Source organism: Phaenicophaeus curvirostris, chromosome 13, assembly GCF_032191515.1.
Source record: "Phaenicophaeus curvirostris isolate KB17595 chromosome 13, BPBGC_Pcur_1.0, whole genome shotgun sequence".
Lineage (NCBI taxonomy): Eukaryota > Metazoa > Chordata > Aves > Cuculiformes > Cuculidae > Phaenicophaeus > Phaenicophaeus curvirostris.
The window spans coordinates 11688815-11800238 of record NC_091404.1 but is presented as its reverse complement, the minus strand read 5'-3'; the positions used below and the strand labels follow the sequence as shown (position 1 = coordinate 11800238).

At 46.6% G+C, this 111424-nt stretch overlaps 1 protein-coding gene across 2 annotated transcripts; it reads right to left on the bottom strand.

The window, feature by feature from the left end:
• Positions 1-30387: 30387 nt before the first annotated feature.
• LOC138726036 (gamma-aminobutyric acid receptor subunit alpha-3-like) lies at positions 30388-98176 on the bottom strand. 2 transcript variants are annotated; one of them, XM_069867413.1, is made up of 10 exons: positions 98074-98176; positions 88809-88937; positions 84412-84533; positions 58199-58266; positions 54217-54437; positions 46676-46758; positions 43434-43577; positions 41827-41979; positions 39056-39267; positions 30388-31200 (listed from the first exon to the last, which is right to left on the bottom strand). In XM_069867413.1, the coding sequence occupies exons 2-10, from the start codon at positions 88895-88897 to the stop codon at positions 30871-30873; spliced, it is 1422 nt and encodes a 473-aa protein (XP_069723514.1). In that variant the 5' UTR covers positions 88898-88937; positions 98074-98176; the 3' UTR covers positions 30388-30870. The 2 variants fall into 2 exon arrangements, with proteins under 2 accessions (XP_069723514.1, XP_069723516.1); XM_069867415.1 differs by lacking the exons at positions 88809-88937; positions 98074-98176 and having other exon boundaries at positions 58199-58262; positions 84412-84485.
• Between the last annotated feature and the right edge of the window lie 13248 nt (positions 98177-111424).

Here is a 111424-nt window from a genome sequence, read left to right as displayed (position 1 = left end):
AGTGATTTTGACCAGAGACCCTTAGTCCAAATGCTGGGAAGACCAAAATGTTCTGCATCGGTGCTTTGGGAGGTAACAGCCCCTATTTTCCAGTTTGAAGAGACATTTGTTCTGAGGTCTACTGTCAGGGGATTCTCCAAACTTAAGCAGGAGATGAAATGTTTTATTCAAGATGCTTTTTGTCCCTTCTGGTAGTTCGGTTTAACTGGCAAACTTATAAAACCCATTGTTTACAGAGCCCTCATGAGCCCAGAGCCCAGGGGGGGCGTGCTGCCACAGTAAATAAGGGTTTGATCTTGCAGTCCTTACTGCAAGAGATGAGGAGACAACTCCAGCCTTGGCCCAGGATCCCAAAACTTGCAAGGTTAGTGCTTTCAGAGGGGTCTGCCCCATAGCCAGAGAGTCCTGTGCGAGTCTGGGCACATCTGCAGCTGATTCTGAATGTCTTTGTGCTCTCTCAAAAGCTCCTTTGCAGTGTCAGTCATGAAATCTGTGCTGGCTGTTCCTACACTGGTGGGTAGCGTTCCAGACTGCAGGCTGGAGCAGCAGGTGAGGGCAGGAGGAGGCTTTGCTCTCCTCTTCCTTGTGCAGGGGGCTGGTCACTCCTTGCCTTAGGCAGTGCTGAAGACAAAGAGTGTCTCTCTCCAAAGAGACTGCTCTTCTTTTGGGCTAGTCAGGAGTGTAGTACTGAGAGAAAATAGATACTCGCTATAATATATGTAAGAAAATATAATATAAGAAAATAGTACTGAGAGAAAAAGCGTTAAGCCAAGGTATTTAGGAGCTTGTTTCTGAGAAAACAGCCTCTTGGCATTTTCAAAACCCTCCTCAAAGAGATATCTTTCGAGGGTGAAGGAGCAAGGTGACCCATAGCAGGCCTGGAGTAGCCCAGGCAGAGGCAGATCCCACAGGGCTCTGTAGGAGCAGATTCGGCTTGAGAGCGCTGCTCACATTGCTGGGGACACCAGGACAAGGAACTGCTGGGGTATTTGCAGGTGGCCACTGCCAGGGCCACGCTGCAGACAATCCTGAAGGGCTGCGTGGTGGTGATTTGTCTTCCCCTCCTCCGATCACTGCTCCACGTCATATGTCTTAGGGCAGAGCAAAATTAAAGCCACTGTCCTTGATGCTCACTCTCCTTCTGGTAACAAACTGGGACTCGTGCTCTTACCTAGCTAGTGCATCCTCTGGGAACAATGCAGGTTCCCATGCCAAGTTTCCTACGGATCTCCTCCCCGTGCCCAGAGCTGTGAGCAGAAGGCAGAGGCTGGTCAGGCTGCAAGTCTCTTACAGCAACATCCATGGGGCTAAGCATCCTGACACACCTGGGATCAGAGTGGTGAAGGGCATCCAAGGAGAAGCTGGTTACAAGGTCCTTCAGGAAAACTTGGAGGATGAAGAACTCTGTATAAGCCTCAACCCTTTCCTCCTAGGTGAGTCACATCCTGTACGATAGAAACATTTGTTTACTCTACCAGGGTATTTGTTCAACATAGCCAAGGTTTTGTCTTTTTCAGGCTCACCAGGCAGGTCAGGCACAACAGCAGATGCTACATCTGGGCTCACACGACATCTTTAACTGCTCCAGCTGGGCTCTGAATTCCCACCATTACGGACTGCGATGATATATGAAGCAGACAGGACACTGTTTGGTTTTTCAGTGCTGGAGTGAACTTACAGTGCTGACAGATTAAAAAAAGAGTGTTTGGAATCTGAACAAATGTGACGTGAATGTTTTCTAAGGAGAATGAAGGGTGTGGGAGGACAGCCCAGGCCGTAGCAAGAGCTGGTGCTAGCTGTCCCAGGAGGTGACAAGAGCATTGACAGGAGGGAGAACATTACTTTCATCCTCTGCTACTTCGTCAGGCCAGGCCTGAAGGAGTCTCCGCATCCCTTCCACTGTGGACAGTCCATCTCCAACGTTGGTTTTTTAGTAGGAAGAAATCACCAGACTGATAGGTGATCTGATCCTGGGTGTCAGAACAGTTCTCACTGTCATCTTAGGATGGGAAAGATGCCATTTCCTGCACTTCCTTGATTCTGCATTTCTGGAGGTCTCCCCAGCTCAGGGCTTAACACATTACATTCCTCCTAGAAATCAATGTGTATAAAGAGAAAATGTACATGGAAAAGGGTGGGGAGGGTGAAAGAATTGGCAGGATTTGATAAAAAAATGGAAAAATCTCAGCAATTTGAGCACCAAGCGTTTCAAAACCTTTTCAAATGCAATTTGCAGCTATGCCATCTGTACACCTGATGCTGTATGTCCAGTACAGGATGAGAAGATGGTAGCTTGGCATGTCACCCCTAGAATAATTCCCAGGGAGTACATCCATATTTTAAATACTGTGCAACTACTGACACAGACTTTGGGGATGTGCAGCTGCAGGAACAGGAGCAGCTGCTTTTCTTCACTGTGGAAATGTGGCTGCCTCTGGATGGAAAAACACTAGCTCCTTGTCAGCCTATGCCACAATGGTTCAGGGTAGGCGAAAAGGACTCAGGAAGGTCATGGAAGCAACAAAAAGTGTCATTGGGATGCAAGTTGTGTTTCACACAGTGATTCCTCCCAGTGTTTCTCAATAGCTGGGGAAAAAACTGGGTTGGGCGCTCTCCAAAGGAACCACCAGGATTCAGAGCAAAGCCTACACATGCAGAACATGGTACTCATGACCAAAACACCATGGAGGGACCTGGCCAGAAGTATACCTGCCTGATTCTTTCCATACTGCAGCCCTGAAAGCACAGCGGAGGGCACATCATCATCCACTGGCCTCCCTGGCAGGATTGAAGAGAGTGAGGGAGGCACAGTTGGGTTTTTGTTTAATACCCTTAGATATTTCTATCCATAGATGTGGGGATTTCAATGACTTCTCTCTGAACTGGCCCAGAAATGTTTGTACACCAGTAAATAATGTTAACTGCTCATCTGTGGCTGAGTTTAGCTGTTGCTATTAAAACCATTTTCAGCAGCTGGTCTGGGTCCTGTGCTCTGCTTTCCCTCTTGCCTTGGCTCTGCCGTTTGATATTTTGTCAGCCTCAGGATAACGCAGGGCTCTTTATGAGTGGAGAAACCAGTGAAAGAAACTTTCCAACTAGAGTCAAGGCAGAACACGGTTCCTTCTGCAGCAGTCACCAGCTGATCTGGGGACACACCAGCCTTGTTTCTTTGCCACGTGTTATGGGACTGACTTAAGCCCTGGGACAGATGCCTGCAGCAAGCCATATTCTCACACTTCTTTTCTTGTGAGCTATTAAACATTTTCAAGGCCTCTATATATTCCCCTCCCTGTGAAACTCTAGTGTGTACCCCAGCATAAGAGAAAAGACCTTCTCACTCAGGTGCCTGAACTCAAGGGACACATTTTGGAGGGGCTGTTTTTTGTTGTGTTTTAGGGGTCAGAGCTTGGGAGTGGGCACTGTGGTCCATGGTGCCACAGGTCTGCATTAGCAAGAGCTCAGCAGAGAGGTGACCAGCTGAGAACAGGCTTGGCATCTCTCAGTGCACTTTGCTCATTTGGTATGTATGCTCCCCAGTGCATGCCTGCTCAGAGCAGGGGCAGCACCTTCTCCTCACATGAAGCAGCTCAGCGGCCCCTCTTCCATCCCTGGCCCAAACCATCATTAATTCAGGGGGAAGAAAGCATCCTCTGTCCTGCTATTACCCACTTCCAGATGGGGGTAAGCAACAGGACCACCACTCCTTCCATCTCCTCTTGGGTCAGATGGGATACAGCAGGACATTTGGCCCCACAGCAGCTCTGAGAGCCTCCCATAGTCATACCACAATTGGTTTCCCCCTAGTCCATGGCAGATCAGGGCTGCTCTCCCAGTCCAGACTCCATCCAGCAGCCACCCGCTCTCCACTGCTGCCATTGCCACCTCCATACCTTCGTGAGCATCTATGATGCTCTTCAGTCCGTACCTACAAGAATACATGAGGAAATGCCAGCGCTGCTCTCTCCCTCAGCTCCAGGATCTCCTGTGAAACACTGACCTAGATCAACCCTGTGCTGCTTATGAGCTCGCGCTCTGCTGCTATGGCTGCTGGGCATGACGAGCCCTGCTTGGGTATCTTCAGGATTTTACTTTCCAGCTGAATAGTCCTCACAACTTCATCAGGTGGAAATCCAGACTCCATGCACCCAACACGGCTGGTGTTGTAGTGCCCAGCGTGCATCATCCCCCTCACTTTTTGGTTTTCTCCTCCTCCATCTCAGCCCCTCCATTGCCGAAAGCAATCTGTGGCAGCTGAAGTGCAAAGAAGCCTCAGCTTTCACACTTGGTGCCCTCTAGCTTCTGTGCTCCCAAAGTCACTGAAGCAGAAATGTCACATGCAGCACCTCTCCAAAAGAGAGATGTTGGCACTAGGGTCTGGCAATTGCCAGCATGTCAGGTGTGAGTGATCTTCTCCTAATGCTCACTACGCTCCAACCTTAACCTTGTTCGTCACTGTTAAGTCTCAGATAAATCGGGCCAATGCATTGAAAGGAGGTAAAATAAAAAGATTCAAGAGGAGGTTGAAGTGTCTTCAGAAAACTGAAGAGAAATACTCTTCAAAGGTTCCCTGGAGCCTGCACACTCTGGCCTGGAAAAGCGGAACAGAAAATACAGCGGTGATAGCCTTGTAGGAGTTGTTTTTTAATCTGGAGTTTTGTGGAAGGGGACAGAAGAGTTATGGCTGGTGTACTGGAAAGCAGCTATTGGATCTTGGCACCCAGGGCTTGACCCTTTCCTCTGATACCTCATCCCTGAGGTCACCGCTGCCTGGCAGACTCAAGTCTCCAAGTCAAATCCCATTTCTCCACCAGGCTGAAGACTGTCTGGAGCAGCAGCATTTGAAGAGCTGCATGCATTTTCCTGGGTGAGACTCCCCAGGTGGGTCTATGGTCCCTTCCCACGATCCCATCTATGAGCAGGTTCCAGCCAGGTGGAAGGAGCTGCAAAGAAACATCCTGGTCAGTGGGGTGGAAGGAGATGCCTCAGGCCCTCTCCTTGTATCCTTCCCTGAGACCTGGAGGTTCCTGCAGTGGAAGCTGCTTCCAGACCTGTATACTTGTCATTACCTGATGACCTGCTGCTGAATCCCTTCCTCAGCCCACAGGCAGTTCTAGCCTCCCTGAAAGCCTAAGGCAAAACGTTAAATAAGGCCCTGCTATGAAAGGTGTTTCCTTTTCACCTTGCAAAAACTGTGTGTGTGTGCAAGAGACCAGGGATCATCCCTGGTGTACACCAAAGGCTCTCCAAAATGCCATGCTGAGCACACGCACAACTCTGTCCCATGTACCACAGAGGGATGTACTCAGCCCCAGGGTGTTCGGGGAAGGGGTCACGGTACAGGTATGTAGCTAATTGGAACCAGATCGTTTCTGTGCAGGCAAGGTGGAATTTAATTGGGGTCCTGCAAGGTGGAGGCAGCCTGTCTGCAGGCTCTTGACTAGAGCCCGTAGCATGGAGGCAAAGCATCGATTTCCCAGGCAGTTCTGCCAGCTTCAGGTTTTGCAGCAAATTTTCCCTTTGCCATTGCCTGTGTGTTTGGTGGACAGGGGGACTCCTGTCTTCTAGGAGCCTGTTAGAAAATGCCTTTCAACAGCAGTCAAATTCACATATCACACACACCCCCTACCAGAAAAAAAATAAAAGAGAGCAAACCATAATTATACCCACACAGCTCTCCACACTGTGCTAAGCTTCATCCCCCCCATCAGAAATGCACCCGCACCAATGGAGTGGATATGTTGATTAAAAGTCCCCAAAAATGAATAGATCAAGAGGAATTTGCCATACCCCTGCAGCAAGGGTGAAGTGCTTTCTAATTAAGGACAAAGACATGCAAATGTCCTGAATCATCACAAGCAAATAGCAAAATAGCACCTGTCAGAATATTAAAAAACAAGCACTCAGTGTTCCTGTGTGATCAGCTAGAAGGAGGCCTCAAGTTAAAAAAAAATAAAAATCCCACTGAGAGTTGAAAAATGTAATAGGCTGAGAACAAGCAAAGAAAAGGGCTCAATGCAAACAAGCAGGCATTACTTTGGAGTGGGAATGTGGCAGCACGGCTGAGAAAGATCCAGAGCACCTCTGGTCCCAGCACAGCCACACGAAGGCCAACAAGGACACCTGCCCTTGGGGACAACACAAGGCACCACTAACCCGTGATTAGGCACCACTACAAAGCCCGTGATCACAAACACTCAACCGACCTCAGTCAGCGGGTGAAAAACAACGCACACCGGTCCCTTCTCCTGTGTCAGAGCTGCTTGTACCAAAGGAGGGGGATTTAATCTTTCTGGGTAATGAAAGCAACAGGGTTCATCTCAGAGCCGTGTGCTAAGACCCTGTTAGCCATTCTCCTCACTGTGAATTTGTTTGCGAGGCAGCCTGGCAACGTGCAAGAAAGGCCCTTTATGTGTCCAGAGCCTTTGTTTTTCGGCTTGATTACAGGGTAAACCAGCTGGAAAGGGTGTCTGGATGCCAGTGCTTCCTGGGAGAGCAGGCAGGAGGGCTCAGGATGATCAGGGCAAACAATTATTGCCCAAGAATAAAAGGGTTAAATGAGAAGGCTCGGGGAATTTTTTTTGCATTTTGGATGTTTGCATTGCTCTGTTTTGTTTTCACTTAAAACCTTTTGTGTTCCAGTTAAAAACCCAGGCATGGAGGGACACTGTGCTGGGATGAGCACCCCACGCATGCAGCCTCTCCTCTGGCTTTAGGCTGCACCCCAAAAGAGTCACCATGAGCATGTCCCCAGCTTAATGACACGGCCAAGGCCACTGTTGTCCCCACCACTGTACCAGAGCGAGAAAGAATAAAAGCTTGGAAAGGCAATGAAAGGAGCAAGTGTTGGGAAGCACAGAGGGAGCCAGTGCAGCCCAGAAGCAGCGACAAAGGGCCGGGGCTGTGAAAGGAAGACGGAGCGAAAAGGAAATGCCTGGAATAATAAGTGACGGACGGATGCCTTTGAAGGGGACTCTGATATCTTGGGTCTCCCGCCTGACCTACTTAAAACTGGCATAATCTGATGAAGGAGCATCCTCAGCTCTAAATATAAACTTAGCTCTTCTTTATTTCTGTTCTTTCCCTCTGCCACCCAGGGGTAGGACCGTGGTCAATAGCTGTGTGCAAGGCACTGTAAGCATCCCCTAGGTCCCAGAGCCCAGCAGACACCTCCCCCTGCCCATCTGGGCAGGGCTGAGGAGCCTAGGGAGGCTGCCAGGCTCTTTTCCCACGAGAACAGGTCATGCAGCAGCAGAGGCACTAGCACAGAGCCCAGAGGGACAGTGCTGGCATTGCACAGTTTTCTAGTAACCTATTTATGATCAGCAGCAAAACTGCACTCCACAATGCATTGCCTATAAGGGATTTACAGGCTGCTCTGCTGTCAGGTAGCCCTTCCCAGCACAAGATGCAGAAAACTGCACTTCAGGAGCCAAAAGTCAGGGATCTCCCATTAGCTCGCATCACTTGCAATAGAAGATTTTTCATTTTTAAACGAACCACAAATCTGGTGCACAATGGAGTCCTGAGACATCTAAACAATTGGCAAATTTAGGCAGAATTTGGCAATTAGTTTAAACGAGAAAACAAACAAAACCACAATCCAAGAAAAAACAGCTGCAATCAAAGCACTTTTTTCCAGCCTGTTTTGAAATGAAATGTTTTGCTTAAGAATGCCACAATGTTTTATCGATCCATTTTCTAAATTAAATGCTTCAAGTTTTTCCACTTCAGCACACTGTTGTTCATTTAAAATTTGACCTTCTTTAAATAAAAAGGGAAGAAAAGGAGCCACTGTTTTGGTTTGAACAACATACTGAGATGACAAGATGAATTTTTTTCATTTTTTCCTGTTTCACTGGAAAGACATATTAAAAAAAAATGCTTTGATTCAATCTGAACCAAATTTAAACCATTCCTCACTCTGCTCCAGAGCAATTTCCATATCTGCAATGTGTATTCCCTAGAGAGCCGTTCTCACTGCAGCCCCAGCCCCACGTGCACTCTCAGCGTGCACAGCCAGAGCCGGCACGAAGGGGATGTTCAAGCAACACTTCAAGCAACTGAGAAGTGATCAGATATCTGGCATGGGGCCAGCTTTGTGAGAGATATAGTCATTCCATGTGGTAAAATTCCAGCAGAAATGAAGACCCCTAGCAGTGAGATGGCCAAGGGCAGAGCAGCTGGGGCATATAGGCTGGTCCTGTTCTTGTGGGAAGACCAGCAACAGCACTGAGCTGAGATGGGGACAACGAGCTGTCCTCAAGCAAGAGCAGCTGCTGTTACTCTGGACTGTCGGGCTACAGCCAGGGACGCTGCCTCCCTGCTTTCATCCTTCCTGCAAGAACTAGAAAGCCAGGATGTGCCAGGGGCTTCTGGAGCTCCAGGTCTTCTCAATGTCACATGGAAAGCAAGGCAGGTTTGGTGAGAATTCCCAGCAGATCAGAGTAAGATTCATAAATTGTTTTATCAAGGGTTTTCATCAAGCCTTTACAGCAACCAGCTTCTTAAGGATATAAAGTTTCCAGCTCACAGACTTTGGAACAGTATGAGCTATTTAGGAACCTTCATATGCTTTTATTCAACTTCCTTGCCTTAGTGGCAAAAGTGTATGTGGGATTAGAAAGGAAAAACAATTAAATTAAAAAACCAAGTCATTACAGAAAGCTAGCAAGCTGCACGTCTCTCAGTACCACCATCAGAATTAGATGAGTTTGTTCCCGTTGTAGAGATAGGCCCCGTTAATTTTCTTGGCAGGATCTCCCATGTTAAAGCAACAAGGCAAATGTTTGCTTTGACTTTTTGACAGTGTTTGTGAACCCTGGGAAGCTTGGGGAGAAAAAGAAAAGATAAATTCTCTTAATCTGAAATGAGATATACGTTAATTTTTGCAAAGCTCAAACTTAGGGTCAAATTTGAACTGACAGAGTCTCCTTGAAGGAGGAGCAGAAGATAATATTTGGTAAAAAGAAGAGAAAGATGAGACAGGCAAAGAGGATTTTTTTTTAAGCTTGCAGGGAGATACCAAGCTCAATAATCAGACAAGAAAGGCAATGAGCAGCTATCAAAGCAGCAGCCGTTTTAAGAGCTGTACTCATCGGAAAGCAACTTTTAGTTCTTGTGAAAACTGCCGCCTTAACAGCTGTCCCAATTAGAGCCAGCCGGAAATTTCCCAATAAACCAACATTTTTGTCAGAAAATAATTCGCTGAGTCTGAAATGCTCCAAGTTGGCTGAACTTTTGTTGAATCAAAAAGCAGGGCTCCAACTGGGTCCGGTGCTCAGCTGCCAGGTTTGCACTACGAGCAGCAGTGCTGATGGAAAAGTCAATTTTGCTGAGCAGCTGCAGGCACCAGGAAGCGCCTGGTTCCCATAATTTATGTTTGAGATTTGGTTTGAGTAGAAAAAATAGAAAAAGGCAACTTAGTTCCTTGTAAACTTGAACTTGAGCCAGTCAAATTTGCTCATGCCATGATCCCATATGCCTGACCTGTTTTAGGATCTGGCAGCTGGATCTACAAAGGGAAAAAAAAATTAAAAAAAATTAAAAAGCCACCACAATCCCAAAGTGCTGTGGAGAGGCCAATGCTGGAAGTGGTTCCTGCTAGGAGAGACAGCTCATGGCTGTGCCCATGTCTGCATGACCCTAAGGCTAGCAGGTCCTCCAGGTTGTCTCTTTCCTTTAGCAGGAACTACCATCGTCCTTCTCTTTTCTTCGTTTTTTAAGTGTAGTGAAAGTAATGACTACAGTTATTAGGGTTTTTTTCAGCTACATCTTTGAAAACTGATGTGTTACCACTGGATATATCGCCGGATTTGTTCCAGCTGCCTCATTGCATCAGGAACTTATTAAGAGAAGGAAAAAGTCATCAAGACTTAGTCTAGGAGACCTTGTGCAAAGCTTCACATGAGCACGGAGAGATTTTAGTTAGCGCTATTCAAATTGCATTCAGGAAAAAACTAGACTAACCCCAACTGCCCTCCAAGGGTCTTCCAGGCTCTGAGGCAGCTGCTGGTGCTGGAAGAGTCTCTTGGCCAAACTGGAACTGTGTTTGTATAGTGGGGGGTGGGGAAAGCTGCTAATGCTCCTGACCATTAGGGAAAGGCCTTCCTGGGAGTGGTGATGATTAATTACTAATGCTAATTAACCTACAACAACAGTGGCACTCGCTAGTGTGGAGGCATGCTTCCCATTGTGTGCAGCTCTGAATGAAAACAGAGCCCCTGCCTCAAAGGGATTTCTTATTAAAAATGCCGAGAAATGATGACTGACACATTTAAAAATTCCCCATGTGCGCGCTCCCCGCATGCTGCTCACAAGGCACAGAGCCTGCTTTTAGGGAGCAGCCTCCCTTCCCGTTCTTCTGGCTACTGCTGGTGGAGGGGCCCCTGCTATTTTAGTGGGTGCCTCTGAGGACAGTGCTGCAGGTCTCCTGTGCTCCGAGCCTCCCTGTGCCCCAAGGAGAGCTGCTTTGTCAGGGCCCTGCTGCCCCTTCTCACCAGTCCCATCTGGTGTCCATCATAGAATCACCAGGTTGGAAAAGACCCACCAGATCATCGAGTCCAACCATTAACCATCACTCGCTGACCCCACCATCATGCAGGCGTGGTGCCAATGCTGCCACTTACACCAATAGTAATATAGGGGCATGGGGCTGGAGCTTGAAATAATCCCCCTTGGTGCTTTAAAGCGATGCTAAGGGCCCGCTGAAGCTACAAAAAAAAAAGCTTCTGCCGCCTTCTCCATTTCATCTCGCAAGCTGTGAGATCCCACCCCTCTCACTGCCTATCCCTGCTGACAGCCATGCTTCCTACAGAGCAAATGGGCTTGAAAGTCTGTGATCAAAGTAATTTGCATTGATTTCCATGGCCTGGTTTCTCTGCTTGGATTCTCCCTGTCCCTGTAGCTGCCCTGCCCCTTCAGAGCAGGAACACCAGTATCTTGCCTTTCTCTTTTTTTTTTTTTGCTGTATCCCCACTTCCTTTCCAAAGGAAGAAACCAAAACATCAGTGCTGGATACCAGTGTTTACCTGAAGGTTTAGCAGCAAACACACAGAGCAGCTTTTGCTTGACCTCATCTCAGGGTAGAGGTGGACATTTCCCTGCACACCATTTCCCCATCCCTGCTCCCTTGCAGGAATTCTGTCCCTGGGATCTCTGTTTCCTACCAGATTGGCTTGGCCATCAGCTCCTGTTCATGTCCCCTAACCAGCCTGCCCCCTCAAAACCTCTCAAAGAGCTCAGCCCCTGACAGGCTTTGCTGTAGGGCTGGTTGCCCCAGTGGGCGCCAGCTCTTGTCCCCAGTCTGGTTGCCCCTGAAAAGGCTGCTTCTGCTTTTTGTCCTGCTCAGAAAAGGACTGTAACACCATCTCTCATCCTGGGAGAGAGGAGGGTCTCCATGGCAGCTAGGAAAAGCACTGACATGACAGTAAGACTGTGCAAGGAACTTGATATTTTTTTTTCTTAGAGAAAATGCTTCTATTTTTGACAAAAGGCCTTTTTGAGGTATGAAACCTCTTATGAAACTTCTCCCACATCAGTGCTTTACATAAACTATTTTGCTGTAGTTGTGTTATTCACTACACACATTTTACACCAGTGTGAACTAGTTTATCTCTAAAGATTGGAAACCAGAGCCTGGCTGTGGGACAGGGCATCCTGCAAACTACATCCTCTGCAGGTCATCTTGTCCAAGCCATGCCTAGAAAAAACAACACTTCAGCCTGGTGCAACTCCTCCAAACAGGGCAGAGCCATGCTACAAAGTGAGAAAGGGGTCTCGCTAGCAGGAACATCACCTTTAGCTGGCAAGAGGAGAGTATAAATGGGCTAGGAGACTTCACGCAGGTGTACCCTGAGTCTCAGCCTCTGCCAGTGGGACCTGCATTAGTATCACAGAATTTTTTTTTCTTCTCTGAGCCTGAGATGTCAGGGCTGATAGCAGATAGTTTGTTTCACAGGGGATGTACAGCGATAGGTCAGGGGAACAAGTGAAAATGCCACCTTTGCAGGGAATAAGATCATTAAAATGTTACAGTAGTACCTTGGGAAGCCAACCAGAGACTCCTGCTGCCGTTTCTTGCTCCCTTTGCTATGAAAAATAAAATAACACCTGCCAAATGAGACCAGGCCTTTCTTTTCTAAAGAGATTATTATTTTTTTTTTATATCCTCATTGTTTCACACCACTCTGCTAGCAAGAAAGTCATGATCTCGTTTTTCCACAGTCTGATTTGGGGACAGTAAAAGTTTTCCTCCAGGCTTGGACTGAAGGATAAATGGAATGTTCTGGGGACAGCAACACAGAAGAGGAATCTATATACTACTCCACCTCCCATCACACCTGATGAACATTAATTTAATGGCAATGCCATGCTAGGGTTATTCTTTTCTCTAACATTTCACACTCAGTACATTTTTTCCAGCAATGACTTCATGCCATGTGTCTTTGCTTCTGCTCTTCCATCCACACTGCTATTGCTCACCATCTAAGTGCTCTAGAGATTGCTAGACCCTCCTTCTCATCATATGGAGAAACATCATCCATTCTAAAACGTGATGGTCTAGGTTTATTTGCAGCTCTGAAGCTGTCTTGGCTGGAACCTGCAGGGGATTTCTCAGTGCTCTGCTGTGTAATGGAAGAAATAATCCTTATCACTAGTATGTGCCCTTAACACAGCGGAACACTGTACTGCTATCATCAACCACTGTCCTTGGTAGAAATATTCTTTCCAAGAACACGTGGAAGGAAATCTGCACAGCTATAACACATTTTAGAAGAGGCCGCAGTAGGTAAAGCCAAGTCCTCAGTGTGCTGCTTCTCCCATCTCCCAGTAGGTGCCCAGAAGAGATGCTAAGGAAAGAGGCAGGTGTATGGACAGTTCCTCCCTTCCAAGAGGATCCTCCACGTTTGTGCAAGTCATCTCTCAGTGTTGCCATTGCCTTGTCTCCTTGCTTTTGCAAGCTGTTTCTCCCTCCTCTCCCGTGAAAGGGCTGAAAATTGCTTCCCACACCAAATTAGGATGAAGAAGTGATGCCAGAAAAGGACTTTAACTGCTGTCAGGCTACCTTATCTAGGTAGCTGGTCACAGGACAGCTGATGGCAGCAGCTGCCACCACTCCTGGCTTTTCTCTGCATTTCTCTCCTCCTGAGGACCAGCTCCACAGCCAGTTCAAACCTTCCTGAGACTCACAGCACTCAAGCCTTTGAAGCGGTGACCACTTTGCTCTTTCCCTGCACTGTACTTCAGCCTAATTGTTCTAATAGTTTTTGAAAGACTCAGTTCATCTTCTGCCATAATTTAAGTCTCTCTTCCCTGCCAAGGTGTGAAGGGAATAAAGCAAAATGAGGACAATGAAAAATCAGACACTGAGGGACAGATGACTCCTTCCCTTTGACCATGCACACAAAGAAAAGAATCAAGCTACCTGGGTTTTTATTTGTCAACATTACTCTGGCCCAGGTGAGATAATAAACACAAATGCTTGGGTCTGGGTTGCACTGAATGGGAAGGGAGCACACTATTGTGGCTGGCTGAATGGTTCAACCGCTGGCAAAGCAAAGCCTTTTTATTTTTTCCCTTGCAGATTACTTTACTGGTTACCTTTTGTGTTTCCCCTCTTTCTTCCCAAGCATCTTATTACTCCATTTGGAGGATATTTCCAGAAGTTTATGGGTGGCCAGGAAAGTGTAATTCAAAGCAAGGGCTTTGCTGGTCTGAACCCTCACTTCTGCATCCAAGCCTGACTGCATCAGTTGAGTTCACCCTGCCAAATTTTTACCTCTTTGCCCAGTAATTTTGATAAGCAATTTTCAGCCTATCAGACACAAATTAATCATCAGTTTCATCTGCCCACAAGGTGATCTCTGTGCTGTAGGATCAGCCAGTGAAGCCCCAGCTTGTCCTTTCCTGTCTTTGATTGGATGATAGTATTTATTTTTTGTTTTAGTTGGAAGAATCACTGATGGTAAATAAATGAAACACTTCAAAAAACCCTAAGTAATATTTATTTATGCTAAAATTCACTGTCCCTTTTGTTTGCAACATACCCATATGCATCAGAGGGACTGGGATTGTTTTGAACTTCTCTAACTCTAGCCCTGAGCACAAGAAATGGGCTAGGAAGATTTGGAGTCATGCCACACAAGCAAGTTCAAGGCAGGGAGACACCTAAGAACCAGAATATATTCACAAATGAGGCTTTGATTTTCCAGTCCTCCTGGTGTTTACAAGGAGAGGGAAAGAGGGTTTGTTTAACTTTGAAACTGAAAAATGGTCTTGGTGTCCAGAAAGGTGTTAGAGAATCCTTGCAACACAGCAGGAGCCAGGGATTAAACTCTAAATCCACGTTTTGTCCCTGAAAAGCTGTTCTGATTGCTAATAAAGCGATCTCTGTGCTCTCAAGAAATATTTATCTGCATCATTAAAATCCTGGCTATTGTTGGACATGACTGGCAGTCCACAGCCCGGAGCAAAACCAGAGAAGCCCTTCAGCCTGAGCTTGAAGTGCCCCTGCTGAGCAGAGCAAGGGCAAAGAGGAGGTCAGAGTAGCTGGGGGTGCTGATGGGGATGGAGGAGCCTCATCAGAACTGTGACAGCATCATTAGTTGCCTGAGCCAGAATAGCAGGGATGCTAGGGTCAAGGCAGAGGGCCACTGGTGGCAATGCAGAGGGAGGCAGAGACAAGATCTCCACATAGCTCCACATCTCCACTGCTTCACGTAGCTCTCTTCTGTCCCCCAATTACATAAGCCCCATTTACCTCAAATGCTGCAAAAAGAAGAAAGATATGCAGCGTGACAGCACTCATTCAATCGGCTCCTGCAAAACGCAGCACTTTGTAAAGCGGGTTCTGCTTTGCCATAGCTCCTTCCAGGGGGTGGGGAGACACCAAGTCAAACAGATTGTGACTCTGAAGTCTTTAAGACCAAGAGGAGGAGTGATCGCTCTGCAGAAAGGAAGGCTACAGTCAACTCCTATTGAAGCTTTGGCTGGGAAGCCACTGTTAAAAAATATTAGTAGTCTGAAATGTGATCAATCCAGCCATTTAGAGTTAGTTGCTTAGCATTAGGCTGTAAAAATCAGCTATAGATGAAGCCTCCCAAAACTGCAGCACGGCACAGCAGAACTTGCTCAGCATTGGTAGCTGAATTTGTGAAGCCCTAGGCCACAAGCTATGAACTTTTCATGTAGACAATGAACTTAAGCTTAACTTTTACTGAGTTCTACAAAAGGAGACCCCACAGCCAGTTCAAGCCAGAAGATAAGGAAGCTACGCCAGCTGTAAACCTTAAAGATAAGAAGAGGCATTTTTAAATGCTGTTCTAGAAATGATCCTCTGGTGTGCTGCAGCAGGAGCACTGCGTGTCCCACTGGCCACGAGGAGATCCTGGCACACAGGCACGGAAACCTGGGGGCTCTGCTTGGAGAAAACCTCTATGTGCATCAAGCAGCAGGCATACAGCTGAATAGGACTGAACTCTGCCTCCTTGGGCACTGGCCACATGTACACCATTCTACAACTGCCCAGCACTCAGCTTATTTGATCAGAAACATCTCTATTCCACAGCATGGGCAAAAGGAAACACACTGTGCCTTCATCCACCACAGTCTGCACAGCCTGAACCAGCCAGGTCACTGGCTGTGCAGACCTGGTTTTCTCACTTAGCCCCCAGAGGTGAGATGCTTAAAATAGGTTATAGTGCACAAAGCTCAAGTGTATAATTGTGTGAAATAGGCAGGGGATGGACAGGAATCAAGGGTTTACCTTCTTTTCTAATGCAAGCACAGAAGTAAACATGAAATGGAAGGGGAAAATCACAGCCCTCAAACCTAAGTGGAGTGGTTTTTTATACCACAATTAAACTGGGAAACTCCTTCCTGCAGAGATATGCTTCCTAATGCCCAGTCTAAACCTCCCTGGGTGCAGCTCTGAACCATTCTCATGTGTCCTATCACTGGCTACCGGGGAGAAGAGATCAGCACATCCCTCTCCCCTTCCTCAGGAAGCTTCGGAGAGCAGTGAGATTGCCCCTCAGCCTCCTTAACATAAGGCTAACATAACATAATTAAACATAAGGATGTCTCTTTTGCAGGCAAGTCCCTGAGCCACAGATTGCTGGAGGCTGGGAGACTACTCGGGCAAAGCTCTGCAAGATGCATGAGAGTGAAAGCCTAAGATTATAGAAAGCATCTGCTGTTTGACTGCTATCAGAAGTTGGACACTGTTTAGACAAGAATTCGGGTTCTCCCAGTCCAATGGCTCTGTTGTACCTGCAGATTGTGAGCCCAGCACGCACTTGTACTACCTTTGGGTTAAATTTAGGAATACCTGCCTCTTCTCCTGCACATAGCTGGGCAATATTTTTTCAGCAAATTACTTCTTTGCTTAGAATAAATGTGATTTCTAGGCATCCAAAGTGATATAAAAATTCAGGTCAAATTCCCTAAATAACTAACGCCACCAAAAAAAGCAACAAACGCTCTGAAGGGAGCAAATCACATGAAGAAAGGCTGGAGTCCTTCTGAAACACTCTTTTTTTTGCTATTTCTAAAATGCTTCTATTTCAGGCACTTCCCAAATACACCAGGGACAGGCTCCTTGTGAACCCAGGAAGCACAGACCCAATTTACTGTTCTCGCGGGGGCTACATCCTCCCAGAGCTCCCTCCTCACCTCCATGCTCCATCCTGCTGCAGGAACTTGCTCCCACCCAGCCAGGGCTGGTGCAATTCACAGGAGCTGCTCTGAACATCTGTTAGGCTGCAGCAGGACCCTGAACAGGCACAAGACAGTTCCATCTCTGCCACTGTCTCTGTGCTGGCTGCAATCCTCTCCAGCCTGCACTCCAGGTCCTGGAGATCCCATTGCTTCACACATCCTAAATAATCCCCCCTTGGTGCCTCTGCTGACTGCAGCAGTTATGGGGCTCAACAAGCTGGCACCTGGGCAGTTGATTTCTACAGGTCCACCTGGATTTCATCACATTATCCCCCTTTCTCCCCAAACCACTAGTTTCAGCTCAGGTGCAACATCTTCTTTTCCCACATGCATTGAAGAAAATGACATTTTCTATGCAAAAGTTAAAGTGCCAAGGGTTTCTTTTAGCTTGGAAGGGAAAACGCCCCAATAGCCACCCTATTTCAGGCAAAGGAAGAGATGGAGCATTTCAGGGAGGTATCAGTTTTTCTGAAGATGGTTTGAATAAACACTGCAACCTAGATCCTCGTAACAGCAGTGCACCATGTTCTCCTTTCACACTATGGTTTGGCCAAACATCGCTCACAGATCCTTCGATGTCCCCTTGGAGAATATTTAGGGAGCTACGGAATCAAAGACCCTTGACCAAAGCGTTGGCTGGATCCAGATGCCAAATTTTGCTTTTTGTGTCATGCCTTTGGGTTCAGGCTGATTTTCACTTTGAAAGGAAGTCAGCTCTATAGAGTTTTTGCTGACTTTACACAGTATCTCTGAAATGGGAATCTCCAGAAGCCCAGCACTTTCCATCTGGAAATGCCTCCCTACAGCTCCAGTTCAGATTAGCTCATGTCCAGAGGGGCTAACATCATCCCAGTTTGATTTTCAGAGAAGCCACAAGCATTCATAATCAGATCTCTGAATAAGCGTGTAGATATCTAGCTCTGAGTGAATTCCTAGTTTCCAGAGTATTTTGACTAATGTAGTACATATTGACCCAAATTTGGGGAACAGAGGCACTCATTGATTCAGACTGGGTAAAAAACAGCACACTTGTGGGGGATGCCTTTGAAGCAAATTAAAGACTGCTCCCATCAGACCTGCTCCCTCTTCACACCCCTACCCTCAGCACAGGAGTCTCCTTACTGGGCCAGTCCTGGAGGCTGTTGGACATCTCCCCATACAGAGAAAGGATCTCTTCTCTGTAGGGCTGAATTTTGGGGAACAAAGCAGCATTAGCACGTCCTGATTGTGTTGAACTCCCATTATTTTGCAGAGTGCTTCATGAAACCTGAGAGATTCTACAAGTATTTTCTGCAACTAAATTCCACTCCATTTTCTTCAGGCAATAAATGAATTTTGTTTACAAAGTACTTCAACAAGACTTGAAATTTCATTTATGGGAAATGGGCCTCAGACTTATGAGGCATTTGAAACCATGCTGAAATATGGCAATTTCAAGCACTTACCTGTCTCCTTCCCGCAAATCTCCAAATCAAAGGTTACCATGGCAACGAAGCCCACTCTCAGCCAGCAGAATGAATTGGTTTTGTGTGACGTCATTATTAGCCAGGACCCAACAAAATTACGCAAATGAGATCCCCAGACAGCAACACTGCAAAAGCCCAAACAAGCAGCATAACAATTACATTCTAAACTTAGCAAAGGAAGGAAAATGTCACTCAACTCCTCAGCAATAATTATTTTAAAAACATACCAAAAAGGCTGATCTCCTCCAAGTACCTGTGCAGGGCTATAGAACTACCAGCTCTGCCCTGCTACAAGCTGGACTTGATTTCCAACCTGAGAGTTACCTGCACATCCCAGCAGACAGCCACTACTATTCCCAGGAATCTGGTCTGCATTATACTGTCTATATGGAAACCTAGAGTGGGGAGTCACCGCCTTGTGTGAAATGCAACTTCTCACCACCTCAAGCTCCTCGTGCACCCAAGGCTTCTTTATTCCAGCACCTGAAGCATCTCTACTCCCTACCTGGGGTATAACACCACCACCGTGTAATGACAGACCCACACCTCAGGGCTTTACCTCCCCTGAACTACCTGCAGAACAACTTCTACATCTCTAGCATAAGCCACTGATGCAGAGATTCTTCCCTTTATAACAATGGTCATGTGAACCTAATCCTCTCCTCCCAGTGAGAATGCAGGAGGTCCTCCAATCCTAGTTGATTGAGGGTTCACACTTGAAAACGAGTGTACTCTGGCAACAGCTGATCTCCAGAGGAGGGAGAGGGAGTCACTCAGCAATGGGTTGCTATAGATGGTCATTCAAGCATAATAAATCCTCCTTATCACCCTGTCTCACCTCCCCTCATAATTTAAGCCGAGTGTAATAAGGCTGTATGAAGGCAGAGGCTAGCTTTACAGTCAAACTGGAGATCACAGTCTGGCACAGATATTTAAAGATTCACAATAGCAAAGAGAAATTGTAAGTGGAGCTAAACAGCTTCTCTCAAACACCAGGAGATGGGCAGATGAGTTATGATCATTTCCAGCACAGGTCTGTGGTGATGTATAGCTGAGCTGGAGTCAAACCAGAGACTTACTGCTCCCAGGCTTCTTCAGCAAGTGGAAAGCCTGCATGGGCTGAAAAAATTATGCACTGACTTTAGAGAAGCTTTCTGCCTGTATTACGTTCATTTTTATCTCTCTCTATTCTTCACAAGAGCCCAAGAAGTACCTTTCCCTCTATAAACAACTTGCTGCTCCATGGGAGCTAGGAGCCTTTTCTTTCTGATTGCCTTATTAACGAAGCTGGCCCAGACCAGTCTCTCCCAGGCCTAAGCATGAAGTTTATGGCACCACATCTGAAGGAGAGTTTGTAGGCATGAAAGCTTGGCTTTTTTTTTTTTTTCCCCTGAACTGTGCTATCTGTGTAATAAAAAATATTGCTTTTTTCCTGCCAGCCTTGCCTCACTTATGTCCTTAAACTATCATGGCTGCAATACTGCCTCTGCTGAAACCACCGCTGTCAGTTCCTAGACTGCTATTTATCAAGCATTCCAAAGTGCTTTATAAAATGCCTAATGCCAAGCTAGCTCCTACACCTCTCCCCTTCTGAAAAAAATCATGTGGTGCTGTTTTTTGGAGACCTTTTCTCTCTGGTAGCCAAAAGGGTGGCAGTGGGGATAGGGGTGTCCCAGCCCTGTTCAGTCTAGAGTCCTCGCTGTTCTCGGGCTGACTCCCCTGTCCCACCCAAATGCTCCATGGCACTTCCACACCCCCTACTGCAACTCCCCTGTTGTAGTCCCAGAGTGGGATGCAGGGAGAGACCTGAATCCCAGCTGTGCTATTCCTCCCCTGAAGCAGGGACCATGGCATTAGTGAGAGTAGACACCTGCTTTGTTCATAACACTGGAGGGTTGTGTAAGAATGAGATCCAAGGAGTCCCAGAATTCCCAGATCAGAGAAGTTGTCCCTTCCCTGGGGTCAAACCAATGCTGGAGCAGGCTCCTCTTTTTTCCCCGACCTCAGATTGGTGTTCCTTACTGCTGTGGGATGAAGGAATTTTGCAGTGGTTGACACCCGTACCCACCACTCCAGGCACGTCACCCAGTCCCCTCCACAGCCCATCACTTGCCGCCTGCTTAGAGGTGGAGGAGAAAAGGATATTTTCACGCCCATGAAGGACATTGAGGATTCGCAGAGGGGGATGAGTGCATCTGTCCTGGGAAGCAGCCCCCCTTGCTGATCTGGCTGCTGTTAACACATCACCTGTCCACCAAGTGTGAAAAGGGAAGGTGATGGGGCAGAAGAAAAGTCACAGCCACTTTTTCCCACCTCTGATTGCAGTGAGTGTGCGCTCGTGGTGGTGATTTCTGGGACTCCCTAAGAGGCCCCAGCAGCCTGCAGCCTACCAGTGTATGAAAGCGTAAGGGAAAATGAATCCCAGCAAGTCACAAATCTGCCAGGCAAGGGTGTTCACTGTGGAGCGGGGCAACCGCAAAGTCTCAGCCCATGTTTCTGCTGACAAGTTGCTGATGGATGAGTTCGGTCAGAAGGAATTGCACTTTGCAGAAGAAAGCACTGTTTGTTTACATGGCAGCCAGCACGGCTGGGTTCTGGGAAGCCACTCAAGAGGGAGCTGGGCTGTGTTGGACCTATTCATGTCACAGAGTGAAGGAACCAGAGAAAAGAGTTCCTTCTGCAGAGGGCACGCTATCTTGATGCTGGCGTTTCTGATTACACCACCCAAATGAATGAAGGTGAGCTCAGGGCTGGCTTTGTGGTACTCACCCTGCCTCACGAGGAGGTGGTTTCTGGAACAGCCACCCTTCAAAAGTGGAAGATGACCACTGCACCCCACAGGATCCTTTCCTTCATGGGGCTGTGGGGCTGAGCTGTTCCCACTGGCCACATTACAGCCTCACACAGGGGACACATCTATCTACTCCCCAACATCTGGCACCTCAGGAGCTACGTATTAATGGTCCACACACATGAGCACTGCTGTAATATAAGTATCTAATAATAAAACCTGGCTATTGCATTCCTAAGACACCTGTCAGCCTGAGCACTAAGTGCCAAGGTAATAAATACTTGCTCAGCTATGCCTCTTCTCCACCAATTCTCCTGGCTCTGCCTGTTTTCATTACTATTTCTTTTCTGTGGACACTGCAATTACACTCTGTTCCTCTTCAGGGCCCTTGTTCCAGGTTCAAATAGGGTAGTGATAATGCAGAGAAGCTTTTCACATCGCTGTTTATTTTTGTCTTCTGAGTCAGGAAGATCTTTTCAGGCTGGGACTAACCCTGTGCAGTTTTGATTGAAGAAGAACTAGGGTGGAGGGGGGGTTGTGGCGACATGAGGGGAAAGGGGCGAAAACTTGAAGTTCCGGCTCTTATTGTTTAAAACAGGGGTGGACTCCTTTGCCTGCTCTCGCCGAGGTCATAAGTTATGCTCCTTCCTGAGGAAGACATAAGTATGCAGCCTGTACTGCTAAGACCGTGGTAACTATCCATCTGCCACAGCAGCTGTGAGCCCCGGCACTCCCGAGCCTCTTCTGTCATCCGAATCTCTGAGCAAGAAGAAGGATTCAGCTGAATGCAGCAGATTCAAATGCCTAACTTTTCTGTTCAAGGTTGCAATATGTTTGGAGATCTTGTCCCGCAAGCAAGTCCCTGGTGCAGCATCCAGATGGTTCTGAGGGAATCCGAGAAAGGGGGGGAGGGTGTTTCGTTCCTTCTTAAGGAGTAGAAAAAAACCTGATGATGTCACTGGAGCTATTTGCTTCTCCTGCTATTTCCCAGTGGTAACTGGGCAGGGGGAGGGTGGGGGGGAGAAGTCCTCATTGAAAACATCAGATTTGGGTAAATCAATATTTTTAATGAAAATGTAGCCAAAAATGCAGAAAAAAAAGTCATGGGACAACACTAGATGTTTCATATTTAGTGGAATAGGAAGAACTTCAGCATTTCTTGCAGGTGATTTTTCTTCTGCATTTGCATTTGAAGAGATTTACTTCATTTCAGATCTTCCCAGCCAGAGAGAAAAATCCTTCTTTCTATTTGTTGCTAAATATAACTTGTTGTGCATCCAAGAAGATGCAATGAAGTGTCCAAATGTCCCTTCACCTCAAACTTCCTTGCTAGCAGACCACATAGTCATCAGGACTCATCACACTGTCCGAGTGACTTGGTATGGCCAGCTGTGTGCTATTAAATCTCCAAAATCAGAGTAGCTACAATCAAAACTCCCTGCAGCAAAGGTCTCTGGACCATAGTAAGTCCCAAGTCGCACCTGGAAGCTCTTTGGGTGGACCAAAGTGACAGTGGAGTTTGTTGTAACAGATGAACAGCACAGCAGGGTGGGTTGAACTGCCCACAACCTTTCCTTGGCACACATTCATTTTACCAAAGACATTTGGGCTAGGGGCTTCATGTCTATCTTTCCAGCAGGGTCTCTTTAAGGTATGATTCAGCTGGAAAAGTGTATGTGTCAAGTTGAATAAACCAGTGTCTGTCTGATTGGATAAACCAAGGACTCTTCTGGTTGCCTCCCTGCGAAGCAGAAAGCTCAGTTTATGTTGTACATAGAGAAATGCAAAAAAAGCTCTACTGGAAAAGCAAAGTCTGACCATGGGGCCCACATTGCAGGGAAAGAGCACAGCTCAGGGTCTCCTTCCTGCCCACGCATCACATCAGCACCATTCTGTCTTTGAGCTGGTTCTCAAACTCCCCAGTCAATCTACCTTTAACACACCCTCTGCCCTCCACTTCCCTGCTATTAGAAGGGAGAACATTTTAAACGCAACACGATGGGGACCGTGCAATAATTTCAAGCTCTTTTATTTTCCCCTGGAATTTTTATTTTTTTGTGGGTTGTTTGTCTGCTTATCAATGAGACAAACTCCCCAGGGAGTGTGAAGCCCAGAGGACTGACATCCTGTGCTCCCCGTCCCTTCGTATGTCAGCACCATTTCGCTTTGAGAAACAGACCATAGAAAAAATAATGACAAATATTTTTTTTAAAATATGAATTTTTATTTGTTTTGATTGGAGTTCAAGAGAGTGGATAGAGTGGAAAAGCGGAGTGATTTAATTCAGTGAAGAGGTCTAGTCCCGCCTTGTGTGTTAGATCAGGAGGTTAGTAGGTGATCAGAAGTGTCCTCCTCCACTCAGCTTGCTGATCTTATTAATGTATTTCTTGTTTCTGTTGTTTTCTAATCTCTCTTCAGAACTTCACTGTAATTTTTCGACATATTTTTTTCTGTTGCCTTAACTTATTGAAAACGCTAAAAGCTGAAAAAAATTACAGGACTCAAATTCCTGCCGATTAGAATGGGCAAATCTTTTTTCCAGCAGAGGTTGAAAAATACAATTAAAAAATACAAACAGGCATTGAACATTGCACCAAGAAGCATTTGAAACAAATCTTGGAGAGAGAGAGAGAGAAAGAGAAATAGAAGAAAGGTCACAGTTTCCATGAGAAATCCCTTAAGAAAGTGGCTACCAGCTAGTTAATAGAGAAAATAAAGTCAACAAAAAATTTAAAAAATGCTTTTTTTCCCTAGTTGTTAATTATTTACAGCTGTAATAATAGGATTGTCATGCATTAAAATGCTGCCAGCTAGCTTCTTTCTCATAGTGGAGTAAAGAGAGTCTCACAAGGTGGAAAATAAAGCAGAAGACAAACCCAGGCAGGGACTGAACTTGAGGCAGTGAAGACGAGCATGTTTTCCAGCGATCTGTTGTGATGTGCTCTCTCCCACAATAGGCTGCCCCTACTGTGATGCTAATGCAACTTTCTTTACCCTGTGCACCAGCAACTTTCCTTACCCTGCAGCTAAAGAATCAGCAGGTGCCCTCACCTTCAGATAGGACACACTAGTGGGAGGTGTCCCTGCCCATGGCAGGGGGGTTGGAATTAGATGATCTTTAAGGTCCTTTCCAACTCAAACCGTTCTATGATTCTATGACATTCACCTGAGGCTATCCCCAAGTCAGTCCACAGAGAATATCTAGTTGATGAAGGGATACTTGTGACCACCTGACTAGGCTTGGTGGGCTGAGAAACTCAGGGAAGCCTGATAAAGGCAAAGTGGCTATGACTCAAGATCCCCAACTATGCCCCTATTTTTTCTGTGACTGAAAAAAATCAAATCAGTCAATATGATTGCTGTTATATTTGCTGCATGCTCTGCAAAAAGACAAGAGGAATTAACAGACTTTGGGGAAACAGAATGCTGCTAGCAGTGTAACATGAGCCATGACTTATCAGGTTCACAGGATCTTCATGCAGCAGTGAAGAGAAAAGCCAAGAGCCTTCGAAGACTGTGGGAATGTCCTGTCAAATGTAGCAAATCTGGGACCAGACTTCCCTCTCTAGTCAGACGCGATTCTTAAAGCAGTGTGCAGAATAAATCTGCACTGGTGGGGACAGGGACAGTGGGCAACCTGAAAGACTAGGTAGGTTATATTTTGTCCTAGAGCTTCATGAGAAAAACAACAACTCCACTTGTGGTGAAGGACAAGTCAAATGCTGGGACTAATCCAAGCCTAAGTCTCTCTGCTGGTTAAAGCAACATAGATTCTCGTGGAGAGAGACAGGCATAGACCTAGAAAGAGAATCACCTTTGTTTGCTTATGGGTGGTGACATCATCCATTCTCACGGCTGGGACACCACAAGGCACAGGCAGCAACCGCTGCTGACCTTGAGAACCTTTCTCCAGCAGCAGAGAACATAGGAGCTACAAGTACAGTTGCAGAATCACTGCCTTAATGTTTCTCCTAAGGCAGGGGGAGATGAAAGGGTGATATTAATGGAGCTGAAGCTGAGTACCACTGCTAGAGGCTGCCTGCTGCTTACTTACCAGGGCTACACCACTCACGGGTTGCCCAGCAACTGTTTCTGGTCCTGCTTGTGCTGAGGTGAGATCAGATGTGGGTCCAGGAACAGTGGCAGCAAAGGCCTGTGCTTTTGATGACTTCTCCCACAATTAGCACGTAGTCATATATCAGCACATCCCACATGGATGAGCAGCAAGGAGTGTCAAAGTGCCAGCACTTCCCTTTGATTTGCAGAAGAGCCCAAGCTGAGGCTCAGCCCCTGCCTGCAGTGTTCCTCTGGCCAGGGACAGCTGAAATGGATCCCACCCGGTTTTTCACTTCATCCTGAAGGAAGTTCGTGGTGGAGACCTCACATTTCTTTGCAATGCTTGTCTACATATTGCCTGTTTCTGCTATGGGGTGAGGTCTAACTGCTTATGGCTTTCAGCTGTTGAAAAGCCATACGGCCTTCCTGGGAACATCAGTGTCCAGGGCAGGACAAGGGCTGTTGAACTTGTGACATCTGGGACATCTGCCCATTCCTGAAAGGTGCTGGGCAGTGCTACCTGTGCTCCCCAGTGTGGTGGGAGGCTCTTCTCCCTTGCTCTCGTTGTTCCCTGTGCCTCCCAAAGCCATCTGAGGACTAGCAGAGAGGGATGCACATCCTTCCAGAACATTTAGCAAAGAGAATGAGATGGAATTAAAATAACTGAAAGTGACCATTTCCTCTTTCAAAGAGAAAGAGGTTTGACTTTTATGTATGAAGAGCTTGTGAGCATAAATACACACTCGCATATATATGTAAAAACCTTTGGCTGACGTAACAATAACAAGGTCAAACAGTAAATATTTATAACTGGAAGCCATCAATCTCATCTGTGGTGTGGCCTCTTGCCAAAAATGCCTTCAGGAGTAGTTTAGTTTGATATGGAGAGTAGATTGGCGAATTGACTGGATTTTTTCCCCTTACTTTGACATTAATATACTTATGTCTTCATGAATATGCCCCTTAGCCTGGCTGAGCCCTCTCCACCTCCAAAAGCCACCAAGGAGTCAGGGAAATGTTGTTTCTCTCCAGTCTGTAACATCCACATAGATTTTTATTTGGCGGTTAAAGTGTGGCCCCAAGAGAGGGATAAAATTCAGGGAAGAGCATGTGGAACAAGGCCTGGCTTGTTCCTGTGAAGGTCCAGCCCCATGGCCCCACGCCAGCTCTCCACTACCTCCAGGACCAAACACGTAGAAGGAGGGCACTAGCATGTCCCTGCCAAACTGTTCTCCAGGTAAGCCCATCGGGAGCTGCCTGGTCCTCTCCTGCTCATGGTATGTCCTGGCAAGCTCGGAGAGCGTGGTACCTGTCCCCAACAGCCTTTGACTGCGATCCTTCCTTTAACAGCAGTGTGCACTTATCTGCTCTGTTATTCCAGCAACTGAGAAGAGAACTGCAAAGAGGCTGTTTCTACAGCACTCTCCAGAAGAGAAAATAGCTTCAGGTTTCTGAAGGCCTCAGAGAGTTTCTTAGCAGAACAGAGGGTCTTCCCATGCAACTTGATCAGGAGCAAGAAAAACCCCTTTGTAATACGTGATGCAGCCCTATAATGCTCCCCAAGGGATGAGTGAAAGGAATCCAAGATACAGAGAGAAGAAACCAAGGCAGCAGATGAGAAATGAATGTATCTTGTCTCTGTAGGATAGGCTTGCAGAAATAGGCCGGTCGTGGCCTTGTTTGCATGCGTGGCTTGTGTCTGGGAACAGCAAGCACGAGGTCTGCTTGCACGGGGGATGTCATGGAGCAAACAAATTAGGACTCTGCCAGTGCCACTGAGCTGGCAGAGATCAGGATGGGGTAAGCTGTGTTGGCCACAACACTCGTTTGTAAAACCTAAGGAGTGGCGTAGCCAGCTTTGCTTGTGTTGAGCTCAGTGCACGGAGGAGAAGCAGGTGTCACAATCCTGCTCAGTGATGTTCAAGAAGCTTTTGAGGCACCATTTGGGAGTAACTCTATCAGCCTGTTAGAAGAACAGGTGGCTCTGAGGGATGACTTGTCCTCCATCTCTCTCAACGTCATCCTGCAGAAATGTCACAGCACTAACACAGCGCCTGCAGCCACCACACGCTCCCTCCACCCCCTGCCCTCCCCTTATATACCTTCGCAGTGAGCAATAAAGCCCAGCTAACTGACTCTAGGTTTGCTCTGGCCTGTCATGCCCTTAGAAGAAGCCCCCATCAGCAGCCCTATGTTAGCTGGGAAGGTAATGTCCCAATTTGAGGTGATGACAGATCTTTAAAAAATAGAATATTATCTTCTCTGTGATGTCTGCTGGCAGGAGATGTTAAACCACTTATTTATAACTATCTTCTCAAAATGCTTCCCTGCTTGGAAGCCAAACTACAAATCCTCTTTGGTTTGTTGTCTTTAACCAAAGGATGCCGGTATTTCTGCTTCCAGCTGGCAAAAAGACTCAGAGCCAGTGCCAGGCTTTGGTGGGAATAGACTTGGCTTTCAGGGCATGCTAACACAGATCCAGGAAGGCAGTCTTTTATCAGGCAGAGTACAAAGTTTCTGGAGTCAGGAAGAGCAAAGATGAGCCAGCAGACGAGCGTCACCAGCAAGCTAGATTGATAGGCTGTGTTCTGGGGAGGAACAGGAGTCTTGGCGTCACAGGAAGGGAAAGACTGGTGGAAAAGACAGGCAGGAGGTTCACCTGAACAGTTTGGAGGGACAGATCAGATCACTGCAGGAAGGGAGGAAGCTCAGATGTGGCTCTGATGCTGTGCTTAGCACTGCAGAGAGCTCCAGCCCGAGCACCTTGAGCATCCCCCTGCGGCACTGAGCCTGTGTGGCCCCAGGCAGGCAGTGACGGCAGTGCCTGCAGATGCTGAGAAGCCAGCTGCAAGACCTGACAATTTATGGAGAGCTCTACTAATCAGACATCAACTGACATAGGAATATATAATGAGGAGATGCATGGTAGGACATGGCCCTCGAGGTAGAAGGGATTTTGGGGAATGCCCAGCAGAGGAGACTGCCTCTGCACTGGGACCAGCTCAAGTCAGCTAAGTCACTGGATCCCTTATTTAAATTTGATTTTGATGTAATTCTGTTAGTAAACACAATATACTCTTTGTTACCATTTTATAGTTTGTTTTGCTTTTTATAGGGTTTCTATTCCATTCACTTAGGCCTGAGTATTATAGTGACATGAATGTTTTATGAGATACACTTCATCTAGCTTATTTAAGAAAATGACATCCAAGTACTTTCCAAAACAAACAGCCTCCCGGCCGGTTAATGTAACACTTCCCTCCAGAAAGCTGGGAGAGCAGGAGGGTGGCAGTAATGGCATTCACTGCTGGAGGGGATGGTGCTGATGTGGAGGGAGCACAGGGTACAGGGCTGCAGCAGGGCAGTGCTGGGGCAGGCAAGCTCTTGGAGTGGGGTGGCTGCAGGCAGCCAGTGCCAGGAGGAACTAGGTGCCCGAGGTTCAAAAGCAGGTGGGATGTCCCTCCTGCCCAGCAGGACTGGGAATGATGCACGCTCCCTCTGCTCCTCCAACCTGATGCTGGGTGTAAAGCTGGAGAGCTTCTTGACTTTCCATTCCTTGCCACCCAGGCAGGGAGCTCTCGGGAATGAAAGGCACTATACAAATGTCATAGGTGGTTTGGGGTGCAGATGCCGAGGGGGAGGATGGGGAGAGAGCTGGTTTCCTTAGCAATGGCTTGCAGGGGGCTGTCACCTCTTGCCCAATACTGCCTGCTGTGATGGATGTGCTCATGGACTGAATGGACTGGGAGCTGACCAGTTGGAGACATTTCTCCAACCTCCTCTCCTCACTTGCAGCTATAGGCAGAGGCACCACATGCACTGCTGTTGAACCAGCAAGATTGGTAAGGAATGAGCAGGACAAACACCAATGCCACCCATGCTGCAGGACAGAGTGCCCTGGCCTTCCCCTCTCCATCCTGCCATCCCCATGGATATTCCAGGTGGGGTAAATCCACTGTGCTCAGCCCCAGTCCTGCTCAGGCAGGGGTGGGCTGAGCTCAGCACAGTGGCTCAAAGCAATGCTGAAAAGATCACCGTGGGGGTGCTGGGGCTTTGGCCTGGCTGCATGCATTCAAAACATGCTGGGGTCAGCCTGGGGCAGGGAGCAGCCAGAAGGTTGGAGGGAGGCTCAGGAAGAGGAGCTGCTTCCCACCCTGGGAGCAGGGCTGCTGGCAGAATCGATGGTGCCCATGACCTGGGGATGAGAACTCACCAGGCTTCCTTGTAGCAGGACAGTGTGTCCATGGATCACCAGGGACGGGGGACAGATGGCTTGGATGCCACCGTCTTTGTGCTTCTGCTAGGGACAACCACTGGTTTGGGTCCTTGACTGTGATGTCTGGGAAGGGAGAAAAAGCCTCTCTACAAAGCACTGGAGGACTTTCCTTGGAAGAATGTGCAGGTGTTAGTGTAGGGTCTTACCTCCTGCATTTGTGGAATGGCACCTGGCTCACATGGCTCTCTGTGACAACAGTACTACCCTGGTGTTTCAAAAAGCCCCTTCTGCCGTTTTCCCATGGTGCTAAGGATGCTCAGCTGCATCTGTTCACCTGGGGCGGGGAGGTACTTGGGGACTGACTGTCCCCTGACTCACCCCCACAGGTGGCAGAGTGGCCTCAGATACCACAGGAAAAAGCCTGCACCTGAGCTGGCCTGAACGAACATCACTGTTGCTCTGGTGCACCAAAGCAGGGATGCACCATGAGCTGGACTTCCCTGGGCTGTACTCCTCCCCATCAGTGAGACTTACCTGAGAGGTAGGGGCTTCTCTGCCTAAATCCACCTGTGAGGAGTGAGATACTACTGAGGGCTGCTGAGCAGGGAGAATAGGAAGCTGGAAGAAAGAACTGAGACAAAGAGGATAAGTGGATGGGTCCAAGACAAAGTGATAAATCATTCATCTGAACATGAACTACAGCTTCCAGTTTTGATGTTGAATGTGTATAGCTTCACAGCTCCTATCTCTTCCAAGGCATTATAAACCTCCTGTTTTGACTTCCTGACCCTGAGAAAAATTATTTCTCTGGTAAGAACCCACCTATTCTCTAACATGAATTGCCCCGAGAGTGCAGGATGGCAGTCAGACAAGACCTTTCTCACTTGTTCTTGTATGGGAGAGATGTGGAGGAAACCAGCAGCTGGGTTTGCTGAAGGCAGAGAGGAAGAAGCCCTGTAGATACCTACAAGATGCTGCCACTCTGTTCCACCACTGGAATGGCTCCACTGTCCACAGCAGTGTTGGGTTCATCCCCAGTAGGCACTGGGTTAAAAGTTGGCCCATGCCACATTGCTCCCTCAATGGACCAGCTCACGTGCATCCACACCCTGCGCCAGGCACTGAGGAGCAGCCCAGCTAACCGACTAACTCTGGAGGCCTCCACATCCTTGAGCCATCAGGAGCATCCACCATGCTAGGGCAGTCCATCACAGAAGAGGAGGGGAGCAGACCGCAACAGTAGTCCCCAGCAGTGCTGAGCATGGAATGACAGTGGCATGCAGACTGTGGGAACAGCAGGAGGTGGAGGAGGAGAGATGGAAGCACAGGGTGACTTGGACAGATGAGAGACATCAGACTCACGATGTTAGAGGCACAACTTGTTATGATCCTTTTTTTTTTCCTTCCTTTCATCATCAGAGACAAAGTAAAATGAAACTAAAGTATACAGGATTAAATTAAAACCACAGTTTTGTTTACATTATAAAAGAATGCTCTAATAGTAATAATCATTATCATAATAATATCAAATGAACAATAATAATTAAACAGAACAAGAAAGAAGAAAGCCCTGGAGAATTCCTGCCTGAATGGTGCTCACTGATGGAAGGTTTGTGTGACCGGTTTTATTGTTTGGGGATCATTCCCTTGATAGCCGACTCTCGGTTTACGTATGTGGCCCAGTAGACTAAGTTGAAAATGGCAAAGAGGACTGGAAAGACAATGCGGGACATCTTGTCTACCTTGCTGACGCTGTTGTATGTCTTCTTACTCTCTGGAAGCTTCTCTTCTATGCGGGGCATCTTGGGAGGTACGTTGGTGGCGGTAGCAGTGGCAGCAGCACTCTTGGAGATGGTGGGCAGGCCGGGGTCCTTGGCAATGTTGAGGGCATATGTTGTGCCAACAATGTTGTAGGTGTTGTTGGTTTTCTTCGCTAGCACCACTGGCTCTTTTTTCTAGGGAAGATGGAAGAAAAAAAAAACATAGTAGAGATGAAGTGACTGTACAATTGTGTGGAGAACATTCTGTCCTCTGAATTTACCTGCTTGCCTGGATAAGAAGACGAAAAGGGGTAAGAGGAAAAGGGGTAAGACCAAGAAGCAGCTATCGTGGAAGGGAAGGAAGATGTGATGTGAAGATGGCCAGAATCTATGATATTTGCCACTTGAGGGCTGCTGGAGCAAAAGGACATGCTGGACCAGGGTGGATCAGCTACTCCATGTAAGCCTGGCATGCAGCACGTAGCACAAAAAGACCGTGGTCTGGCAGCTAGGTGCTGCTGCAAGTCAAATAACTGAAGACACATAGCTGGGTTTGTAGCCTTCTTGCAGCTCCTCCGATCAGAGTAGTGGTATAAAAAGGCGTATGCAGCTGCACTTGAGCAGTGGCTCCCCAGACAGGTGACTCCTTGATTGGCCAAGGCTGCCCGGGCTATGTTGCCTATTGCCAGGTCAGTATAAATGAATGCAGGCTCAAACTACACAGATTCCCATCTTTCCCTCTCAACGGGGCACCGTTATCCACTGCCTGTAAGGTTCAGTCATGGAGAGATGATGCAGGAATATTGTCTTTAGAAAAGAATGATACTCTGTGTGGTCATTCTGTGGGAAGAACTTGATTTTCTGCTTTGCTGGCCTGCTTCCTGGGTCAGCTGAGAGAAGGAAACATCACAGAGGATTATAGTTCTAATTTATTTGTAGCAGAAAGCCAGTGGCTTTAAGAATGTGAGTGACAGCATTGCAATATTTTTGCACCATAAGACCATCTCATACACTGTCTCAGAGCCCTGAACACTTCACAGGAATACCTCACAATTTAACACCACGATGTCCAAAATGCTTCTGGAACCTTGTAGAGCACCTCATGACCTACCCAGGTAAGACACAGAAGAGATGGAAGGCATTTGCAATAGCCCTGGACTTCTGGATTGCTCAACACGGTACTGTAGGGTAGAGGGAAGTCTTTCATCTTGTGTTCACATCTATGTGTTGCTGCAAATCAAGGCAGAAAAGTGCTCCCCTCCCCAGCAAGGCTCCAGGGACAGACACACTGTCCAGGCTGAAGGGGGAACAGCTTGCATAGCAAATGGCAAAAGAGGTACTTATGTGTCAGACACGATGCAAAGACAGACAGTTCAAATGTTAATGATGATGGGTGGACAGGAAGAAGGAGCTAGGAAGTTGTGATAGGTGTTGTCTCCATTCTGGGGATCTTCCTGTTGCTGTCAAGGACCTGAGACCAGCTGCACCATAGACGACACTGCAGAAAGCAATCAAGTCTACCAGCAGCAGCCCATTGAATAAAACCTATTTATATGCAGACATCAGGTACCCTGTGTGTCCCAGAACTCATGTACTCCATGCAGTGTCCACTGTAATTACACCAAGAGCCGGCATTAGATGCAGCAATAACTCACGGTGGGAACCTAATATCTAAACTCAGGACAAAGTGTGACTTTGGATTTCATTTTCTATTCAAAAGCAACTGAAACACAAGATAAGGCTCATCCAGGCATTTCCCTGGGGTGTTTGGCGCAGTCTTGCATATATGTGTGAGGAAACCACACACAAAGTGACTGTCAGGAGAAGGGGAGAGTGTACAGCCAAGCAGAATCTGTTACCTCCCCACCCTAGTCTGGGAATGGTCACTAGAAAGGGTAGATTCACCCAGTCTGCTCTGCTCCATGGGCTTTAGCTTTCGTATTGTACTTCTATTTTAAATGTGTCCAAAACATTACAGATATTTCTGGTTACCTTAGGAAATGAATCTTCCACCGCAATTTTCAGAGGGACACTGAAAGCAGACTTCTGGGCAACCTTTAAACCCCTCTCCAATAACATCATAGCCAAGCCTGAGGCCTCGTAACAGTGCCAGCAATTACAGAAATTAACCTGTTGTTAGAAGGAGGTCTAAATGTCTTCAGACTCCAAATAAGACTAAACCACTGATCAGACCACATTCATAGTCTTTTATGGGAGAGGGTGTTATGATCTTTAATGATTAACTGAGTGACTGATTTCCACAATCATTAGAGCCATGTTGACTTGTACCCCCTTGGTGAACTTTTCCTGCTAAAGAGCTGAAAAGAAGCAAATAAAGTACTAACTATGTTTCACCTTCTAAAACATTTAAATATGCTTAATTATGATTACTTATTAACACAGCTACGGGAGGTAATAACATAATTAATAATCAGTAATGAAAAGAAAACCAGATTGTTGTTCACAGAATGTAATTTGAAGTGCACTGTGATTATTTCAGTATTAATCAGCCACGTTATTCGTTAAAGGAACAAGATGATTACAAGCGACATGACACTATCAACCTGGCTAGCTCTTCTGCCCTGCAGCATGGAAAGTGGATCCATCTTGCCTAGCCAAAGGCATCTGAAAACACCAGGCTGAAATGGAGAGAAGCCAGGCAAATAAGAATGCTGTGGGTGGTGATAGCTAGCTATTGCTCCTCTTAGTGTGATTCAGAGCCCCAAAACATTATCTTGGGCTTCTCTGGATCTCAGATCAGGTTGTTCACATAGTGCAGAGGTTTGGGAGACCGCAGCCAAAGTCTTTTTTCAGTTGCCTATGGAGTCTTCTGCCCCGGTCAGAGCTGGGAGCCCGGGTAGCCTTTGGGAAGCACCCAGGGGACACCCTGTCTACACCAAGGCACATGTGTATGCTCTGGGTGGGCTCTGATATAAGTCACTTCCAACTCAGAACATTCTATGATTCTGTGATTCTATGTCAGACGAAATGGTTCAGCCTGCAATTTACCAGGCTGTGCTTTGTAAATAAGTGATTCAGGCAAGATTTTGACAATCAAACAAAGCAAAATGTGCTTATTACTGTCAGCTGCAAAGTAGCCCCCAGCCTTCTCCCTGTGCCTTTATCTGTAAGGAGCTCCACGTCATACTGAAACAGAAGGAAAGAGTGGTAACACAGGAGGAAACCCCACAGTTGCTTTGAAAACTTGTTCTATTTAAACATCTCTGTTGCAAAGCAATGCCTGTGTTTATGGCCCAGTTTGGGCGAAGGGAGACTGAACCACTGCACAAAGCTGTCCTGGCACTACTCTCCTGAGGGAAAAGCTGTGAAAGCTGGTTTAGAGATAAATATGTTCCCTGCATATTGCAGTCTCACAAGTTCTTCCACAACACACGTACAGGAAAATAGCAGCATTTTTGTTAACTATTCTTGTCTTCATGCCTCTCTGTTGAGGAGCTAACAGCTGAACCTCTAAATTATGGGAACAACTGGTTCTGCCTATGATCTTCTGGAGCTTTAGTTCTCTGCACCTGCTCCTTGGATAGAAACTTGGGTTGGAAGCATTATCCCTCCAACAGGCCACTTTGAAGGTCACCATCAGAGATGTGTGCGGTACTAGAGAAATGCAAAGTATCTGCCACTTGCTACACTAGAGAAAAGTCACTTTAATGACCTCCAAGCAGCTCTAGTCTCTGACACACTTTTGTCCTATAATTCAAAGCTCAGCAACTGCAGATGCTGTTCCAGCAAACATGTCACTCCTTCCTCATGCCAGCCAGAGTTCCCCTCTGCAACGTGCCAGAGACTTGATCCTATCAGAAAAGAGCAGCGAAGTGATTTACATCGTGATGCCTGTACCCTGAGAAGAACCAAAGGCTCTGAACAATGCAATCTTGCTGTAGTGAGGCTATGGCAATGCCACGTTACTGTCTGCTATTGGCATAACCTTTGGCATCACTCATCCCTCTCATCTCTTAGTTCAGATTATGTGGGACTGAGCCCAGTGATCTTATGCTTCCTGGGTCACAAGACAAAGACTCAGAGGTTGGATGGAGACAATAATCAACCCAATACAGCAGGCAGATAATGTTGAGAGAAAGAGAGTGAAACGTTGTCAAAGAATGGTATATGGACTCTAGTGAAGATGTTTGCACTTGCAGCGCTATGAAGAGCTACAGGTGACTGCAAGAGCTGAAGGACAAAGGACACATGGGCTACAAAGTATGGCCAGCAAGGGAAAGTCCCAGAAAAAACATATTTACCATAGTGAGGCAGAGAAAAACCCAAAATGAGTCTGAATCATATTGTGAGCCTGTAAGACTTCAAAGTGGTTGAAAATGGTAGCCTGTCAAAGTTGGTTCTAGTTCCTCTCTGTTGGCAAGGAGGGGATTGAAACAAAAATACCACAAAGGAGGTATTTAAAAGATGGGTGGATGAGGTGCTGAGGGGCATAGCTTAGTGATTGATAGGAACGGTTGGACTCAATGATCCTGGAGGTCTTTTCCAACCTAGTGATTCTGTGATTCTGTGAATGGAAAGAAATAAAGAAGAAAGAAAAATGATTCCCAAGTGACCTGGATGAAGGAGCAAACTTCAGAATTACTGAAGTTGGACAAAAAGCTAGGCTTTGCTCAGTCAGAGGAAAAGACACCTACTGCAAATGGAGAGCATGCCCATCACTTCCAAAATACCAGAAAGAATACCATTATGACTATATCAACAGAGGGGTTTGGAGGATGCTTTTTGGTGACTTCCTCTTTGTAAAGACGTGTGAAAAGTACATAAAAATCCTGGACTTAACCTTATCACCATGCACTACAGGATTAAGGGTAGAATGGATAAAGGTCTAGAGTATTCCTCCATCCAAAGTATGTTCTTCCTTATCCTCACGTGTCTGACAGCAGCTGCTTGTATTCTGTTTGTTGTTTCTTGCCACCTAGGATTTCAGGGCAATATCATACAAGCACAGATAAAGAGCTAAATCAGATTTTATGCATAGACCTGGTGTTGCAGGCAGAAATGGGTTTAAGTAAGCGTCATCCAGAGATCTAAAGCATCTTCCATCCTAAGGAACAGACAACACTTTTTTGCAGGGAACTCCCTGGTAAATGTCATCCTTCTTGAGTTTCCCAGTGGCAAAGTCACTGTAAATGGGTGTCTCTCCATCTCACTGTAACAGCAACTATGGAAGTGACCTTGTTGGCTACAGAGATAGCCATCGCTATGGCCGGGATGGACGGGATGCAATTGATCTCACTCTGTTCAGACACAGCCCTTCTGTCCTGAAATAGATCTTTTTAACAAGATATTTTGAGGATGCTGGAGATAGGGATGTTTCCTGACTACTGAAACCACTCATCTTTCAATCTCTTTGGCCATCTCACACATTCCTCCTGATAATGTTTTTTAACAAACATCTTTACTAACAAGTTTTCCACACTGGATCCAGATATCTCTCTACAATTCAGTCTGCACCTCTAAGTTAGTTGCAGCCACTCTGCCATATGAAAAGAGAGGAAATCCTCCATCCACAACTAGCAATTACTGGTGGCAGGCAGGAAAAGCTTGGAAAACCTTTGGGCCCAAGATACACTTGTCAAATCTTATCAGAATATGTGCTAGGGGGAGATTTTGGTGACATCTATGGTGATATTTGCCTGCTTTTCATTAGAGGAAAACTGCAGAGAACGTGCAGAGTAGCTCCCAGATAGAACCTGAACCCCATGTGGCTACAGCTGGAGCATCATCATGATCATTTATGATGCAGAGATCAGCAGTTCACCAAGATCAGCCCATCATGTTAGATTCTAGCTGAAAAAACTGCTCTGTTCCCATCTACATTAATGAGACGGCTAAGGAGAGAAAGAATGGAACCAGCCTTGAGAGACCGAACACGCTGGGACTGACTGTCAACAACCAGCAGCTTTTGCAAAGTAGTGATTTCTTTCGAATGGGATGGGAAGCATTGCTGCTGCCTATATTTGAGGTGAGGGAAAGAGCTGATGCTTATTGATTTTTTTTCCATGTTCACACAAGGAAACAATCAAACCTGGAGTGAGGATCCTTGCCATCACATCAATAAAGAGCATTCTTTTTGGCTAGGGGGAAACTCCCCAGAGACCAGGGCTCATCCTGGGCTTGTCATTGGTCATTTTACTCCTGGTACAAACACTTAAAAATGTCAATAGTTATTCTTCTGTCTCCTCTTTCTTTTATGGTTTCAAACACCTGGCTTGTCAGTTGTTTCAAGAAGAGCTAATTAAAGGCTGAAACTGAGCCAATGAGATGCCTTCATCGCATAGAAAATTCACTGCTTGGAAATATTCAATAGAATAAAGATGAAAAGCAAATATAGTGACACATCATATTCTGAAGCTCCCTGAAAGCCCACCACTCTTCAGCGAGCTCTCTGCACTGCAGAGAGCAGGAGTGGGTTAGCCTTCCAAGAAAAAGATCACGGCTGGCTTGAAAAAGCATCCATAAATTTGGAGTCCTTCCTGATTCTCCTGCCTGATACCAATTGCAGCAAACTCATAAAGAGCACTCCCTCTGAAACATTCATGGTCCTGCTTTGTTTTCTTCTTTGATTACCACATGCACAAATATTCTGAATGCTTTTACCCTATTGTTTCAGCACTGTTAGTCTTGCAGTGCTGGGTCAGTGAATAAATTAAGGAGCATGCTTCTTCTCTGACAAAACGGAGCTTTTGAGCTTTTGCTGCTTTTTTGGCTGTGCCCAGTTCACATAATTGCCCAAGGCTGTGTGAATCCTGACTTTATGCTGATTTGCCCATCCCTGAAAGGGACATGGTTGCTTTGAGGACTTGTTCTGATCTCTCATTCATACCAATGACCCGGGAAAGGCTTCTCTGATCTCTAGAGGCCAGATTAGCGTTACTGGTCACGATGGAAGTGGAAGACCATCAACTGGCCTCCTCTGGAGCCTTCCTGCAATGAGTCCGTTGCCCGGACAGCAGCTGCAAAAGCAAACAGATAGAGTCCAAGAAACACAAGAGAGAGGCATTCAACACCCAGTGATGGCTGTGGTTCTCCATAAGGCTTCTGTTCTCCTGCTTTGACCTCCATACCAGAATGATGACTGGCTTTTGTCTTCCCAAAAGCTACTGCAATTTTGCCAGGTATTTGCATACAGCCCCACAACAATTTTAAACACCACATTAAAATGCAAAGGAAAAATATATGAAGTCTCCGGAACCAAGAACAAGGACAAAGCTGATTTTCAAATTGATTCAATAAATATAAGCAAGGAGCAGCATGCTACAGTAAGCGATTTCTCTGCGCTGCCAAGATTAAATCAGTTAGGAGGGAGGGGGCACAAGCAGGGTTATTGTTGGCTGTCAGGAAGGAAGCTGTGAGAGAGGCTGATCCCGAGCGAGAAGGGAAAACACGGATGATGCCAGGCACTAATTTACTGCCAGTTGCCATTTCTGATTACTTGCTTCCCACCCACCCTCTTTGCCCAAGCTTACAAAGCAGCAGCTGCTGGCAGCTGTGGGCAACAGCATGAGCGTTAGACCTCCCCATCACTGCATCATGCTTGCCCGTGCCAGGGGAGACCTGAAGTCAGCGATACCAGCTACAGGGGACACGGCAGAGTGGGACTGTGTCCACTGGGGAGGCTGGCATCTTGTGGCACATTTAGGTTTATGTAGCATGGTGGCAACATAAAGCGGAGCATTCATGGACTGAAGGAAGAAAGAAGAGAGACCACTGGTGGAGCAAAATCAAAACATGTATGCATTCACATTTCCACCGGCAAACAGTCATGCAGAAGGGCAGAGGGAAAAGGGAGCAGCCATGCCTTGGTGTTTTCCTCCAGCTAAGCACAATGACCAGCCCTCCCAGCCTTCCTCCCCTGATCTTCAAGAACCGCTCCAGTTGAGACTTGAGCTGGGGACCCCAGTAAGTAACATCCAGCCTCTCGGAGTGCAGTGGGGCTGCATGTTACCCACTCCTGGCCCCAGCACAGCTCTCTTGTGCAGCGTTTCTTCACTGCCCCCTCCTCCCTGGCATTGGCCACAGGGCTAACCTTCATCTCTTGGGCTTCCAGCACCTTCTTGCCATCCCAAGCCCAGCTGCGCTTGGTGAAGTAGTTGACAGTGGCAAATTCGATCAGCGCAGAAAACACAAAGGCATAACAGACGGCTATGAACCAGTCCATGGCCGTCGCGTATGCCACTTTAGGTAACGAGTTTCTTGCGCTGATGCTTAGAGTGGTCATAGTGAGGACGGTGGTGACACCTGTTGAAACACAACAGGAGACAAAGATGGTGTAAGACCATATAATTATACTCACCCAGTTTCTCCTTCAACCACACAGCTGGCATTTCCATCACATAAATTCAGGAGCTATACTCTAAGCCGTATGGCCCACATTCCCACCACAATTATGGAAGCCTTTCTCAGCACAGGTTTCTAAGACTTGTAGAATAACAAAACAGTTCAGATTTGTCCAACCTCTACTAAAATCAGGGCCAGCTTCAGGTTGCTCATGGCTTTCTCTAATTAGTTTTGATATCTCCAGTTCATATAATTAACGGCAAACACGTGCATAATGATGAGATTAATCTTTCCTGAACTCTATCAACTAGATCTCTGTTCACTGTAAGAGAGTCCTAGCTCATATGCAGGCACCTGTATTCAATTCCTCATCTGCTAGTAGGGTAAGTTGCAGGATTCTATACCCAGATCCTTCATAGAGAATATGTCATAGAAAAGACTCTGGTTGCTTTTGCAATGAAACAAAAATAATAAAATAACAGTAAACCGGACTGTTAGATGGTTGGGAGCTTCATGGAAGACCCAAAGCTGGCCATTCACCCAATGTGGTTCTCTCAATATTTTGGAAAGTGTCTTGTGACCTGCACAAATGGAAACTTGGGTCCTTTTGGCACAGCCAGGCACCCGTCAGTGCCCCAGTCTGCCAGAATGAGTGTCGCTATGATTCATCTTAAAAAAAATGATCTGCTACAAAATGCTTTTTAAAGCTTTTTTCATTAAAGTAAGCAATCATTGCTATCCATTTTCCCCATTAATGTGCTTTTCAATTAAAAAAGCATGAAAAACATTATAAAAATATTGACTAATTTTCACTTCCCTTAAGCCATACTCCTAGTAATTGAAGAGTTTCAATAATATTGTTGACAATACTTTCTGAGAGGAAAAAAAAAAAGGAATAAACAATTGGAGTTCTCATTATTTTCTTAATGGGAAAGCAAGGCAATTTGGGAGCAAAGATATTTTTCACAAAGGTAGGTTTTAATTTTTCAGTCAGCTCTTTCCTGCTCAGTCTGAGCTGCTACTCAAGGAAATCTGTCAAATTGCAGCTGCAGGGTAACATAGGTGGGAATCAAATATCCTCAGAGAAGTGTTCACCCGCGGTGTTGGGAGTGCAGAGACACTCCAAAACTGATGCAGACGTAAGAGTCCACCTGAGGCAGGGACAGACACGGGGTCCAGGTGCGCACTCTGTGGGGTTTAGTTGCAAATGATTCACAGATGAGTGAGGGAAGTTCACTGACAACTCTCAATATGCATGAACTGGTCCTGTTTTCCATGTAATTTCTCTCTGATTGCCCAATCCCCATCCCCTCCTTTTCCATTCCGCTAAATGAAAACACCAAAAAGCAAGTATTAAGGAGCCATATCCCTTTTGATTTACCATTATCACTGTTGAACGCAACTCTTGCAGTGCAGGATCCCCCAAACCAGTTTGGCTGTAGGAATTGCATCACTGGGGAAAGGAAGGCAGCTCTTTGCTAATGGGGAGAAGCTAGGGTCAACTGCAAATTTTAAAGCTTGTTCATGACCTGCATTTCAGAAGCCCCAGTGAACACAAACCCCATAATGATTCTCTCCTCATTCATTTAGGAGAGTGCAGAAGCATCTGTGAACTTCCCCGTGACCTTCCCTGCATTCCATTCTAGTTCACAGCACCAGAACAAGTTCCAGCCCTGTGGAGAGGGTCCTGAAAGGAGGATATCAGCCTTTTTGGGTTTGTTGGAGTATTTCTGTCTTGACTCTTGTTACAGAGAAAATGCTTCATGATCTTTGAAACCACATCATACAGTCAAAAACATGAGCAGGTGGTACCATATGTACCTTTTCTACTTGGTGATATTTCTCCAACATACTCTCTGTTAAGTGGTATCTGCTGGGTACTGTTATTTCCAGGAAATACAATCCTGCAACATCATTCCTTGTCTGTGAGCGTGTTTTTGTATATCCTGAACTGAAGGTCTTGGCAGGAAAGCACAAAGCAATTCTGTTATTAAATGTTTGTAAAAGCTATTAATATATGTGCAATGCTAGCCTGACACTTTTCCTCGGAGAGAGGATCTGAAACCAGCTGAAGAAAATAATAACACTATATTTATCATGCAGCTATACTGCCTCAGACCAGGAACTTGCTATGTGAAGCTGTGACCAGAGGCGCATTAGCAATTTCAAAGGTAGAGCTTTAAATGCCTCCCCATGTACCTATCCTCTCCTTAACTCAAAAGCCAATATAGATAAGCAGACACAGCCAAATGCATATAATTAGATGATCAATACCTTGATTACTGTTAATATTTATGGCTTGGCTTGTAGCAGAAACATGGACAGGAGTATTTTTGCAGTGATTCAGTGGACGCAGGGTACTGGGAAGACACTTTGAGCTATTACGAGAAATAGCCAGCAGCCTTACTGAGGCCATTTGAGACCTGGAGAATACCAGCTCTGATGCTCAGTTTGCTTCCCGTCATTCATGGTTCCTTACTCCCCCAACCTGAGAGGATGTCTCCATGCTCCCAGACTCACCAAAAACTGTGCGGGCAGGAACGGACTCCCTGTTAAGCCAGAAAGAGACCTGGGACAGGATGACTGTCATAATGCAGGGCAGGTAGGTCTGGATCACGAAGTACCCAATCTTCCTCTTGAGATGGAAGTGTGTGGTCATGACGACATACTCTCCTGCAGAGACAGATGGTTAGAGATGCTGAGCCACTGGTGCTTTCCAGGATGGGGCCAGCTGACCACCAACCCCTCTCTAAAGCACTACAGATCTGTCTTGAACAAACTTTCAAGTTCTTAAATGAAATTGCAGCACGTGTGTCATATTGTTGCTGGCTGACGTGCCCTGGTATCTTACAGTGCAGGTCACGCTGACAGCTGTGCAAAGGAGGGGTGCACACCCTGTATGCGCACACTCAGCTGCAGTGTCATACCAGGTACATGCCCCAGCGTAGCCTGGGTGACTTTCACACAGCACTTGTCCTTTCAAAATGTTTCTCTGGAGACTTCTTTAATTCACCACAAAAGCGCTGTGGGACAAAGGCAAATCACTGATGGTGCTTCAGAGAGATCCTAACAGTAGGATTTCAGGCAAAGGATTTTATTTTCTCTGACAATCCTTATAATATTTCACCTTTCCTAACAATAGCCATTTGAAAAATCATTAAAGGTCTGAGCTGTAAACCAAAGAAGCAGTTGTCCCTATTTTCCTTCAATGCCCTATTGCTCTACTCAAAGCTCAGGATATTTTGTGGGATTATTGTGCCTTTTTGTTGTGAGCATGGCTCTGCTAAGTCATTACACACAGGAGCCTTTAGCAGCTTTCTAGCCACTTCAGGTTATTCATCTGTACATTTTACTACAACTTAAGTAGAGAGATGGGCCAGATATTATGACATTTAGTTCCCTGGACTCCCCACATTTCCCCAAGGGAGCTGATATGAGTTGTTACAGACAGACACTATTAAAATCAAGTGCACTAGAGAGGAAATATCATCAAATGAGAACGCTACTGATGCATATAGAAGAAAAAAAAAAAAGAAAAGAAAAAAGAAAGATGGGAGATACACATGAGAGAACAGAAGCTATCAGTACCTGGATTCAGAGGGGAAGGGAGGAGCAGCAGATGGGAGAGAAAGATGATTAATATTGGTCATTAATCAGAACAAACATTTGTTTGGGATAATCTTCTATTAGCTATGATAATATTTCTGTAAGCAGATGCAGTGAAAATCACACTGAACATTATATTGCATTCACCTCCCCTGCCTGCAATGCTCTCCTGAGGGACTGCAAAGGGATCCAAGACAAATGAACCCACAGCACCAAGAACCAGCTGGGCAAGGCTAGACAAGTTTTCTACACAACACATCTTGAAAATCAGTTTTCTAGAAAGTATGGGTGATAAAGCCCTTGCAGTGGAAACCACTGAAAGCCTTTTACTGCCTCTTGGTGACTGTTCCAGATGTCCCCAGCTGTATTCTCCAACAACAGATAACCTGGGAAGTACCGTGGTCCTCACCGTCCACAGATACTGCCTCTATAATTATGCCAGATTGTGACATTCAAAGCCCATGGGTCCATCTCATCTGACTATGCTCACCCCATGAATTGCATTGTGGTCCCACAAATACCTGTGCTGGATCGAACCATTTCTGTCCCAACAACATGGCCCAGCAGGTCATACTGGTTTAGGCGAGATCCACCCTTTGCTACTTCCACTGATTTATCCTTCCCCAGTGTCCAGGTGTAGATCACCTCTGTCTTTGTGTAGGCATCTGAGGAGGAGAAATAAGAATGAGGTTTGTACTTCTGCCTGACCTAAAATACATCAAAATTAGCCTGTAGCCAAATTAATGCCTGCTGTGCACTCCTCAGAGCCACATGGCTGAGCACAGCCAAGCATGGCTAGAGACCAAGGCAGTTCAGCAACTGTTAAATCAAACGAGCAAAAGGGAGCTGGGGTTTTCAGAAGGGAGCTGGAAGAGGGGGCAGAACACTGTCATTGAGAGATGTGCTGTCCCCTTGATGTGCTGACTCTTCAAGGGCTGGTTCCAAGCAGAAACAAATTAGAAAGGCATCCAGATTAGCGGGCTGCTGGGGCAGCAGGATGGCCACAGACCTGCGGTGCCAAGGACTAGGAGAGTCATGCTGGCAGCAGCTGGCAAGAAAGGCTAAAGGCAAAGGGTATGGAATTTTAGGTTAAGAAGATAAAGTTAAAAATCTTTACCTTCACTCAGAAGCAATTCTCTCCAAGCCTCTCAGCTTTGGAGATGGTGTGCTCTCCCAACAAGACGCTTTTTCCCCTGCATGACCCTGTGTTTGGTAGCCTTCAGGCCAATGCACTAGGCAGTGAGGAGAGCAGTGCTGAGAAAAGCCTGTCTGCATGTTGCAAAAGAAACAGCAGGCAAGTGCTGCTGGACCACTGCATGGGGTAACACTGGGCTCAGGGCCAAGGCATCCTGCCAAGGGCTTGCCAGGTCCCCTTCTGCATTCCACCTGCCCAGCTCCCCAAATATAAACCCCTCTTTCTAGCAAAAAACATCACTATCACTTTCACTTGCCCTCACAACCACTCCCTCTCCCAAGAGCACCCATGTGCTTTTGATTTTGCCAGTTCCACGGTATCCGAAACTCAAGTCTCTCCAGACTCTACTATGAGCTATTTTTACCCATCATGCCCAAGATTCCTGTTCATACCCACACTGTTTCCTAGGCAAGAACAAAGTTCACTGAAACAAATTTTTAATTATTTTTTACCACAAGCTTCTCCTATTAAGACATTAAGGTGGCTGGGTCAGGTCAAGCAGTGGGTTAGGTCTACTACAGAAATGTCTCAGTTCTGCTTTGTAGTAAATTATGTCCTGAGATAGCCAGATTTCTCTGATCTTTTTAAAAACAACCACTGTTATCCCTGCACTGTAGGTTTTTGGCAGACCTGTTAAATACTACGCAGGCGCTGTGCAAAACAGGGGGAGTGGTTCTGGTGATCAGCCAGTTTCTCAGTGTGCCAGCATGCTGCCTAAACACTTCTGATGTAGACTGGCATCTCTCATCTGATGTGCCACACTTTGCTTTTCCACTTCCTCCTTCCAGATCTCAACACGCTTCTGGAGACCTCTGTCCTCCTTCAGGCTTAGCTTTGTACAGCTCTGCCAATGCTCTTCCACCTTGATGGGCAGCACCTTCTGCTCTAGTAACAATGGTTCTCCCACCACCTCTCAATCTACCAAGGAAACTTGCCTTCTACGTTTCTTGCAAATGAGCAGCTTCCAGCTGTCGCCAGCTTTTTGGTGCAAACCCTGGTTTACTCCAACTCCAACACAGGAGAGGTGAGCTCAGATGCTATGCAGATGCATGCTTTACAGAGGACCATTTCGTGATTGATAGGAATGGTTGGACTCAATGATCCTGTGGGTCTCTTCCAACCTGGTTATTCTATGATTCTAATGTTAATCAGGAGTAAAAATATCCCGAAGAATCCCAAAGGGTGTTCCAGAAGTATGCACATTAATCTCTTTTCCTCACCAAGAAACATTATAAGCAATTAGATGTGGAGTAATCTGCCTTCCTACAAGTCTTGTAATAATCCCAGAGTTTAAGCCTGAGGTATGAGATTTTATATCCCTCCTCAAAAGGTCAATTAACATTAATAATTCATCCTTCTCTAAGACTTGCTATTTTACTGGCCTCAGTGATGTCCTGTGGCAATGAGTTCTACATTTAATTAGGTGCTGCCTGAGAAATAACTTTATTTTAGTAGTTTTGAATAATCCAGTTTCATGGATATACTTTGTCATGAGGCAGAGGAGCAGATGCACATGATAAACATGATTTCTTCTGGTGTCAATCAGACTTTCCAACTTTCTCCTTAGTTAACTCCCAAAGGGCTACAGGAAGGACGTATCAGTTTAGAAAGGTTGTGATTTCTCTTCTTAGAATCCAAAAGGGAGATTTCTGGTGGGAGCTCATTCTTTAGTTGGAGATGGGTAACTTCCATCTAATGAAAACACAGACTCAGTTCATTGAACCTGGAGGAGACTGCAGACATAGTGGGACTAGGAAATTTATGTCCATGTTATGGTGAACTAGTGGCTTAGAATTTGGTTCCCACTCATTTTATGGAAAAAGAAATCAAAAGGAATTTAACTTGCATTTGGGACAGAAGAGGGAACGTGTTCCTAGGCATGGTACGGGAAGCCCAGGCAGATGAGCAGCTGCAAGCCTGGGAGGCTGGGAGCAGCTTTCATCTCACCAGCAGCTTGCAAATCTTCCCTAAACCAGTACCCTTGGGTGTTGGGACTGAGATTTCCAGAGTTTCCAAGCCTTTTACTTGAGAGCAGCCTGCCTGAAAGACTGAAGAGAGCAAGGGGTTTGTGAGATCCTTTGGAGCTCACAGCCAGAAAAAACAGATTTCAGGCTCTCTCCAGATTGACAGGAGCAATGGAGGGAAACTGGAGAGAACACCTAGCAGAAGACTCCACTGCTATCTTCCCAAATCTGTCTCTCCAGGATCACCTTGTGATGAAAGAAAAACATCTCTGAGATTTGCACCAATGCTGGTGAGGCAGCACTGTCCGCTGATGGCAGGGAGGGCAACAGGAAGATGTTCTTGCCACTTGCCTAATAAACTTAGAGCAAATCTATAGGTGTCTAACCCATCCTGTGAGCCTGAACTGACTACAGTTTTGTTTCCTCCCATTTCTGACAATGGTAGTAAATGCACGTATAAGACACCAGAAACAAATTTTTTGGTCACGTTATCATTAGCAATAATTAATAAGAGTTATTAAAATGCTAGAAAACACTAGCCACACAAAAGCTTGTTCTTCAGCTCTCTCCACACCTCCTTGCAGAGGCTGATAAGGGTACTTACAGCTCCCAAATTTCAGTGGGCAAGCATGCACATCCATTGGGAAGTCCTCCAAGTGCATGGGACACTCTGCATGAATCGTTAGCCTACAAGACAAAACAAAAGGCATGATCAGAACCACACGGCTGTGGAGGCTCCCACCTGGCCCTTTTGCCTCAGTGCCATTGCCCTGCATCCATCAAAGGTGACAAAGGCCTCAATGCAGTCACTAACCTCTAGATCTCTGGGCTGAGGGCCATCAGCTATGGAGAGAACAGCAGGCACACAATTCCAGCCACCTTTCCTATTCTATAAACTCAACCCTACTGACTGAGTTCATCTTTATCCACTCAATGCAATCAGAAAACCTGCCAAACCCCAGGGGTTCTGTTTGCTTATGCACTGTGCAAAAAGACCTCAGTAGTGCCGAGGGCCAGAGGAAATCTAATGGGCCATGTTGGAAAGCAGAGGGAAGGGGCTTCCAGGTAACATGGCCTGTTCTTCCCAGCGATCTGGAGGGAGTTGAGGGCTGGCAGATTCTTCAGACAGAAAGCCACACCACTACTGGGCTTGCTGAACAAAGTCAGTCAGAGCCATGAAGTCACAAGTGTTGCACCAGGGTATGATACAGTTCCGTGCACGTGGGGCACCTCATCCCAACCCCTCCAGCTCTTCCCTTGCTGGCTGCGCTGCAGAGGATGCTGCAGGCAAACGTAGAACTGCGTGTCCTTGGGCTGGCTGGGGGGTGCAGGACAACTCGTGAGCTTTATGCATCCACAAGATCCCAGTATGATTCCTTGTCAGGAAGCAGTTTTGTGAGGGAAGCACAACCATAAAAGCAGTGTGCTGCAGAATATGCAGCCAGGCATAAAATGATCTGTATAAAAGGCTCTATAAAAGGTAGTTTTAAGCTCATGTTTCCTCCTCAAGTACTGGAAAGCCTGCAGCCTGGCAGGGGACAGCCAGGAGAGACTGCTTCCCAGGAGATGTCTAATACAATCTTCTCTGAAGGAACCATTTGTAGAAAAAAGGACCCACTTCTGACGGCTCGGCAAAACAACAAATAAACCATGACAGGAGCAACATGTGGATGCAAAGGGCAACCACACAGACTTAAGGCCAAAGGTGGTGGCTTTTGCAAAACTTAGGTTGAGAAGCACAGTGAAAAGCTTCTACTGAGATATTTTCCTTCAGCTGGAAAAAATGTTCAGGTAAATTATTTTTCATAGAAAATGTTGAGGTCAAATGCAAAACAAATGCTGAAAAAAAGAAAGGATTCCAATTTGCTTGCTTAAAGTTCTGGTGGTTAAGTAACCTGTAGACCAGCCAGAAAGAGCCTCAGAGGGGGCCAGCATGGCAGCAGGGACCAGGTGGGCACAAACTGGCCTTGGTCAGATCCTCCTGCCCTCTCCAGGCCATGGCCAACGAAACCAGGTGTTGTCAAAGTAAGGAGAAAACTTTATACAGATGCTGGATGAGTCCATAGGTGTGTGGGAATGCAGCAGGCACATTTCACATTTAAAGTGTGCTTTATTAGCTGAGCCAGTAAACAACATTATAAATCCATCAACAAATCACTGAAAAAGCAACCTAATCTGCCAGTTCTCCACCTACAGCTGCAGAAACTTTTAAGTCTCCTGAAATTAAATAAAAAGAAAATGCCATATCATTCCAGTGAGATGAGTCTAGTTCAGCAACTTCAGACAGCCACAAGTCAGCACATTCACAGATAACACGTGAAGGGAGTCAGCTTCCCTGCTGACGGGAGAAGCAATACAGGCATTCCCTCCCTGGTGTGTTCTCCTTTACCTCAACACTCTTTGCTTTGCCCCCACGCATGCCGGGGTGTGCTGGCCCCCCAAGATCCTCTCCTCACAATCGGAGTGCACACACCGCTGTTCGCTCCTGCTTATCCCTCTGCACCCTACCTCCTTTGGCAACCTTTCACTCCCACTCCTGCAGCACCTCTTGCAAAAACTCATCTTTCAGAGTGCTAATTAGCAGAGGTATTTAGGCAAGCTACGGAATCAATCACTGCTCAACAGAATGCCCACATTCCCCTTCCACTCCCCCCCTCCACTGGCCTTCCCTGCCACCTCCCGTTGCTGGCGAAGGACTCCTCAGCACCATATGCTTTGCCTAATGAAACGTCAAAATGTCAAACTAAGAGGAAGGTATCTTGCTTCCCAGACAATTACCACTGCCTCTGCAGCACGTGGGTAAAAAAGTCTGTTGCAGAAATTCTCATCTTTGCTCCTTACCCTGTGCAAGGGAGCTTTTGGCTAACTGACCACGGAGGTTTGCTTCATTGCTCTGATGCCCAGTTCAGCTCCAGAAATCTGAGGCCTGAAATGTTATTATAAAGCCTACACAGCATGTGAAAAGTAGTCGAGCTGCCAGCAATCACACAATCCAGCTGTTGTATCCTTTGGCTCATGTGTCCCAGGTGCTAGCAATAACCTATGCAGAACCATCTTAAAATCAAACCCCAAACTCCTCATGCTTTCTCTTTGCTTTGCTGGCACAATGGCACCAAAAGTGGAACACCCAGGACAGAAACCATGTTTTTCTCTTTAAAGTCATGGGAAGTCCTTTGAACTGCTCAACACAATGGCAAGAAGCGTGAATCAGGCTAAACATACCTCTCCAAGGGCTGACAGTACAACAAACCGCTTCAGTTTCGTTCTCATGGTTACCAGGAGCTTAGTGAATCCTTTGATGTGTCATTAGAGCCCTTGTCGTTACCTGCGTCGTGCTGCAGGATGAGTGAGAGTCTCAGTCCAATTTCTGGGACGCAAATGTAATAATCCCTTGGTGTATGTGTGGTACAAAAACATGACAGCACCCTGCACAGCAGAACTGACTTTGTTTATGCCAGGGATATTGCTTGAGTTTTGTCCTGATTTCTCCTCTAGGAGGTTCATTAATAACCACAGACAGGCTGAATAGTGTTTACGGTTTAGGCTGTGTGAGAATCTAGGTTAGGTTTAATTGCCAGGGTTTGAGCCTGAAAGCCAAATTGCTTCTAGGATCCTTGTGCTGGATCTGAAAGCACTGAATTCACTCTGCATCCTCCTCCAGCCCCTGGAGATTTCAGCTCATGATGGCAGAAATGCAGTGAGATAAGGTGATCACTGACAATTTCTCCCTCTTGGGACAGCTTCCTTGCCTTCACAAAACCAAGCCTGGAAACCAGATCATTTCTGCTTTTGGACCCACTCTGGAATCTGTAAGCAAGGAAAAGCAGGCTGTGCAAATTGCATCTCATCTGTTCATGTGTTTGTGTGTTTAGCTATTTAGCTTTGGTCTGACCAAGTCTGTTTGTGCTGTTTTCTAGGATGAGCCCTGATGTGGGATGCAACCAAACAGCTGCCAGTCCGTACCAGCCAGAGGAGCTGGTGCTGAAATGTCCCAGTTGATGTTCTTGCAGAAAGAATGATAGTTCCACTTCCATCATGTGGAAGGATTCTGCAACCTGCAGCCCACAGATCTCACAAATTGCTCCAGGGTTAAAAAAAAAAAAAAAGGCAGGCAATAAAAACAACCTAAAGCATTTGCTGGGAGAGACACTGCAAAGCTCTGTGATTTCAAAAATAGTCTGGGAAGCTCAAACCCCTATGCATGCCACAGTAGATACAGAATTTCGCACCTGGAGTTCAACAGCCCCAGTAGGACTGCAAGTGCCCTGAGTGCAGTTTTACCTCCTAATCCACCTCACTCAGGGGGATTCACCAGCCCCCTTTCCCAAGTCCTCATGCACTGACGCTAAGGACTTCACATTGTCTTTAGCAATGCAGGTTCTTGAGGCAAAGTCTTTGGGTATGCAGGTGAACACGTCAGCCTGGCAGTTGAAGAAAACATCTTTTAAGTGCATAACATGAGCACATATTGTCTGGGAACCACTCTGACAGCAACCACAAAGCCTCAACATGCCACTCTGACAGTCCCTGTGAAGAGCAGGAGAGCTGTTTAAAGCTTGGATTCACAAAGTTGAATCCCACTGGCATAGCATTAAGCTTTCACTATTTTCATATGCTTCAAGGCCACGAAGAACCAGAACATTATCTATGTGCCCCACACAATTTAAGCCAGACAGTACATCCAGAGACTGCTGCAGCAGCTCAGTTTTTGTCTGTACCTTATGTAAATTCATGCACAATTCCCAGTTTGTTGTACTCAGGTCTGACATGAGAGCTTTGAGGCCCTATCTGGGCTTTTGTGAACTCCTTGGATCTTGTAGGAGCTCCACAAACAAGACTGTAGAGGCAGGACTACATAATAAAACTCTGTTCCCCATGCCCTCTAAAGCAGCCAGAGAAGCAAGGAAGAGGCAGAGGAATCAGTAACCCTGTCCCTTCCTCAACAGCCAGGAGGAGGGGAATAGAGAAATGCAATTTTATGCTGTGGTCGCAAAGGCCATGTTGTCACCCAGGTGCCAAGGCCTGAGTCAGTGATCAGATGTTTGCACCATGACATTGCACCGATCCGCAAGAAGGCTGTGACTAAAGAAAATCTCCGGATGCTCAGCTACACCTGGCATCCGACTCCTTGAATCTCAGGTCAGTGATAAAGAGGCTCTCTCCAGGAGCTATAAATATTGTCACACAGGTGTAATTTTGCTGGATGCTTGTGTCAGAGTTGCTGTTCCACTAGAGCAACTTCATCTATAAATGTAAGCCTTGACTAAGAGAAGTTGGCTTTCACAGCAGGATAAATAGCACAAGACATGCATCTAATTGCACATCAGCAGAGCTGATCCCTCAAGGATACTGGCTGCTAAAAGTAAAGGAGTAAGATATGTCTCGGGAGTCATACTGCATGGCAATGTACCAGTCCAGACTGAGCCTGCAAAGGATTACCTGAGCAGTCCTGCCAGTCCAGGAGAAATCTGATGGAGGTCCAAACTTACACCCTAATAAGTAGGACAGAGCATGCCTCTTTCAGGTTCGCACTTTGCTGAATGTCAGTTGTATGGGGATGAGATTAGCTTTGTGATCCTGCTCCTTTGTTTGAGGAGGTCATGTGTGCATTCCCCTGGGCACGGGGGAGAACAGTGAATGTACCACTTGGACTGAACACACGAGTCTTCCTCCAGCCCTTTCTTGGGAGGAGGTTTGAAAGCACTTAACAAGGAAGGGTGATCTCATCATCATTTTACAGGGGAATTGAGGTGTGAATGCCACAGCCAGGTAGGACTTGGTCTCTGAGCGACAACCTAGACCATGCAGCCTGTGCCCTTGCATCTTCTTGTCTGAGCCCCCACTAAAAAGACTCTGGATGGCCCTAAGCAGGCATTTTCTTCAGCAGTATGGAGAAGGGCAATCAACAGATGCACTAGGGCAGGCATCCCATCCTGGACATGTTGCACTGCAAACCCAGAGGAGCCCTGTTTCACCCCTGACACAGCGTCCTATGCAGTGGGCAGTACTTTCCAGATGACCTTTTGGCCAGCTCTAACCTCATCTCCAGCATCAGCCTGGCCCAACACTGCCCAGAGCCCCACCAGGACAGCTTCACACACATCTGCAGAGCAGCAATCCCTGCAATATACAAGTGAAAAAAGGCCTGGCATCCAACCCTCAATGTTTGGACACCTCTTTGTAGGCTTCTCACCTTTGTAAAGCCTTAGGGGTACATTTAAGGGGGGCAGGAGCAGACACAAAGGGAGGCTCAGACTGTCCTTCTCCTCTCCTTCCTGGGGAGACAGATAAACTGAAAGATGTGTTGAATTTACTAAAAAAATCCCAGGACTCCATTTCCTTCAAGAAGCTCATTTCCAAGAGCCTCGTGATGCTGCCATCCTGGCACTTGCCCAGCCCTAAACAGAAAAGTAAATCCAATACTTTCTCAGTCACACAAAACTTGCTGAAGCTAATGGCTGTTTGCTGAATAAAGAAGTAGTGAAATGATATAAAAGCCCTGAAATTGAGTTCATTTTTTGCTGTCTTATGCCAGTAGATCCTGTAATACTTTACAGTTAGACAGTGATACAAACAGGGGAATATTAGTCATCCACATGTAGGTCAGAGCTGGGAGCAGAACCGAGCCCTTAAGTCAAGTTGGGCTTCTCCCTTCATTTACCCCATCTGCCTCAGTAACGTGAGATCACTGATGTGTGGAGACCTAAACCTCCAGGGCACTGGCAGGATTAGCTCATATTTGAGAACTGCTGCACAAAAGCAGAGCACTGTTTATCAATGTAGGCTGTAAAACTTGCTGACACTATGTAGATTCACAGCCAGCTTAACTATGAAGAGATGAAATTCTGTCTGGTCCTCAAAAAAGAGAGGTGACAGTGCAGCATCTCAACACACAGAATCCACAAAGAAGCCTGTTATTAGTTATGATCAACTTGAAGATGGAGGCAGAGAAAATAATTTTTGAAAACAAAGATTTATACCTTTCCAAAACCAACTCAACTTTCTGTTGCATCTTTAAGAAGCTTGTTGTTTCATTTATAAGCCCATTTACCTCAGAAGGCAAATTACTATATCAGCCCCAGGTGGCAAACATTATTTACATGGGTGAATAGCTTACAAGCATACAGGAACATCAGAAAAGTTCCGGAACAAATGTACAATTAACCCAAAGGCGTTTCTCCTCATGTTCTCCACCTGTTGCAGCTTTAGTGATAAATGTATGTACCAGGGCTGTTCTTGAGAAACCCAGAGAAGATGACTGACTGCCCAAGCACGGTTGTTCAAGAGTAACTTCTATTTTAGAACAAAGGCCCCAGTTGCTGGAGCTCACAGTGGGGGTTGCACAGGCTGTATCACTGCCGAGGGTCTTATGCTGCAGAGGTACCTCATGTTCAGGGCTAACAGTGAGAGCTCAACTAAGAGCAACACAGGTGGGTTAAACTGAGAACTTCCAATGGGCTCTTCAAACCTGGTACCTCCAAAGCACAGTTTTTATAAGCTGGTTATTTTTCTTTTTCCTACTGATGTCCATTGATTACACAGATTTAGATTTTTGATTCCATGAAGTAGGAAAAAAGCCTGCATTATTCTCACAAGCAAGCTTGGGCTCATTAGATCTTTCAAATGGCTTTGATGTACCATCTGATGTAACATTGATGGGAATGGTTGGACTCAATGATCCCGTGGGTCCTTTCCAATCTGGTGATTCTATGATTCTACGATCTGGAACAAATTTAGATCTATTCTCAAGCTGCCAGAGAGTAACAAATCCTCCCATCTTAATGTTCCCCTGTCAATACTGGAAACCTGACTTCACATTCTTCACATTCACATATCAGAGGTCAGGAACAAAAATAAGTCAGGTGGCGCACCAACTCCACAAACTAGATCCCAACATTTCTACCTTATCACATAAGAGAATAAAAATCGACATAAATTATGAGAAAAAGCAACCTGTAAAAATGCACTTAAGTTGAGGATGATACATAGGTAGGAAATAAGGATAGCAGCAGGATAAGACTCAAGGGGGCCAAGAAAGTCAGTGGAACTCTGCACAAACACTGCTGTGATATACCCTGAGGTCCCATGCTTGCCCTCATGTGTATAGGTACCTGGAAGACCCTGACCCAGGAGACACACACTTACCTCATGGTGTACAGGAGGGTGCCGTTGTCCACCAGGCGCAGCAGCTTGTTGGGTGTTGTCATGTTATGGGCAACAGATTTCTTCCCATTGTGGAAGAAGGTATCAGGAGTCCAGATCTTACTGGCCAGTAGGTTGTTCAGGGGAAGTATTTTCATGGGACCGTCAAACTTCAGCCTTTCATCTCTCCAGGATTGCCGGAAAAAGACATCAATAGTGTATTCCTTTGTGGAGAAAGGAGAGAAAAATAAGCTGCTTCAAGAAATGGTAAATATCTTCAGGCATTGAGCACACCGTGTTTTGGCACATTGTGGTTGACATAAAGCACGACACAACAAGAAGTAGGGATTAACAGCAGTGGAGAAATCTGTGGAGGACAGAGGGCATTTACCACGTTTTATGTCTTACATATGATGTAAAAATCTGCATTTCAGTGTTTCTGACCACTGCAAACAAGCTGCAATACTGCTTACAGTGGCCAGTCCCGGGACAGTCCTGCTGCTCCACTACCTTTATCCAGATGTTTCAGGGGCAGGAACCATTGCATGCAGCTACATGAGAGTTTAAAACCATAAAAATAAAGTTCCTGGAGATGGAATTTGGCCAGGATATTCGTAATTATACTCCTACACTTAAAAAAATAAAGAAATGAAGTTTCATTGTATTATCTTAATTTTCTTTGTTCCTCAGGCCACCTCTAGAAAAGCATTGAAACAACGATCTCACAAACTTGCATTATGAGATCCTATGACTTTCTTTTCTTATTCTTCTTTTTCCTATTTTTCCCTTTTTTTCTTGCCTCTGCCCCTTTCCCCCTTCTTTTTTTTTCTTCTTTCAGCTAGTGTAGAAACCCATTTCCTAGGCCAAATTCCAGCTGGGGCAATTAGAAGTCATCTCTTTGAAACCCTGCAGCCAGGGCTAGCTCCTTGCTTGGTGCATGCAGTCTCAGAAACCACTTGACCAAGCAGCAAAACGGCTCCACAGCCAACCTGAGCAAAAAAACTAAATCAAACTGTCTAGTGTCTGTGTCTCTATCACCTGAGCCACTCCGTGTCCTCTGAGGGTCCATGTCAATTGAGGGAAAGTCTTCAGCCTGTCAGCATGAGCTGCACTACTGCTCATCTCTACAACACATACCACCTCTTGCTAATGAAGGATCTCATTAACTCCTGATGCTTTCAAGAAAAGACAAGGTCTCTGGAAAATCTGTCTGTCCCAGCTGTTCTTCCCCTGCTCTTGCAGATTCATAGTCTTTGTTTACAGGTTTCTGGAGGCTGCAGGACCAACTAAACTTATCATTGTGAGTGATTTCTTTCCTGCAGCTCTTCTCAGCAGCATTTAAAAGCTGCTGTGCAACAGTTTCCTACAGGTCATAGAAATTCCTACAGGTTTTGCAGCAGATGGCAGCTGAATGAAAGCATCTCAGCAAAGAAATGAATCCCTCCTCCCTGGCCACAGAGCCACACCTGCTTAAATGTGAATTTTCTTGAGCCTGGTTGGGTAAGGGATAGAGAAGAGCCTATGTTCCCACAGGCTCCACCCTGTACAAGATATTCTGCCCCTTCACAGAAGTGATCTTCACTTCGTGGTTTTAAGCCCAGCAAAAGAATAAAACCAAAGAAATAAGCCTGTACGTGGTCCCAGGAGGTAGGTTTGGGGAAAGTCCTCATCAAGAGAAGAACTATCTTATTCAGAACTCCCTGTTCCTATTAAAAAAAGAACAAACAACCAAAGACGTAAAACAACTTCCAAGGCCCTATTTTTCTTCTTTTATGCCAAGGAATCATTCCTGAAGAAAAGAGATATCATCTTCAGATTCTTCCCGTCTTCTATACTTCTTTCCATGAGAGCATCGTTCCCAAGTCACACCTTCCAAGAAGCACACTTAATTTTATGTTATGCTCTTTCCCGCCTCACAGAAGTGACTGAAAACATCAAGACAGAGTCTGTCTACAGAGCCCATCTGCCAAAACATAAAATCACTTGAACTTTTTTTTTTAATTTCCTAGGGACTGAGCAAAGCTGCAAAATCTCACTACCAAAGACCCAGGTGCATGTCAGGTTCTATCAGGCTCTACTTTCCAAACCAAACTGGAAGAGAGATTAGAAGTCCCTCAGAGTATCTCAGGGAAAAGGTCTTCACGTCCTCCTCCATGCTTTTTAAGTAGCTACTCTCTACTCTCCACAGCAGCTTTACCTGCCTCTCCTCCATCATCATAATTACAGTTTCTGTCTGCATCAAGATGTGCAGGAGCAGCTTTCCATTGCAATGAGTAATGGCTGTGGGAGGGATGGAAGTGAAATTGCCAGGCAGATGTGAGTGGGGAAGGAGGGACTCTCCCAAGATTAAAAGAACCAGCACAGAAGAATGGGCTCTCCCCATGCTTCCTGAGGAGATGAGGTTTCTCTCTCTCGTGTTTCTGAATGCATTCAGCACCACAATGGCACACTAAAACACATTTGCTATGCATTTGTAAAATACAGGGAACTAAAGCACGTGAAGGGGAAATAATTTATCATTCTTTAACTGTCTTCATAATTTTAAATTCATTTTGTCAAATCACATTGCAGAGAATACCTTCCTCTTTTCAATACTTCATATTTCTTCACAGTTCATTATACACGCTCCCTTAATCAAATATGCTCCACCTTGGAAGTAATTATCAGATACTCCCCAAGGGCTAAGATTGCTGAATATATTATGGGTCTCGGCTGTGGTAGGAAAGCAAGTGAGATAGAGAGAGAACTCAGATGAGATTAATACTCTTGGTTATGCTGACATCAAGTTAACTTCTAACCCCGGAGGGACTGGTCTTACCAAAGCAATACAGAGTTGTGTGATGGGGCTAGCACGTCAGTGAAACACAGATTTTATTCTCCCCAACTCATCTGCTTGCTCACACAGGACTGTTGGTGGGGCAGATGAAGGGATGTTCATGGCCACATGAACACATAAAATGAAACTTTCCCAGTTCTCCAGTGAGATCTGCAAGACTGCTCCTTCCTGACTCAGCTGGTGAGAGCAACGCCTGCTCCCTCTCCTGCAGTGGGCTCCCTCCAAGGCCAGGACTGCCCACCACAGCCCTGGGCTGTGCCAGCACAAGGTCACCTCTGCAACTGGATATGCAGGAGGGTGTCAGTTCTGAATGAATGACTGTCCTCATGCATCACCCTTGAAACGCTGAGCAATCATTAACAGCTAACTCTTCTCTGTGCGCTTGGATGCATGTGGAATACGAGCTGCAAGAAATGCTGTTGAGAAAGCTCACTATTAATTATACTCTACAGTCCTCTTTTAATTAGAAGACAAACTGTTGTGGGAATACAAGCCTAAATTCAGTCCTCAGGCCTTTTCATTAATAAGTTTCCCTGAACATGTCAAAATATTGCGATCAGTTCACTCTTTCTTTTTTTCTCTTTTGCCTTCCTTCTGGTTCAAGCACTAAGGACAGTCTGATGGTGAACTGTTCTCTTCCAGCACTGCCACCAAAGCAGACAAGGTTCTAGCATTGTCCCCTCTTCCCAGGGAACATCCTCCTTCCTCCACACACAGTCAGGTCAAGGAAAGCTGGCTACAGTGAAGGTGTTTGTCAAGGCATGTAATAGGTGTAGCACACTATGTACAGATCTTGGCAGACCTCCCCATTTCATTGGGTTGCACTTGTAGAAAAGAAAACCCCAAAGCCTGAGCGTGCTTGAGTGTGCAAAGGCATCGACCCTCCAAAACTGCATTTGACATTATCAATAGGTTTCTAAAAGCCCAAACGCACCTGAGAAACAATCCCTGTCTGCCATCCACACTGACATCCCCCTGGCATTTGAGATGATGATGGGGCACACACGTGCCTGGGCAGGCAGCTGGGATGCTTGTTCGTGTTCTTGTCATTTAGGAAAATCCTGGTTTTATGGATGAGGGTGGGACACATCCGTTGTGTCTGCAGGAGAAGCCAGTCCCCATGCAAGGTGACTAACCAGTGGCACCTACCATATCTGTGTCCGAGACAGGGCCGAAACTTGTCACGTAAATGTCTGTCTTGACTTCAGTTACGCTGTCTGGGACAAAAAAAAAAAGGAAAAAAAGCAATTAGAGAACTGAATTTGCTTGTACAGGGATACAGGGAAGGAATTTGGTCTTGTTATGTGGTGTTTTTTCCTGCCAGGCACCTCCCTGGCGAGCCCTCAGCAAGCCAGCATCATGCTCTCTGCTGTGCCCTGAACAATGGCCAATTTTATCACTTGTAATTGGGCAAATTCATCTCTGATGTAGCTCTGCTGCTTTCCACTCTTACATCAAGGATCAATAAGTCCCTCACAGCCAAACAATATGTATTTACAAAATGTATGCAGCTACACGATACATAACATGGTACAGATCCACGTTTTCAATACAGAGGTAAGCCCTGATGCTTTGAAATGCCTTTTAATCTGAAATCCCTTTGTGTCTCCCAGCCTGATAAACAGCCTAGCAGTGTTCTACCAGTTTTAGGAAACCCTGGGTTTGTTACAGCTTCAGGCTTATCTGTATGTAAAAAGAATCAATATTCTGATTGCCTTTTACTGCCATCATGTTTGCTGTTCTCCTAAGTGCCTCGCTCCTGGCAAGTGGCTGCTCTTGCAAAGCTGCTGCTTGCCTGCATCACACGCTCCCCTGCATCCAGGCAGTGCCGCCCTCATGGATGCTGAAAAGCAGCTTCACTGCCCCAGCAAAACCACAGAGCCCCATTTCCTACCCAAGTGCTAAAACCCAGGAGCTATCTTAATCACATGCCTTCAGGTAAAGATAAACTGAAGTGCTTTGCATAACACAGTCACCAACAGGTATTATTCATGCTAAACAGCATATACAGCTCTCATTCTTGACTTCATTACAATTTCAGCATGTCTCCTAATTGAAATGTCTGCTGCTACCCCATTTTCCAGGGAAGTCAAGGCACGGTGATTTGCCAGATTCATGATCCTGTACTCTGACCACTGAGTTGTACTGAAAAAAGTGACGGATGGGGTGTGCGGGGTTGAGCATTACCATAAACCCTCATCACTTTAGGAATACACTATGCCATTTTGCTCCTTTTGAACGGCATAAGCGAGCTCAGAAATGCTTTCCCAATGAAAGAATCAGCTTAGAGCCCCAAAGAGTTCACACTTTATATGCAGTACCCCATTTTGGCCACCACAGCAGCTTTGCAAGTAGCCTGGACGGCCCATTGCTCGATTCAGTTATGGAAATCCTTCTGTCCCCTGACAGTTATCTCACAGTACTATGAAGCTTAGTTTTGTGCTTCAAAGTTTTACATCCAAAAATAAGATAATGCATTCTGGCAGGGTTTTCTCCTTAATGGCTAAAATATACGTATGCATGTCTTTAGTTATTATGGCTGGAAAGCTTCTCACACAGCCTGTGGCTGATATTATTGTGCTATATAAGTAACTCTTGATCTCATCCTGATGTGATAAAAAGAAGGTTAAAGAGAAATATGTATGCAGTACACTTTCTGAAACACCCAGAAGCCAACAAGACAGCATCCTGAATAAAATTAGCTACTTCTGTAAGACTTAAACACTCGGGGTATTTTCTCTGTCTTCCTCTAAACGAGTCCCCAAATGAGATACACAGCAGAGAAGAACATTTAGTGTTCATTTAGTGATGCAAGGCTCTTACCGCTAACACATGCAGTGAGAGAAAGATAATTATGTTTTAGAGAAAACACAAATTCTCTCTCCCCTCCCCTCTTCCCTTCTTGACATTCTGTTTGCCCAAGATAAATAACTTGCAGCTATGGTTATCAGATCAGGATCTTGGCCACATATGGCCAGTGAAGCCAGTCCTTACCAGGTGCAGAATGAATTGTTCCCTGCCCCTGAGGGGATAGATGGACAGGGGTCCATGAAAGGACCCATGCTTTACAGCGTGATCTTTGGGCTCCAAGCATGAAGGAAAGGATTCAGGAAATGAGGAGGCAAAAAGGCAGAACTAGTTTTAGGTATTTTTTGATGCTATGAGCCTTAATGTCCTTACCATGCTGTAATCTGGCTGTCACAGAGACCCTCTCCCATCCCTTCAATCTGCTGGGAAATCCAATCAAAGATAATAGCATTAATAAATGCTGTTAATTTTAAATATTAATAATTTATTAATATCAATAATTAATTACAGCCTAGGTCTGAAGAGGATCCTCCATTTCCAGGCCACAGACGTATCCCCTGGGCCAGGCCATGTGGACCTGTCGGAACTGGTGGGACGCCCCTGCACCTGCAAGGCAGCACCTACTACAGAGATGAGCTGGGGGGCTGGCTCAGTCACTGGTTTATTTATGTCCCCCAGCACTTAAAACAACAGGCCCCCTGCACCTTTCACTGCAAAACCCAGACTGATCTTTCCCTGTTAATATGTGCTCCTAAGGGCAGGATTTGCCTGGGATCTGGAGGGATTTCTGAATATAAATCCCTGATATATGCAAGCAAGGATTTCAGCAGAGCTGGGAAATCCAGAGATAAGTAAACCACCAGCAGAACAGAGCAAGATCCAGCATCAGAAATTTGCTTCCTTCGTGATCTTACAGCCCAAGAGCACCTGTACTGCTTGCAGCCCTGCTTGAGCTCATCAGTTCTGTGATGGTGAGACCTTCTCCTCCAGAGAAATCAGAAGCTACTCAGCCAGCCTCCCCACTCCTTACTCTCACACCTACCCACCCTGAGACTGAACAAGAAGAAACTGCACCTACTTTTGCAGCAAAAGCTGAGAAAGGAGTATCTCCTGCCTCCGCTCAAAGACCTAGCAGGGAAATCCCCATCTCCTTCTCAATTCCATAGACATGATCATGCTGCAGCTTAGCTGTCTCGTCCAGTTCTCACCAAAGTTTTAATTACTAAGAACTGTACTATAGAGGGTTAAGCACTTTCTCTAGACCTAGTTGCAGACCCTAGACCCTAATGTTGCAGAACATTAAACGACGTTTTCACTTTCCTAGCATTATCCTTCCCTGTTATTCAAAGTTTTTTATATGCACAAGTGATTTGAGCCTTCAAGCCCGCTGGGGCGGCAGCCGGCTGCTGCCAATCCTGTTTTATAGTTGAGGAAACAAAATAAGGAGAGACTTATTTTCAGGTAGGAAACCAGAGCAGAGCAAGGACTAGAGCTCAGCTCCAACTGCCCAGCAGAAGGGCGTGGGGCTGCTGCACTGGTGCCCAGTGGAGGGCTCGGTATTGCTCTTGGCAGGCTGCACAAGCATCACCTGGTCCCATTGCTGCTGGAACCTGGGGAACGGGAAAGCAAAAAAAAAAAAGACCCTGATGCAGTCACAAAATTAGTAGAGCAAGAGATTTGCAGGTTCATTGCTTGAACATGGGCAGAATTTAGAGACTTGAGTACAAGCCACGTTCTCACGTCATTTGTTTCAGGCTGACTCCCTTGTCGGGGGCTCTTCCCATTTATAGGCTTAGTGTACTCCCATGCTTCAGCACAACTGTGTTTCTAAAACCATTTGGAGCAAGCGTGTGAGCAGGAATAAGGTGCTACAGGTTGATTAGAGATACTCCTTCTCCCACATGGTACAAAGCACAATCCCTGCCTGCCAGGCAATGCTGCCTTGCTCCTACCTGCAGAAATCCTCCACAACTGGGCAGATCTGCAATGCAAATGTAAAACAAAAGCTGTAACATCCCTTCCCACAGTGTTACCATGGCACTCCCTACACCTGCCTGCTCTTTAAAAGCTACCCCTCTCCTTCTCCAAGAATTTGCTACGCCTGATCTAGCTGCTTGTGCACATGATAAACATCCCTATTCTCTCTGTGTGGAGGGCCAGATCCTGCTGCCCCAAGCCCCACACCAGCAGGGTCGACTGCTCCTCTTGTGCGTGCAAAAGGTGTAAAGCAGCAGAGGCTGCTGCTGAGGTGCTTCAGGATTTCCTTTCACCTGCCCTCTCCCGTCCTCTCCTTTTGAGTCCCCATGTCCCATCTTCCTGGCTTTGGCTCAAGGGAGATATGCCCCCCCTCCCCACAATCTCCTTTTTAAGTGCTCGTGACTCCCTGGGCTTGTGAGGAGATAGCTATTATTTACAAAATGACAGACTGCTATTTTTACTTGCTTCTTGGAAGCACTAGGAGCAGTAGCAGAGCTGGAATACAAATTATGCTGCCTTGCTGCCTCTCATCCTCACCGGCTGTAGATTGTAGGGCTGCCTCTACAAGTGATTACGGGAGGTGGGGGGCACAGGGTGCTGAGGAGGCTCTTATTAAACATCCTGCTGCACTCATCAAGTGCTGTTTATTTAAGAATCTCAGCCGTAATATAATTGGTTCGGCCAGTTGTGTCAGCTCTTGAGGTTTATGGATGTGCTGAACACAGTCACGTTTCCCAGGCAGGGGTTCCCAGAGGCTGTGCCGCAAGCTATCAGAAATGATGTGCCTGCATCTAAGCGCGGGAGGCTCCCGATTGATGTACACTATTAAAACAGGAGCAAAGCCACTGCAGCTTCATGCAGGGGATTCCTGGCTGCTGTGCTGACGTCAGGGAGGCTGTGCAGCCTTATCTTGGAGATAAGCTGAATGAGTAATGGGATGGGGACCTCCTTAAAGCTGAGCTCCATGTTGCGGTGCTCCAGCTCTATCCCAGGGCTGTGCCAGGACCTGAAGGAGCTCAGAGGTGACAAGCCTGTCTGTACTGATGTTTCTCTGCATGATAGCATGGCTGAGACTAGAAAGAAAGACAGCGCTGTTCAGGCTCTTCTGAACCCAGGGGTACAAACACTCAAGTCTGCTCCAGGCCATCTTCTGGAGGTAGATGTTTCTGCACTGGGCTCCCTATAAACTGCTCTGGACTCCAGCCAGACAGGTATCCCATCTCCAACCACAGTAACAACCTAAAAAGTGCAGTAACAACCTGGTAATGTCCCTTAACGCCCTCCTACACTGCAACCACATTTAGCCTCAGCTCAAGAGTTTCTCAGCTTGATGAGGTCCTCTTATTCAGTGATCTTCTAAGGTCCAGTGTCCCCTCAAATATCCAAAATTCATTGGTAAGGGCTCCCGCCAGCCTGCAGTGAGGGCAGTGCCACCGTGAAGAGAAAGGGGCTGCTGCGTGGCTCTTTCCCATGTTGCATAACCCAAAGCAAGTACACAGGACAGAATGGTGTTTTACAGCTAACCAAGCATCACTGGGAAGTTAAACACAATAAGCTGGTTCGTACTACCAACTTCCACCTTATGCCTTCTCCTGAATCCTTGCTATGCTAATTAATAAGCAGCAGAAAGTAATTTTTGCAATTGCCTACAGAAGCTTTTGGGGTGTATCGTTCTTTATTTTCCCAGCCTTTCACTGGAGGGATTTAATTTTCCTTCCAGTTTTATCCTCTGGCACAAAAGATGCTTCCACGACCTTTGCTAGAAGCCCCATGTGCCTTCTGCAGCCCAGCCACATCACAACCCAGTGAAGTGCTTGCGTTTTGAGGCAGAAACTCCAACCTTGGGTCCCTCTTCTCACTCCCATCACACCAAGGCTAGAGATTTTCCCAGTTCCTACCTCATTTTTCCAGATGGCCTTTTAACTTGCAGTGTTGCCCTGTCTGGGGAAGTAGAAGCTGAGTTGTGTCTCCATTCAGTGAGACGAGAAGCTCTGAAGCAGGAAGGGCACATCTTGACGGCTTGGCATGGGGTACCCTCTCTGTAACCTTGACCTCAGGACTGCCTTGCCAGTACTGGGAGAGGGCAGGGAGGCACAAGCAGAGGGGTAGGTACCCTAGGGAAGAGGGTAAACTTGCTTCTCCCTATAACCTCCCTTGCAAGAGCTGCAGAAAACGCAGACGTGACATCTTCTACATCAACAACCACCCACAAAACCAACCCTGATGTAGTCTCCACTGCTGCTCTCTTGCTGCAGGGCCAGCAAGACTCTCCCATATACACTAGAGATGCTTTTCTTGCAGTTTTTGCTAGGGAGCTCAGCAACAGCAGCACAGAAGGAAACATTTCATCAAACATCACTGCAGTGCTGTTAATGCCTCCTAGGCTTGTCCAGTCCAGCCAGAGGATAAAGCTGACTTCAAGGACATAGACTGACAGAGCTCCCGCCACCCAAAGGCCACGAAGCAGCATGAGTTTTTGCTAATGTCAGGACCACAAACATCCTCGCTGTGCCCGGGATGCTTTCACACCAAATATCCTCAGAGCAGAGGCTGTGCACGGGTCAGGAGGGGAACACTAGGGAACGGAAACAACAAAAAATTAGAAGGTACTGGCATTTCCTCCAGCATCTGTGAAAGGGAGAGCAGAGCTGGAGCACAGAAAGATCTGGGCAGCTCTCAGTATCATCCCTTCTCTCTCCTCAACTGGTTTTGTCTAGCAGACCTTAGGTAACACAGAAAGGTCACAGACAACCTCTTCAAACTCCCAGTCCTAAAATCAAAATACATATTTTAAGATGTTGCTTGGTGGTTTTGCGTGGCAAAAGCCAAATCTCATATTGCAGACACTTATCCAGGCCTGACAAGTTCAGCCTGAGCATCTTTCCTAAAAGAGGATGGCAGCATGTACATATTCTTCTTAGAATAACCCAGAACATACATAGGGTACCTTGTTTCTGTCCAAAGACTTCCTTAGATAGGAATAAATTGTAACTACCTTCATATATAGAATTATATAGAATAATATAAAATTCAAACCACCAACACGTCTCCAGGAAAATTCAATTGAGCAGAAGCATGAAGACACAACAGAGACCCTGTTAGCCCCATTTTGCTTAAGGGGGAGGGTAATCCCAGAGGTAGATCAGCCCACCCAGATCCAAAGCCCTCTCATGGCATCTGCCTCTATAATGAACATAGAGATGAGGATGACCAGGGTCCCATGGATAAAGTCTGGCCTTAGCGTCATGCTCCCACCTGGGAAACTACGGCTAAAGATGACGAGATGCTCATCCGCTCAAAGTGGGGTCAGCTAAGGACTGAGCACTAGGAAATTTGTACTGTGCAGAATAAGCCACACAGCAAGGAAGGAAACAATATAAATGTTTGAAACAAGTATCTTAGCAATAGCAGGGGTGAGTAAAAGCCTGCAGGGGATTTCCAACGAGACCTTTGGATCAGATCTGTATCTAGCTCTGCCTATGTGTCATGAACTATTTGTCTAATATAGTTTTTCTTGGCTATTTGGTTGCTTATCAAAGTGGTTGCCCTGTCTCACTCATAAAGCTGAAATAACTCACTCTATGTAGTAGATTCGACCCCCTCAGTTACACTCCCAGGGACTTCTGCAGAGTTAGGATCAAAGAAGCATCCCGTTTATACAGAAAACAAAGCTATTTGCTGCTTTCCATGAAAGCATCAAGCCTTTCCCTCCCATCCTGGGGTGCCAAGGCACCTCTTCACAAAGGTTGGCTTATCACCCACTGCTGTTGCTTGAGTCCCCTGGGACTGCCAGTGTTTACTGTACAGCCAGTTCCCAAGAAGCTGCTCTGTGAGCTGCAGTGATGAATCACTACCTTCTCTCTGGTGTGACAGCACATCAGAGTCTACAATTGCATGTTCTCCAGCCAGGCTAGAAAGATGTCATCAAATCTGTAAACACAGATATGCATGTGGTATCACTTCCAGCTGTGCTCTCTCTCCAACTTGGATATTTCAGCTTAGTGGGAGCAAGAAGTTCAAAAGAATTTCAGGGGCTCTCTCAAAAGACAATCGACAACAAAACCACTCACACATGATGAGAAAGATCAGCATTGTCTACAATTACATGTGCATAATTTTTCAGCCCAGACGAAGTGAGATGATGCCTGCCCAATCAGCCTGCTGTCTCGTCTCTCTTTCTTTGCAGGGTCAGGGGAGAGCTGATGCAATGAAGAGATTTATTCCCCGTCTCGCACATCGTGCCGCATATGCAGCTTTCTAACACAGCTGAATGCTGTGTCCTCTGCAGGAACAAGATGCAGGACCATGAAGTGACCCAGTTATCACTGGATCATGGTTTGTCTAGGATTTACGTAAGGCACATTGTAATGTCTACATGGATGTCCAATTCCCAGATGATCCCTGTGGAACAAGCCACCCAGGGCACAAACTCCTTGGATTACATAGGGAAGATCAGCTCAGTTTTTGGAAAATAAATCCCTATGCAGTCTCTAAATGCTTTATGCATGGGCTCGTGGCTCTGACCCAGGTCTGGAGCTCTCTCCACATCTACGTAACATGTTGGCTACGGAGACTGGATCAAGGCATAACTGCTGCTGAAAGCAGAGGAGTCAGGCACACCTTGTTCCTCCTTGCTTCCAAGTGAGGAGGGAGCCAGTGTCCCAGCTCAGCGCTGAAATCATCCATTTTTGGAGAGAAACTGCACTCCATCCCTAGCATTTCCACATAAAAAACAGCACAGGGTGGCTCAGTTTTCTGGTCTGAACTCCCTGCTCACAACACGCTAAACTGCCCCTTCACTTCAACACATGATGGATAACGGGCTCTACAGTTGGTAAATCCATGTGTTGCTGTAGAAGGTGCTACAGGGACTTCACATCCTCCCATGATAAAGCAATTTTCTCATATTTACCAGGAGTGGGGAATGCAGGTTAGATCTCTATCTAGCAAAACAGCCTGGGAGACATGTTGCTCTACCAGCAGCGGAGTCAACAAACCCTGCTTTCCCTGCCTGTTTTTCTGATGCCTAACACCAGTTGATCCCACACAGTAACCTCTCCCTACTTTGGGTCTTTTTCCACTCAGCTGCGTAATTCCACAAATCTTGCAGAGACTTAAAATCTCTGCGATATCTGCCTTCCTGTCAGGTTTTGCTCAGATCAGCTAACCAGCTCAAAAGCTTTTAGAAGACAAAAGGCAGAAAGAAAGATGTGATAAGCTTTACTCCATCAGGAGCCCAGGCAAAAAACTACTGCAAGACTCAACAGAGCTACGCATTTGGCTCATTTAGTTTAATTTAGTTTTCCCGCATTGCCCTGTACAGGCATACACAATTATTAATGCATTAAGTGACACAGAATACATATCCAGAGTTTAAAATTGGGATATAGTGCAAGTTATTGATAAAAAAAATCCAGAGAGAACAGAAAATAGAGTCAGAAGCAGCAACTGCTAGAGGATGTGCAGTCATGCAGGCTTTACACACACCCCTCATTCTCACACATACAGAGTACAAACAGAGACTACAAATTAGTTGAGCTATTTTTGCTGCAGACAGAAAAGACAGAATGAACAAAGCTACTGTAGTTACTATTTTAAGGACTTAGGACACCCTCAGAAGCTATGAAGACAGAGGAGGAATACGTATGTCTAGGCATGCTTTTAGAGGTTCTGGAGTGCTTTGAGACCCTGGGGTAGTAGAAGAGCGATGCTACATAAACATGTTAGTTATCTATTCTAAATACTATGAGAAAATGTGTGAATATAAATTAGCATGTATAATTTAACATATTCATTATTAAAGTCTGTCCTTGCTGGCTAAGCCAGAGGCGCTTGGGAAAGGGAATCCCTGCTAGTCCCAGTGGACCAGGGAAGCGCATTCAGACAATGCTGTGTTGCCAGCTGGCACATGCCGATGAGGCCCTTACAAAACCAAAGCCAGGAGAATTTTGCTGACCACAGACCTGCAGGGTGTCAGCATGGCTCTATGCACTGGAAGAAGCAATGAGATGAGGACAAAATGCCAGACTGGTACTTTAACACTTGGCAAATCTCTCCATGTCACCTGCAAAACACCTGTGTTTTGTCTTGGGTCTGCTGTCCTGACCCCAACTTCAGTTAATATCTTTTTTACGGGTTAATGGCAATGTTCTTGTTGATCAAATCAAGGGATCTTAGTGAACAGCACTACCAGGAAAAAACTGCAGTAGGTCCCATGCCCCGATACTGTGGCTGAAGCTGCAGACACACAAGAGAGAAAAGGCACCAGAACAAAATAGCACTGGGCTGCCGCCTTTACTGCGTCCCTTCATACATGTATAACTTAGCTGTGAGAGTCAGTTGTTAGACTAGGGTTATCCAGAGCCTGTGTGGACACCGTGCGCCTTTGAAGCCTCTCTGTCAGGAAACCTGCAGACTGACGCCAGCAAGTTATCAGTTACTCCCTTTCCTAAAAACATTGATATTTTTGTTAATTCATTCTCAGCAAGTCTTTCCTTAACAGAAATCATAATTTCGCAACAGGCCATCTACATGCTTGAAGAGGAGCTGCAAAAACTTCAGATCAGTGCCAATAAAAACCTTAGCATTTGTAACAGAATTATGGAGGTCTATAATTCATCGGAGCTCAAGGCAGATGCCCAGGAAAAAAATAAACACGAGGGTGTGATACAAAACTGCTATTTCTAAATTGTATCATTCATACATAGAAAACAACTGGAAAGGTTGGAAAGGCAGAAAGCAACCAGGGAAATGCAAGAAAAATCAAATGAGAGACACTGCAATATATTAATTTTATGCCATTGCAGAAGTAGAAAGAATAAATAAGCAGTCTCAATGAAGTGCATGGGGTTTGCAGGCTGAGCTCAGAGAGCTCCAACCCCACCATTGGTGCTAATCTGCGCTATGGCACTAAGTGTGCAATGCAGGTTTACTGTGCCTTGGTTTCCCCATCTGCCTTCCATAGCCTCAGCGCTGCTTTCCCATGCTTCTGGCTGTCTCTTGTTCCAGGTTGCTCTGCAGGCTGAGGATTGCCAGAAGGCATGATGGATTGCAGTTTGCCAAAAAGGAAAAAAAGAAAAAGAAAGCGGCTCCTGGGGCTTGCTGTATATCTGAGAGGAACAGTCCATTTAATTCTCAAGCATGTCCCCTGAGGCCAATGCCAGGTACTGAGATGAAGATACAAGAAAACTATATCAGGGAGCAACACAGTAATTTGCACTCTGGTTCCCTTATCTCCTCCATTAGCTCCTGGCTGGCACTTCCTTCAGCCTGGAGAACTTAATCAGCTCCTGTGTTGGTGTGCCTCCAGTGACACTGCTGCCATTCTTCAACACCACTCCCAAGGCAATACAGACAACTGCTTTCCCTTCCTTAGGCACCCCTATGTTGTCTTTGCCTGTGTAAATGCTGAGCTGTGTGCACGGCCAAGGTCTCCACTGAGCTGTCTCTCTCCCATCATCCATGGGTCACTAGGCTGTCTGGTTACAGCTCATTTAATTTGCAGCATGCCAATTCATCATACGGATAAATTTATTTAATTCACATTGCCTTGCACCGGTCAATTTAGCCTTTCCTTTGATGTTGGAGTCTTGTCGCCCAGCACAGCAAGCTCTCCTCACCACCTGGGCTCACTTAGCTCCCCGTATTACCTCTCTGCATGCTGCTGCCAACACACCAAGGAATGCACTAGACAGCACAGACTGCAAATCCACCTCTGCCATACAGAAATAAGCCCTCCTGTGTTGCCTCAGACTTCCAAGAATAAACAGAGAGACTCCAAAATACAAGATAAATCCCTGGCTACCACCATGCCCCCACATCACATCCCCTCTCACTCAGCTTCCTTGTGCCTCCCAGGAGAGTCCTTGGCCAGCAAATGGGGCTGGCAAATGCCACACGGAGAGAGGCAGGCGTCTTTGTGCACTTGGTTTGTTGTTATATCCCCAGGTGAGCAAAACCTTTTTACAGGAAATTCCATTATGCCTCTAAATCTTCCCCTCCCCAGCACTATTCAGACCCCAGCACTGCCTGTCCCGCAGACAGGAAGGCTTTTCATCACAGTTACTCACAAAAATTTGGCAACAAATACTGACTTTTCAGTTCTGCCCCCTACATGAATTACGATATGCTGCATAATGCTCTGATACTCCCACCAGAGACAAGCAGAGGACAGATGCATCCAGATGTAATTTTTAATTTCCTTTGCTGGGGATAATGTTTTCTTGTTTTAGCGACACGCATTCAAAGCGTTCCAGTTCCCATGGCAACTTGCTGCTTCCACTGGAGATGCCATTTTTCATGCCACCCCTTCAGAATTAGACAGCTCCTAGCAGAAGTTTTGAAGAAATGTCTCTTTTAAATATATATTTATTAGAGACAGTGCCTGCAACTGTGTTTTATTGACACATTTCTTTAGCAGCTCACAGCCTACAGAGCAGAAAGCCATCTCCAGAAATATGCTGGCTGCCAATCTGCCTTTTCTCAGCTTCTGTTTTCAGCCAGCACTCTACCTTCTTTTTCTGCCACATACATACATATTAGCCAGCACCTGCTCCCTTTTTTTTTTCTTTTCTTCATTCCTTTCCGTTCTGATCACTCTCTCCCATGCCCAGTCTTGGTCCAGCTCCCCAGAAACCGAAGTGCAGCAGGGGAGTGCTGAATCGTTCACTGCCTGCTGGTATGGGTGCTGCCCAGGGACCCAGCAGACAGAGAGCCTTGTTAAACATTAGCATGCAAAGAAAAATCCATAGTACTGCAAAATAGAGACTACTCCAAGAGCCTCTTGGCCACAGAGGGCAACATCAGGAGCATCTGCATCCTCCTGGCCTTGGGCTGCTCTCCCTGTGCCATCTGGCTGCAATCCAGTAGGCACCACGTGCCCTACAGGAAGGGCTGAGCACATCAGAGCACTGATTCCACTTCCCAGCTCCCACACTGGCTGGATGAAGGATTTGTGCACCAGCTCTTGGTTATCTGGTGTCACTCGGACACCCCGGTTGCAGCAGTTCACAGCACTGCGGTACCTCTCTGGGCTCCCTAGGTGTGAAGCTGACGGATGCTGAGATAGCTTTGCCTCCCTGCCTGACACGCTGCCCTCCCTGTCTCGCTGAGACACACCAACCCCCCTCTGCCTCCACACAGCCCTTGTCTAGTCATCACACTGGAAAAACCTACGGGCTCCGGCTGAGAACTCCCCTGCAGAGAAAGGGAGATGCAACTTCCTAACCACAGCAGCTTCCAAAGATTTTTCACAAGACCCCTGGGGATCATTTCTATTTCAGGCTGCGGAGGCAGCTCAGCCCCGCTGCCATCCGGGGGTGGGGAGGCCCCCTCACCCTGCAGGGATTTCCAGGCTCCCCAGCTCAGCAGGGCCCCGGCTACCCCAGCACCCACGACCCTCACTTGCAGCACACTTAGCATCTCCCACCTGAGCTCCCGACAGCTCATTGGAAAGAGGCAGTGCCAGCCCTGGTGGGAGTCCCAGCGGGAAACAATGCTAGAGCTCTCTAATAGAGCTGTAACATTACAGCTTTAAATTGCCTTCCTTCAGGAGACAAATCCAAGCAGGTAAATTGGTAGGAGCTGAGTGGATCCAGAAGCTGATGAAGTTAATCCCAGGCATGTTTAAATGCAAAAGCCCAGGGAGTCTCACTCAAACCTGACATGATCGCTGAAGCTCACTGCTGTGCTTAATTCTCAGGTGCAGCCTACTTGGAGAGGTATGAAAAGCAGAGGAAAAGGCAGCACACTGGGTTTCAAGGTGAGGACATTGTCCCTCAGCAAAACCACACACCAGCCAAACAGAAGCTCCTGTTCACCCCATCATGGAAACCACACGATGAACATTGCTGTCATCTCTCAGAGTTCAGAAACATTTTCTTAGCCCAGCCTCCAGCAGGGACACACAGGCTTAGGGGACACTTCTTGCTGACTCCAGATTTCACATTAATTGTTTTGTCCCACTAGCCATTAATCAACCATCTTCCACTGGCATTTTTATTGAAAATCAATTTAATAAAGTAGGTGGGAGTCCACAGTCCACATGCTTCCATAACATCAGATAAATATTCATGGGAGCTTGTGCTGCTTTTGCTAAATGAGTTTTTTAAATTTAAGTGGTGCAATTTCCTTGTTCCTTAATATATAGCTTCGTTTGCCCTTGTTCAGGAGCAGAGACGAGGTGGGACTCAGCCCTGGGCTGGCTTACCCTCAGTCACACCAAGGAACAATCCTTTTCTATCAAGCCAACATCTTTTGGCAAGGATACTGTCATCCGTAATTGGAAGTATGGGTCTGCTTGGGTGAGCATCACCTGGTGCAAATCCCCAGAGCCAGGGCTGAATTCAGAAGGGCCATTTGGAGTTGAAAACTCATTTCCAACAACTAACAGCGCAGCTACCATTTCTACCTCCACGGGTGTGCCATTTGATTTCTGCTTTTCCCTCCCTGTTTAAGCAGCTATTGTGCTCCAACAGCAAAAGCTAATGAAAGCCATCAAAAATTGCATTCCCCTGATGCTTATTTGAAGGGGGTTAAAAGGCTTCCAGCTACTAAAATATAAAATTCACCAGTGAAAGAACCAAAGCACACCCACACAAAGCTTCAAAATTTGTGGGGTACATGAGTCCTAGAAGAAGGGATGTACTCCAAGCTCAGCCTCACCAAGACAACCTTGGTCTGCAGCCCTGGACACCAGCATCTGCTCTGGGGAGGGCAGGTTAACCCCTCACTCCCTGAACGCACTGCAGAGCAACTGTGACTGAGGCTCCTTACTGCAGCCCTCCTTCTCAAAGGCAGTTATTAGAGTCCAGATGGAAGAATGGAAAAATGTGACGCATTGATCAAATTTAGTAGAACGGAAGGATTCGGACAGTCCTTATCAGCAAGAGATCTTACAGCGTCTAAGAGTTTCTTTGTTAACTGGAGCAATGAGGAGCTGCAGCTTCCAAAAAGTGGCAATGCAGGGTAATTCAACCACTGCCAGGACTCTCGTCACGTTATCCTAGTGATACCCTTCTCTTGAAAAGCAGTGCTTTAGAGATCAAGCGCATCATCATTTTGCCTTTGTTATTAACACAAACTGACTTGTTTTCATCGTTACAGCCTCGACCTAATTCCCCATGCACACGCTCCCTACAGCAGCTCAGATCTCTGGACAGGATTTGCTTTCCCTGTGCTTTAATGACATGAAGGTTGTGACTAGCCCTGCAGACATGCACAGATAGCCTGAGCCCCGGGGTGCAAACAGCCCTCCCTGCCCCATGCACTTTCACACACGAGCTACTAAGGATCGTGTTTCCTGTGCTCCAGCCCCAGAGTGCAGGTGGTATGAAGATGAAGTCTATCAAGTACCACCACAGCCATTTTTCTCCCATCCCTAGAAGTTACCAGTGCAGTAGAGGTGGGCAATGCTCACTTTCTGATGGCCATGAGATAGTCTGTAGTCACTCAGATCCTCCTAAAACACAGCATTGCCTGTGAAGACTGCTCTCCCCCAAGCATCTGAACCTATAGATTTCTCAAATGTCTCCCTATTAACAAATCAGTCCTGCTTCTGAAAGATCACCCTTTCTGGAAACAAACTGCCTACCGGCAAACAGCATTAAATACAGGGTATCATATTCAATAGATAATGACATGCTTTCATTTTTTTCTCTCTGGATGCAGGTCACACAACTAATGTCATCTCCAAACGCTGAAATCCTAGATGTGAAAAGGTAAAGCTTAATTGCCTTGAACAGCAACTCTTGTATCTACTCCAACATAAGGTCCATAAATATTAATACAGCTATATTTAGTCCCTTTCAATTATACATACAAAATTAAACATCTTTCTGGGAACAAATCAGTCCAGATAGGGTTTGGTTTTTTTTCTTTTTCTGTATTTAATGCACTCTGCATCAAAATAATAATAATTCCAATAGAGCTAAGGCTTTAAATAAAAAAAAAGAACAGTGGACAGAGGCAGAAGCTTAAAGACATTTTCACCTCGATCAACCAACAAACTCCACGGGGATTCAGAGGCACTTGCATACTCCTAATCTCACTCTGGCCCCACTTAGCTCCCCTCTAGATTCAACCTTTTTTTCTGGCTAGCAACAAACTGGCACCAACTGAAGGTGTGTGAACAGAGACGGGCACATAGGGGAGCTGACCCAGCCTGGGACCTTGTGGTCCTGATGGCACTGGTGGGAAGAGGACGCTCAAGGAGGGATTCCTGTCTGGCCAGACAGGAGATGTCCCATCTGCAGCATGCCCATGTCAGTGCAATGCCTTCTGCAGTTAAAGACCTTCACTTTTGTATAAAAATCACATCCACTTTCCTGATTTGCAAATTAATTATACGTTGCGTTCCTTGCCAAAGTGGACTTAATGGTATTAATGTTACATGACAAAGCGAAGCCATTAGAAAGCTTGTCTCATAATGATGGCTAGATTGATCAGGAAAGAAGAAAGGAGTTTTCATGCTTTTGTTCTTTAACCCTTTTCTAGGAAAAGGCTTTTTTAAATTCTCAGGCAAGACCAGGTGCGACTCTCCAAAGGGAAGAGCTCTAATCTTTCAAGCACAAAAGCCAGTAGTCCATTTCCCACATGGGCACAAACCCTTTACAGAAAACACAACTCATGGAAAGAAGCGTTTGAACCTTCAGGTTTTGCAGGGCAGCGGCCTTAACTGGCTAAACTGACATTCATAGCTCCCCAGGACATGTCTTCAGGTAAGTAAGTAGGAATGCAGCACTGCAAAAGTGTGATCTGGCCTGTATGGATATAAACAGCTTCCATGACAAGAATTCAGATGGGTGCAATCTGTGCTATCTTCCTCTTTGTGAATTGCTGTTGATTTTGATTTCTGGTTTGTTGTTGGGGTTTTTTATGGTCATCAGATCCTTTCCTTGACAAGGTTTCTTGTATCAGAACTGATCCTTCCAAAAAGAGGCATCTAAAATGACTTTCACAAGGTTGAAATAGCATCTTGAATTTTCAGACACAATTTATTTTGCTCCAGTCATGAATCATTCCATCCACTGTTTCAGTCTGAACTTTGTCATAAATAGGATTTTCCAGCAGATTTTTTTTGGGGAAAAAAAAATAATATGCTTTTTCTATGCTTGTTGTTCTCATCACTTTCTTATGAATTATGTTCTTCCAGAAGGTAAAGTGACTGGGGTGTCCTTTTCTCACAATGCAAATTGCAGATTAAAAATTCTCTCTAGGCTATACTCTATGCTTAAAATTGCCAGTACTCAAAAAGACTTTTTTTTTTAAAGAAACATTAGCTGTATATCCTTGAGAAGCAGATTTTTAAAGTACTACAAGTTGGTACACACAGACCCACAAGTCTATGGGGCTGGATGGGATTCATCCAAGGGTATTGAAGGAGTTGGCGGATGTGCTGGCCAAATCCCTTTCCATCATCTTCCAACAGTCCTGGAAGACTAGGAAAGTCCCACTGGACTGGAGGCTGATGTTGTGCCCATCTACAAGAAGGGTCGCAGGGAGGATCCAGGGAACTACAGGCCTGTCAGTCTGACCTCAGTGCCAGGGAAAGTCATGGAGCAGGTGATCTTGAGTGCTATCATGAAGCTCATGCAAGAGAACCAGGTGATCAGGCCCAGTCAACATGGGTTCACAAAAGGCAGGTCTTGCCAGACTAACCTGATCGCCTTCTATGACAAAGTGACTCGGCTGCTGGATGAGGGAAAGGCTGTGGATGTATCTTCCTGGACTTCAGCAAAGCCTTTGACACAGTTTCTCACAGCGTTCTGCTTGAGAAACTGTCAGCCTCTGGGCTGGACAGGCGCACACTCTCCTGGGTGGAAAACTGGTTGGCTGGCCGGGCCCAGAGAGTGGTGGTAAATGGTGTGAAATCCAGCTGGAGGCCAGTGACAAGTGGTGTCCCCAGGGCTCAGTGCTGGGTCCAGCCCTGTTCAATGTCTTTATCAATGACCTGGATGAAAGCATCGAGTGCACCCTTAGCACGTTTGCGGATGACACTAAGCTGGGTGGAAGCGTCGATCTGCTGGAGGGTCGGGAGGCTCCAAAGGGATTTGAACAGGCTGGACCGCTGGGCAGAGTCCAATGGCATGAGGTTTAACAAGGCCAAGTGCCAGGTCCTGCACTTGGGGCACAACAACCCTGTGCAGCTACAGACTAGGAGAAGTCTGTCTAGAAAGCTGCCTGGAGGAGAGGGACCTGGGGGTGTTGGTTGACAGCGACTGAACATGAGCCAGCAGTGGCCCAGGTGGCCAAGAAGGCCAATGGCATCTTGGCTTGGATCAGAAACGGCGTGACCAGCAGGTCCAGGGAGGTTATCCTCCCTCTGTACTCAGCACTGGTGAGACCGCTCCTCGAATCCTGTGTTCAGTTCTGGGCCCCTCACCACAAGAATGATGTTGAGGCTCTGGAGCGAGTCCAGAGAAGAGCAACAAAGCTGGTGAGGGGGCTGGAGAACAAGTCTTACGAGGAGCGGCTGAGAGAGCTGGGGGTGTTTAGCCTGGAGAAGAGGAGGCTGAGGGGAGACCTCATTGCTCTCTACAACTACCTGAAAGGAGGTTGTGGAGAGGAGGGTGCTGGGCTCTTCTCCCAAGTGATGGGGGACAGGACAAGAGGGAATGGCCTCAAGCTCTGCCAGGGGAGATTTAGGCTGGACATTAGGAAAAAATTCTTCACAGAAAGGGTCATTGGGCACTGGAACAGGCTGCCCAGGGAGGTGGTTGATTCACCTTCCCTGGAGGTGTTTAAGGCACGGGTGGACGAGGTGCTGAGGGGCATGGGTTAGTGTTTGATAAGAACGGTTGGACTCGATGATCCGGTGGGTCTCTTCCAACCTGGTTATTCTATGACAAAGAAATCATTACATGAAATTTCCACCCCACCACACTCAGTGAGAGTTTTGCCATTTACTGCAACAGGGTGAGAATTTCACTCTGACTTTTAACAGTATTTGATTAAGGGACCCTTAACAGTTTAGCCTCCCAGTCTCACAGTAACTCACTTCTCCAAAGCTCCATGCATCTTCAGAGCCTCTTGAACACTCCAATATTTTTATTTAATCAAACAATAACCTTTAAATAAATGAAACAGCATTAAGAAGCTAACAAGTTTGAACTAGCAGCAACAATCCCCCCACCACAGGGGGGCCAGGTAGATGTGATTTGATTGCTTCTTCCAGATGGAACCCAGCTGAAATTCACCACCAACATGATCAATGACTTTGCCTCATCAGACATAATCAGTGCTTCCATACAGGTACATGAACTGCTGCTAACATATACTCTAGCTCAATGAATAAAATAACTGCTGTTTCCTCAATATTTTGACCAGTTGTTTTACCACCAGCTTCCCAGAAAAAAAACAATTCAGGTTTTTTTAAACTCTATTATACCTAATATGGAAAAAATCTTATTTCACAATCCATATCAAAGACACATTATAAATCCTTTACATGGGACTAAACGAATGGAAATTCTACTAAATGAGTAGCTGCCATAGTCCAACAGATCAATAAAGACATCCTTGCAAGCAGTTTATAACCATCTAGAACATCATCTACTAATGTTCTTAAAACCATCTAACACCTGCTCAACATGCTTAAACATCAGCTGCCCCCTTTCAGAGTCAGTATAAACAAATAGTGTAATCCCATCTCCAACACATACACCCCAGCTTCCCCTTGGGCAGGGATCAGCTGCCTAACATTTATGCTGGTTCACTGCAGGTGGCTGATCTAGCACTGAAACTCTGCAATGTTACTACTGTACAACTTGCTGGGGTAAAATTTCTCCAAATGGATTCACTTCCCTAAAAAATTTCACCGCAGGGGCATGGGCAGATGTGAGATGCTCCAAAAGGACCAGGTGTCAACCTGAAGCCCAGGTGCCATTTCACACCAAAAGCTACAGATCTTTTTTTACTATGGGTTTCTGACCCCTCTGGAGTGTTTGTGATATCCCCGAAGCTTTGATACAAGCTTGTTGCCCTAAGCAAATTCATAACGTATTTAAGAGAAGACTTTCACCCTTAGGCATAGCTGTCAAGCCCGTATTCCTCACTTGCCTTCTGATGTGTGCATGCCTTCTCACATAGAGCTCCCTCTCCCCGTACGCCGTGGGTTTAAACAGCAGCACGACTGGGATTTCTGCTTGAGAGAGGAGATCATCAGGGCTGTGCAAATCCATGGTAAAGCTGCCTTTGGAGAGCTGCACCCAAGGGGAAGACAACCTTTTTTTAATTTGCTCATAGATCTTAACTTCACAAGTTCGACGAGACAGAGCAGGGTCCCCATTGCACAGAAAGGTAAATAGAAGAAAATGCTGTTCAGGCAAGGCCTCCGCTTCAAATTAACACTCATCAAGGAATCTCAGACAAAGACAAAAATCTGAGATAAGACAGATTTTTTCTAAGAAAGGATCAAATTCCTCCCCGGAGCAATCAATACAAGGCATGAAGTCAGATCAGAGAGAAGACATGAGAAGCTGGGAGAAGTGAAACATTAAGACAGAAAAACAGATTAAATGCAATCCTGAAACCCTGGAAATCATAACAAATCATGAAGTACCACTGGGTATGTCATCTAATATTTCTCTCGCACAAACAGTAGATATACATAATGTTTATAACAAGCTGCAGGCAGCTTCATCACGCACAGGTGAAAACTCTGCAGAAAAGCTCAAGGCCAGACGAAGTCCGACCTCCCTGGACACCTGAGGATCAGTTCTGCTGCAATGGGAGGTGGGACACACTGCAGCAGGACTCTGCCACCACTGCTCAGGTGTCCCCACAGCAACAGGCAGTGCCCAGTGCTTCTGTCGAGGGTCCAAAGACAGCCCTGCCTCCACCCCTGGGCACCTGAAAGCTGGGCTGCTGCATGCTGTGACTTCACATGTACCCGAAGAACTTGCAAGGGTCCCTTCCCTAGGGCTTTGCAACCTGTCCACAGAAGAAAATGACAATTTCAACATTTCATCTGTAGGAAGTAAAAGTCCTCTAAACTTCAACCTGGACAATAATTTTTATTACTATTATGGGTTACTCTCACTGCAAAAAGATTTCTTCTTGGATCTTTCCAGGCAGAGAAGCCCTCACTGTTTCAGCTTGCAAAATGCTGTATTTTCAAGAGAGAGCAGGTCTGTAGTTTAATTATTCTGACTATTTCAGCAGCTCTTCCTTAATGCTCATGTGATTACAGACAAGACTTTACCTGCAGGAGGTCAGGACAAAATGACAGATGCACTGAGGTCTAACACAGAAAGCTTCTCATGGGAATGTCTCAACATAAAGGGAGCTGCTGTGGACCTAAGTCCAAAACCTCTTGGCCATTAGCACTTGAATCAATGAAACACAGGTGGCCAGACAGGGATACAGCTGTCTCTAGCCTGCTCAGAAGCCATCCTGTCTAACTACACTGTCAAAAAAGCAAGAAGAAACACTGCACCACAGAAAGAAGAGACAAGAAAAAACTCCAACCAAGGTGTGCTTCACTTACAAAAGAATAAAGGGAATACATCAGCAAGATAAATACTAACAGGTGGCTACAGATCAAAACCATTAGCAGCACAGAGTGGACATAGTAAGGCCAGATAAAAGGGACCACAGGACCATGTTGGGCATCCCTGATTTGAGTGCTGCTGTGAGCAGCAGAGCCTGACCGCACCAAATACTGCTTGAGCCGAAGGGTGTGCCAAGCCCAGTGTGGCAAGGAGATGCTGACACCAAGGCACAACGAGCAACACTGGAGATGAGGAGAAGGAGGTGGCAGTGACAAGCCTGTGTTGCTTTCACTACCCACCTGTGAAGGCACAAACTAGGGCTTCACCTCTGACTGTATGGGACCCATTTGCTACCGAACCTGAGGACAAGAAATGGGTGCCATGCCCTGTCCCCAGAGAAAAAGAAACCAAAAGGTCCAAGTGCCTTGTTCTGCCTGGGGAAATGAATTGCTTTAATCCAGTTGCCTGTGTTTGCTGGTCCCAGTGAAAACAGTCCTCTGAAAACTTCAGGAGGTTCCTAACTCAACTGTTCAGAAGCATATAATGCAGACAGACCAGCAGGATGCTCGCCATCAACTAGTCCCTCTGTGGGGCTCAGTCAGACATTTAGGGATCCCAGAGAAAGGTGGTAGAAGCTTCAAGGAAATACCATGAGCTGCCTTGTAAGCGATGGTGCATTCAGGAACAGTAACGCTGATTGTTCTTCGTCTAGCTGATTAACACGGCACAAATTACTTTTTAGTTGCAACTGAAGAAACTGGCTTATCTGGAAAGTATAAAGCCCATCTTTTAGAAAATTGAACAGCCTACCCCCTTCTCTCCCTTGGGGCAAAATCTTTTCTTCCTTGGCATTACCTGGAAAAAGCCAACAGTTTTCTGGAGCACAGGCTTCCCCCAACCGATACAGTGACTTTGTCTGCCACTGCTCCAGATGCCCTCTGGGTTCCTCATCCTTCCAGCAAATAGCACCTCAGACACACTAGCTAAGCAAACAGTCTCTGGCTGAGCTGGAAGACATATCCACCCCATTTTGCAAACAGCTACAGAAAGGTCCCATTTGCCTCCTCCCTGGTAGCTTTGTATTGTGAAAGTGTGTAAAAGGATTCTTAAGACTGTAAGAAAGCAAAAGGCTGGGGCAAGTCTGGAAACTTCTCCTCCTGCCCCTCCCTAGGCATTCACAATATGTTTATATTTCAGTTACAGACTTCATCGCTTAGGAAACAAGGCTGCAGGAGGTACAGCTGCACAGGGACCATCGCTGAACCTCAAACAAAACAACTACTGCAACCCTTCTCATAGTAACTGTGCTGGGCATCATGTAAGGAATCTGTGTAAGGATTACAGAACTTCAATCGCTCTTCACAGTAAGCAGCACAAGGATGTAAAAAGTATTTTTGTGCATTAGTCATTCTTAGAGGATCACTCATGGTCCCATCACTCACATCCCACTCCCTGAGCATCTTTTCTTTTTGGGCATATGATGTCTCTCACTTTGTCAGCCAGATCTATCTCTTTCTCCTGGCCACATCTCCTCTCTCCTACTCCTGCATGCAAGGCAAGCTACAGGTTCAAAACTGAGGCCTCTCTGCATGCCAGCTCTGCAGGGAGCCCCAGCAAAGAGAACTTGAAAGCTATAAATAGATGCCACTCACCACAGCACCCGCAGAGCTGGGCAGAGGATCTGTGAGATTGTACTGTTCCGGACCAGGAGTTGAGGCTGGTGCTGTCCATAGAAAATCCCTCCGTGGGAGATTTTCTTATCGTGCCAGGTTGGCCATGACAACAGATGTCTCCATCTCCTCAGGGTCCATTTCTGTTCCTCTTCTGACTTAAAAACCAATCTGCCCTGTGTTTTCCCATGGGAAACACAGATTATCTGCTGACAGTACCTTCCTCCCCTCCCAGCCTCCGAGTCCCATAACATGATTATTTATGCAGCTACCCCTTCCCCAAGCCCAGACTGTAGTTCAGTGGTCATGGGACCAAATAAGAGTCTGAGCAAGCTAGCACCAGCTTACCTGGCAAAGACAGGGAGAAACCTCCTCCAGCCATAGAAGACTTCTCTGTGACACCAGTGGTCACATCCCCAGTGCTACAAGGACGTTCCCGCAAGAGAAGGGGTCTGGCAGCCACCTTACTCCCCTGCCTTTCCTCTTTTCACTTTGCCTGGAGTATGCTCACAAACCTCTACCTGTTGTCAAGACTGCAAAGGATCCTCACTGGAGAGGATGCCCTCACACACCTCCTGAGGACGAGAGCAGCAGCAGCAGGACATGGGACCACCCTCGCCTGGAGCCCAGCTCTGCAGTGCCAGGATTCTTGAGCAGCCTCAGTGCTGGTTTACTTCAGTTTATGTCTGCAGCATCCTGGTAGGAAGAGGAGCTTTGGCATGGGAGCTATTAGAGTGGGTGGCAGCAGATGGTGAAAACAGAGGGGATAAGAAAATAAATACAAAGAGGCTATCTTGAGGGGAGAAGTCGCCACATCAACACTCTGTTGCTTACACAGTCTCTTTCCCAAAGCCTAAACAAACATTGCTCAGTTTCCGGCACACAAGGAGGCAGCTCTGCTGAACGCAGGGGGCAGGCGCCTGGGCATACAGGGCACCACGCAGCCCCAAGAGGTGCTGCAGCCCTGCAACCCGCTCAGCCTTTCATATCCCAACACAGTTCTTGCCAGGGGACCTGTCTCACAGAGCAGGGAAACTCTGGCCACTGGCAGAGGCTGCCCAGGGAGGGGTTGAGTCACCTTCCCTGGAGGGATTTAAGGGACAGGTGGACGAGGTGCTGAGGGGCATGGTTTAGTGATTGATGGGAATGGTTGGACTCGATGATCCAGTGGGTCCTTTCCAACCTAGTGATTCAGTGAAAGCAAGGCCATAAAGTGAGCCTGCACATCCTGCTCCCCTGATACCCACAATTTAAGCCAGTTCATCTTTCTGTTAGCCTGTGCATGGGCACAATATTACATCTGCCCTTTCCACAGACACCTAAGCAGGACTGCACGGTGCTAATGGATGCTTTCATCTTCTTCAGGAGAGAAAGTGGAAGTTGTTCCCAAGGGAAACGGGGAGACAGTGCTGGGTCTACAGGAACTGCCCAATGTTATTTCACAGGAAAACCAACCTACCTTGTAAGCCACTGAATCACCCAGCAGCACAGCTGCTAATTTGAAGCAAAGCAATCCCCTTCACAGATCTCACATAACCTTGGACAGCAGGAACCCATCTCTTGCCGACTATCACCCCAGGCTATTTGATTAACCCCTAAGTCTGGAGACTGCAGCAGGGCCATTTCTGCTTTTCTGGCTACCAGCAGCCGTGGGAAAGGTCTTTCCCTCTAATGCTCTTCTTAGTGGCAGCTCTGACAGACCTCCAAGGAATAAAAACCTAGACTTGGGGAAAACGGATCCAGCTAAAAGCAGGGAAAGCCTGGCTCATCAAGGTGCTTCATACACACACACTAAGGATAAACTCATTGACAGCCAAAAACCCCTCAAAACCTGCAACCCTTGTCAAAACCTCCCATCCAGGTCTATAGGAGTGCTCCAAGAGGGGAAACGATAAGTGAAATCAGTCTTTAAACATGCAATGGCTAGTTCAGACAAAAGCAATTTATTATGTTAAGCATGTTATTAGAGGATCAGAGCAGAAATGTTCCAAGAAAGGTTTTAACTTCCCCAGCAAGGGGCTCCTGGGAGCCCTCTTGTTAATCCTTTGCACAGGGTTGTCTGCAACTCAGCCTACAGTGAACACAAATGCCCCCTCAGTCCCCTTTCAAAACTCGTTTCAGTTAAATCAATACAGCCATCGGGGAGACTTGAGGAAGCAAAGCTATTAGTGGGACTGCAGTTAATTCTGGGGGAAAGAAACAAGCAACAAAAGCAATAAAACTGATGGATGGCTTATGCAGACACAGTAACCCTTTCCTGTCTGGATTCTGCAGCATGGCAGCCCATCAGAGGTGAGGATGCTCACTAGAGAAATCCTTCTTTGCCAGATTTTTCATGGTCTCTATTTGGGATCAAAGTACCCTTGGACAGATAGAGGGCAGAGTGCCATGACACAGAGGTGGACATGAGGCTGGGAAGAGAAAATGTGGCTGCTCTGATGAGTGGAGGGTGCAATTCCAGGCTAGAAGTATATCACTGAAGCCTCTACCCACATGCAAGAGCGCAGGAAAGCTTTTCCAATCTCCCTTAGCAGTGGGACCTTCAGGGGACGGGAGAGCATTCAGCGACTCCAGCTTTGTGTGGGAATTGCGATGCAGCAGCTGAGCAGAAGAGCTCAGAGCAGTGCAGAAAAATCCCCTCAGCAGCCCCTGTAGCACACAGTCGCTGGCACCTGAGAGGGGTCGTCATCTCTGCCACAGCAATGCCCCTTGGCAACCATGCAACAAGAAACCACACAAGCTCGTGTCTCCCCCATCTTACCAAGAAAGTTCAGGTCTGTCTTTCTCACACATCTCCTCACTGTTTCTGCCTCCTTACAGCATGATAAATGCATGCTGTAAGTATTGGGAGGGAAGGTGGCTACCATGGTTTTGCTTTCTAAAGCACCTTGAACATCTGTAGATGCTTGGAGAGAAACTCAGCAGCAGTAGGTATAGCGATAGCAGTGTTAAAAGCAGCTCAGGAGGCAGCACAGCACCCAGACCAGCACACAGAGCTTGCCAGGTAACAGCTACATAGGAAACAACTGAGAAGATGTCAAGCAAGAGGCTCTGTAGCAAAGCCCACTGACTTAAAAGCAACATCAACAGGAGCTGAAGGTCCTGCAAACCGGTAGCGTGATCATTTCTGAAATGGTAAAGCCTATAAAAGCAGCAGGAATAATTTAATCATATTTGCTCCATCTACAGGCCTATCAATGTAATGTCATAGAAGACCACGGCAGTCAGAAACCTGCACCTCTCATCTCACAAAATATGAAACAACAAGATAGCAAGGACTCAAAATGGGGAACCTGACTCTGGCACTGAACCAACCTCTTCTCTAGATAGCAGCAGACTTATTACGAAATTATCTGGGCAGCTTCTCATTTCTAAAGCTGCACAGTAGTGAAAAACATCATCTGTCCACCCAACTGACCTCCAAGTCCAGGTCTCAGGCGGTTGTCGTACCCGTCTAACAGCCTATCCAGGATGCGAGTGAAAATGGTGATGTTATCTTTGCTGTCATCGACGACGTCTGAAACATGCTTCTGAGAAAGCCTGGCATGCAGAGGGGGAAGAAAAGAACAAAAAACCACATCAGAAGAGAAAACCTACTCTTTACATGCTCTGAACAGTTACTGGAGATGAAGGGATGTTGGTTGATGCTCCAGCCTGTGGGGCAGTGGGGGCCCTGAACTGCAGGATGGGGCATACCCGCTGATAAGGTGATGCGCTTGTAGGATGCCTCACAGGGCATTTTGCATCAACTCCTCTCTGGCCTCTGTCACCACAGCCCTCACCGTGGAAGCTGAGGCAGCCCCATTGCCCTCTCCCCACTCATCCATGCTCAGAGCCAGTGGTAGCAGTTTAGAAGCCCTGTATTTTCAGGGACCCCTCCCCTGCCCCAGCATTCCCCACATGCCCCTAACAAAGGGGATTTTAAGAACAGGGCTGTGGGAACCTCAGTTACTCAAGTGCCAATATCTCTTTACAGGCAGCACAGAAGAAGTGATGCTAGTTATTTACCATATCAAGCCATTTCCAAATTCTCTGCTCCTGGGAAGAGGGAAGGCAGGCAGAAAAGTATGAATTCAGTAAAGCAGGCTTGAAGCCCGAGTCTATCATTAAAACTCTTCGTGAACCATTTCTGCGGTTTGCTGAACTTTACCTGTTTATAAAACCAAATGAGTTTTTGCATTCCTATCTCTGCTCATTGCAAGAAGCCTGGAAGCCCCCAAATAAGATGATTTCCTCAGGGCATTTTCTGCCCCAGGTGGAATAAAATAAGTGGTAAATTTCTCAAACAAAGCTCATCTCACCAAACAAAATCTTCAATGCAGTTTCTCAAGCCCAAGGGTCTCAAATAATACATTTGCATTTCATGTCTCCCTTTCAATCAACAGAAAAGGAGCCTGCGAATCCTTCTGAAACTGACTGTCTCTAAAAGACATTTCAGACAACACAGAGTACTGGTGCTGTGGCTCTAAGCACGGCTTTCCCCAGCAGAAATAGCTGTTAGGACCAAAACAAATGGAAAGGCAGAAGATTAAGTAACAGAAAACCAAAAGAAAAATCTATAGAGATGCAGAGATTGCAAGGAAGATGGAAGAGGAAATAAAAGAGACATTAATGAGGCCAAAAAAAGATTAAGAGGCACAGAGAGGCAGCAGGATGGCTGAGAAAGCACAGCCAGGCAAGAGGAAAAAAGGCTGAAGGAGTGGAGGGATTCTCAGAAGTTACACCAGGAGACCCTTGGGAGAGGGACAGCTCCAGCTGACAAATCAGCCCAATGTGACTAAGGGAAGAGATATGAGACTGCAGAGCACTGACCAGAAGGAGACCACGAACGCACCAAACTAGGTGGTGCAAGACATGGGTGGAATTACCAGGGAAGACACCTATGACCTTTGAAGCAGTGTGCCACTCCCCACACAGATGGGGAACAGAAGCCCCTAAATTGTTGCTTTCTAACACTTCTGTCCCTTTCCTTCTCCTCCCCAGATTCATTTTCTCTTGCTCCAGTTCATGTTCAGTCACTGGTTTAAGCACGTGTCAGAAGTAACTGGAGAAAAAGAAAACAGAAAGAAGGATATAATTTTAGGAGTTCAAAGATTAATCCTGCTACATCCTATCTGGTTGGACTAGTTACGCTTGACACTACTGGTCTATTTGGAAATACTCCCAATAGAAAAACTAGGTTCTGTAAAATAAAAGAAGAGGAAAAAGTATTTTCTAGCAAAAGAGGGAAAATTGAGAGCTAGGTATAGGTACTTTTAGAGTCAGGTGGAATTGATATTACTCAGCACACTGCATCTAATTAAAATATTCCATTTTGGGCAATTTTGACATTAATTTGTGTCAGCATCAATGCCCAAACACTCAGGGAAATTGCACTTCAAGTGCTTGAGGTTTGCTTCTCATAAGGCTGCTTGGCCCCTGGTTTTTAGCAAACCAGTATCTGCTATCATGGGAAAAGTGGTCAAGCCAGGAAGCTCAGCTTGCAAGAGCCCAATGAGGGTAATAAAGCGCTTAAACTGTACTTCCCAAAGGGTACGAGGGATGAGGCATGGCCAGGGAAACACCTTACCCAGGCCTAACACAACCTATCAGGTTCAAAACACCAGTGATATTATGAACCACATCACAGCCTTCAAGACTTCCCATTCAAATCAAAACACTGGTTTCGGCTTTTCGTCTGGAGTTGAAATATTTGAAAAAACTGAACTCCCTGCAGGTAAATAGTTTTTCAAGGAATTTAACAAATGCCTACTGTAATTAGTGAGGTTTCAATCGTACCAGCTTTCAATAGATGTCATGGTTAAAAGCAATCTTTACCAGTGTCTGCTGATGGGCATATAACTATATCTAACTTATGAATAGCTAGCATGCTCATGAAAGCTCATTCATCAATGTTTTATAAGCTATCTTTAAAAATTACCCATAACATAAAGAGTGAGAGGATAGATTTTTGTGAAGGAATTCCTGGCAGAGGCTCAACAGTGATGGGAAAAATGAGTTTACAAATTTCAAAGCTGTTCTACTTATTCTGACATGTGAGGTTTTGACTTCAATGCTAACAACATGGGATTCATTTGGGAGGCACCAGGGAAAGAGGAGAGCAGACAGGGCAAGGGAAAGGTGCAGACAGGGGAGAGCCAGCAGCACCTCTTCTGGGCATCTGATTTAGGCTAATTCCCCAATCCTGCCAAGGTCTGGCTGGCTCACCTAACCTTAACATAAAACTAAAACCTCCCTTTAGCGAGGAGTAAAATCAGGTCTCATTTATCTCTCTCAAAGCCTCAGTAAAGCACTTTAAGGAACTGCAAAGAGGTATGGGGATCATGGTTTTAAAATAATTAAAAGCCTTTAGGCAGGGAAGACAGAGTTTTATAGCAAATTTAATTAGGATAGTCTTGAGGAAAAGTCATTACCTCGCCACCCACCCCTGTGCACATGCTCTCAGGAGAGCTGGCTGCCACATCAGCACGCTAACCTCTGAACAAGGGTCCCCTCTTGTGCAGTTTTGGAAACAAATCCTCCTGCGGACCAGAACAACACCCGCATGGCAGGTGGCGAGGGAGCAGGAGCAGCATCAGTGAACATGTGATGTGAAGCAAAAGGGCAGCAGAGGGGAAGGCAGAGGCAGGGTTGCAGGCACAGGGGCTGCTGATGCCCCCGCAAAGCCAGCATGGGGATGATGACCCAGCCTCAGGGGGATGGAGAGGAAGGTGAGAGGCCAGTGCCTGTGGCTGCCCGTGCAGGCAGCTACACATTGATACAAGAGTCAGCATCGACATGTCAAGGTGTGCCCAGGAGGCATTTGCTTACGCAAAATTAGATTCAAGCAGGAGAAGTGGTCTGGGCAGGACAGTGCAGCTGGACAAACGGCTGCACACAGAGGGGTACGTGGGTGAAGCAGGAGTAGCAGCACTGACATTTTTTCATGCATAAAAATCCTCGATTGTTGCTGGACTTGTAACTCAGCAGACAGCATTTCAGTGTCCGTATCTGACATAATAAAGGGTTTTCTAAGGTTTTTATAGAAATCATGTATTATTTGCATTTGTCCTCCCTCTCTGTAGAGCTCCTCCCCACTTGCTGCCAGGCTGTGCTGGGGGTGTCTCCGCCTTTCTTCCTCGAAGGGCTCTCTCAGCTCACCAAGCCTCAGCAGAGCCTTCGATGGGATGTAAAGGAGGGCTGCAGAGCCTGTCATGGACTAAAAGGCTTTCATCTTCTCTCAATAGCTCCCAGAGGCTGGAAAGGTAAGGCTGGTGGCAGCTCTGTCTGTGCTGGGACAGCTGGAGCCTGCACACCTAAGGCAGGCAGAGAGCGAGCAGCACACCCAGCCAGGGCTGGCCAGAACCTCCCCCTCCCACAGCCAGTCAGGTGTGCTGTTTGTGGGTCCTTACACCATAAACAGCCAAAGAGCTGAAGCAGTTTCATCCTCTTTTCTTTTTTTAAAGAAGTATTGAAATATTAAAGGTAGGGGAGTCTCTCTTCCAGGTTAAAACTCAGCCAAGCCAAGTCCTTGCCTGAACTGAATTGTGTGGAGGCCAAATCTGAAAATTGGTTTTGTTGCAAAAACTGCTGACAACTGTCCTTATTGAGAGCACTTCAAATAACGCTAATGTAATCAGTCAGTTTAGCCACGAGGGACTGAACAGCCCCTGGGTGAAAGGCATGGGGACAGGGACAAGGGGAGGGTCAAACACAGCAGAGACGCTTTTTCATACTTTGCCCTGGACTATCTCACATGCATATTGGCCCTAGGCTATCCAAACACAGCAAGAGGACTGCAGCCTTAGCCAACAACCTCAGCACTCACCACCTTACCCAGCAGCAGCAGGGAGAGCCAAAATCAGGACTAGGATTCCAAGGCTAGCGAGAGAGAGTGATCCCGTTCCCGGGAGCCGCAGCGCCATGGCCTCAGCATGCAGCGACTGGCAAGCAAGCCTCCAAAACCTGCCAGAGGTGGGCACAGAGAGGGAGGAAAGAAGAGAAAAAGAGATTTTAATCACTCAGAGGGAAGCAATCTGCTTAGTTCATTTTTTTCCAGCAGTGCATCCACGTCAGCCAGCAGTCAGTATTTCTGGGACCCTGTATTTGGAGTCGCAGAGATCCCCCCAGGGACTAAAAGCAGCAGCATCTGTCGGCCCCAGCAAAGTCACAGCATAGGGTCGGAGCCAAGCATATACATAAACATACAAACCCTCATCCCATGTTCACAGCATATCTAGGTGCTTCTGCACCTTCCAGCTACTGTATAGCTCCACTTCCAAAATATCTGCACTTGGTTTTCTTCCACCCATTGATTCTTCCTTTTTCTCCTCCGATATGCTCAGTCACCACCCTCCCCTTGCAGCAGCCCCCAGGTCCCTCCCCTACCTGTGCTGCCTTGAGGACACCCATGTGTCAGAACTACTTGCAAAGTCTCAAGATCCATTTTTTTCTAGACAGTTAGACCCTCATGCAATTCTGGTAATAACACTACCAGAAATTATTATTAAGTTTGGGCACTGAGGCCCAAGGTAGTAGGAGAGTTTAACTGTACTGCACTTAGTGTGCTCAGATTTTTTCATTAATGCTCAGTTTTACTTTTATTGTGATGTTATTGCACACTTAACTGCCTTCTCCTTTTATGCATCTCATTATATTGATGCACCCTGGATCAACACTGCCAAGCAGTAGCCTCTAAACCCACATTTTGTTGTAAAGTCTTCCCAACGTGACACCTTGTGTTTGGCACACACGGGATTCAGCCAGCAGAGGGTCAGCACCATTGTAGCCCGGTATAATCAGCCAGTGTGAACCCCCTAAAGCTGTAAATGAAGGCTTGTTTGAATCACAGCCTGCAGAAACCAGGAGACAACGTTGTTGCCAGCCAGATCTGACCTGTGGATTTCCCCACTCAAAGGCATCGACACTGCAGAGCCTCAGGCAGCTCCTTCCAGCACCAAAGGAGATTCTGAGTTGAAAGCCAAATCCTACCTCCTAAACTCAGTCCCCAGGATAAAGGGGGCAAGTGAGCTGTGCAAGTGCTGCCAAGGAGCAGGGGCTTCTGCACATGGATGACAGGAACCCCTAGAAGAAACCTCACGCAGAGAGAGCAGGGAGCACAACTGAGCAGGACAGAAACACCTAAAGAACACACGTATTACATATGTGCAGAAATGTGTATCCAGCTACCCCCTCACAGATGACTGGAAGACAAGAAGGAGCACAAGGACAGCCTGGTTCATGAGTTACACCACAATACTGTATTTTGCTTCCCCTACACAACTTCAGCCCTACAGCCTTCCTGGGTGCTGTGCCTGATCCCTGCTTATTACCTCAGTACAGGTCTAGGAGGATATGAGCTGCCACACAGGCAGAAGATAAGAGCCAGATATTACAAGCCTTTATCCATTCACCTCAGCTTTTATTCTGTTGAGTTATTCACTAACAGCAGGCACTGGAAAAAAAAAATACCATTGGGCCACATCACTGCCTTGCATAGAGCATACTTCAGACATGTGTTACCTTTATCTTACCCATCACTCATCTAAAATTCTTGGAAATATCAGTACATGGATTTATGTTGAGCATGTTAGCATTTGTTGGTGTGTGGGGGCCTTATTTAAACATGATGCTACGTAGGGAAGCGCAGCCATCACACCAAAGGAGCACACACTTACCAGGGGCTGCAGGAGCCTTCTGACACGGGCACGCCTAAACCCCTGGTGAGACAAGCCCTGATTCGGGATGGCTCCTCTGGCTCCTGCCACCCTCCCGTTGAGAAGGGACACGCAGTCTTGGAAATTCAAGTATTTGCTGATGAAGCACAAATTAAGAGACTGAACATCTGTTCTGTGGGGAATTCCAACAGTTAGGGGAAACTTGTTCCAAATCACAACAAGGACAGCTGAAATGTTGATGTTTCTCACAAGGAAAATTCAAAACTCATTCAATTAGCAGCTCCTCAACAGATTTCCTTTTAACTTTTCCATTTAATTTCACTCAAGCTTGCATATTATACAATAGGATTTAATTGGGTTTTTTTGCTTGGTTGTGGGTGATTTTTTTTGTAAGACATTTCAAACACTGGTCAAAAGAAAAAAAGCCATATTGCTGGCTTCCCTCTCCTCCAAACAGCACCACTGAAGAATTTCATTGAAAATAACTTTCCCATTCAACTGCTGATTTCAATATTGCTTATTCTGGCAGAATTTGCACTGCCAGCAGTTTTTGGTCAGGGATACCCACACAAACCAGGACACCAGTTTTGTAGCAGGTAACTCCTGGCACTGCAGGAACCATTCTGACTTCTCTAGAAAATCTTGGACCATCTTTATTAGATTTGGTGAGACTGTGGCCTGTAGGAGAGATTATGCATCAAAGGTGGGACAGAGCAGCTAGAGAAGATGACCAAAAATGAGGCAGCAAGGTAAACAAACTGGTGTAAGACATGCTTGCCTCTGCCAAGAACTTCAAAACAACCGCATTTCAACCAAACCTTGTTCAGTTTACCTTCAATATTATATGGAGATGAAGGACTAATTTTCTACTTTGGATTGTTCTGTTGAGGAATATGCTAGCCAAGGGTAACAGGACTGCTGGAATAAAGTTAAATATGAGCTTAAGTCACATTTTAAGCATGAGAGCAAGTTCTATATACCTGCAGTGGGAGAAAAATAAGTTTTCATTACTTGCCCAAATGATTACTTTGCCAGGTACAGCTCAGTTTGCTGGCATAGAGAATGCACCCAAAATGGGGTGCGAGAGTTCATGGATGGCTGGTTTACTAAGGCTGCACTTACAGACTCGAGAAGGACAACTCAGCAAGGAAAAATAGCTTTGCACTGTTTTCTACCACTTTCCTTTGATTCTTGTGTTGTACTTTTCCTGGGGAGCTGGACAGAAGAGGGTGTGCAGCATTTTCCTTGTTCTTTAGCTTAGAAGCAGACCCAGTCCTGAGGATTGTGGTTGACATTCCTGATTAACACAAGGGCTTTATTTGTTGGTGGTGAGCCCTGGTAGCTTTGTGATATTGAATCAGGCTGGCCAGGCAGTGCTGGAGGAGCAGCAGAGGGAACAGTGCTGGTGCTCATCACCCTATTGCTGGTCAGGAAACGTCTCTGGAGAACGCAAGGAGGCTTTTGCGGAGAAGGAGGTTTCATCCTTCATACAGTTTGAGAGGCCTTCCAAAGCTCTCGATAGCCAGAGCCTAGAGTGGTCACCACAGCACAATAGGTGTCAGCATCACCTCTTCCCCCTCCTGGGGCTCTAGCTAGTCCAGGCACAGCACCAGGGACACACAAAACCTTATCTGGTGCAAGTGCTTCATAAGCCAAATAGCTACTGGCCAGATAGCCTCTCAAATAACAAGGTTCCTGATGTAGCAAGTTTGTAAAACAAATTCTGATTTCAACAGCCCAGTAACTGAGCTCCTTAGATTTTAGCAAGGAGAATTGCTCTTGGAGAAAACTGCCTGCCCCACAGCAGTCACTGCTCACAGCAGGGCAAGCAGGAAAGGGTCCCTTGGCACACAGCACCATCTCGAGCAAAGGAAAGGAATGAAAACATTCACAAATGTCTCGGGAACAGTAACACTGGGGATCTTCCAGCCCAAACTAGTGCTGTCCTCACAGAAGGCACTTAAACAAAATGCTTTTCAGCTGTCACTTCTCACTCAGGAAGGCTCTGAAACATTCAATGTCTTGATCTGAATACCTGCAGGGATCCTTGGTCTTCTGGGAAGGGAGGATGTAGCCAACATGCATTTAACTGCATGTAGCTAAGCAAGGGTTTAGAAATGTTAATTGGATGGTAATAGTTTCAAAGAAGAAAAAAACCTCAAATCTCTTACAGGTCTCACTGAAAGTGCGTACTAACCATGAAGAAAAACACAGAATGCAAAGATTCCTATTCTAAGCTCAGAGAAGAATGGTACAATTCCTTAGACTGACCTTTCTTTCACATAATTTAAAGAACATCACCCTATAGCTTCTGGTTTGTGTCTATGCCTATGCAAGATGGAGCCTAAATGGATGGCTTATGTTCAAAGCAGCTCTGCACTTCTTTGCTCCGTCTGTCCATTGCTCATTTCTTAATGGCACAGTTAGCAAATGCATTCATCACTAATTCTGCAGTTGCTGGTAACCTCCACAGCTGAATTAAATGCAGATTTTCTAAGAAGCCCTGCTAACACTTTGCAGCTGGAATCCAACAATACTTGGAGTTTATAATTCTGTACACACTGGATTTTGGCAGGTTTCTTTATAACCATATACCTAAAGGCATCATAAACAAACCCACTCTTCTCCAACACACGCAGTCTGTCCAATCTCAAGAGCATCATAGCATAACAACGCTCCCGAGAAATACACACTTCATGCTGGATGCACGGTTTTGGAAGAAGGAATTGGACAAGCTTCGTCATCCCCAAGACAGCAACATGCTCCAGCTCCTGCTGAGGTGGGTTTGGAAACCAAAAAAGTGCTGATATGCAAGGTACCCCAGTAACTGAGTTAACATTGGATATCTCCTGACTTGGCATACTGAGGCTGATATTTTCAGAAATCCTTATTCTAGAAACCATTAAATATTCTGAAATGCCTCCCTAGGAAAGAGTGATTAGCACAGGCTTACTGCTGACAAGGGAAAGACAGATAGAGCTCCAGAGGTGGAGACTGAAAGGTAAAGCTTGCAAAAAATATCTGGGAGAACAGCCCAGAGACAGAAGACTGGAAGCTTCAGAAAGGGAATGAAGACAGAAGAGACCCATAAACCCACCTGGGTATGTTTGTGAGAGTCACATCAGCATTTCTCCCAAGTTACTGCCTCCTTGGAACTCACACAGTCAAGCAAACAAACATTGACTTAGCAATAGTGTCATCATGCAGGCAGCACTCATGAAGCAGCCCAAAGAATATATTTGCCTCATTGCTGTGCCCAGAGATGTTGTGACCCACAGGCCATGCAGCTACACCAGCCACATCAGCTGAAGGATGGCTGAGCACTTCCAGCTCTCACTCAGCACACAGCTCCCAGAACCCCAGCTGCTTCACATCTTTCCCAGGTCAGGTAACTCAGGGAGAGGTGTGCAATGAGGAGCTGACACTGTGTGTCAAAAAGCCCAGATACAAGCATTTCCACCCAAGGAGAAGAGGGTGATCTAGACCCGGTGAGTGCCAAGCACATCCACTCACCCACACAGCAGCACAGCAACTCCAACAACAGCTGCGTGTTTACCCCCAGAGTCAGGTGCGCTTGCACAGCACAAGAAGCTCCTTAAAGACCTTCCTCACTGTACTGGAGCTTCTGCAAGAGACATCAGGAGAAGTCCTCTGACATCTCTCAAGGATTCCAAAATCATCCAGACTGCACAGGCTATGCTCTGCCCAGTCATCCACAATTCTTCGTGAGCCTTCTGGTGATCATTGCTATGCCTTTTCTAGCCCTTCTTTGGGTAAAGCTCCAAGCTCTCTCTGCAGAGACTGGCAGCCAGCAGGAGCTCAGCACAGCAGCAATAAATGCAGGTGATGCACATGCTGCCCTGTGTCCCTACTAGGGAGGTTTTGCTTCAGTTCTCAATCACTTCAGCTAAAAACTAGGGGCCCTTGGAATAAAATTGTCATTTTATGTGAGGGCAGGGGCAGAAGTGGGCAGACAGGGTTCATCTGGAAGCCTGGAAATGATGGAATAAGACACTGTAGTGTTTCACAAGACCCTTGTCCTACTGGTTGCTTGCATTCCTTTGTTCTGAAATGAGCTAACTGGGGTGTACGCTGCACAATGCAGGCAGAGACAGCCAAGCCAGTGCGTACTGGAAGCAGTCCAGTCCTGCCAGCAGCGCGCTGTACCTGCACCAGCCAGCGCAGGGGGAAGGCTTGGTTTGTTAGCCTCAACCAAGGGTAGTGCTCTGCTTTGATTAACTGAGATAGCCCAGACTTCTCCAACTTGCCTCTCAGTTCTGTGCTGCTTTGTGCCATACAGATGCTGCTGAAGGCCAAAAGCTATTACAGCATTTTATAGGAATCCAAGAACAAGAAACAGGCAGCAGTACCTCCGCCTACCTGAATCAAACTTGGTGTTTATGATCTACTTAGAGAAACAGCACTGGCTCACAGCAAGAGGCACATGGCAGAGGAACCACACAGTCTTTGACTCAGAAGCATGAAAATGTGCTGTCCTAACAGAGGTGCGTGCATTGGCTTGTCCCCACAAACATACACACTGCACAAGCCATAAACAACCTTCCCATTAATCTGCCAATACATATAAGGTATAAGGCACACGTGATGGTTACCAAATGCATTGTCTGCAGCTCTGCAAGAGATATCAGCAGAAGAGAACATTTGAACCAGAGACAACAACATTAAAGGTTCAGATCAATGTGAAAATCTTGGGAGCAAGCCTTAAAGTGGATCTCTTCTGTAGAAAGCTGGCAATGGAGAAACAAACTCCATGCCCAGCTCCCAACCCAGCTTTAATTTTTGAAAACAAGAAGCTGCTTGACAGTTTTTCCTCATCAAAACGAAATTAATCCCAGTATTGCATCTCTCTACTCAAAGACGCATCCAGAGGGACTGTAGTGATTCACACCCACAACTGCTACAGGAAACCGTTTGCACTCTAAGTGTAACAAGCCAACACTGATTCACCCACATAATTACAGGCAGACACTGATTCACAGCTACTGCAACTGCAGACAGACTCACAATCAAAGCAACTGCAGACAGACTCGGGTTCACAAGTACAACTGGAAACACAATTGTGCCGACAATACCCACAGTCCGCAATCATACGCACACACAAATCCTTGGAAAACTAGCTAGCATCCTAACCAATGCAAACATAGCTAGCCAAGCCCTGCGCTTTTTACTGGTGCTCTTGATCTTTACCCCACAGCTATTTTCCTTCACTGATGGAACAACATCTACACCTCAGCAATTGTTCCTTCCCTGACTACACTTGCCAAGCATGACTGTCAAAGCCTGAACCCAGAAGCCCAGCCATATGATGCGTATTCAGACACACGAAGCTTACAGGCACAGTAAGTGTGCATGGTGCAAGACATCAGTGTATCTCCACTTTGATACCATATATCTGTGCACTGACTGCGCTGACTTAGTGTTTCCAGAATATAAGTAAATGCAAGCTAAGTATAATACATTCAGCCCACGGGCAAAGGAGATGGCAAAAAACTCACCACTGGGCAGAAGCTTAAAAAGCAGGATTATTTACTACACTCTCTGGCTGGGTATGTAATTATGTCAGTGTTCAGCCTGGGCATTGTGCTACTTTTTGTAAACAGTTGGCAGGAATACTCCTACTGAGATGAGGGGCTGGGCTGCTTGTCCAGTGTTGAGAGGAGCGGGCTGACGAGGACAAGATCTGCTTAGGGAAAAAAGAAGCTGAGGTGAAAGAACGGATTAAGGAGGAAAAGACGAAGAAGAAGCTGAGAGTGAAGTGGGACAGGTGGCAGTCTACAAACAAAGAAGAAAGAGGAAAGGAGAAAGAACAGAAGGAGGAAAGCTGCATGATGCAGACTTGTGATAAGAAGCTCCAGAAACGAGGAAAAGCAGCAGCCTCCCAGTGCTGTGTCTTGTAGCGGTGCAGAGAATGCATCTGTGCATAACCACACGCTGAGCTCTGCTTCACAATGCAAACAAGGAGGAGATTCCAGCAGAAAGAATACAGCCTCCACCCAAGCATGTGCCATGGGGCCCAGGTGCAGCTGCAACCCCTCCAGCTGTTCAGAGCTTTCTCAGAAAAGAGCAGGAGTGTCAGGCTCACACACTCCTGCCTCCGTTTATGTGTGTGCACGCACTGCAGGGCACCCAGCCACCACAGACAAGCTGAAGGACAGGCTGGTCAAGTACATCAGAACAGCATCACCTCAAAATAGCTCAAAATCCTTCACCTTTCAGGGCAAAGAGAAAGTTAAGAGACAACAGAAAAGAGAGAACTTGCCTGAATCACACATAGCATCTTCTAGTGGTAGGCTGGACCTACCTCACCACCTGTTATTTTTCTTCTTCACACCCACCACAAGGAAGCTAAGAGGACCAAAACATGAGGGAGCAAACCTGCTCTGCTGCTGCCATCACAACAACTCAGGTGAGCAGCTATTCAGAGCTGCTCTTGCTTGCTAGCCTACAACCGTGGGAATCTCACCAGAGGGTTCTGCTTCTGTTTCTGTCTGAGGACGCTGTTGTGTTTGCAGCCAGCCAGCAGCAGGTTCAAGGGAGAGACTACAGATGCAAGTGACCAGGGAAATGAACTATTTGTTCAATTATACTTCCCTTGTCCAGACAAGAATCATTCTAGCAGAAGGCAAAATGAGGAACAATGGATAAGTGTTGCAGTGGGGACTGCCTAATGCTTAATTGCATTACGCTACTCGTTTTTAATGATCCATATCAGTCCCAGTAACTCTGGGGAGGAGAAGGAAAGATCTGGAGCTCTTCTACTTTCCCTCCTATACCAACCTCAGAGATTGCAGTCCCACAAACTCCTTTCTCTTCCCCTTTTCCTCCCCACCCTGGCACAGCATCGATGCCCATTAGGCCCGGCTGCAGGATTCAGGGGGAAATTTGACTTTGCTTTACTACAGCAATCTCCCCACCGAGCCCTTCCCCTGTCCAGTGCTACGAACGGGACTCGGTATTGTCCTCATCCTGACATCTTCCATTGCATTTTCCTCTCTCCTCGCTCTCCACCCCGGCAGCACGAGGTCGGTGGGCTGGAGCCCCGGGGGGACCCCGGCACGGGTCGAGGAGCCGCTCTGCTTCGGAGTTGCTGCGGGAGCGGAGGAGAGATGCTCCGACCCCGCGTGTTGCTGCGGGAGCGGCGGAGAGATGCTCCGACCCCGCGGCCGCCCTCCCGAGCCCCCTCGCCTGGGATGCGAGCAGGGCAGAGCCCCTTCCCCCGCACACAGCAGCCGGGGCTCGGGAGCTCCATATCCCCGCCCGGGGGGGCTCCGCGCAGCCCCCCGCGCTCTCCCCCAGCCCCCTTCTGCCCCCCGCTCGGTGCAGCCTCCCGGGAGGCGCGGAGCAGAGAGAGGAGCCCCCCGGCGCCCGGGGAAGCGGGGACGCGACCCGCCGCCCGCACTCACCGGCTGCCCCGGCTCCGCGGGGCTGCGACGCCGCCGCTCCGCCCGGCCGGGGCTGCCAGCCGCCGCCTGCGCGCTCCTCCGGCCGCGGCGAGGGATGGAGAGAGGCAGGGAGGGAGGGAGGGAGGCAAGCAGCATCCCTCCCCTCCGCCTTCCTCCTCCCCGCGCCCCGGAGGAGGGTTGTACCCACCCCGCTTTGTGCGGAGGTGCCCTCCCCGCTAGGCGGGCGGCGGGGACCGGGCGCTGCCGCCCTCCCTCCCCCCGCCCCGGGTCGGGGTCACGGCTCCCGGCGATTCGCCGAGGCCCAACGCCAAACCCCGTCCTCACGGCCCGGCGGCAGCCCCCGCCATCCTTCCCACGGAGGAGGATGAGCGGAGCAAGGCTGGCTGCTCCCGCTGTCTACCTGTTGAAGGGGGAAGCTCCCCAAGGCGCCGGGTGCCCTGCAAGGAGGTGGCCAGCAGCCCCCCAGAAAGGGCACCTTGCACCCCAGCTCCTGCCAAGCTGCCTCCTCGCCGCGAGCTCTGGCTGAATCCCAGGGCTGCCGGCAGGGCAGGGAAGTTTGGCCCGCAACTTGGAATTGCCGTGATTGATACAGCAATAAAACGGCACATTGAGGAAAACAAATGCGGAGAAGCAGGGAGGAAGAGAGGTTAGAACGCAGCAAGGAGCAGGCAGTGAAAACAGGGACAAATTCAGCATGGCACTGCAGGGATCCCAGAGGAAGGGTGATGCGAGATATGCTGGACAGAGCTGGCTGGGCTTTGGAGGCTTTGCGGAGCCACACGACAGTGAAGCTGGGAAGGCGAAAGCTGACAGTAAGGCGCATTCAAAATATATTGTCCCTGCAGAGCTCTCCTTGTTAAACACACACTGCAAGACTAACTGTAGCTGGAACTCCAAGGTACATAACCATTCCTTCATCACTGAGGATGCAGAATAAGATAAAGGATCATAACTGCAGGCATTGCTGACCAACCCAAAATTCATCTGGAATACTTTGGGTTTGAATTCTTAAACTAGTACGCAAGCATACATCAGGGCAAGGGCCCTCAAGGCATGAGTGATTAAATCCAGTTTAACTATCAATTCTCTGCATTTTCATATCAGAACATGACCCAGTTCTTGCTTGCAGGGGAAAGTTGGGGGCAATCACTGTTCTACCTTGCTGCTACAAGCCCTGAACCACAGCCCTCCCAGCCTTAAGAGATGAGCATTCATCGTGAAATCCCTCCTCTTGTAGCCACACCACACACCAAGTTCTCCTCACAAAGGTGGAGGACATGCCCATAACTGGGGTCAGAGAGGAAAGAAAGCACAGGTTAAATAATTACAAGGTATAGTCACGTGAACATGAATTGCTAGGAGTAGAGCAAGAGATACAGCACCTAATAAGTATCCTGAATGAAGTCAGTGGACATGCACATTGCAACCCTTTCTGCCACTCCCAATTGTGCTGATCCACACCATATCAACTCATGCAAATACTTGGCAGAGCAGGAACCTGTGCACAACAGGAAGGCCTTTTAGCTGCCAAACAGCAATAATCAAAATCTGCGCCCATCAAATCCTGCCTAGATTATAGACACTGCACCAGAGAGACTCCAAAGCTTTGCACTGTCTGTGCCCCTTATGGTTTAGCTACAACAGAAAGTAGCCCCACCAGCTAGCCCCGCAGAGACATCAAGAAAGTCCCTGTTGATGATGGAGGCAGTGAAAGTCCTCTTTCATCCCAGCCAGTGCTAAAAGCCAACTGACCCATAGGAAGGAGAGTGCTACCATCTGGCTAGTGCATGTTGACAGAGTTAAGGGTACAAGAGCTAATGAGCAGCAGCACAGGATTGCTTTGAACAATACAAGATGCTGTTCGGGGAAGGGGAGTGCAGAGACTTTGGCCAGGGAAGAAGTCATTAGCCAGCTCAAGAAGTCCAGCTTTAGACAACTGTTCTTTGAGCGGTAGGGATAGTATTATCGATAGCTGGTATTAGCTAGCTGGTCATGCCTTGATCTCTACTCTGTTTGGAAGGAAAGGTAACCCTCCACTAAGAGCCTTAGTCTCTGTAGATATATCCATCAATTTGGGAGGCATAAAAACATCTTGTGTAACCCGTAAGCAATCATCTTTTTGTGCACCACTCCATCATAAGGCATTTAATTTCCTTCTTAATATATAGCACCTCCCCCCTACTCTCCTTTACCTGCTGGAACACCTCCCTGAACTCTGGCACGCTCCAGGAGAGATGGCTTTGAGGCAAAACCCTTCTTATGGTGACCAAGGTTAAAATATGGCTGTCATCATATTACTGAAATGTAATCTCTCAAAATGGAAGTGCAGCAGCCTGGGAATACCTTGCTAATAATTAGCTAAGCCTTTCCCTCCCATCACCCTGCTCAACTAGCCAAAATCAAAGCATGCTTAGTTTTAGGTCCATGCTGTACTGCTCTTGAACTGAATGGGACTGCAGACTTAACTCCTACTACAGCAAAGAAGGAGGGTCCTTCCTGAAGGTGCAGGTTGCAGCAAGAGCTTAGGGATGCATAGCACAGCTCCAGTATATCCACCTCCTTGCAGGAAAGTCCATGCCATCCCTACTTATCCCATCCAACACCCATACTTGGCATCCAGAGGAGCTGGCTGCAGTTACGTTGAAATGGTGAGGGTGGAGGACCAAGCCAGGGAACAGGTGACTTTCCCCAGTGCTGAAAGGCAGGAGGATAGCATGCCAGGGGAGAGAGGCCCCAGTACCACACAGCTCTCCAGGGACACTTGGTGGTGCAGACCTGCTGTGAGGCTGAAGGCTCATCCAACACGGGGATGGCATTGCAGTTTGAAAGGTCCTGTCTGCCTTGTGAGCAGTCCTGCCTTGGCATGGAGCAGGTCCTGTTTTCCTCATAAACAAACCAATGGTGAGCACAGCAGTCCTTTACACAAATCCTGCATGAGGCAGCCTCTGCAAGCTGACATTCACATTTGTTTTGAGGGCCTCTCATGCTACCAAGGGAAGCAGCCAGCCTACAGTTACTAAGCAGACAGGTGGTTGATGCAGGCAGGAAACCAGAACAAAAGATACTCTGGCTGCATAGGAGGCCAACCCCTTCCCTGAAAGTTGCTGGTCCCATTCATTGCCAAGGAGCACCATGCTCACACTGCCCTCCCAAAGAGCTAGGAGAAGGGGTCTCTCTTCACCCATCACCCCTTCCTCTCTCAGAGCACCCAGGGCCATCGCAATAGCCCAACGGACCCAACTCCTGCCCCAGTTTCCTGGCACTACCCTGTTCTCACTCTCCATCCCCACCAGACCAGCTGCCCTTTCTCACCACTCACCCACTCCGCGTAACTGTAGCAGCATCAGAGCCAGCTGCTGCCTGGTGTTTTATTAGCCCATCTCCATGGCAACTCTCCTACAGCTTAACTCTGAGAGACCCCTATCTCACCTTAGCCATAAATCAGCCACCCACCCGCGTCCTCAGTTGGAGGCAGAGGTCACTTCTCATCCAGCACACTGCTGGGAGCCTTGCTGCCACCATCCCATCCTCCCTGCTGGGCTGTCCAATGCAGGCAGTAGGCATGGCAGAGCTGCTCTTTTCCCTCGGTGGCACCATGCTTACACCCCTCAAGCAAAGTCCAATGGTCATCCAGAGAAACAACACCAAGAGGCTGGTGGTTTTCCCAGTTTGCAGGCAAACTGGAGCCACCCATACAAACCAGCAATGAACTGGTGCTCCTCCTCCTTTGGGCAGCCCTAGGCCAGCCCCCAACAAACAGGAATAGCACTGGGTTGAGGCAGAAAGGCTGCCTGTCTGGTAAGGCAGCACTCTCTCCCCCTTGTCCATGGGGAACAGCCCTCAAAGCCTGCCAGGAGGGAGCAAATAACCTACAATGCTCAGCTGTCCCTGGTATCCTAGCACATTTCAAGAGGAAATTCTCCCCTAGCGCAGTGTAAAGGCAAGGCTCTCCTTCAAATTGTTCTCTCATCAGGACTATCCCTTAGGCACCACCTTTCCAGTAAACCCACTGGCTGTTATTTTACATGTACTGGTGAGTTAAAAGTAGGTGACCAGTAAGAACCTGCCGGTCTCCAGAAGAGCAGACTTTCCCCCATGCTTTTTTCCTGTGGTTCTGGAAAAGGGCTGCAGTATCTGCTGCCCTTTACACCCTCTCAAACACACAGCAAAAAAAAAAAAGTGTGCTTGCTGCTGAAACTCTCCTCTTCTAAACCCTAGACTTAGAAAATGGGGAGAGCTTTTTCTTTGTACCCCACATATTATGCAGTTTGTCACTTCATCCATACATTTCAAGCACCTGATAATGTTGGAGCTAAATCTTTGGTAACATAAATGCAATGGTGGCCTCTACCACCAGACAGTTAACCTACAGAAACCTGCAAAGTGAGAAAGGAAGCATCACCTTTAGAAGCTACTGATGCAGAGTCATCAAATGGCTCACTTGAAGTCACAGACAGAATCTATAAAGAAACAAACAGGTCTAACATGCAGCAGTGGAAAACATGATAAATTTTCCTCACCTTTCCACATTCCCTGAGAGGTACTGAAATAATAACATATAATATTACCTATATAACCCCAAAGGATGCTTGTGGCACAATGCAGTGTTTCTATACAACATCACAATCTTTGCTACTTTTTAGGTAAGGACTCCAGTGTATCTGGGGTTTTACCCATAACTTAGTCATGCCCAAGGAAATCCAGAAGTGGGTATTGGGGTAGCTATATATCTTCATTCTACATAGATGTCAGCATGCATTCCCACACAACAACACAAAAGCTAAAAACTCTTCTTGCAGGACACTGCAGAGCTTGAGTTCTGTGTCTCAGTAAACCTGGCAAAGGAAAGAGCTGGAGCCTTGTTGCTATGACAAAACATGTCCATCCAAATCTCCAGAAAGCAGGTCTGACTATATGGAGAAGTACCAGAGCTCTTTTAGCAGGGATAGCTATCTTGAATTTCAAAAACTATATGCTGGCAGTGGAACAAATTCATAAAAGCTAATGGGCCTGAAAGACTGTATTTGTCCTGCAGTCTCTTGGCAAGGGCAAAAATAAACCTGGAGAGACCTGTTCACATACTCCTTTTCTGCATTCACAATAGCAGCATCAGTTCAACCCTCTCCTTGTGAAGTCAGAAGAGTTTAGATGCCTCAGCAATTCTATTTCTAACATCACACATGTTTGTCAAGTCTAAATATGCTTAAACACTTTAGGTACCTCATGCTCATCTAAATCAAGTGCTCAGGAAGTCTAGCATTAAGGGTCCTCCTTGCTTGCTTTTCTGATCCAGGGTCCCTCTGTGTTTGTCTCTGCACCCACAAAGCTGGAAACTAATTTTTTGTTTCAAAAGGAAGTGCCGAGTGGCATGAAGCCAAGACCCATAACTTGGAAACAGAGCCAAATATAAGGAGGTTCACACTAACAATTGCAGGAATTGACAACACTAGGTGAGGCGTTCGGAAAATGCCCTGTGTTCATAGTAGATAGAATATGTCATTCTAGCTATTCCTTCCTTCCCCTCAGCTTTCTTCGTCAACTCAAAGGAGACCCTGTTTCATCATAGTTTGATAAACTGAGCTCAGTTTACAGCTGCATACCAAACAGCAGCGAGCCTCCTGGCACAAAGATGTTGCTGAGCTTCAGGTGCAAAGGCCATTAAGGAGAATAAATCCCAAGGGAATTATGAACTCTGGTGCACTTAGCAATCTACAGCATCTGGAGACTGACTGTACTTCATAGAAACAGCAATTTCAGGATCCCCTCCATCAAGCAGGAGAGTTGGCCACACAATATGCATGTAGATAGCTCCTGTCTGCAGGAGAGCAGCAACTTCCTAATGACTTCAGCTGAACCTGATACTTTAACAGGAGTGCTAAATGTCATCACATTGCCTGTGCTATGGTCCCTGAAAGGATTAATACCTTAATTTTGGTCATGTTTGGTAAACTTTACAAGGACCACAGGAAGCTGAGGGACAGGCAACTGCCTAACACTGAGCAGATCTCATCAGCTCTAATTAGCTGCAACAAAACAGTAGAGACCCAGGTAGTAAGAGCTCTTCATGATATTAAAGTGAGTGCTGTCTGCAGGAGACAGGACACTCCAAGCACTGGCTCCTGGAGACACCTATGTGGGAAGCTAATACTGAGCCAGAAGCTCAGTAGTTTATGAAACGGGGAACTGCTCAGGAATAGTTCATGTGTTAGCCTTGTCCCAGCATGTGGTGAAGTACAAAAAAAGGGACAGTGCAATGCCCAAACACTGTTTCCCAGTCACTCACACTGATTCTCATGTATACATCACCTGCACAGCTGGTCTGGGCTGAAAGAATTCTGGAGGACTGGCTTATCCATCAAACATCTCCACACCATACTTAATTTTATTAGGATTGATGGTGACCCCCATTTTCAGAAACACCTTCAGAAATGTGCATTGGTTGTGACTCCAAATAGTACTACTGATAGTCAGTGCACTTCCAGGGCCCATCTGCTTCAGGAGGGTTTTTAGTGTAAACAGATCAGAGACAAGCAGCAAGAGGACACATGCATTTGGTGAGAGGAAGGAGCAAGAGCCACAGGGCACAGAGGCAGACAGATGTTCTGCTGCTGCCGTCAGCTGCCTGGTCATTTCCTGGACATGGAAATGCCTCTGGAAATGCAGTAAGATTCATCCAAATAAGAAAACAGGCCCAGGGAATAAAAGAACATGACATTGAGAAAAGAGGTGCTGTAACTGCCCCCTAGACCAGCAATATTTATAACAGGTCAGGTTGCATGACCCACAGCAACCCCACACAAAAGGAAGCTCTGAGGCTGTTTGGGCCACGATGAGCATCACTGCTTCTGGGAAGTGAAAACTCTGCATGGCCAACTCTCCACAGGTAACCATTAGAGTTAGGGTTAAGCTTAACATTAGGCTTAGAGCTGTCCTCACACAATTACCCTAGAGCCCACTGCTTCCAGTCAGCCCCATATCCCAAAGCACATCAGCCTTCACTACTAGGAAATTTGAAACAAACTTTTCCGAAGTCTCCTTCCTCCTTCCCTCCCATACCAGTTGAAAACAGAAAAAGACAGTCCTACAATGGCTCAGTCAAGCACCTAGCTAAGATTCAGGCTAATTATTTCCTTTATACACCTCCCTGGTCCCAGCAGCCGTTCTGAACCAGGGTCCTGGCTCCAAGTTATCCCCACTGCTGATACATTCCACCTACAGGTTTGGACTTGGGTCCCAGCTCTTAGAGGGAACCAGCTACAGCATCTGAGCATCGAGCTTTGCAGTATTTACCAGAGCAAGATTTATGTTGTTCCAACTGATAGGAGGGGAGAAGATAATGAGCAAGATCCATTCTGCTTTCCCCAGTTCAGCCAACCTCAACATTCTGGAGGAGAGCTCCTCCAGTCTGGGACCCACTGCACATGCCACCCTCTTGATTTGTAATTAGTGGAATAAGAATGCTCAGTCAACTGGGAAATCTGCCTTAGTAAATGACATCCTCAAGTGCTTTCTAATCCAACAAAGGCAGCCTCTTACTTCACTGCTAATGGGTTGCAGTGGGAAGCACCAAAATTTCTGCTGTGGACCCACATGCATCCAGGAACAATTCTTTATCTAATTCTCTCCAGGATCCATGCCAGCAGCCCCATCTGGTCACCTGGGAGAACCTACTAGGTCCTGCCAAGGGTTTGTGCCTGTAATTAAGCTGCCTCAGTCTCATAGCATTTGCTCCCTCCTGAAGGCATTATGAGCATATACTGTTTCAGGAATGGTCCAAGCAGAAAGGACTCTTGGGTCAAGGAATATGTGACCTGCAGAAAGACCAGAGGCAGGTTCAAGGACAGCTGCAGTATTATTGCCACAGACAGGACTTACAAGTGAAAGAACAGAGGCTATGAGTTGAGACAGAAGCTGCACAGCATCTGGCAAATCACATACTGGAATATTAACTAAAATAACCCTCTGCCTTATCTCTTTTAAATTCAGATGCACAGGGGAATCCATCAAGGTAATTTATGGTGTGTAGCTGCTGATATGCCAATCAAAGGAAGCCCAGAGTAACAAACGTGTTAAAAGAGACCTCATTGATCGTTATCTCCACAAACACAGGCTTAATTCCTTCAATCCCAGTTAATCAGGCTACTTTGTTACATTTCTTATACAAAAGGGTAAGTGATCAGTGGGAAGCATTAGGTATTAGATATGCAACCCCTAGATAGCTTCCCTTGTCTGGAGGGAGGCTGTGGAGGTGGTGTTAGGTAGGGCACATGTTCTAGAGCAAATCTGAAAGGTCCCCAGCCAGAGGTTTTCAATGGCACATACTTTTCTTTTGTAAGTGGAAATTTCTCCACATACAAACCCCCAGGATTTTGATGAAAACCTGACTATTTACAGATGCAGAGGTCAAAATTAAGAAGGCAGAAAGAAAAGAAAGAGCTTTGTTAAACCCCAGGAGCCCACAATCAGCTTTCACAGAGGAAATAGGCTCACACGTTTTGCCAGGAGCAGCAGAGAGGACTTTGCTCAGTGGATTGCAGATGTGGAGTAATCCAAGATGCCAGGAGCTGCAGTAGGAAAATACCACTACAGCAGCTCTGTCCACCTTCTGTTTAACAGCACAAGCAGAAGTCTCTTCCTAGGTCTGATATTTTTTCTTATTTACTCAAAATAAAGCTGTTCTAACCAGATTAGTAGGGACCTTTTCATATGGACTGATGTGCTACTTCATCCCTGTAAGCTGCAACATCATGGCAAACTGAAAAGGGTTGAGAATGCAGAATGCACAATCAGGACTAGATCTGTTCTTATTAAATACAATAATTACCAATCTCGAAGAGGGAATAAGCAGCACATTAATTAGGTTTGAAGAGGATCTGAAACAGAGGAGCTGCCAATAACAAAACTGAAAAAAGCATATGAAGAGGAGGAAAAAAAAATCAGGTGAGAAGAAAGCAGAATCCATCAGCAAAGGAAAAGACACTAAGAAGAGGCTGGGGGAGAGGAGGAGGTTCAACCCTGCCTCACTCCAATAGTCCAGAAGTCCCTTGGTTATCTCCACCTTTTTCCACAAAGCCAAAGTGGTCCTGAGGCAGAAAGTGTGTTGGTACACCACTGTAGGAAGACAAGTCATGCCAAGCTTTTAACTTCTGCGCAAATCAGGAGAGAATGATGGCAGTTTTGTCCCCAGATAAGATGGGAAACTTTTGTCCACTAAAAGCCTATTTTGGGAATCTGCAAAGATTCATCCAAATTCAGGTCTGTTGCAGCAGGGCATGGCTATAAAGCATAACATCACAGCCTTGCATGCAAATCAATACAAGATACTTGCAAAACTTCACCCTTTCCTAAGGATGAATATGTGGGGCTTTGGTTTTTTTTTTTGGGGGGGGGGGAGCGGCAGCACCGTTCTCTGAGAAGTTCAGATCCCTTGAATTCAGAGCACAGGATGTAGTCACATATTCCAGCAGGAATTGCTGCCTTCTTCCTTTACTCTGCGTTCCTCTCCCATTTTTTTCTCACACACTCTGTAGCTGTGTTGCTGAGCTAGCCCAAGTATCTGTCCACAAGGAAAATAATCACATGGTATTGCTTAAAGTCCATATTTTTTCTTGCTTGTCACCATCCCTGATAGAGCATTGGCTAACATCACTATTAGCAGAAGAAGAAATGCAAAGGACAAAGAAGCAAACATTTCCCATACTGCTGCAGGGAGCTGGGCTCCACTCAGCCCCCAACCAACCTTTCTGAATCCCCTTCAGAAAGCAACAGCACAGGCACATACTGAACATGCACAGTAAGAATTCCAGATTAAAGGGGACAAGAGGGAGTTCAGTGACATACAGTTCTACCTGTCAAGTCAAGGGTGTTGGGACTGGCTGGGAAGTAGGTAAAAAAGACAAGACCACATTGGTCAAATGCTGGGCTGAAGACATGGGACCTGGACCATAAGTGGCAGACAAAGCGTGTAGGGAGGGGACCAAATTTCACAAATACTGCTATGGCCATGAATGTCTGCTGGCAACAGTCAAGCCTTTCCAGAAGCAAGGCTACACAGTCAAGGACTCAGATGAGGAGTGCTGGAATTCTGAGCAGCCCTGATACCCTAACACACAGGCATAAGAGCAGCTAACTCTGATACTGTTTAATTATATAATCCTATCAGTTCACTACAGGACCTCCAGCTCTTTCAACCAGACCGATGCATCTATCCCAGACTGAATTAGCACAACAAAGTAGCAGCAGTTCCTGTTTACAAGGAGCTGCTATTTGTTGCAAATAATGAGACAAATAGCAGATAGCCACAAAGCTGCATGAAGACAGAGGATGCTCATCTTGTGAAGGCACATTGTGGGAGCAGGTTCTGCCAGCACCACTTAAACATAAGTTTCTATAGGGAGCCACTTACTTTAGTTCCCAGAAAAACACCAAGATCTCCTAGGCTTGCCTTAAAGATGTACAAGGCACCCACTACTGTTGCTTAGGAGCAGCTGCACTGCAGAGAGCTCTCTGGGCTTAAGTAGTTCAAAATCACAACCCTAGATATCTTCAGTTTGACAGTCAAAAGCATTCACTACATTTCTGCTTTAAGCTCTGCATGTCAATTCTTGCAAATTTAAAGAGAGGATAAAAATAACCTGTCTTCCAGCAGTGGTGGTGTGAAATTAAATTCGTTACCATGTGTGAAGCAGTCTGATACAATAGTGGTAAGTACTACCATGCAGCAAAGCAATAGATCCTACATTAGGCAAAAAGGAAAAAAGAGCCACATTGAATGGAAGCACTGGTTATCCTGTGCACTCAACGAGGCAGAGGTACTTCAGAGAAGATCCATGGGGCTCAAGTAATTGGGTTGTATCTGTGCATATGCACAGCATGGGGTGGGGTAAGGTGAAAGAGGCAGACTCAGTTTTCATCTCCCAGCTGCTGAACATCAGGCTTCACTAAATATTTCAGTAGCATCAGCATACGTAGTACAAAGAAGCTTGGTAAAGGTAGGAGGTTAAAAATGAAGATAGGAAAAAAAACCAAACACACAGAAAAGTTGGACCAAAAGACTCATGAAATCACAGAAGGGAACCAGGTTTGCAAAAAAGCTTGGCTGCTTACAAGAAAGCACAACTTGAAAAGTCAGATCTAAGAGCCCATGCTTCATTTACTCTAAAAAACAACTACAAAAGAAAAGATAGATGGAGGGTAGAGGTCAGAGGAAAGGGAACATGGGCAAGAATAAAGGTTTGCATCTCTTGGTGGGAAAGTTCACATGTGGAAACAGCACTGTCATAGTGACTCCGGGCATCTTCTAAGCCATGCAAAACACTCAAACATTGCTAGCCGCTCCTACAACTGCAACACCCATGAGGTCTCACTACCGACTCCAGGGAGTAATTTCCAACTGCCTGATGCCATTGTCTGGCTTGCATTTTGCCACCGGGACATGAGCCTCAGAGATCATCAGCCAGCTGTCCTTGGCCTCCAGCCCACAGCGAACACATCTGCAGCAGCTGCAGATGGCAAACTGCTGTTGGTCAAGAAATGATTCTTCATGTGGATTTACTATCTTCCATGTGATGTTTTTCATTGGAAAGTGTAGAACAGCCACGCTTGTGGTCACCTATGCAGGCAGCTGGTTGGGTTCTGCTCTGGACAACATTCCTGTTGCTTTTGGGGCAAGAAGACAACAGACCAGCAGGGAAGCAGTGCTCCAAATCCCTCTGAAGGACACAGGGGAAATAAAAGACTTATTGCAAAAGTGCCATGGAACTGAGGAGCTGCTGCCAAGAACCAAACAGATTGCAACAGGTTTCAGCACTGCCCTGCTAGTAAGAACCAGAGTTACAAGGTTGTGATGCTGACAACTTTTTCATTTTAAAATAGTTTCTGCTGGATTTGCTACTTTTAAAAAAAATAACAAATATAACTTTAAAAATGTAAAATGAAACTTTTGAAAAACCTTTTTCTTCAAGGTCTTACATTTCCACTTTAAGGTCTCTGCCATCCAGAAGAGCAGTAAGAAAGATGAATTTTTTCAGAGGAAACAGCACAATCTTTCAGTTCTTTTCTCCTTTTTATCCTTCTGTCTTCACCTGAGAGACAGAAGTCAGAATATTTGAGAAAGTGGCTACTGCTTTAGTCCTTTTCTTCACTCCCATTTTATCAACTAGAAAAGCAATGAGGGGTTTCCATCACTTTGAGGAAGGTGGAAAGGTCTGATAATTCTTCCCTTCAGAAAATAAAAAACTAAACCAGAACAAAAAGGCTTTGTCAGATGAAAATGGGTGAGAAATTTTAAAGAAAGTGAAGGTTATTTCTTACCAAGAAACCATTGGTTTGAACCATCTTCAACTCTTGCACTAAGACATTCCACTAAAAACAGAAAAAAGTTTAGCACTTGCTGCTAAAGGTACCTTTTTTTTTTATAACCTGGGCTGATAAAATCAACTAGATTGCAAAACAAAGCCCTGTGATGAGACAGTAACAAGAAACAGTAAAGCTGGCTTTGCCCCTTCACAGACAAGCTTCAGTCTCCAGAGCCCCACAGCACTGGGCATCAATTGCTGTCCTGCAAGGAGCAGACCCAGACCTGGTTTGGCCATGAGAACAAGGCCACAAAACACCACCACAATCCACAAGAGGTGTTTTACAGTGAGATTAAATGTCTGTGAAAGCTATAGAGCCTGCATGAGAACAGCTGCACATTTTCCTAAAATGCTGAGGAAAGGAAAGCCGCATCTGGGGTGGTACTGGGTGTGCAGATCAGCACCTCTTTCCAAAAGGGACTGTTGTCCTTTGGCAAGGACTAGCACCAGCTCCTGTTTCAGGAGACCTAGAAAGAGGCATCCATAAAAAGGAGGTTACTGGGGGATTCCCTCAGCTATTGACATACCACATTACTTGGCATGACGCTAGTTCTGGAAACTGCAGAGATACAGATGCTGTGCAAGCTCCCTCTGGGGCTTTTAAGAAGTGTCTGACTCAAATGGAAATCAACATGAGGCTGGAGTCAACTGCTCTGGAGAGAAAAAGCTCCATCCAGATCCAAGCCCAGGCCAGCTTCTTCATGCTGCCCTGAGGCCAAGAAGCAGCATCCCAGAGCTCTGCCTAGTTTATGGCAGGGGAGCAGCACACCGGGACAGTCCAGGGTTTTGCACCCTGTTTCCAAGAGCCTCTCTTCAGGGCTTTGCACCACGTTTACAAGAGTTCCTCTTTAGCACAGCACTGAGTTTCCCCTCTCCGCTTACCTCCCTTCTTATTTAATTAGACTCTACCCACAGCCCTTGCTGGTCACACTCCCATCCCTACACCTGAGGCACCTTGGTCCCGGGACAGCCTGTGGCCAGCGAGCTACAGAGCT

Bases quoted from the DNA above. Each gene is read 5' to 3' on its own strand.
- LOC138726036 (XM_069867413.1), bottom strand. From the start codon at position 88,897: ATGGCGCTGCGGCTCCCGGGAACGGGATCACTCTCTCTCGCTAGCCTT. The intron at 54,438-58,198 runs GTAGGTGCCACT...TTCTCCACAAAG, and splicing joins CTGTCTCGGACACAGATATG to GAATACACTATTGATGTCTT. The intron at 41,980-43,433 runs GTATTTGTGGGA...CTGTCTCTGCAG, and splicing joins AATGGTTCGATCCAGCACAG to GAGAGTATGTCGTCATGACC.